This window comes from Melospiza georgiana, chromosome 6 (genome assembly GCF_028018845.1).
Source record: "Melospiza georgiana isolate bMelGeo1 chromosome 6, bMelGeo1.pri, whole genome shotgun sequence".
Taxonomy (NCBI): Eukaryota; Metazoa; Chordata; class Aves; order Passeriformes; family Passerellidae; genus Melospiza; species Melospiza georgiana.
The window spans coordinates 11,395,842-11,529,765 of record NC_080435.1 but is presented as its reverse complement, the minus strand read 5'-3'; the positions used below and the strand labels follow the sequence as shown (position 1 = coordinate 11,529,765).

The 133,924-nt window shown below is 43.0% G+C and overlaps 4 protein-coding genes across 4 annotated transcripts; 2 read left to right on the top strand and 2 right to left on the bottom strand.

The window, feature by feature from the left end:
• Nucleotides 1-17,485: 17,485 nt before the first annotated feature.
• Nucleotides 17,486-21,982, bottom strand: COMMD9 (COMM domain containing 9). The gene is made up of 6 exons (XM_058026921.1): nt 21,924-21,982; nt 21,719-21,844; nt 21,239-21,378; nt 20,609-20,643; nt 19,293-19,396; nt 17,486-18,453 (listed from the first exon to the last, which is right to left on the bottom strand). The coding sequence occupies exons 1-6, from the start codon at nt 21,972-21,974 to the stop codon at nt 18,313-18,315; spliced, it is 597 nt and encodes a 198-aa protein (XP_057882904.1). The 5' UTR covers nt 21,975-21,982; the 3' UTR covers nt 17,486-18,312.
• Nucleotides 21,983-42,555: 20,573 nt separating this feature from the next.
• PRR5L (proline rich 5 like) lies at nt 42,556-84,266 on the top strand. The gene is made up of 9 exons (XM_058025638.1): nt 42,556-42,575; nt 54,867-55,227; nt 57,035-57,115; nt 60,504-60,552; nt 69,397-69,454; nt 72,411-72,502; nt 75,842-75,982; nt 77,647-77,767; nt 81,391-84,266. The coding sequence occupies exons 2-9, from the start codon at nt 55,058-55,060 to the stop codon at nt 81,714-81,716; spliced, it is 1,038 nt and encodes a 345-aa protein (XP_057881621.1). The 5' UTR covers nt 42,556-42,575; nt 54,867-55,057; the 3' UTR covers nt 81,717-84,266.
• Nucleotides 84,267-90,189: 5,923 nt separating this feature from the next.
• TRAF6 (TNF receptor associated factor 6) lies at nt 90,190-108,184 on the bottom strand. The gene is made up of 6 exons (XM_058025637.1): nt 107,889-108,184; nt 102,786-102,936; nt 101,997-102,155; nt 100,987-101,058; nt 99,568-99,645; nt 90,190-98,074 (listed from the first exon to the last, which is right to left on the bottom strand). The coding sequence occupies exons 1-6, from the start codon at nt 108,182-108,184 to the stop codon at nt 97,196-97,198; spliced, it is 1,635 nt and encodes a 544-aa protein (XP_057881620.1). The 3' UTR covers nt 90,190-97,195.
• Nucleotides 108,185-123,188: 15,004 nt separating this feature from the next.
• On the top strand, nt 123,189-126,311 carry RAG1 (recombination activating 1). Its single transcript, XM_058025744.1, has one exon. The coding sequence runs from the start codon at nt 123,189-123,191 to the stop codon at nt 126,309-126,311; it is 3,123 nt and encodes a 1,040-aa protein (XP_057881727.1).
• The last annotated feature ends 7,613 nt before the right edge of the window (nt 126,312-133,924 follow it).

The window sequence follows — 133,924 nt, the reverse complement described above, 5'->3', positions numbered from 1 at the left end:
TGATCCTTTGTCTCTCATGTGACACTGGCACTGTGGGTGACAAACGCTTCCCTCTTTATGCCTGCTTATGTTTCGGCATTGTGCATTTTTCTAGATAAGCTGTGTGGCAGCCCTCTCGTCAATCAGACGTGCTGCTGGCCCGTGAACTGCAGGCCTGGAGCACTCCTGGCTGGATTTGACCCCACTGAAAGCAGGGTAGAAGGAGCTGGTGCTTTTGGGGGGACTGGGATGGTGTCCAGTAGCATCACATTTCTTTGCTGAAAGCTGTGTGCTCAGATAAATAAGTGGACCTGTGCAGTATTAGCCTGATTGTTTAGCAACCTCTCCTTGAACTGTGTGAAGCATTTAGTCTTTAGTCTGCAAGTGAAGCAGTGGTTCTCAGTTAAGTTAAAAGAGAAGGGGAAAGTATCAAGAAATTGGCACTGGGTTGCTTTTAGACAAGCTTCTGGAAAATGCCAAAGAGAAGCACTTTATCATTTTCTGGTTGAAGAATATTAGTTCCAAGCTTTTAATTTTGCAGTGTTGAATGACCTCCTCAACACACCCCACCCCCAAAAGAGACTGCTAATGAAACAAACAGATGGTGATTTGAATAGAGTAAAAGACATCATAAGGATGTGCTTTGTAACAGCCAGACAGGACAAATTACACAGGAGACAATGGAAAAGAAAGTGGTGGAAAACTGAGAGCAAACCACCACAGTATTCATATAGTTCACCAAATGGCCTAAGATGTGAATGGAAAGCTGTCTAATTATCTTCCATAATCTGATATGAAAAAACATTTTCTATGCAGAAAATGTTGAGCTGATAGTTAAAGAACTGTAGGCTGGATCAAGCACACAGAGGCCAGTCGCAGGCATCTGTCTGTGTCTGTGCATCTCACTGCTGTCTCCAGGGCTGTGCATGTCACCAATGACATTTGTTTGCTTTCTATTTTAAGCAATGCCTGGGAAAAAACGAACTTTTTTTGTTTGCCTCTCTCCCAAACTAATGCAGTTTGAAATGCTGTGCCAAGGAGCCTGGAAGGCCTGAGGCAAAAGTTGAAACTGTGACCTTCTGAATATTAAACTGTATCAGGGCAAGCTGAGCATCCCTCAGTCGGGGAAGGGGCTCGGGAAGATGGCCCTTGGGCTGGTTGCTTCATCACTCCCCTCTTTCTGCTCCCTCTGCCCTGTGTCTGAACTCCTTGGGCTTCATGACAGCACTGGCTGAGGCTGCTTGCTGCCCTTTCATTGGTACTTTCTCTCTGGGAATTGCTGACTGCTTTGCAAACACTATGACTTAGGCTTTATAAGCAGCTGTGAGGAGAGGGAATGACAGAACCAACTAATTTACTTATTTTAAATTCAGAGTAAAAATAGGTGGTGAAATCTGCCCCAAGACTGCAGGCTGAGGAAAAACCCTAGACTGATTTTATTTCTGCTCTTCCCAAAGGCTTCTGGTCCTGAAGCAATGGATTGTCTCCCCTTTACACCTGTTTTCCCTGTCCTAATTCATTGCAGCCTGGTTTGTTGGCCCTTGCCATGGCACTGGAAGAAGTTACCTGCAGGTATTGAACACTTAGGGATGTTGGAAGTGATTAATTCAAACTGAGATGAAGTCCTTTAGGATTGGAAGAGGGAAGGTGGCACTTTCTTTTGGGCCCAGCTACCAAAGCTGGGAGAAAAGGAATGTGGTACACTTAACTGCAGAGTAACCCCTACCTCATCTGCACTGACTACACGTGGAGGTGGCAAGTAAATCAATATCCAAGCAGCACACATCTCCAAAGCTTTGATATCTCACTGTCTTATGTTCCAATACTTTCAGTAAAAAATTAATTGTGCTCTTCTGGTGACCCAAGTCTCCACAGCAGCCTCATTAACACACAGCCAAAAGTTTCTCTCTTCCAACTTGAAGGAAGTAGAAATCAGTTTTGTTTGCTTGGCCTGGATTTTTTTGCAGTGAACAAAATGCTTCCTTGTTTCTACTGTACCTGCAATTGCACCCTGAAAGGAGGAAGGCAAAACAGCCTTCAGTCTCTTCATAACCATCAAACAACAGTATTGCAGTCTTTGAGCATCATTTTTCACCTTCCCTTGCTGTATGGCAAGTTCTCTGGTTCCCTCCAGCTTCCTTCTGTCTGATTATTAAAATTGTGATGATCATAAACAAGTAGGAGCTGTGGGTACCCTGATGGCCTGGCTTGCTGCTACTCCAACACAACTGTGGCAGCTGCTCAGTCTCAGAAACAAACTTTAGTGTCATTTTGTGCCTTTTACTAGATTTAGTGAATAATAAATATGTAACTAAAGCAAGAACAGATTCCTCTCCTGCATACACACATCAGTTCTGTGTGCATGCACCCACTCCTGTCTCTCTGGAGAGAAACTGAAACATCCCTTCAGTTGGTCCTGCCTCAAAATCCTTATGCAGGCTATTACACAGTCTCTTACAGAGAACTAAAGCTTTTCAGCTTCTGTGTGTAAGCTAGCAGGAAATTATGATCCTGCTTTTACCCTGGTGTACCTCATTGGCAGGGAGAGGTGAAACAGCCTGAGCACAAGGCTTGCTGTGTGAGCCAGGACAGGACCCCTGGATCCTGGCTCGCTCTTTCAACATCTGGATTGTATGCACTGGCTTCAGCTTAAAGTCATGATGATGGAGAGATCTTGGAAAGCATCTGAGGGATTTAGAAGTGCATTATGTACTCCAAAATGTAGCACTTCATGCATGGTCAGTATGCCACTGGCACGGCTCTGTGTTACTACAGGATGTGTCAAAACATACATTGCCCACAATAGTTTGGAGGACTAAAGGTGGATTATCAAACACTGGCACTGAGTGTCTAGTCAAAAACCTGATCAGCACATGGTTGTCTTTCATTATGTGGAATCAGCTTTTTGCTGGTTTGGGCATCATAAGCTCAGTCCTGCTGACAGTGCCTAGAGAGCTGCTTTTAGCAAAGGAAATGGCTCAGTTTTCCTCCCATGTTCACTGCCTGCCACACGCCCTGATGGCCAAAGAATCCCACCAGCCATTCACTAGTTCCAGCTGTGTGTGTTGCTGCCTTTCTGCAAGGAGTAGGGAGTCATCCTAGTGATGCTGAAAACTGAATTTTGATGTACTTTGGAAGATTCTTGGGCCAGCAGCCGAGGTCAAAACCTCAGACTAATGTGATTTGAGGTTGGATTTATTACTTATATTTTCCTAGAGGTTTCTGTGCAATGCCACTTCTTTTTAACCTCATTTCAGTTTACCTTGCTTAGACAAACTTTCCTATGGTCTTCCTGAAGAGCTAGAGCCTGGCAGGACATCTCCAGGATGGCAGAGACCTACCCAGTTTTCAGAAGTGTTACCTCATAGCCTCTGATGGCAAATGACTCCCTGAGCTGGATTGCAGGTGAGGAGCAGTGTCTGCAGTGCCCAGAAGGAGAGAGGGGAGTAGGGACCACAAAGCTCTGTGGCCAAGAGCACAGATCCAGGGGGAAACAGGAGTTTGCTTGTCAATGGTAGCAGTGGTGTACTAAAATACAGCAGCTGGCTCAACTGGCAGGGCTGGTCTCCCTCTGCAGTGGGGCTGGGATGGTGCATGGGGTGCCTGCCAGGCCTCACCAGTCTGTGTTGCCTTGGCCAAGTGAGCTTTCCGGGCAGGGAGAGGAGGGAAGACCCTTCCACTGGGGCTCCCCATTGTTTCTACCTGTGGAAATGGCTCCTTTCTTAGGGGTAATAATTGCTGTGGGGATTTTAGTGAGGCAGGAGGCAGTGTGGGATGGCAGCAGCTAAAATGAGACTCTGCAAGGGGCAGGGGGAAGGCAGATTGCTCTGAGCCTCTAGAAGGATGGTGAGGTGTCAAGGTCAGAGTTGCTCCCGCAGGTGACCTTGAGGAATTCATTGTGTCAGTGCCTGCTTATTTCAGAGGGCCCTCTCAAGCAGCCTCAGGAGCTGAGAGGAGACTTCAGTGGTCACAGGAAGGGGGGAGAGGGTCCCTTCATCCCACCTGGGTGGGATCAGAAGCAGTTGGCTGAAAATTCACATCCAGGTTGGGGACTGGGAAAAATAAAAATACCTTTGTGAAAAAGGCAACAAGACATGGGTTGGGCTGCAGGAAATGTCTTGTGCCAGCTGAGGGAGCATCCTCAGAGTCCTGCAAGTGCCTTCTGCCCAAGTCCCTCTGCAGCACCTGTCTGCCAGACTCCTTGTGAGCTGTGGTAGGGCTCTGACCACTGCTAAGTCATTGATCCTGTCCTGGTGCTACACTGGCTGTGGAGTCTTCTCCAGACATCAGTGCTTATGTTGCAATCTTGCTGTCCTTTGCAGATGTCCACTTATTTCATGGCTTTCAGCCAGTGGTGTGGAAAAAAACAGAGCCTGGTCTCTAAAGAAACCAGCCTTGGGCAGTTCCCAGCCTGATCTGGTGAGATGCAGGCAACAGTGTATGGGAGAAGTATTGCAGCCCTAGTACAGGGTTAACTACTGACCCTTCCAAAGCATTGTAATAACCCATTGATGGAGAAAGGATAGGGAAAAAAATCAAACAGTCTTTACACCAAAGGAGGAGAGAAGCAATTAACATGGTCAGATGTGGGAAATTTGACAGGGGAGATGACCAGAACCAGAATTTGCACTGATATCCTTCTCCTATCAATCTTGCCAGGGAACTTGACAGGCAAGAAAAGTCAAAGAGCAGCCGAGGAATTCTGAAATCAAAGGGCTTTGAAAGCTGGATCAGAGAATAGAGCAGTTTTTCCATCTGCTTTGAATTTATTGTTGCTAATGAGGAGGCACACTCTGGTCTGAGTGAACACGTTTTACCAGAGGGGTCACTTGATGTATCCATCACGTAGGTATAGAGGGACTCTCTCCAAGTTAACCCTCTCACTGTCAAGTACTTACAAATGAGCAGTTCAGAGGAGGGAGAGACATGCTGTTTGGACTATCAGATCCTAGTTATCCATGTGACTGGTGGGAGCTCCTGCAGGCAGAGCTGAAAATCCCAGCATCAGCTCATCCTGCAGATTGTGTCACAAACAGGTGTGAATATTCTGCTTCCCTGCTGATGTCAGCTGTGGTCACTCTTATTTAGCTGTGAATCCAAGATCATGACTGAGCATTACTTTGCTCAGTAACATACAGTTCATTTATATACAAAGTTGGAAGGGGTTGTTTCAAACACTTATTTACAACAAGGCCACCTGCTCACTTTGGATGCTGTCCCTGTCAGCAGGGGTTGTGTAAGGGGACTGACCTCCCTTCCCCAGCATCTCCATCAGGGTTCCTAAGCAGTGGAGACTGCAGTGCATTTGGGTGAAGGAGCAGATGGGAAAGTAGGCTGATGAGAAAAAGAGGAGAGTTGGAATTAATTGGAGGCCTTTGGCAACCCATGAGAATTTATCTTGAAATTGGTAGCCTCATTATCTAAATACCAAACACCAACCTTCCCATTCCAGACTCCTAAAAACTCTTCTGTGTTCTGTGCCCTTTCCTGCCCTAAATGCTGATGCTATCACATCTGATTTTCTCTGACTCCTGATAATGCTGAAGGCACAACAGCCAGAGATGAAAGCCATGGGGATCTGCTTGCTGAGGTTGTGATCCCCAATTATTATTCCAGGCTGCTGCCTGTCTGCAAGGCAAGAGCTGTAGATGAGGCTCACAGAGCTGCAAATATTCTGAGTGGGACAGAGTGTGCATGTGAGCCACATCTCTGACTCATCACTGAAGAGATTGCACAGGGACCCTCAGTTAGAACAATGAGCTTGGTGGCTCACACTGCTGAATTACACCCCATTTCTTCTCTTGAGCACTGCAGAGCTCTGAGCCAAGCTGGCCATTGGAGCAGACATGGGTTGCAAAGATAAGTTCAGAGGGTGTGTTCAGAAAACTTGTAAAGTAGGTGAATGGATGCTTGAGTGGGTCCATCTCCTGTGAATCCTCTTCTAGCTGTTGTGTTAAAAGTATAGAATCCAGCTGGTCCTCAGAAATCAGAGGGCTTGGGTGTGGCTGGGCTTAATTTCTGATCAGTCTGGTTGCATTTAATAAGATCCCAGATGCAAAAATCCTGTGGGTCACGCTTTAAATCTGGTCACCTTTACTATCACTGCTGCACAAATAGTGCAGTTTCTTGGAACAGCAGGTTACAGATTACTGTGAGGTTGCTGGTGATAAATTCACCAGACTTGCAAAATATAAATGGATAGCACTATGTACAAGTGTTCCTGGGAATACTCCAATGCAGTCAGAGGCAAAATCTGATGAAAGAGGCTCCCTGCTTTGGGGAGGAGAGAAGAGCAAGTTGATCTGTCTGCAAGATAGGGTTCTATTCTCATCCTCTGCCACTGAGGATTTCAAATGTCCCTTTTTACTTCTGGCAGAAGTGGAGGAGAAACTGTAGTTGAAACATCCTGTTATTGCCATCGTAAAGGGGAGGGGGAAGGCAGCCATCTTATGTGTCAGTGAGGGATATGGAGAATTACAAAGCAAGTGATTACACAGTCTGGGGCTTGTGAAAGGTTAGAACAGAATCCTGATGTGTTAGTGTCTCACTCTCTCTTCCAGCAGTCCCAGAGAGAAGGGTCCTCCCACCTGATAAGCTATCAATCAGCAGGCCATCATGCCCACTGTCATGCCAACATAATCCCTTCACCACATAATCTCTCAGCAAGTCTGATGGAAATCCTTTCACTATTTATCTGATGGCATATCTCATTGTTTTAGCACTGCAGAACACATTTAAACCTTTAAACCACATTTGAAGCACAGGATGAGAGAGATTAGTCCCATCCATTCAGAAGGGGTGCAGTATGGCCTTAACTTGGCACTTCCAACCTGACCTGTCCTAGGTGAAGGGTGTTGCCCTGCCTATGGCTGCAGCTCAGGTCAGTGCAGCTGTGTGTGCTCTCAGGCACTGGCAGCAGAAGGCACAGTGAGTTAGCATGGTTCAGCTGATGTGCAATAACATTAAAAGGTGGTGGGCTGGGCGTGTGGCTGAACCCTGAGATTTGCATGAGCTTAAAACATGAAATAGAATTACTCTCTGGGGATTCATTTACAACCAGTTTCAGTTTGTGATCAGGTGAAGGTGTGTGACAATGTCTTTACTGTACCTTGTCATCTTTTTTCTCTTCTGGAAGACTGCCTTTTCTGAAGTATTTCTACTTTAGTTGTCTCCTTGAATATCAGGATGTGTAGTTTTAGGGCAATCTGTCATGTGGCTTCAGCAGTGTTGCACAGAGTCTCTTAACAGCACTTCTGGGCCTGCTTCAGTGGATGGTGATAATGTGGTAGATATCAAATAGAAGAGGATCTTGGAGTAGATGAAGGGTGTTGTAGCCATTGGTTAATGAGATATTTAGGATTATGTTTTCAATAAAGTGTTGGAAATTAAAGAGACAGTGAGTTTTCAAGGGTATTTTATCTACTGGGAGTGTTTAAACCTGGAAATACACATTATTGTTAACACAGCAGGATTAAAGTTTGCTGCATCAGATTCAGCACAAATTTGGTTGTCAGCTAGCAGATAGAGCACAGAGTCCTTAAGCAGCAGTTAATTCTCTTATTTGGAGGCTTTCTGCTTGCTGACTGCTAAACTCCAAATACTGGCTGACAATTGTCTGTTTAGAACACTGTCTGTTCTTAAATCTCCCTTCCAAACTGCTGTCCTGGGTCTGGCTCACTGAACAGCTGACTGAACTCAGCACTGAAATCAGCAGGACCAGGTGCATTCACTGCATACTCCAAACATGGCATGGCTTGGGGATCTGGCCTTTTGGGCCAGAATTAGTAGATATATTTTTAACACAAATTGTTTTTTCAGCTGAATATAGGTATTGTTCTTCTAAATCCAAGGCTTTGCTGAGTCCAGCTGGAGTTAGATTAGTTAGCAGTCAGGTCACATGTATTGAAATAGTCCCATGATGTGGGTTGTTCTCAGCCTGCAATTTCTCATCACTAGGGTGACTGGAGAACATTTTCAATCTGGCTGCTTGCAAAGAGCAGAGCACAATTGATCCCTCCCTTCCCTGCATCTCTCTCTCTCACTTCCTTTCCTCTTTTTTCCCCTGTAATGCACCTAGCACCAAATAAAAAAGGGAAGCTGTAGTCACTGGAGCAGTATTGATGTTGTCATTGCCTTCCTAACAGCACCCACCTGGATACAGAGCCCTGAGCTGCCTGCAGTCCTGTCACAGGTTCATTAACACCAGACAGCCCAGTCCTGTGTCCTCACAGCAGAGCTGCCCTCCAGACAGGAAGGTGCTGCCATGGCATGAAAATCAGCAGGGGGTAAGGAGGGAGAACCTGTGGAGCTGGCTTGGGTTTGCCTTTGCTTTCAGAAGTGCAGTAGGACTGTGTGGTCATGCAAAGGCAGCACACAATGACAGGGACTTTGGGGACAAGGGATCTTTTTGCATTCAGAGGACTCCTGGTGGAGGGCTCCTGAGAGGTGTGAGAGGAGGAAGAGAGGCAGAAACACTGGTTAAGGGGCTGGTTTATAATTATAAAATGGCTTGTGACATTTTCTTTGGTAGTCGACGTACAGCATATCTCAAGGGGAAACTAACAGACCCATGAAGTTCTTTATAGGTCAGCCCAAATAAAGGACAGCACCTGAACACAACTAGCTCAGTGCAGACATTTGTCTGTCAGGTGTGGAATGTCCAGATATCATAAATGCTATAAGAAAAGTGAGTTAATAAGGCAATAAATGGCAATGATGAAGTCCCTGGTTGATTTCAGAAGAAACAATAAATCTGTATTTCTATTTCAGTTAGGATGGCTGAAGGCCCCTTCGCTGTTCCCTGCATCTGCTTCATTTCAGGTTTATTTGAGCAATACGTCATCACTCCACCCATGAGACATCTCTGGTGTCTGCAGGCTCTGTAAACCTCCTAAAGGCCTGCTGAGGCTGTACTGTCTCCCAGGGCACATTTATTCTGTACCATGTCCTGTAGTAAATGCCTGGAAACTAGCATTTAAAACAAAAATAAACACTAAAATAATAAAAAATAAAAAACCAAAACACCCTAGGCAAAGGTACCTTAGATGTGAAAATGGAATTAATGTCAGTGAATTGATCAGAGTCATCCAGGCTTGGTTCATTCCCTTCCCTACCCTGCATGCACATGAGCTTCATACAGCAGGGACTTCAAATACATGGAATTTATTTCCTGTGCCCATTCATCTGCTCAGTCACAGCTACATGAAAGGAGAGACAAAATGCTACTGGATAAGATGCTGCTGGAGAGGTGGAGAAAGGAAAGGGGGGTAGCAGGGAAATCGTCTGGATAGTTGCCGATTTACATGGGAGGTCTGAAATTGAGACAAAGCAAAGGGGGTTCTTCCTAAACAAACAGATGGGCTGGTCTTTCACTGTGGCCTTTATTCACAGTTTCCTTCTGAAGCCCTTCATATGGATGAGGTAGAAGGACACACTGTTAAAGTGGGTCAGGGAGAGGTGAAGAGTTGCAATCAGCTGTAAAGCCCAGCAGGATGGGATTCCTTTGAAGAGCGTTGTGATAGTGATTTAGGTCCAGGAATTGAACCCCGTTGTATTTTCAAAGATGTACGGTACTGTGATCCTGAAGAACTTGTGAGAGAGAGAAATTCTGCAAAACACTCTTTTCTTTGTAGGCAGCAGAAAATCATTGCAGCCTTTGCTGTCGTAGGGAACACATTACCCCAGTATTGACGTCTTTGTCTTGGCAAAATGCTCAGCACACGTGTAGGTTCCTTTACCTACACACTGCAAGAGGCTTAATACCAAGTGGATCAGTTAGTTATTCTATCACCACCAGAACAGGTGTAATGTAGCTTTTTACCTGCTAGGCAGAAGTCAGAGGTAAAGTGAGATATTCAGAGACACTGCAGAGACAAGCACTCGGCTCAGAGGTCTGCGTTTCCAGGCCTCACTCTCACCCCCACCTGGGCTGCCTGCTTCAGTTTTACTGTGCTCCCAGAGGTGACATCAAGGCCTCCAGGTCTGCTGTGAAAGCCAAACTCAGTCCCACTACCCAGCCTGGAGAGCTGCAGCTGCTCCTGCACCCTCTTTGTTTCTGCAGCCAAGGAGCTGTGAAGTTTGATTTCTTGTAGAGCAAGTAGAGCTCTCAGCAAAACCAGGCTGTGCTCCAGAGCTGCACCAGCGCCTGCTGAACAGCTCTATGCTAGAGGGTCCTCCTTCCCCAGAGCACTGCTGATGTGAGTAAGCTGCCTGTACTTAAGAATAAATATCAGTAATGACCAGTGTGTTGATTTTGTATGCAGAGATTGTCCCCAAAGATTTTTTTTCCCCTCTCTAGAGAAATGCCAATTAATTGCATTTCATCACCTGAAAGTCAAGTTCATTTTCAGTTACTAGAAGGCTTCATGCCTGTCTTCACCATTACAACAAAGGACAGTCTGTGTAATTTATTTTTTAATTTTGGTGCTTTTCATTTATTACTGAATTTTGAAATAGGATGCTGTTCTTTCACTGCCAGAGTGTAATCCACTCTGGAGTGAAGAATGACAGTGTGTATGATACAGAATGATATAAGGAAATAGAATTGAAGAGGAAGAAGAAATTTTAACCAAAAATACCATGGCAATTGGTTCTCTTGGGGGAAATTGTACTGAGATCCCTTCTGACACTGCAGATTAGATGGGCTTAGAGGAAGGGTTATCAGAAGTATATCAGCAGTAGCTGAAGTTCCAAATTAAGTATTCCACACCTCTGAAAATTGGACCATTTCTCTGTGAGCTGCCAATGGTGACACAATCCACCCATTAAACTCCATAGATCAGCCTTTTTTATCTAGGAAAAGATAAGACCGCTGCTGTGTCAGGCAACTGGAAATCTGATCCTGAAATAACTGCAGTATTTTGGTGACACCAGGGGACAGAATCCTTGGTGTTACTGATGGAGCACCAGTGGCAGTCAGTCTCCTGTATGGGGCTGTGAAGACAAAGTCTGTGCCTCAGACAATGTGCAGTCTGGAAAGGTCACCTCAAACCACAAAGTGGAATGAAGGTTCACCTTGATTAGATTTCTTGCTTAGCTGTTTTATTTTATTGTTTTGAAAGCATAGGAAAGGGATTTTATTTTTTCCTTGCCTAAGGACAAGGGGAAAATGTAGCCAGCTTTCATTTTGTTTAAAGGGTCTTTGCTTTATTGAAAGCTACGTTACCACACCCACAAGGGAGTGTTGAAAGTGTCTATTTCAGTGCCTTTAATATTAGCCAGAACTTCCAAGACAGCACCAAAGGGAGAAATGAGGTCACTGGAAAGCAAAGGCTAGAAATTGTAAATAAGATTGCTTACAGGGCTTATGTGGTAGATGGGAGTGATAGTGATGTTTGAAGTTTACCATCTGTGCCCAAGAAAAGGAAAACATCCTGAGACACAGATGGCCAAGTACACTTTCATGCTGTTCTTTTCAGAGAGGAAAAACAGTATTTTCTAAATGCAGTTCTCTTAACTTTCAGTTATGCAGTGCACTAAAGACAAGCTTTGTGTTTCTTTGATTTCACTCTGATCTTCTGATTATTTATTTGCCATCAGACACAAAAGTCTATCAGTTGTCTGTTGAGATCCAGTTCAAACTTTGTAGACTTTCTACCGTTCTGGCTTAATTGAGCATGGAGTAATACTGGCTGGCACTAGTGGATTGGAAAAAAGAAAACATTCACAAGTAGGGGTCATGTCTCTGTGTAGGCAAATGCAGAAACAGGCTTGGGAATGAGGCCCCAATATCTAAATGCTACCAAGCACTAAGGAACCAGAATAGTTCAGACAGTTGGTCATTTACTGATTCTGGTCATAAATCTGCAGTGAACTTTATGTGGGTTGAGCCCTGCCACTGTGTGGAGTAGAGATACAACCTGGGGAGCCTTGCTAACCCGCACAGTGATTTGTTTGGAAGTGAAGATACCATTTGCCTCAAGACTTACTGATACAGAAAGTGTGTTTGAACACCCTGGACCTAGAGTCACTGATCAGTTGTACAGAAATCAGCATTTCCAGTTACCTTGTCAGTGCAGAGTATTGGTACACTGCAGTCGTCTCATCCAGGTTTCTTATCACTTCTTTTCAGCACAGTGCAGAATGTCAAAGCAAACCTGATTTTTTAATGTTTTTTTTCCCTAAGAAACTAAAGGGCCCACTGCAATGTCCAGATTTTCAGTGTAGAGTTTCTCCTGCATCTTATTTACAAGGCTGAGTTATAGCCCTCTAAATTACAAACAAAAGCACTGGCCAACTCTAGCTAACAGCTCTGATGGATGCTATTATATTTCTGCTGCTAGCTGGCACTCAACCCTCACTATCTCATCAGCATAAAGGGATGCTGTCAACATGACAAATTGTGTCTTCCTTAGAGGGGGGGGGGAAGCCATACCTACTATTGTTCCAAAGCAGCCTTTACAAGAACAGTGACTGGAAGAGAGTAGGGATGAAAGCAGGGTACTATTTCACTGCCTCTGTTCTGCGTGTTTACTTTGCATATTTGACAGCACAGTGTGGTGTGTCAGTGTTGCTAGTGTGCATTAGCACTTCCCCTCCCGGAGTGGCAAGATGATGCCTCCTGGGAGGAGGGGGTGCAGAAAGGTCAGCAAGGGGAGGGAATGCTTTCATCCCAGGCCTTGTATTAACAGCAGCAGCAAAAGTGAGTGGAAAAGCAACAAGAGCATTTGTATATACATTGCACAGGATGCCATTGTGCTTTGTGCACTGTTCTAAATTGTTTTCTAACATGCTTGAGAAAGAAGGAACTCTCCCTCCCTTCCCCCATCTTACTTCTCTCTCCAGACATGATTTTTACAGTGTCCTGCTCACCACTATTTAAAGACAAATCTATGCAAAACTGACATTTTCTGAGAGAGGCCAGTTTGGAAGCATTCAAAGTTGTCCTCATCCCTTTAAATGCAACGTTGTTCTTACCCTTCTAAGTGCCTAAGCTCTCCCTGGAGGACTATGCATCCAGCCTGGGAAAAAGAAGGGAGAGTTCCTCCTTCTTGGTGTTTGAAATGACTGGCACAGTCCAGAGAACCATCTGCTGCTTCCATCTCTGCCAGCTTCCCTAAAATGTGCTCAGCTGCCTCAACCCGCGACTGTGGGAGCAGTTGGGAGACCTTTTCCTGAGCAGTGAATAATATCCCCCTTCTGGTTTGGTGCTGTTTGGACTCCGGCAGGCATTTATTTGCTCCCAGATTCTGAGGAGGACAGCTCAGACTGTTGTGTCCTGCCGAGAAACTGAGGAGGGAGGAGAAATGGGAGACCGAGCTCGCCATCTCCTGGAGAAAAAGAATTTGCGCTGTTAGGAATGTTTCTTTTGTTGTGGCATCCTTTGAAAGATTCTCGCTCTGCTTTCATTCACACCTGCCCAGCGTGCCGGCGGGATATGTCAGGTGCTGTTCCGAGCTGGGCCAGCAGTACCAGTTTAGAAGGCTGGAAATACTCAGCTAAATGGTTAATTTATGAAATTCTCTCAGTGCCATTTAGGCTTGAGTGTTTTAGCTAACCAGGAGGACTGTAAATCTAGGCTCATTTCCTAGTCTCTGTTGAGTTTAGCCTGGTTATTTGGAAAAGGTTCTTTCTTTCCCCAGGGGGTTGTTGGGCACTGAACGGGCTCCCCAGGGAAGGGGCCATGGCAGCCTGACAGAGCTGCAGTGTTGGGACAGCGCTGTCAAGCACACGGTGGGATTGCTGGAGCTGTCCTGTGCAGGGTCAGCAGCTGGACTCCATGACCCTTGTGGGTCACTTCCAACTTGGGATATTCCCTGATTCTTTCTTTGCTAAGGACCAATGTTACAGAAAGCTTAGGAAGCTTGTGAGCTTGCAGTGCCTGCTCTGACTCCGTCGTCCCTCTTCTTCTTGTGACACTCGGTAAAATACACCAGTGAATTGGCACAGAGTGGGTGTGCTGTGTTGGTATTTTTGTTATGTATTTCATGAGTACTTCAGCAGCAGCATTGTCAGTGGCAAGACTCTTAGGCACTACTAAGTCCAGACAAGAGGTTTATAAAGCATCAAGCAGCAACAGTCAGGTTCTTATACGCTCAAAAGGGCTGTTTGGCCACTGATCCTTACAGTGAGGCTTCTAGTGCATACCTTTGATTTTTTAGTGTAGCTGAAAAACTCAAGACCTGTAGCACATTCTCATCAGCCTTGCTATAAATGTGTCCCTGCTGGAGTTTGTGAGGTTTAATTCACTGGTGATGGTAGTGCAGCTGCCTTCAAGCAGGGGCCAGATGAATGTGAATCATGAGAGCAGATGGAAATCCTGGGCAGGGTGAGCACATATTGATGGTGGGTAAGCCAAGGTCTTGCATTGTAATGATACAGGGCTCTGTTGGTGCAGTGATACTGGAGACTAAATTACACAATGTTAACCAAGTTATACCTTGGAGAAGTCAGTTAATAAGGCAGGCCCAAGCATCACAACCATTGTTAATCTCTTATGTTAAAAACAAAGCAAAAAATCAGCAGCTACTTGCACAACATTTGTGCAGACGGAGGGAAAAATACATGAGTTTGTGTAATTACTGTGTCATGGACTAAAGTTTCTGACTAAGGGGTCAAAATGTTAGGAAAGGGTCTGGGAAGGTGGGATTCCTCAACTTCAAGTGCTGCCACTCTACAGCCTAGTGAGATTAATCTTTTGAGGGTATGTAAAAAAGAGTCGTAAATGTATTAAACTGCTACTTTTGTAGGGGCTATTTTAATTCAGAATAACCATAGTTATAGAACAGCTGACAAAATCACACCACTAGGTATGTTGTTGCTTGTACCAAAAACTGAGATTAAGCTGGACTGTTGTGGTTTTTAAGAGAGATGTTCATTTAACAAGAGGGCTATCCCAGATTTGTCTCTTGATCCCAAAATGCCTTCTTCAATCTTGATCTGAGCAGGTGGCCCCATCTATATTGTTAAAGAAACTTTATTATATCCAGTGAAAATTAGATTGCAAAAAAATAGAAACTAACATTTTTAACTTAGGTCAAAACAATTCTAAACCAGATTACTAGTAACAAAATAACTTGTTTGATGTGAAACAGTAAGACATCAGTTATAAACAAAGCAAAAACTTTGTATACATGTTAGTTTCAGAAGAGCTTGAATACATAAATTTCATGTATTAAACTCAAAACTTAAATATAGAGTAATTATTAGATCTTTACCAAACCATCATGAGTCTTAGAAAGTCTCCTACAGTTTTAAACCAGAGTTTAAAGATCAGTAATTGAAGAAGCTAGGAACCTTAAAGGCATTTTCTTTCTAAGCTTTTCTTGCTCTCAATCACACCTACACAATTTTTAGTCTGAACACCCTAAAGTGCAGAATTTCTTGCAACAAAAGCTAGCATTGTTTGTGTTGTTTTGAATAATACAAAGTAGGCTTTATTGTTTGTAATGCTTTTTCAACACTTTGACACAGATTCAACACAATGTCTGATTGTGAAATTACAATTTGAATTTAACTTGCATACTGTGTTTTACAAATAAGTTTATCACTGTTTTTCTTACTGTAACAGAATTTGCATCATTACCAAGTGTACATGTAGAAAGTGAATTTTCTGTTTCTCAAATACTGGAATGAGGATGGAGCTTTTAAGGTGCACTTCACAATGAAGGCTTGTGGTTTCCTGGCAGGACTTTATTCAGGTGATTCACATACTATGACAGTTCATTGTTTAGTAATGTCCTCGGACAATCCTCCAGAAACACTTGTGGTGATGACCCCATTCAAGGGAGATGCAAACTGTTAAGTGAAGAATGGCCACTGCAATTCTCAAAGGCACAGAATATAGAGCTTACAGGGCTTAGTCATCAAAAGTGGTCAGGGATTTTACTGCTTCTTAAATAGGACTGAAAAACGGAAAGGCAAGAAAGAAGTAAGCAAAAGAGGACAGTGTTGGCACAGTAACAAACTGGTAACAGTGATGAATCCATCATCTCTTAGGCTAGCCCTACCAAATAGCAGCAATATGTGGAGGGAGGATGACAATCTAACCCATTTTAAGAGAGCAATAACTTTATGAAAAAGATCACATACGATTGCAGGCAGTAGCAGGCAATTTATTCTCTTTCTGTGTAGCAGTCTCCATAAAAAGGGCTTTAATGTGAAGTTCTCCTGCTGTCTGGGTAATGACAGTCCTACTCGGCCTCCTTTGTTTTATGTACCTTTTTCAAAGCAATCTCAGCTCTTCTGGCTAAGGAGATAAAGAGTCCACAATAAAATACCTAACAATTTAGGCAAAGATTTGAAGGCAAGCTCCCACAGCATCCAAAATATTGGGCTAGAAAATACTAGTGTCTTCTTGCAGAATAACTTGACATCTACCCCTTGGAGTCACCAGAATTTTGGCATGTCTCTGGTTCAGTGGGCACACTCCTTTTTGTTAGACTCCACAACCAACTTTTAGCTACCTGCAGAAAGCTCCACTCTGCCACCAGAAAAGCCTTTTCAGTTTTAAATCTTCCTTTTCTTTAAAACTCTTCTATAGCTGTATAATTGTTCTACATGAGAACATCTATCAGTTCTTCATTGCATTGGACCCTACATTTTGACTGTAACTTTAGTATTTACCTCAAGAATTTCCTCTGTGTTTTTACTTCCTCAGCTCCTCTAACACTGGAGTACTTCATCCTGAATTATTTACCTCCTCAGTGATTCTTACCTTCTAAGACACTACTACATAAACTGTTAGTTTTTGGGTTTTTTTTTTTAAGGCTAGGATGCAAAGGCAACAAAATTTCCTCAAACTGAAGTACTGTTAGAGATGTTTTTCACAGCTTGAATCTTACAGAACATACTCTTAAATATCCATCTCCTCCATTGAGATGTCTCTATTATACATGAAATGTACCAGTTTGCCTTGATACCATACTAAGCATTATAATCTTTGCTCAAGACATTAACAAGGGACGTGCCACTTAGTTGATCTTGATGCATGAGCTGCATTTCATGAGCTCCATTATCTTTTAAAGGCACAGCCTTCACTTACACTTATATTCTAGCCTGCACTTTGGGGGAATGTGTAGAATTAATTAACAAAGTTCTCGTAGTTATGCACACTTCTTGAATGAGTCTGTGTTTCCACACACAACAAACAATGTCTGTGTCTTGAAGGAGAGCCTGGTGTTGCAGAAAAGATTGGATTTTGCCATAAACACATTAGGATACAGACTTCTATAGAAGCTCATCAGAAAGAAGAATCTGAATTGTGTTGATTTTCTGCATTTAACTCCTCCACACTCACAACGCACACATACTTACAAACTTCTAGGTCAGGGTAATCCTCTAATATTGTACAGAGGTGATGCCTATGGAAGAAGGTTCCCTAAAACTGTATTACAATGAAGAGAAGGAAGTTTCAAACATGAATCAATTTGAATAGGAAACAAAAGATCCTTCTTCAGCAACAAACAGGAACATCCATTAAACCAGCCTAGAAACTTGGCACCATCACAAAGAGGCTGAGGTAACCCAGGACAACATCTCTTCCAGACTGAAAAGGATTCACAGAATCAATTAGCAGTTCATTCTTTAATTAAATGAAGATTTACACAAACAACAGAACACTTTGAAGAAGTATAGGCACATATTGCTACAGAGGGGTCTCCTACAGCACCGAAAACAGCCTTCAATTCTTTATTCTCCCAGTTTGGTTTTTGTGCAGCAAAGACAAAGCCCAGAGTCCAATAAACCCCAAACATGAATTACTTGAACTCCTTTTTTACTTTTCAAACAGAAGGAGGAAATTAGTTCTGCTAAAGATGATGAGAACAGTCATTTTGCAAATGGTGCTGTGAAGCTGATCAGAAGGGAATGTGTTGTAGCATAACTGCCCTGTTTCAGCACATCATCCTGTAATAACAATCTGCAGCATGGCTCCGCTTCACTGAGAGGGAGAGAGTGCTACATCCAGCAGGCCCCTCAGTACATGCACATCCCAGAGAGAAGCACCCTCCCTTTGTTGGAAGGCAGCCCATTACCCAGCGTGAGCCTTTCAGATTCTCATTTCAGGACAGAGATAGAACTTGCTTCATTGGCTGCAGCTATTTGCTGTTTCCAGTTATGACCCTTGTGATTAAGCCAAGCTCTGAGCCCTGAAATCCTCTTCTGAAATGGTGAACAGCTTTTGTTCAACAACATAATAGGAAACCATTTCTTGGCATCCAACCAAATGAGTATTTGAGTATTAGCTTTTCAAAAGCTATCTCATGAATTCAAGAAATAAACCTCTTTAGTTTTGTTTGCTGAAATAGACAGCGTGTTACACTAGGCTGCAACTTCTGACAGCTGTAGGTAGAGAATACTTCCCTTCCTTGCTGCTGGAATCCATGCCCTGAGCATTCATTTGTTTGCAACGGCAGAAAGTTGGTCCCGAATCCTTCCCAGACCTTCTAACATAGTGTCCAGTGTTTCTTTGCTCAGTTCCACAGTCAGTGCAGAAACAACAGGATTATTTCCACATAAGGCAGCATCTTCCTGAATCTTAAAATAGGAATACAGATGTTAGTTGTCTGAAAAATTAATTTATGTGTTGTTCTTCCAGAGCCGCTACAAAATGTTGTGTTTAATACAAAGATTATACAAAATGGTCTGAATTTGGAATCCAGCTCCATCCTGAAGAACCATGGCACATTTTCTAAGCTGCGTGCCTCACTAGTGAAGTGCACTCCCATTGACAGAGTGCAAGTGAGCACCTACTGCCATGAGTATTGGGATATTTTGAAGATATTGTGGCAGGAAGCCACATCTGTATCAAAAGCATCTCAGCAGATACCACAGAGATACCACATTACCCCACCCCACATACAGAAATTAGATTTTAATTCCTTCTCTGAATCCCACTCATCTGATTTTTATTGGTTGGGGGGATCCAAAACTCTGCAGAACACAAGCAGTACACAAGCAGTTAAGTTAGGTATACTCCCCAAATGATAGATGTAGCTGGTGAAGGAAGTTAATAGTAATCTCAAGTCATTTCCCAACTAATGAAGTCAGCCAAACATGCTGATGGAGTGCTTAGAATTAAAGGATGATGGCTTCACAATTTATCTTCTTTTTTCTGTAGAAAACAATGGTGACTAGGAACAAACATGGTGACTTCTCACATCCTCATGCACACAAAACTTCTGTGCAAGAGAGCTTTCATCAGAGACACCATTCCCATGCTCTGTGGCATTTCAGGTATCATCTCTGAGAAAGTCTAATGGCCCACCAGGCACGAGGCAAGCACCAGATGCCTGTCTGAACTGGCCTTCCCTGGCAATTCAGTCAGCTTGCAGCTGGACTTTGTTATTTGGGTCCTCCACAGGCACTGCCATTACCTTTAGCTGCAGCAGGCAGGTAGGGACTGCCATTCTTACAATGCTGTCTGAAGATGTCTTGATGTCCACCCTCCAGTCCATGTCCACCAGCCGAGGCAGGGAGACTGAGGGGTTAAAAATGGCTCTGTTAGGCTCAGCAGGACACCAGGGTGATACCACCCCTGCAACCTGTGACCACCACCATGCACAGGCCTCTCCACTCCTGGCTCTGGGAAGTGTACAAGTTTAGCTCCTACTATGTGGTTTCCCATCATTTTACTCTGGAATAAGCCAGTCTCTGAAGACCTCCTCATGACACTGGAAGGGCAAAAAGGGTTCTCCCATCATTACATGCAATGACAGTTCAGTGCAAGAAACAGAGAGAAATTTCCAAAGCAGCTGGAAGAAGGACAGCAGTAAGATGTCTTCTCCCCATCTTTATGCCCTGCCTTGCTGCCTGCTGCACTCAACTAGTGTTTCATTGTGAGTTGCTCTGGCACCTACATGCTTATTGCTCTGAAACTGGTGAGAAAGCACTCAGGAAAGCTTGTAAAATCTAGCAGTATAAAACATGTTATTTCAAGTTCCCCAGCCAAAGCATCCTGCAGTATAGCAAACATGCTGACAAACTGCAATCTTCACATTCCTTAAAAGTATTTCAAATATCACCCTAATTGCATGCAGCCTAGCAGAAACCATTTAATAGGTGCATTACTGACATCAATAGCTCAGAGCTGGAGACCTCTTGGGCCCACCCAAGGAAAGAAACACCAGTCTAACTTGGCTGCTAAGGAAAGAGCTGTCTCAGTAGGCAATTGCAGCCTGTCTGGATTCTGCCTGTTGTAAATGCTTAGTGTCTTCCCCAGGGGTTGATTGCCAGCCTTCCTACTAACTACAGACACTCAAGTTGCTTTCTCTCTGTGCTTTATTGTCTAATTGAATTTTTTTCTGTCTGGGGAAAGGCTCTCTCTCCGTGCCCCTGCTGCTTCCTTGCACAGAGCTCCAGGGGGCAGTGCAAAACTGGCTGCCTTGCTCCTGCTTTTGGAACAAATTCCAGTTCACAGTCTGTCAAGGCCAGCACTTGGCAGCATTTGCAACAGCACAAAATACATCTGTTAAGCCTTATATGTTAATTTGCAAAGATTGATTGCAGGTGGCTTGAGAGGGGCAGGAAACCATTCACTTTTTTATGTTAACACAGATCAATCTGTTGGAATGTCTGCCTTGGACCACTGCCTTGGTCCCTATGTAATGCATGTCAGATACTTCATAAATACACTACTAAGATAATCCATTCTTTCCTAGTAGACAATCTCATTCCTGAGATTACTACTTACTCTGACTGGCTTGTGCTTCATTTCTCCAAGAAGAGCTGTAAAAAAAGTGGAGAAAACAGTATCAACAGTGCTTTCAGAAAAAAAAAAAAAGAAAAGAGGTAAGCATTTAGCATGGCTTATCCCTGACTAATGGCAGGCAAACTGGTGACCAACCATGGGTTCTTCTGGAAGGGCAGCTCGTTTAAAGCCCACACCTTCCTCCCTGGTGTTATCAAAGCCATGGGCTCCAAGGACTGAGATGTGCAAGCAGAAGTGCCCTCCCCCGCCACCACCTCGTGTACGCTCTATCACATCCAGTGCCTCTGCACCTGAGCCATGGTGACAAGTGGATGGATATCTGGGTACCACCTGCATCTTCTAGAGCTGAAATCCAGCCTTCTAAGTTTTATCATCAACAGTAGCATTTTTTCACCACACAGCTGTTAAGATAAAAGGGGCTTGGCATATTAGGACTGTGGCCCACGTCTGTTTCAGAAGTCATGGCAAAACTCTGTGTGCCCATGGCTGTGTTTCGCTGGCCATTTATAGAAACAAGACAAATATCCACGTTGCCAAATATCCACGTATCAAACGACGTACACAGGCTTTAAATCTACAGCTGAAAGCAAATGGCAGGTGGACAGCACTTACATATTCTCCAAGATTATCTTAGTCAAGAGGTTTTTCAGATTTTGGTGGAAGTTTTCTGGGAAGAGACGGAGGATGTCTTCTGGCGCGGTCAAGCCGCGGTACACCACGTGCCTGGTGAGGTTGTGCAGAGCAGACACCAGCTGGCAGGGGGCAAGAGAAGGGCTGCGCTGAGAAGCATTACACACAGCACAGGGCGGGCCCTCTTAGCCAAAGACGCAGCTTATGCTGGAGACCCTCAGCACCCGAGCCCTGGGCACCCACGTACGGCCCGACAGCCTCAGCAGGACGGGGCTGCACTCCTCAGCGCCTCCGCTTCGCAGCCTCAGCCCGTTCCCTTCTGCCGCGGGCGAGGGTCGCTGTTCCCGCGCACGTCTCGTTTCCCGCACCTTCCCGAGGGCCTGGGCCAGCCCCGCGCTGGCACCGCCACAGTCCCGCTCGTTCCCTCCCGCCGGGGCCCGCGGCTGCCCCTCCCGGCCCTACCTGCTCCGCTTCCTCGGCGCTGACGGCGAGCCCGGGGCAGGCGCGCTGCGCCAGCGGGCCGAGCGCGGCGGGCGGGCTGGAGAAGCACTCCTGGCACAGCTGCCGCACAGCGTCCTTCGACGGCGCCTGGCGGGGAGCAAAGCGGGGGCGCTTAGCCGCGGCCCGGCAGCGGCGGCCCTGGTCCCCGCGGCCCGGCCCCGCTCACCTTCAGCAGGATCTGCAGCGCCGCGAAGTCCCCGTCCCGCAGCGCCGCCATCTTGGCGCCGTCAGCGCGGCCGCGCTCCGCCCGCCGCCATCACGCGCTCGTCACCGGGGCGGGGCCGGGGACACGGACACGGGACAGGGACCGGGACACGGACACGGACAGAGACACGGACACGGGACTGGGACCGGGACACGGACACGGACAGGGACAGAGACACGGACACGGGCAGGAGACAGGGACAGGGACACGGACACGGGCAGGAGACACGGACACGGGACTGGGACAGGGACACGGACACGGACAGAGACACGGACACGGGCAGGAGACAGGGACAGGCACACGAACAGGGACACGGACAGGCACACGGACCGGACAGGGGACAGGGACAGAGACCGGCACACGGACCGGGATAGGAAAGCTGTCGGTGTGTGGCACTGCCGCTGCCGCTCCGCTCGGGGCGTTTTCTACTCTTGAGTACAAAGCTCTGCCTCGGAATTGTGCTGTAAACGCGCTGCTTTCAGCCAGAGGGAACGAGAGGTGGAGGATTCATCATGGCACTATGATAGCCATACGGACCATTATCTTTGCAAGCTGAGTCTTTCACTTTGTAGGACATTTAAATAAGTCCTCTTTTTGAGAGAGAACGTCTTCTCTTTGCCGTGTGTGGCTTCCAGCACACCTGAATCCAGGGCATCACTAATCTATGGTATTTCCCCGTCAGTGCCTCTGTCACCTCCCCATCCTTATTTCCATCTCTGTTGGTTTGTAAGCAGAATTTTGCACAGTAAGAAATGCAAACATATAAATACTTTTTTCACTGGGCTTCCCAAGGCTCGCAGGGAGCAGGGTTTACTCTTGTAGAGGAACAGATTCCATACTACACACTAGCACAGAACATAAAGTGAAGGGAAAGATGGTGAAATATTAATTTTTTATTTCCAAAAGGAAAGGTTTGCAGCTAGTGGGTTAAACAATAGCATCCCAGTGGGGGAAAAGCATGGGGTCGTGGTTAAAGTTTGGGGTTTAAGAGTTAGGAAACCAGAATCACATTCTCTTGACCCTGTTTCAGTCTTTAGATGAATCAAGGTAAGTCAGTTTGTCACGAGTGCCAGGAAGGTAACGGCACTCTCTGTATAACACATAATGTCCTGCAGTGGTGAGTGTGGGCATTTATTAACATCAGCAGTAAGCATGGAGGTTGTGAAAGGATAAACAGAATGGAGGCACTGTGAAAAAACAACACTGTGTTACAACCTGAGGAAGTATGCCTGAAGGAAACAGGGATTGTTCACAGGATATACTTGTCCTTGCATCGTTGACCTCTTATAATCTGCCTGCTTGTCTTGCTCCCAAACCAATAGGGCTAACTTTTTCTAAGAGATAAGCAGAATTTTTCTAAGCAGTGACGCCTCTGAAATGCCCTATCTAACTGGGGGAGAGGGACACTTAGATTTTTTCGGAACCTTTCTAAAGTAACAACTTTACAAGACTTCAGTAAAATCAGGTTGATCCATGCCTAGTTTATTGGGTTTCTGTGGCAAGGTTCTGGTAGTGGGAAGCTACAAAGATGTTTTTTTTGGCAAGTTGTTAGAAACTGCCCCCGTCTCCAACAGAGCCTGAACTAACTTGCTCCAAGATGGACCTGCCACTGGCCAAGGCCAAGCCTGTCAGTGATGGTGGGAGCACCTCTGGGATAGCAGGGCTAAGAAGAGAAAACAAAAGTTATTGCAAAAGTAATTTGTCTAGCTGGAATCAAGTCCAGCAGGGAGGGGTGGGGGGAAGGTGCTTTTAGGATTTGTTTTTTCATTATCCTGCTCTGATTTTGACTAGTGATAAAATCAGTTAATTTCTCTGAGTCAAGGCTGTTCTGCCCATGAAGGTAATGTGAGTGATCTGTCTCTATCCTTAACTCATGAGCCTTTTGTTACATTTTTTCTCCCCTGTCCAGTTGAGGAAGGGGGTGATAGAGTGGCTTTGGTGGGCACTGGGTATCCAGCCAAGATCAAACCACCACGCCTGGGTTAAGGACTTAATAGTACAGAGCAACTTTGGCAGGCAAGTAGGTGGAGAGATGGAAAGGATGGGAGGGTGTAGGGTGGGGAGAGTAGATAACTGTCTCTGCCAGCTCTCACAGGAGTGTGTGGCAAGAGAACATTTACCTGTGAGTCACATACTCAGAACAAAGATGCTGCCTGCCAGTAAGCACAGCTGACATCCCACTGAATTTGTTCTCCAGTCCACCTCCTATTGCTGCCATTTCCTCACTCTGGGAGCCTTATAATTATGAAGAAATAATGACAGGTTTGATTTAATATCAAAATTGAAATGCTATTGTTTAATGTCAAACTTGAAATAGCTGAAGCCAACAGAAGTGCTTAGTAAAATGCTTTATTTGGTTTGATCTTTTCTTCTTCCTTCCCTTCCTTCCTCTCCTCCTTCCTTCCCTTCTTCCATTCTTCTTTCCCTCCTTCCTTCCTCTACGAGGTCAAGGCCTCAAAAATTAAATAATCATCAGGCATGAAGTGGGAGACTGCATCCTGTAAGGAAGGCTGGCCCTGTGATCAGTGTGATTGTCAGGAAGGTCTGAGAAACACCAGTTCAATTATCTGCTGTGCCAGAGGCACTTCTCTCTGAGTTTGAAAAAAGAAACCCACTTAGGGGAGTGAGATGGATTGGATGTCCTCCAGATGTGTTTTCTCACAGCCCTTTTTTACCATGATTTCATGTCTGTATCACCCAAGGGGACTCAGCTGTGAGCTCTGAGCCTGCAGATGAGTCACAGCACTGTCTGCAGGAATTGGGTTGGATCTCATGAACCAAACTATCCAGTCATTGAGTCTGAGAATTAAATTTTGCCTCTGGGCTGGCAAATTTGCCTGCACCCAGTCCTGGGTGGTACAGCTGGAGTACTGACTGATGTGACTCTCTTGGCTGAGCCAGCCTAGGGTATCTGCAAATCATTCTCCCTAAAGTAGTGTAGGTATTTTTTTTCTCCTTGAGAAGTAAAACTGGGAAATACTAAATTTAGCTTGCCTATAATTCTTACCTGGAGAACTGTAATCTTTTACACTCCAGGAAAAGAGCCAACAGTTTTAGCTCACTTTGTCCATTTAAGGGTCTCTGGGAGAGAAATCCTTGGGATACTAAGGATTTGATGGCAAGAACTATTATTTTTTCCCCACAGCATAGCCTGTATTCACTGGAGCATGCGTAGCAGAGGAGTGGTCTCTTCCTTAAGGGCTTCCAGCTGCAAGGCAAGGCTCTGCTCTGTAACTGCTCCCTGCTGGGTGGGTGCAATTTTAGTAAGAAAGTTGCCTATCCTTTTCAAATTAAAAATGCAGGATTTAGCTCCAAGGGAATGCATTACAGAGATGACATCAAGTGTGTTCATGGGCCTGGATGTAGACTGTGTGAGAGAGGAAAGCTCTGTATTCCAGCCAGTCTGTGCAGAGCTTCAGAGAACAGGATTTCCAAGCGGTCACCGGTAATTAGTATTTTGACACATGTTACTTTTTGCTGGAATTCAGAAAGACTGATTGGTCTGTGTTATTGGGGAAAGTTTCTGAACTGATCACTGGACTTGACAGGTAATCCTTGTTTAAACAGACTTAGGCAAGTCAGGTTGTTTTAATCTTCCAGTTTCCTACATTTATTTCTGTTGGTGAAACCCATTAACTGTGTGATAGAGAATAGGCCAGAAGTACTGGGGTACACTGTGGGCATGATTAGCAGTGCTGGCCTGGCTCTGCGTGGCTGTGCACCCTCTTCATTGCCAGTCTGTTGCCTCTTGCAGTGGCCCAACAAAGTGCATGTACTGTAGAATCAAGACCCACTATTTGGCCTCATCTCTACTCACTAAGGACTTGTCATCTTGAGAGGCTTTTATTGTTAGGGATTTTTAAGAAATGGAGCCAAACCATGTTGTTAACATTCGGGCTTGTACTCTTTCGTGTCAGTTTTCAATCACCTTTCAGATGACAGTATTCCTTCCTCCCTGGCCTCTCAGCTGAAACAGCTGAACTTCCTTTTCAGTTTGGATTGCTGATACTTGAGACTCTTCAAATGGGACTGCAAATTGGAGGGTAAGACCACTGCTGACAGATGTGATCCATAAGGCTCGTGCCAGCAGATACTCTCTGTGCTCTGTAAGTCTGTGGACAGTTGCCTGCATTGCAGCTGGAAAATGAGTAGCCTCACACTGCTGTAAATCTGTATTAAAAATGGAAATTGAGCAGCCTCACACTTGTAAAGAGGACATTGCACATTAACAGCTCATCTAAGGTAATTTTCTTTGCCCTCTGCTGCAAGACAATCCCTATAAAATTTGATGGGCAGCTGAGACTGCTCATGAGATCATGAATGTGTTCTAACTGCAAAGCATCATTGGGACAAAAAAAAAGCTTTTTGAGTGTTTTCCAGACAAATGTATTTGGCCTAATCATCATACCAAGCTTTTACCATTATCTGTATTCAAGATTTTACAACCATTCATTGATGCTCACAAAACTCCTGGGAAAAAATTCTGTATAAGAATCAATGCAACTGCATCTGGTTTTAGTAAGCAAATTAAATCATGCAACAAAACATTTTCCATGAGGTATTTGCAGCCCCAATGGCATAAGAGTCGCTTCTGACAAGACAGGAGGAGCAAGCCAGCACAGACAAAAGCAAGACATTTAATAGCTCTTATGAAAGCAAAAAAGTAAACCAGCCTTTCCTCCCCACTCTCCTTTTGAATGTCAGTGTCCCTTAGCATGATGTGATCACGCTGAAGCTCAACAAGGAGGCAGAGGCCAGCACCAGCACGGGCTCCCAGCTCTCCCTTTAGGCTGCTGGAGGTGACCACCACTCTGTGCAAGCAACTGTGCAAATTCAGAGGGGAAGACAGCAGGGAAAGCTCACACATGCTGGGGCTCACTGGTAAACTGGTCAGCAGCAGTGCCAGCAATGTGTCCTGTGAGACAAGGCGTGTGAACCAGCAAGCCTCAGGTGTGCCCGGTTCAGTAGCATGGCTTGTCTCTTCCAGCAGAGGAGCTGACTGCCAGGGCAAGTAGGTGATGGCATCTGTTACTGGGAGCCACTGCTGGCAGGAGAGCAGTTCCTGCACATCTGTGGGGCCTCAGGCCACCCTGGTGACTTGTGGCAGTTCAGCCTGTAGAGTGAAACATCAAGGGCCAGCTCTGGAGCCGCAGAGATGCCAAGTATCAACAAGCCAGCTGTACCTCAGTTCAGTTTAATGTTGTGTTCTCATTACAAAGTATCACTACACCCCGGCGCATTGCAGTCTGCAATGTTGCTGTGACACAACCTATAAACTCTGCCTAACCATTCTCAGTCTGTTAGGTTGTCTTGCTGCCCTTCCACTCTTCCACAGCCTAAATGCCGCTGAGTGCTGTCCTCTGCACTGCCTGCCTTTGACCACTGGGTGCCAGGGGCATCCCAGCAGGAAGGCGCTCACACACGGCTCCTTCTCCCGCGTCTGGAGGGAAGCACCGGCCCCGAGCCGCTTCACCCAGCTGTGCGTGTGCTCAGTTCACATTTGTGGTGAGGCCAGGTGTGTGGAACAGCCAGTGGCAGATCAAGGCAGCCCCGGGCACCTAGGCACTTCAAGAAACCGCATTGTCTCTGCTCCTGCAGCTCAGGCTGCCTGGGAGAGGGAGGTAAGGAGAGCTGTAAGGTCGTGGCTGTGACCCAAAACCCCAACAAGAACCCCATTAATTCATTTCATATGGGAATAGCTCACAGAGAGAGAACAGCCACCGTTAGTTTAAGTTACATCTCAGTAAGGGAAAGGGATTCATATCCCATTATCAAGGAAATACTGGAGTCATTCAGGCCCCTTTTGTTGCGATTGCTGCCTTTTATTGGTTTGAAATGACACTTTTGGAGGGCTTATTTCTGCCTTACTAGCTATGATTGTCTTTTCATTCGGTGTTAGTATGCTGGCTAGCTCAAAGAACTCCAGATTAAGGTGCTAAGAAATAGCAATAAAATCATAAAGCCACAGGTTATTTCAACAATGCCTTGATCACACATATAATTGCAACAGAAAACAGTTTCAACAGTAGTTTTCAACAAAAAGCAGTTTCTTTCTCTATTTTATATGGCTTAAAACTCAGAAAAGAGGAGGTATAACACAAACACTCAGAAAAACCTCTATTCATGCCTCAAAACAGAAGAGGAGAATTGTAAAAACGAACAAACTGGAATATAAATGATTTCTCTTTCTCTAGAGAGGTAGAGCTTTAGCTCTACCTCTTCACAACCACATTCTTAAATTAACAAGCCATCATAAGGGTAAATGTCAGGAGAAATTCTTTGAAAATGTCCTTCCCAGTATTATCAACATCACTATGGACTATTAAAATTAAAAGGCTCTTTAAAACGTAATTGACTTTTTCATTATTTATCTGCTGCTGCCTCTGTTCGCTTCCATGTGTGTAAGTAGCAAATCCCCAGAGGGGTGTTTCATAGCTGTATAAATGTATATTAAATGCTTTGCCTCTGGCATTTTAGAAATAGCACAAATGCAGCTGTGTTTGTGCATCTATAATTTCAGGACATGAGCCGGCCTCTCGAAGAAGTTTCCACTTGGTAGCTTATGTTTTCTTCTCTGGAGTTTTGCAAAATCTCAGTGTTAGTAACGAGGGTGTGTGAGGCAACGTCAGAACAGCAGAAATTATCTAATTACATTAAGACTTCAGCCTATGTTTATGTGAAACATTATGCCACAAGTAAATTGAATCCAGTCTGCTGGGCTCTTACCAATAGGATAAGAATGGTATGCAAAATAGTACAAACTAATTACTTTCTTTTAAGGGAAGCTCTTCAAGCAGATTATGTAAAATACACCAAAACAGACTTCATCCCCAATGCCTATCTATTACGTAGTAAATGCAGCATGTGTAACAAAATTAATACTTTCTCTAGAAAAAATACCTTTAACCATTTTGTGTGCATTCATCGTAACTCATAGAGGGGGAAGCAAGAGAGAGGTGCTGTTTGGAGGTGAAAACAAACAAAAAATTGCAGTTCTGCAGGTCGTGCAGTCACACTGTGCTATGCCCTGTAGCTCTGTGATGCAGAGCAGCAGCTGTGACTGTGAGCACACGAGGTGCAAACCAAGCTGTGGTGAGGCAGGAGGGAGCTGTCAGTGGTGTGACTCTCACGCTCAGCGCGTGAGCTTTGGCAGGTCTGGTTTGTCAAAGGTGGGAACTGTGTATTGGGTGCTTACTTCTGAAAGCAGAAAGTTCTGGTGTTTATATGGTGCATGTCCTGTTGGCTGTTACAAATTTAATGAGGGTTTTTTTCTTAATTCAGAACATTTTATGGCTGTGGTGTTTTATGTTTTTTTCCTCTCAGCAAACTGCAGAATGGAGCTTGCAAAACCTCCAGCCTCTTAGGACAGGCTGTGTTTAGCCCTGCCATCCCAAGGTACGTAGTTTGATGAGTTAGCTGAGTGTTTTACTATGCTGAAAAGAGCACCTAAGCATTGGTGTGCTTGTTGTTCTGTTTCCTCCTGGCTAATACATCCTGCAAACAATCCAACTTATTCCTTGTCCCCACAATGACAGCATTGTACAGCGCAACAGATCAGCATCAACTGATGTGTGATGCACGGTGCCTCATCGTACCAGAGACGGAATCAAAGGGCTACTGAAGAGTGCCACAGCTTTAAAAAAATTACATAGCTGAACCTAGAATTTGTTTTGTTTTGATAGCTGTTGTTCAAAACAGGCTCCCCAGTATATTTTCTGTTAAAAATATCTTTTGACATGTCTATAAAATTACCTTAGTTGAAGGGTAAACCAAATGATCACAACTCCAACATCAAGCCTAGGAAGTAATTCCCTGGCTAATAGCTACGGATGCTGCCCTGTCACTGGGGTGCTTGATTGATTTTACCCAGGCTGTGCATCCCCACTCTGACAGGTTGTATCAGAAGAGCCCTGCCTGGGGAACCAGAGCTCAGGAAAGACAGCTGTAGGCAGGGTTTTACTGTTGCGTGTTTTCCTGTGAAAACAATATGTTTGCTGAGGATTTGTGTCAGCTCAGGAAGAGAATCTGTGCCTGCAACAGAGAGGCTGGACATTGGTAGGTCACTTTATAATTTCAGTGTGTCCACATACAATACAAACCTGTGATTATGAAATGCATATAATATATAAAATGTAAATTTTATATAAATGAGTGTAAATGAGGCCTTAAAGGTTTCTCCACTCTCACCTGTAACTCTTTGTGCCAGTGCTACACAGGAGCACTGCTGTCTGAAGCCTCCTGTTGCAGCATCTTGCCAATGCACAGTGATGTTATGCAACTTCATTATGCAGTGACACAAATACCATGGAGCTGAAGCACTACTTTCAAGAAAAATTTATTCCAGCAGTAAGAAAAATGTTTAAATCAACACAAACACAAGGTTTTGGTAGTAAGGCAGCTCTGGGTCACCAACTGATCTGAATCAGCATGACTTGAAATGAAGCAGAATGAATTCTCATACCTTCAGATACAAGCTGTCAGAGTTTAGAGAAGTGTAGATGCTTTACACCTCAGGAAATGTGTCTAAAAGTAGGCGCTCGTATACCAGCCTGGAAACAGAGCCATGTGTCAGCCTGTTGTGCCTTTTCTCTGCACTGTGGCTCTAGTGTGCAGTGAAGGGACAAAAGTGTGGGACAGAGCACAGCCATTGCAGCAGTCCTGCCTGCAATGCTTGTGATGTGGCTCCACTGGTGTTTCAGTTTGGATCAGGACTGTATTTTTGATGCAAATCTTCTGAACATCTTTATTGCCTGTGCTTCTTTTTCCATCAGGGGCTGAATTTTGAGTGGAGGGGTTAGGTTCCCCTAACCCCTAACCCTAGGGGTTGAGTGAAATTAAACTGAAAAATGTTCTCCAGAAGTATACCAAACATGCTCAGACCTCATTGGCATTCACTCTGGGGGATCCAAATGAAGGTGATTTGAATTGAAAAAAACAACACCTGGAATAGTGTGCATGTCAGATCTTCAGCAGCAACTGTTTGTGTAGAGCATCTATTCTACAGGTTCTTGGTCTGCTTGACCTTACCATGCAGATGGAACTTGATCTGATTTTTAATAGTAGTTGAGAGAACCTAGTTGTAGGGGGATAGAATAGAAGAAAATAAAGGTAGTGTAGAAAGTAATCTTACCCCTAAGGAGTTGCAGCTGGGCCAATTAGCAAAGATGAGGACCAGGCCTGACTTTAACAGGGCACAGCTGTAAGCAATGAGAAGAAGAGTGCTATAAAAGAGTGGGGTGGCTGGTTGAGAAGGGAACTGGAGTCAGTGGCTGCTTTGTGAAGAAGAAAGAGGCAGTGCTCTGAGGAGCTGCCCACAAGAAACACCAAGAAGGTATGGAACTTTTGTGATAAGGAGACAACAGTATGGAGCCCCTGCAATAAGATGATAGCACCTAGTGAAAATTAGGCTCCAAATTTTTAATTTCATTTTCCCCATAAATGAATTTGACCATGTGAAATTCTTACTCTTCCATACGCTATGATCATTAGTGAATTAGTGCTTATGTAACATCTCTGAAAATTATTTGTCATTTCTGTAAATGCGCTGGTAATGGTGAGGAAGTTTACTAGTTTATTCTATAATATTCTCTAATATTTCACAACTTATGCAAGTGGTAAATATTTAAATTTTTGCTGAAAATGGACTCCATTCAAGAGTGGAATGTTCCAGCTGAATCAGCACACAAAATTACAATGTAACTGTAGGAAGTTGAGGGGTAAAAGGGGGAATTGCATAAAGAATTCCATGTCCTAGGTAAAAATCAACATATTGCAACCTAAGTTGGATTTGGAATTTTCCTGAGCATTTCTGAATGGAAAGGCATTTGAGATACTGTTTAATGTAAGGACTTAAATTGATAAGTAAATGTTAAACAGTGTTTGGAGAAAGTTGGATGTTAATTAGTTACAGCAGCATTTTCAGCAGTTCTTACTAGAACTTTTTCTTAAGCAGAAGCAAACAGGAAGCATAACTCTTTCAGTATCACCACTGCTTCAGATTTGATTCAACTAGGAAAGAAAAGTCTATAGTAACAAAAATTTTAAACCCCTGTTTCCTTCCTGGAACAGGAAATGTAAAAATAGGAATAGTCTACTTCCAAATTCTTCTAAAAGAGGTGAAAATGTGTCACTCATTCCATTAAAAAAAACACTTTACAGTGTTTTTAAAAAAGCAAGTACAGCGACCGAAGCAGCTTCGTATATGAGTATGCAGCATATTAAAGAACTGACAGAAAACATAAAAGCACACAGAAATCCTAGCTACCTTGGTTTTCAACATCACTATTACCAGGCCAAACCATTATCAATCAATTTAATCTCTGTGAACTATGAACCACTGTTGATCCATAAAATGTAAGAGTCCAGACAATGGAATACTTGTTGATTTCTGACTGTTGGAAGAGAGCAATATCAATATTCCATTCAAAATACCAGTCAAAATGCCTATGATTATAACATGTAATTTAATTTTTGTAGAAACCATAACATTTTATTAATTAGCTATTAGGTGCTTTATTGAGTAAATTGACAAACACTATTAGTATGTAGAATGCTCCAGAGACTCCCACTTTCTTTTTTTTTTTTTTTTTTTTTTTTTTTTTTTTTTTTTTTTCCCCTCAAACACTATTTGGCTTGTTAATTACAAAAGGTTGAGAAACAGTTTTGTTACAATGCAGGTTTGGGCTTGGATATTAATCCTCAGTTAGAAACTTCCTGTCCCAATTCTCTCTTTGTCTCCGTCAGCTTAAAACCACAGTAAGCCTCAAATACTACACAATTCCAGCCCCAGTCATCTTGAAATGGGAGCCTCAGAGTCTAAAAATCTCCTTCTGCTGGAGTCACGAGAATCACTGTGTTTGAACAACCATTCCCATTTCTCAAGATAAGGAGGCAGGAGAGGATCTTTAATGTTTAAGGTCTGATGCATGGGCAACTACTTCACTAGAGAAGCAGTTGTGTTTGGGGGCACTTGAATAGACAAACCTCTCTCAAAATGCTGAGGCCAACTCTCCTCTCATCTTAGAGCAGGGATGTTTCTTCCCGAATACTTTCTTGGGAGCATCCAGCAGCCTGCGTTCACCTCCTTCTGCAAATACAATTTACACGATTAGCTGGAACTGAGTCAACGCCCCCAGGCTAGGGCACAGGATACAGGAGGATTTTAGTACGAGTTGGGTTTCCTGGAGGGAAGTCCAGCTAAAGAGGAGTCTTGCATTCTCCTCAGTCTATTGTTCAGTCTGACTTGGACCCTGGTCTTTTCTGTTTACTCACTCAGACAGCCCGTGTCCCTGCATACCAGTCTGTGTGTGTACAGTAAACACTGGAAGCTCATTGTAGTGGTAATAAGGCATTGCAGCTACGAGAATCCCAATCTTCCTGGGTCAGCTGCTGACCTTGGTTCTTTCTGCCCTCTTGTCCCTGCTGGCAGGCTCCTGCAAGAAGGTAGGTGCAGGCAGTGTGTATCCCGTGCATATCCTGAGCACTGCTGCACGCTGCAGATTTCATCAGATGAGAAAAGTAAAGGTATGCCAGCAAAATGTCTTTTGCAAGGCTTATGGAGCTGACAGAAGTTTTGTTGCTTAGATTTCTGTATTTACAAGAGAGGAAAGCTTTTTTTGGTTAGTTTTGTGACCACTGTGTGTAGAGAAAGGGACAGTATAGAATCACATAAAGGCTGGTTGAAATTAACTTCATTGACTTTGCAGTTCAGGCTGTGGCTGAACTGCAAAGTCATTTGGCAGCAACTTAACTCCTGTTACTGTTCTCTCTGCCTCCTATCAGGAACATATGCCATGGAGTTTTCTCCAGCAAAACACCTGTCCTGCACAGACTTTGGAAAACACAGATGTGAAAATAAATTCAAAGGTACCTGCAATTATAGAGGAAAAGTGATTGAACTGCAGGGAGAACCTTGTGTTAGCTTCAACTTAGCTAATGCAGGTTAAAATATTGGTGGAGATGACTGAAAGAAGTCATCTTTCCATATGCTTTTCCTGTTCCTATGGTCCACCTAAGGCATCTGTGTTTGGCTACTGTCAGAGACAGAAATCTGAGTTAAAGGGACCCATTCTGGCCCTCAATATGTTACATTGCCTAGTAACCAAATGCAAGCTGGCTGGGATCCCTGCTAGCCTACCTGAGCCAGATTTATGCAATCAGACACGTTTCCTATTTCCAGTTGCTTGTAACAATTGTATAATTGGACTAAGCCTCTCTTAGTCCAAGAACTACTAATTTTTAAACAGGCTGATAATTCATGGTGGTAATGGATCTGTCAGACAACATGTAGGTGCCCTTGCTTTTGCAGCTCACTTCCAAATTCCCCTGCCCAGTCCTGAAAATCACCTCTCCCCGTGCTGGGTGCAGCCTAATGCAGAGTCCCTTAATGAAGCACATGTCCCAGCTGCAGGAGAACACCACAGTCTGTACCTGTCACTCTCTGCATTTGTACCTTGCTGGGCAGAGCTCCTGGCCCAGGAGGTGACACAGTGCCAGCCAGGCCTTGCTTCACTGCACTGTCACCAGAGCTGCTCGTCTCCACAGCTCAGGGCTGTGCCTCTCCTTAGCCGTGACCCAGCAGAGGCACCTTCTGGTGCAAGGGAAGGATGGGACACAGACTGCCTGCCCAGGGCATGGTGGGCATGAATCCAGTGAATAATAATCCAGAGTCAATGACTGTTTCCTTGGAATGTTTTTACCATTTTGATTTCGTATGTTTCAGCGAGGTGCAAAAATAGTGGGGAAGGGAAGGCAAGGGGGGAGGGAGAGAGGAAATGAAGGAGAAGAGGCCAGCTGGTTTATTTGCTGAATTTTATTGGTTGCAAAGCCCAAGTGTTGTCCCTGTGTCTGTTCTAGAGAGTTGGCACCACATACACACACAAAAATTTCATATTTCCTTTAAACGGCTGAAATTCTAGTCTGGCCTGGCAGAAGGGTAAATTCCACATAAAGAGCAGTCTCCATAGAGAGTTTTTGAAAATAAATCAAAAACCTGCGAGACTGAGAAAAATTCTGAAAACTGGTGATATGTCAAACTGATTTACTCAGCTTCAAATTGGCACAGTTGGGATATGACTGCCCCCCACAAAAATGCAGAGCCTTAGACACAGATTCCACACCTGGTGTTCAAAAACCTGTGTTAGCTCACTGGAGAAGTGTGTCTGTACACACAGCCATGTGGCCACCATAAAGTGTTACTCATAAGACATATGAACATGTGCATATGGGATTCTTGAGTTAAATGCATTTATTCTGACAATCACAAGCTGAATTCCACAGGTGCACATGCCCTTCTGGCTTGCAAAGACTCATCCTATGCAGTAGGTCGATATACAGTCTGCATCTTCCTTTATGCAGTGCTTTTGGCATCTTGTATCCTTCCTCCTGGTTTATTGTGTGTTCTGGGACAAAGGCTCTATGTGATAACAATAGATAATTTGGGATCAGAGGCATCTGATAACATGGAGGAATCCTATGAAGCTGTCCTTCATGTTACCATCCACGTCCCTCCCATAAGCTGTGCATACTATAGGTGTTTGCATCTTGCTCTGTATATTAAAATGCAGTTCACATTTCAAATGCCTCTGCTTGTTCTCCAAGCCTTTTCACCCTCCCTAGTTTAATGTATCGATCACTTCTATGCCAGAGGTCACTGACACTCCTCTGTGAGACAGGAGTTGGTCAAGAAAGAGGCATGTAGTTATTGAGTTGTGACTCACTCATTCTGCCAGGCCTTTCTCTGTGCAGTTAAACACAGAATGGCCAAGGGTTTTCTTCTCACTCCACACAGACTCCAGCCATCTTCCCCACAGCACAGCCCCATTCCTGGGCAGACAAAATAAGATCCCTTAGCCAGTAAAGGCATCTTCCAGTGTGCTCAGCACTGCTACGTCTGGAAAAGATGACCTGGCAATTACAGTGAAAGTCAAGAGTAGATGAGTAAAAAAGCACCAAGCTGTAAACATGTACATTCTGTCCATGGCACCTGGCTGCATTCTACCATTCCTCCATTTATCAAGGAAGGCAGGGTCATCTCAGGGAGGTGAGGAAAAGTTGTCAGCAGCTGTGCCAAATCAACAACATAAGCCACAAAACAACAAGACTCTTGCTCCTAGAGGAAAAGGCATGTCTGCCCATCATCCCACCAACTGTGGGATGGATGAGGCTTCAAGTTTCTCCCACATTCTCTCTGAATATAAATATAGGCAGAGCTACTCTGATCCCTTTTGGTACAGCACATGATTTCCTCATGGCTCCTGACTAAACTGATCCTTGTGCCAGTCAGCTCAGGAGGTGAGCATGTCCTTCTGCTGTGTGCACACAAATTTGTTTTCAGCTGGCTCTGAGAGCTACATCAAAGTGACGGTTCCAAAGGCATTTAGGAGTTTTAAGGAGGAAAGCCTGTTTTGTTCTCACTAAGAGAAGTCTACCCCCAGTAGTGACTTTCACTGTGTTGGAGTGCTTCTGTTCTGCAGAGCCCAGCATGGTCTGCAAATGAGGTGTAGAAAGTGAGAAAAAGACTGACTGAAAACCAAGAGATGAATCACACCAAGTCAAGAATGAGTATAGGAAGCCACCTTAGAAACCTCCTGTAATTAGAACAGTATGATTTGGTATCCATTCACCAGTGTTCACTCCTTTCACCTTAAGAACGATGCCAGCTTTCAAAGACAATATAACCCAAAGCTGGTGCCAGCCGACAGCTGATATATGAAATACCAAACCTCTCTGCTGCTGCTAACTGAGCCCTTGGCCAGCTTGCCAAAATGACCCAAATTGCCCCCTATGGTGAGCTCTTTACTGGCACAGCCTACAGATCCTAAATGGCCATGGAGCTGGCTCACAGCAGGACAGCACACATGGCAGAGAAGCTTGCCGCTCAATTTCAGGCCTGTCCTTACACTCAGAGAACACAGCGAGGTTCTCCTGGCCTTTTAGGCTGGTGTTGTGGTGGACCTCACACAGCACTGGGTCCAATTGTCTTTTTGAGATGCCACCAACAGCACAAAGCGAGGCCAAGCTCCCTGTGAGCAGTGAAGGCAGTGTCATCTTTGTAACCCAGCTCATCTTCCTGGCCCAGTTTGCTGTGCAGCCACAGAGACATGGATGGCACAAGGGAGGGCAGTGCTGGCCAGAGCCAACAGCCAAAGCCAGTGTGAGATTGCTTTTTTCAGTGGCAATCACTGCTGACTTTGGTGCAACTAAGATGTAAGAAACTGAAGTAACATGAAGACAGGAGTGGGACTGTGGTGATAAGTAGAGAGGGAAGGAAAAGGTATTGCTTTCAAAGTGAGAGGTGACATTTGTAGCACTGCTCTGCATAAATATGAGTGAAGATTATATTTTTGAAGGCTGGAGGAAAAGATATCACAGTTATCTTGATATGAAGTGACTAAGGTCAGGCTAAGATATATTACTCTGTGGGTAAGAAAGGACATTATTTGAAAGAGGACATCTAGAAAATATCTGGAAAATTTAGACATTGCCTGAAAATGAGAACTTAGAGAAATAATAGTCTGACTTAATGACCAAATAAATATGTGTGTGTGTATTTATAGTTAGTATAGTAAGTTCAAAAAGGAAGAAAAGGGACTGAAGCAGAAAAGGCAACCATGCACCAGTAACTTAATTGGTCTGTGTGTGTGAAATTACCTGAAGTCAAGATGAAGAAGAATAGAAGTGACCAAAAGAAAAAAGCCCTCCCAGAGGAAGCCAAAGGATGATACACTGATGAAGCAATTAAGGAGGAAAAGGAAACTGTAAGATGGAAAATGAAAGGCAAAAGGACTGCCATGTGTTTCAAAGATTGCTGACACGTCTGAGAAGACGGGGACTGCTCTGAATCATGGTACTTAGAAAATGGGACACACCACTCTGGTGTGGGAGGTATAGAAACCAGATTGGAGAGGGTTTAGGTGGATGTGTAAGATTCCAAGTAATGAACTTAAAGATTCAATTTACTAACCTCAGGGATGAGAGGCCAAGAGGGAGTTGGAGCAGATGGAGATGCTGGAGAGATAAACGAAGTCAGGAGTGTGATGGGAAGACTCAAAGTAGGAGGCTGGAAAGAACGGTTTGTTATGCTTGCTTGTGACCTTTGGAAATTTATATTACGGTGTCTAGCAGGGTTTAGTGTAAGGAATACTGGTTGCCACTGCCTTTGCCTGGCTCTGATTTGTGGTGTGACTGTAAAGCATCAAACACAAACATACTTCAGTTATTTTCTCCCTTTAGGTCTCTGCCCGTGGGCTATTTTGTTGTTTGTCTTCTCCTCGAGGTTTGCCACTGGCGTGACAAACAGCGCTCTACAGAGGAGGAGGCTCTAGAAACACAGAAATTAAAGATGGAAAATTCCTCTGTAAAAGATCAACTAGCCCACTGTGCTTGGTAGGCCAAGGGATAAACACTGTGTTGTGCTTATTTAAAATACCGCAAGAAGCCTCCCACAGCAACTGCTCCACCAGGCAGTGGATCTTACAGCCAAGCCATTGTGACAGTACCCATCCTAATCTTCTTGCCTTGTTTCATCCTAGTTTCTCCCTCCTCACAATAAAAATGCTCTCACTTCTGTAAACCAAAATAGCTGTTCTCCCACAACTGTTTTTATTTTTTTGCAGCGTTGTGTCCTATACACCGTGCACAGCTGTATTTAGTTCTTTCAACTCACGTGACAGGGTCTCTAAATCAATCCTCATCACTTCTGCTTTTTAAAAAATAATTCATTTATGTTTACTGATGTCTTTTTGATGAGAAGATAGTCAACATTGAATGCAGTATTCCAAAGAGTTTCCACAACACTACCAGTAACAGAGGCTTTTGTTACAGTTTCTGTTTATGAACTCTACTATCCCATTGTTTTCTTGTTTCTGGTTTTTTTTCCCCCTCCCATCATCTCAAATTATGGGCCTGTCTAATTTACTGTCTGCTTTCCTGCTATTTTAGGTCTCCCTCAGCATTACAGCTTCTGAGAATTCATCTTCTCAATGAGTATCTGTGAGTTGAATTATTTTTTGACAGATGTAGTAGTATTCCCTGTGGAACTACATTTTGTTTCCTGAATATCATTTGTGCCAGAGCTTTGACTTGTAAAATTAATAGAATACCATACCCTCAACCCCACAGCTTAGAGGTGTTTCCTTTCCTTCCCCTTCCATCCCCAAGCTTGAAATCATAAAAATGAACATTAAATGGCAACTAAAGAAAAAATATTTTTTTATTCTCTTTGAAAGAGTTGTTTAAGCTTCATGGCATCACTGTACATGAAATTTTCTCACTACAGCCCCAAGAGAAACATTAATTGCTTTGTTAAATGATTTCCAGTCTCACTGAGGATTACCAGACATGTCTTCCCTGTCTGAGATGTGATAGGAGCTAGCTGCTCCCAGCTTATCCCCATTTGTCTGCCCCATACTGCTTGCAAGAATCTGCAAGGCAACTTTAAATGTAGCTATTGCCTAATCCTTTGTTGCCAAAATCATCTACTTTAGTTGAAGTATTTTTTTTTTGCTGGCCCCTCCTCCCCACCACACATTGGACAGATGCAGGACCTGCTGTCCTTGCAGATGGAAAGGGCAAGAGATGCTTGTAGATAGGATAAGAATAAAATGTAGGTTGATGACTTCTTAGCCTGTTTTAGCTGCAACCCTCAGCTATTTGAAATTAGTGTCAGGATTGGTAATGCTCTTCAGAAATGATGACTCTCCTCACTGCCCTCCTCACAGACTACTCCGTGGGTCTTTTCCCAGGACTCTTTTTTGGGAAGCACATGATGCTGAGGACCTGTTGGATCACACAGCCAAAGCCAAGGCGATACCTTGTGGGTTCATCCCATCATCAAGTGCATTATAAGCAAACCAATAAAAGGTCACATCTGTTAGTCACAACTCTTGTGGTTAGGCTCCTATTGAACAGCAGGCTGTGTGACAGCAGGGTGTGTGTGCGCTCAGTCCCGCTGTAGAGCGTGCTGCAGAGAGGATGTGTGGTGTTAAGGCAGAGTGGCAAAAACAAAATTAAGGCTGTAGCTATTTTCCACATGGCTGTTCGTTATAGAAATGTCTGTGGCAACATTGTTGATGCTGTCAGTTTGCCTGCTGTTCAGTTCTCTGAGACGATGCTGTAGGACAAGGCTGTAGAAGAGCCCGTTCCTCTCACAGAAAGCACACAGCCGTGCATCTGCACCACACATTGTCTTTGGGGCAGGGAACAGACACCTGTGAATTAGCACTTGTCTGTGTAAGGCAGAGTTTTCTTTGAAAACCATGTTCTTCTTTTCTTGCTCAAACCACAGCTAAAAGGGGAAAAGGAGCAATTCAATTTTCTCATCTGTCAACCTGAACACAAGTCTTTTGTCTTCAGATCCCTTTTACTGCTACCTTATTCCACTTGGGCAAGCTGTAGAGCAGGATTTACCTTATCTAATTATGAAAGCTAGGTGTGTTTTGCATGGACTCAGATAGCTAAAGTTAGGTAAAATTAATCCCATCTAATTCTTTTATCTCTTTCTGCTGGGCTAATATTTCTAGTTGTCTTTTTTTGCCTGCCCTTGCCATATATTAAAGTCTTCCCAGTAGCTGTGCTCCTGCATAACATATCTGGAGGCCCTCACTCTCAAAGACTATTTTCTTTCCACAGAATCCTCACTTCTTCCTAATGAGGAAATTAAAGAGGACCTCCCCTTTCCTTCTGGTGTGGTGGCAGGGGTCTCTTCAGCTCTTTCCTTCCTCTCCTCCCACAAATGAGAGTCCAGCCATACATCAGGATGGTCACAGTAAATCTGTGCTGTGGCAGTGATGTCCCTCAGTGGTAGTCCTGAAGCTAGAACCACATGGGTACGACAATGACCTTTTCTTTCAAAAACCTTATGCAGGAATTTGTCCCACACCTGAAATGTCTTGTCAAATTTCGATTCATAAGTATGTGAGTAAAAGTTTGGGGAAAGATGCCAGCTTGGAGGATAGTGTTTTAGTTTTTTTTAGAAAACCTGGGAATTTCACTTAAATGGAGCATGGCACCTGAACGAATATGTCAGGTCACCAGACCCTTCACCTGAAAATTCCTTAGGATTTTTGCTGGCCCATGGCAAACAGCTGAAGTACAGTAAGTCCCATCCTTGCTGTGCAGCCCATCTACCCGCAGTGATGGTCACTGCCCAGCTATACCATGAGTCACAGCTTGGGATCACCACTCAAACTCCACTTCAGCAATGCTCTCTCTGAAAAATAACTAACTGTTGGCTTGAAAAGCAGGTGCACAATGAATGACAATATGCACTTTTAATTATTCATAGATTAACCAAGTTTATATTCTGGGTAGGTATCGACTCTCATCGTACGACACATGAGTCTGGGACAGGAAATATGTTTTTGTATGTGTTCATAAGCTTGCAGTAAAGTCTTGTCTGCAATCTCTAGGTAATGATTTCATGTTCATAATAGTAAATCCAAACTAGCAGAAGCACTGGGCAGCAGGTAAGGTTCGCAGTACCCCAGTGAGTCTTTGTTTTAAACATCTGGAGACAGAAAAAAGAGACGCGAGAATACCTCTCCTACAAACACATTTGGCAGCTGTTCTTATCTAAGCTTACTATGGATATTGACACAACTTAAAAGTGTTAAAGGATCCCAGCATGAGCTAATGGATTTACATACTGGTTTCAGAGTAGCATCAGCTTTTTCCATTCTGAGACCAGATGCAACTTGGTTGTAAAGTTACAATTTGAATTCTCTTAACAAGGAGTGCATCAGGTTACCAAGCTTCACCAGTATAGTGCATAATTCACAAAGCGCTCTTAAACAGTTTAAGAAAATTTCACTATTTTAGCAGTTTGGTTTGTCTCCTTTAAGCACTTAAAAGTCTCAAGTGTTTTCAATTAATGAGTAGCTCTCCAAAAGACAGCGTAACTATTTGACTTACATGTTCCATGCGACTGCTCCCTGATTGCAACTAATTGCGGCTTTTAATGTCTTTAAGGACCCCGAATTACACGTGGTTTTGTTCAGCAGTTTCCTGTCTGATACCTGCTGTAGGCTGTGACAGCAGAACAGAGCAAACTGCACGGCGCTGCGGCTGCCAGAGGAACCTTGAACCATGAGATCAAAATAAAATAAACCCCAACTTTAACCGGCACATCCCTTCCCCCGTGCTACAAGACCCGTTGTTTGGGCCGGGTGCGCCCCGAGCCGGGACCGGGAGCGCCCCGCGGGACCAGGGCCGGCCGCCCGTCCCCGGCAAGGGCCTCCCGAGCTCCTCCATCCTCCCCATTGCCTTTCTTTCGCTCAAGGTCAGAAGAATTTAAACTTCCTGACTCCGCGGGACGGGAGGGGTACCCCGGGCGGAGCGGGCCGGGAGCCGGGGAAGGCAGGAGGGCTGGCCCCGCTCCGCCCGGCCCGGCCCGGCCCGGCCCGGCCGGCTCTTGTCTCGGCGGGGAGGAGCCAGCCCGGGGCAGGCTGCAGCAGCAAGGGCTGGCCGGCCGCCAGGAAGTGTAAAATCCTGGCCGGTGGGTGGCAAATTTGGCCAGATCGCGGCGAGGAGGCAGCGCGTCCGTGCGTCCGCCCGTGCGTCCGTCCGTCCGTCCGTGCGGGCAGCGGCAGCCCGGAGCCCGGAGCCCGGCCCGGGGTGAGTGCGAGCCGCGAGCTCGGGCGCCGGCCCCGCTCGGCCGGGGGGCTCGGGCCGGCGGCGCTGCCGCGGGGGATGGATGTTTGCCGGGGGGCGGCTGCGGAAGGCAGCGGGCTGGGCCGGCTCCCCGCGCTCCGCCGTGCCTCCGGAGCGCAGTGCAGGCAGGAGACCTGGGTAAGTTCTCCATTTGAAAATATTAAAAATAGACCCTCCGGCTCCATAGCGCTGCCGAGTGAGTCATTTCCAAACCAAATGTCTTAGTCTAACCCTTCCCCCCAGGAGATGCAATAATTCTGAAACCGGGTGGAGGGAAAGAGATTCTTCTCCCGTCTCTCTCTAAACAAATTGAATTAGCACGTAGAGACAGAAGCCAAAAGAGTAGCTGGCCACCTGTTTAACAAAGTGAAGCGTAGCTCCATCCCTTTCTCTCTCCCCTTGTACCTCTGCCGTGCTGTCGCCGCCCATTTTTCCCCAACGTGCACTCGCAGCCCCTCTGCCCTAGGAATATTTACAGTGCTTTCCAATTTCGTGGGCATAATCTACTTTCCAGTTCCTTCCACTGCCAAACACGTTCACTGCCACCGTCTTCTCCATGGGACATCAGCCACAGCCTCGCATCATTCCAGCAGTCCCCCAGTCAGTGCAGCTCCTGGCTGTCTATGCTGAAGAGAGTAGTCCAAAGCACAGCTATTTTTTTCCGCCTTTTCCAGTCATATGAGGATTTGTTCATGTAAGTGAGCTGTCTTGACTAGAGGGATGTTTCATTTGTCAAAAACAAGTGCTGAGCGTATTTATAGGCAATGCTGCAATTTTGTGGTGTGAAAGACCTCGGTTATGCAGAGCTCGCTGGTACCTGGATCAGCATGCAGGACCTGTTCACATCTCGCCTGTAGTGCTCTCTGTGTGTGCATATTTCATGTATATACCCACAGATCGTATTTCATGGTGAGGCAGCATGCACAAAACACAGGAACTGGCACACAGGTTGCATATTTCTTTTTCTTAAACAGATGCCACAGTCCAGCTGTGCAGTAGCTCCTGACCGTATAGCTCTAAATCAGGGGAGACGACGCTGTGGTCTACTAATGAACTGACTGTCCTGAAAACCCCCTAGCTGCAAGTAAAATCCTATCCTCTTCCCTCTGTGAAGAACTTTGTTAGCAAAAATTTTGATGACCAAAGTTTTTTTTTGTCTCAGGACAAAAAATGACCTACAGTTGAAAATCTGTGCAGTAAATTATGTCGGCTGTTTTACAGCCATGACAAGGATGTTAGATTTGAGAACGTGATCTGTGGCAGAAACCCAAAACTTAATGGCATGTCTGTGTAGGAGAATTGTGATGTAAAAGCACTGGCATTCTTTTTTTACTGCTTAGATTAAAGTTCTCCTATTAAAGCTATGTATACCTTTTACAGCCAAGAGAGACCATTGTGATTGATGGACCTGTCACAAAGGTGAAGAGTGCTAAGAAATTTCTGCAGAAGGCATGCAGCTTTTCTCTTAGCTGTAACATAGAAGAGATTCATTAACTTAGGGATGCTACCAAAGTACTGAACTTAAAAAATGAAAGGGTATTATCTTGTGCTCCAAAACACAAGAAGAAGTAGACTTCAAATCTGAAGTAAATGCAAATTTCACAGCAATAGAGGATGAGGTATGCTCTTCATGCACAATTCATTAGCATTCAGAATGGCATTCTTGCTAAGATACAACATCTGAGGGAGCAAAGTTCTTGGGCTTGGGTCAAAAAACATGTGCATTTTGATGAAGCTAGGAGGAAACTTTTCCAGAGGTGGATTATTCTTGGTCGTCCATGAAGGGGGTATCCTAAATCTCTGGCTGAAGTAGCTGTGATGTCAGCTGTGGTGTGCTGCACTGGGTTCTGCATGGATGGCCCTGGCAAGCTGGAGTGACAGGGGTGGGCAGCGAAGTACGAGTGCACTCAGGCCCTTATTGGGAGTCTTTTTTGATATGTCAGCTTAATAGTAATATCTCCTTTTGGCAGTTTTACAGCACAGTTAAGGTGACAGTTTCGCATTTGTCTTCCGCCTTCAAGATAAAATTCTTTGTAATAACTTCATGCAGTGTGTTTATGGGTTGTCTGATATCACCTGAAACTCCGATAAGGCTTTCAACGTTCGCTTTCAAAGTTCAGCTGGAACACAGGTAGTGTTTACTGAGTCCTTACTCCCTTTTGGAGGAATTTCAATTCCTTAAATTTCCGGCAACCAAAGACAGAATAGGTGAGATATTTAACCTTCTCTTTGATGTAGCCTCCGTTCTTATGAAAAGAGTGGAGGGATGGGACTTGCATGCATCAGCAAGGATTTAAAAGTAGCACACACATAAGTACTAGAATTCTATCCTTCTTGTAACTCATATTCAGTGAGTTCAGTTTTCATGTGACTTTTTTAGGCGCCTGTAGTATTTGTGGATTTTTTTGCCCATAATGTATGGCCTTTTGTACTCATTGTTTCTACTGATGTGAGTTCAAGCATAAATATACACTGACTAAATATGTGCTGGGTTCCAGGGCCTATTCAGTAGAGCATAACAACCTGTTTTTACTGCACAAGATGAGTTTAAGTGCAGCTCAGAAGATGGACTGAGGATTTTACCAAAACCCCAGTTACACTACAGCTGGCTGAGGATGGGCTGTGATGTATAAGCAGCTGCTTAACTGCCACGTTTTGTAGCCCCAGGGTTAAAAATGAGGGGCATACTTAGGTTTTTAATAACAACAACAGGAATTTGAAAACAAAAATCAAATAAAAAGGAGTAAGAATGAAGTGCAAGAAAGCACAAAGATAATAGATACTCATTCTAGTTACAGTAGAGATAGTTCTGAAGTCATTTTGGTGGCTGACTTATTGTTTGATTAAAGTATATCTTGCATGCTTCTGATTAACATTCCTAGGAAATTAAACATGTCATTGCATTTAGAGTGATAATGACCTTTTTGCTTCTGAAATGACCTTTTTCGCTCACTCCATACTTTTGCCTGGCATAAAATCATAGAAACATAGGATTAGAAACACTGGATTAGAAGGGGCCTTAAAGATGATCTAGTTCCAAGCCCCAGGCATGGGCAAGTATGCCTTGCACTAGATCAGGTTGCTCAGAGCCCTATGCAACCTGGCCTTGAACAATTCCAGCTTCTCTAGGCAACCTGTTCAGTGTTTCATCACCCTCACAGTACAAAGTTTCTTCCTAATGTCTAATCTAAAGCTATTTTCTTTAAAGCCATTCCCCCTTCACCTATCACTGCATGCCCTTGAACACAGTTCCTCTCCAGCTCTCTTGTGAAGCCACCTTTAAGTTCTGGAAGGTGCTCTAGCTCTCCCTGGAGCCGTCTCTTCCCCAGGGTGAACACCCCCAACTCTCTCCCACCCTGGTCCGCTGCTCTGATCATCTTCATGGCCCTCCTCTGGATTCCTTCCAACAGGTTCTTACTGTGCTGGGGCTCCAGAGCTGGATGCAGCACTCCAGGTGGGGTCTCAGGAGAACAGAGTGGAGCGGGAGAATCCCCCCCACTGGCCTGCAGGCCCCGCTGCTTTGGGTGCAGCCCAGGATGTGGTTGTCTTTCCGGGCTGCAGCTGCACATTGCTGGTCATGTCAAGCTTCTGGTTCACCAGCAGCCCCAAGTCCTTCTCCTCAGGGCTGCTCTCAATCCATCCCCGGCCCAGCCTGTATTTGTGCCTGGGGTTGCTTTGACCCGGGTGCAGAACTCTGCACTTTGCCTTGTTCAGCTTCATGTTCAGGATCTAAACCTGTCTAGGTCCCACTGGATGGCATCCCTTCCCTCCCTGTGGTGTTGGTTGCACACAAGCTTGGTGTCATCAGTGAAGTTGCTGAGGACATGCCCAGTGCCGCTGTCCTGGTCACTGATGTTAAAGATGTTAAACGGTGCCTATCCTGGGACTGGCCACTGCTGTCCACTTGGATAATGAGCCATTCACCGCAACTCCTTGAGTGTGGCCACCTTTAAGAAAGCATCCTGTGGCTTGTCTGTTCCTCTCTTGGGAATTCCCTTAGGAATTTGTTTGTGAATTTCACCACATTTGACCAAGGAAGGACTGGTCTAAAAGGTCAAACAGTCTAAATGGTCAAAGTTTGTCTGAGATTTGTGAAAATGTTTTTAGAGCCTGTGCTGAAGGAATGGCTCTTCACTTCCCATGTGGGTGAAATTCAGAAGGGAGAGCAATGCTAAGTTAGTTTCTGGGTTTGAAAACATATTTGTCAATTCAGTCCAAGGGCCTTTTCTACAGAAAGAGTTTGATAGCTTACTCATACTTGTGTCATTCAAGTGATACATTCTTGGGCTGTTTTTCTCTAGTAGGGGTGCATTTACTAGGGCATCTGTTGAATGCAGGAATACTGCCAGTGGAAGGAAACAACTGTGTGTGTTTCATCTTCCTTGTTTTCATGTGTGTTCTCATTTAGCTGTATTCCTTGAAAATCACCTGCTAATCAAATTAGTTTAAGACTGGTAGGAACAGCATGAGGGGGCCTGAGATGCTTGGAGCACTGCTTTGCTATTAAATCAGCTGTGTTTTTGGAGTGTTAACAGCTTGAGTAAAGCCTTGCTATAGAATTGGAGATGAAGCAGTGGTGATTTTGCATTTGCCATGTGTTGGTGGGTGAAACTCAAAAAACAGTTGCAGGTAAGTTTGGTGCTGTGGATGACGATAGCACCGCAGTGATCCATTTTGAAAGGGTGGTTGCTCCAACTGTCACAGATGCAACTTAAAATACCCTAAAGCTTTCAGTTGATCAGAAAATGATGATAGATCTTATCTTTCCCCCTTCTTATCCATTCCTCCTCTCTGCTGGATTGTTTTTTCATTGTACCAAAGGGGTAAGTGTATTTTTTCATTCTCAAACCACTCCAACAGTTTCATTTTTCTGAGCCTGTGTGACATTTTTGCTTCTTGCCTTTCATAGCTAGGTTTTGGTGTTGTAATTCCTCATTAGGGAGATACAATTTATTTTAACCAGATTAAATAATCTGTTAGTGCATTTAATTCAAATTTGTCTCTACCTTCATTCTGGTCAGCTAAGTGATTCTAATGAGCTCTTATTCTCACCCAGGCACGTCATAGTGTTTTGCAACCATATAGTGCCTTTTAATAGCCATAAAAATTTGCTCCAATTTTTGAATTATGTGAGTCCTAGGAATTAAAATTTCTTTGAAATAACAGAGAACATCTATGATAGAAAACAAAATTACTTTGCTGTCTTAGATGCTAGTCCTGTATAAGATATTTATTTTTCTTGTGTTCTTTACTCTGAGCAGATCTCTTTAGTTCACATTGAACTGGCTTGCTCTGTGTTATTATTGATTTCTTACATTTTTAAATGAGTAGTTGTACTGTCATGTATATAGATGTGAAGTAGCAGTCTTGCTTTGAACTGGCTGTAAACTCCAAGGGGACTGCAGGGGTCTCTCTGCTACCGAGAAGGTTCTCAGACCATGGTGGGATATGCACAAAGGTTTTTTCCCCTCCTCATATATTTACTCTCACTCTTAAGCAGAGTTTCACTTTGAGTTTCAGGTTTGATTTAACCTCAGAAACTCAGAGCACAACTGAGTGAATACCACTGAATTTCTTCATAAATGGTTCTGTTATCAAAGCCAAGTTAGATCTGTTTGTGAAGTCGTTTGAGATGTATGGTGAATAAAGGCATCGTATGGGTCAAATTGGAAGAAGGAATATGCAAAAGGTGGGGATGGAAAAGAGGGATGCTGTTGTCTCTGTTGTGGAGATGGGTGTGTACTAGGAAGATAAGGAAGGGGAGATCTTGTTTTGGGTAGCCAGTGTTTTGTGCCAGTAAAATTGTTGATTATATGATTGCATACCAGAGTGTGAACTTTGTATCAAGAGGGCTGTTTTCCCCAGTTCTATTGATGTCACTTTGATAACACATTTAAGCTCAATAGTTACAATCTATCCATTTTAATTACAGATATATCAGGCCAGTGGAACACCTCAGGACTATTTATGGGACATCAAGTTGCTGCCTTTGTGGTGGTGAAGCCAGGGCAAAAAAATAAAAGACACCTTTTGGTATTCAATCAGCTTAGGAAGGGAGAGGTAAGGAGAGGTAGATCAGATTCATACTTTCTCTCCAACCCTGTCAAATAATTTGAAAGGTTCATTAAAGCAGCTTAGAGGGATATTTTTGTTTGATGAATAGGATCCTGGCTTGCAAGGTTGAAGACCAGGCTAAGTCACTTCACTTGCTTAGCAACTTTTATTTCCTCAGCCAGAAAATTGAGCTAATTATTTTTACTCTTATTAGCATGCCTCCAAGAGCTCTTGATGAAAGGAGTGATTTGCAGGACTGAGTGGCCCATCTGCCTGGGACTGAGCCTCCCTGGGATCCCTCAGGGCTTTCCCATGGTGCAGGGAGGGGTGATGATTTTTGGGATTCAGAAACAAATGCCATTAATTTATGGGTGGAAGAAGCTGTCTGTTAAAGTTTGTGACTTGGATCAATCCTATTGACAAGACTGAGAGACCTGAAGGCTGGTCTCACACTCTTCCAGTTACCTTCCTGAACTGGGAATGTCTCCTAGCATGGGCTGTGCTCCTGGTGCTGGCATGAGCACACCTGGAGATGAACTTTTCCCTATTTGAGGAGCTGCTCACAAGACAAAGGGTCACCACTTTTCCATGCTGATTCAAGACTTGATTCAAATCATATTAAGATTAATATGTAGTTCAATTCCTGTTGTTTTCTGGGCTGTAGATTAAGCACTAAACTTTTCATGGGTCAGATAGCCAAAGCTGTGAAGGCATGAAAGCATGAGGGTGTAGGAAGGAGTATGTCTTGAAACTGGACCCTAGACTGCTTGAACATTTTTGAAACTCTTTCAATAGCTTCTGACAGGTATCTAAGACACAGCTTCTGATCATTGTTGACCAGAAATAACCTCTGTTAATTATTGAGAGAATCTCAATTTTATCATCTTCTCTCCTAGAAAGTAGGCGAGATGATGATCAAACTTCTTTTAAGAAACTGAGCAATTGGGAGCTATAAGAGGAGCTGAATGTGCTGTTAATGTAGTATTGGCAAATACTGCCTGTGTAAGAATATAAATGAAGTTCATGCATGTGCCATGTGTAATTATGATGAGCTACAAGGCTCCAAGTTACAGGTTGTGAGCTGCTTTTCCACTTCTCAGTGTGGCTGCATAGCAGGTAAATGAGGGATTTTTGTCAGAAGTGGTGTCTTCAGATCTTGTCAGCTGAACTCTCATCAAGGGTTTTGCCAATCACATACTTTGTTAAAGATTTATTGGGCTGGAAGAAGAATCAGCTAACAAGAATCTGGTTAGCTTTCTGCATACTTTTTGTGTCTGAGGCAGGATGGGACTGCTCATTAAGCACTGTAGGCTCAGTACAGTGGGGCATTTTTCTAAAGATTATGTGTCTTCTACACTCAAAATGATCACAAAACACTTAAGTGCATGTTGCAGTGTCCAGTTTGTGTATTTTATGATCATAGGTCATCAATGTCACAACTGCATGAAGCATATAAGAGGCAAATATAAGCAAGTGTGTATTTTTCTCCTTGAAGGGGCTATTTTTAACACTAAAAATAATTAAATGGCAAAACATCAGTTATGTCAGGATAACCCATCATTCTCTATTGGTCTGTTTCATTCTCCACTATTTCTTTCCCTCCTGTTTTAAAGTTACTTTTGGACCTGTAGCTTTTTGGTGTGAATTTGTTGTGAAGTAATATTGGTGAAAATTTTCTTCTAAGAAGCAAAAACAGTTGAAGATTTTTCTGCCATGTCACTTCTGTTAGCAGTTGTTGCTCTGAGTTTCACAGAGAAGACATCAGAGGAATTTTAAAAGGTCTGTTCTGTTAAATCTCAGTTACTATGGGCCTTTTGTTTGTTTGGCCCAAGATTATCATGAAGACTCATAATTTGGAGACCTTGGTGCCAATTTTTACTTTGGGTTCTTCTTTCTTTAGTAGAGATGTTGAAGTAGGGGTGGCTCCTGGTCTTGCTTTTCCTCCAGACAGTCAGATATATTATGGTCTGTTGGGAGGGAGAGGTCAGTTCATGAAATCATTTTATAATGATTTCTCTGTTGTTTTTCATGGCTAACAGAAAACAAATAATAAAAGTTTCCTAGCTTCATGACTGTAATGTTTTTATAAATCTCCGTATCTATGTGTGTTGGAAAAGGATTTGTCTCGATGCTCAGTTATTTTCTTTGAAGATTCGTATTAATCCTAAAAGTGTTTACTCAGATGTGGTGAATTACAAGTGGATGAAATTACATTGTTGTCAGATTGACTCATGGTCCTGCTGTGCTGCCTCAGTTGGGGACATTGACTTTCATCTTTGCAGAGTTAGCTCCCTTGGAGACCTGAGTTTTACACAGATGACATTTCTGCCTTGTTAGAGCTCTAGAGGGTTTTGGTAGCTGGACTTTGAGATGATAATCAAGGCTAAGGAAAACAAAAGAACTGGGGGATAGTATATCTGGAAGGGAAGGAAGAGCAATACCTGTCTCTCTGACTTAGTCATGACGAGTGTCTTGCCAAAAAAGGCGTGCAGGGTCACTAAGCAAGATGAGGAGAGTGGGGAATGTTTTAGGATATATCAGCTGGCAAACAGTCTGAAATCCCCTGATGCCATGTAAAGCATTATCCCAGCAGCTGAACCACGTGGCACTGAGAAATTATGTGGTGTGGCTGTATGTTTATGCTGTCACTGCACTTCAGTCTCTGGCTCTTAATGTCTTTTATAATTGATGGAGAGAATGTTGCTTGGTGCCTGGAACATCCTGGTGTCTCCTATCATTCTGTGTAAAAGGGGAAAAGTATTTGCTTCTCTGTAAGCTTTTTCAAGTTCTGTGACTGCTAATAGGATTGTGATTATTAGAAGTTGTTTTATTTTGTAGCCTTCTAAAACACTTTAATACCAGAAGAAGAAAATGCAGATGTGAAGGAGTTTATAGTGAAAGCCTCTAGAAGAACAGTGTGTTTCTGAACATTTCTGCATAATTCTGTGAGAGTTTTCACAGCAAGATGAAATTGTTCCTTGCTCAGCATTTTGCTAAATGCTGTTTGTTCCCAATAGCTCAAATAGCCTGAATACCACGAGAGCTTCTCACTAACCTATAACTATGTTAATGCCTTTCTTGCCACAGGGGTAGTTTCTCCCAGTAAAAAGCCAAAAAATTGCACACTGCAGAATGCACACCACAGATATTGCCAAGAAACTGCTGCTGCAACCTCCCTGTGAAAATGAAGCATTATTTACAAGGCTTCCTTGCTTTGGGGAAAACATTCAGTGGAAGCTAGTTGCTGTGACAGGAAAATCTGGAGTGATGGAAGGGTTTGCTTGGGTTCAGGTGCTTTGTTGTACTGTCAGGTAGGTGCACAGGATCTGCAGAGTACATGTTACAAAAGTCAGTTTTTTAGTAAACACTCTGTTAGTTTGGGCTTTTTGTGCCTCTGAAAACAGTTTAAATGGGCTGTGGGCATGGGGAGAGAATGGTCCTTCTCACAGACTGGCATTTCCAGTTCTGGTAACACCAAGGTCAGTTATGCTTGGATACCATTTAGGGTTAGCCTGCCTTCAGAGTAAGAGTTTGGTGTGCCTGCCATTTAATAGTTACTGGGTTTAGATAAGATAGGAGAGATTTGAGTCTTTGAGTCCTGAAGAAATAAGACCATTAATCAAGTCCTAAAGCTGAAGATCTTGCTTTAAATTCCTAATGAGATTCTAAAGTAAGGTTGACTTGACAGTAACACAGATTGCGGGCTGCGTTGGGAAAGGAAGGCTTGGGGTGTCTTATCTGCTCTTCCCAGGCAAGAGCTTGTTTTTATCTGTCCTGGTGACTTTTAACAGAGATTAAGGAAAACAGCACGTATGTTTCAATGAGTTTAAGCACATTCCCTAGGTAACCTGTGCTCAGGAAGTTCATCATGGGGCCCAGTGTAATGCCATGGTTCTGCTGTGTGGAATCAGTCTTGAAAATCCCTAGCCCAAGCTCAGAAGAGACCTTCCTCACTGTGCTGTTTTACTGTTTGCACAGAACAGGTCAAAGAATTTCCTACTCATACCTGAATTTATATATGTTAAGGCACAGAGGTTGTTATATTGTTTTACATTTCTGAATTTAAGCTTTCCCCTTGCAACTTAATTTAATTCAAATGAATATGAATGCATCCTACAAAATGATTTCATTGTTGGGGAGAAGGGTGCTTGCATGCCTTTGTGGCACCTGGGGTAGTGGTAAGAGGAGGCTTGTGGGTTAGCACATCTTAACCACTGCTTTCTAGCCCTGTTCAATGCCTGCTAGAAATAATGCTTATATTGCATTTTATACCTCTGAAAGTGAAAGGTGTCTCTGCCTATGGCAGGGGGGCTGGAACCAGATGGTCTCTAAGGTCTCTTCCAACCCAAATAATTTTGTGTTTCTATGTGTAAAGATTGTTAAGTGAGAATTTTTACAGTGCTGCCAGGAGAAGTGATCTGTCACTCATTCAGCTCCTCATGCTGTCAGCTTTGGAACTTGTAGACAAACATTGGCAGGAGCTCTTGTTTTGCAACAGAAGCAGCCTCTATGCTTGGGCTGTGCCTTGTGGCCACCCTTTGGTCTGCTATGAAAAGAACCTGCCTCGGCTCTCCAAGGTGCTGTAGCTTTTCCTCTGGTGCTTTCTGATGTGGTTACAGTTGTCAATGGAGAAATTGCTGGCAGATTGAAAATGTGTGGGCAATGTCAAATGAACCAGTGCTACAAAATGCACACAAAAGATCCTGCTGATGTGGTTGTACTAGTTTACGTTTAGTCTTAATGTCTAAAAGTTATGACTTTGTTTTTGCTTTTATTTTAATTGTAACAGAGCAGGCAAAGAATCAACTGACTGCTGCCCTTTCAAGCAACAACAGTTAAGGCTAAGCTTGTGTCACCAAAGACTGTCTGGGCTTTGTCATCTCTGAAGACAGCCAGTTGTCGTCTAAAGGAAGGAAAAAGTTGCACTTGTAGTCATGTTCCAGTTCCACAGAGATCTCTGCAAACTGTATTTAGCTTGTGAGTGTATAACAATGGTATTTATTTCTTGAATAGCACCAAGAATGATAGTACAGTGTGTTTCAGTGCCTAAAAAGTGGAGTGTTTTCTCCATTAGCCTCCTCATTGGCAGGGCATGGGGTGTCCATGGCACAGCAAAGGCCTTGCAAAGGCTTCATGGTGATTGATCAGAATCTGCCAAGGCTGTGCAGAACTGGGGTAGCAAAGTGAGCTCAGCATAAAATGGCGCTGGCCAGGTGGGAAGAAAGCTGTTTTCTTATATGTAAGAGTTAATTATAGTTTGGGCAGTGGAAAGATTTTCCTGGGGCTGAACACCAGTCAAATTAGTGCAGACACCTAGCATTGTTTTTGTCTGACCATCTCTCTTTTCACCTCGTTCTGTAGATGTAGTAGAAAAGAGGTTTTGCTTTACATCTTTCAGTTACACAACTCTTTTGTTTGTTTCTTTTCCCCTCTGCTCTCCTGTGTCCCACATCTCATTCTCAAAACTGCCAACTACATCTATTGCTTGTATTCATCTAAAGTGGGAGGATTTCAAAGTACAGAAGCTTTGCCAAAGTTTTTTTTGTGGCTTTTATTCAAGCTTGCTTCTTCTATTTCTGTGGTTTACTTGGGGCTACACAGTCATCTACACAGAGATGGTGATCAGAGTGGAAAATACGGGCATTTCGTAATTGGCCTAGCAATTACTTCTCATGCTGTAGAAAAACCAGAAACATAAAAGCCCTGCTCATGCTCAAAATATCTGCATGTTAGAACTCTTTTGAAGAAGCTCCTTATTATATTCTTTTTGTAGTGAACTGATAGCAAGTGGGTTTATTCCCTTGCACAACACTTCTCAAAAAAAAAAGCACTGTGTTAGTCTATTCATCTTTTTTTCTGTTGTTCATCTTTTGTGCCTCTCTAGTGGAATAGTTTTCTCTTTCTCCAGTTCTACTATTTTATATACAAGCTGAGTGGCTAACTGTATTTAAAGGTATTTTCAAGTGCCTCTGGCAGAAGAGTTGAGGCATCTTGCAGCTCTGCTAATTGAAGCCAAAAGAGAGACCATGCTTACATTTCTGACTGGCTCTGTTGGGTCATTGTTTAATGGCCAAGATGGGAAATAGGGCTCTTGAAGAACTCTGGAATTCCAGAGTCTTCCCAAAGCTGCTGTTAATGGCACAGGATATTTTCATCCCTCCCTTCTGTTCCTTACTCTTTTCTTTTCTCTTTGCATTGCAGGACTGCTTCAGTTCCTTCATCATGCAGCGCATGTCACAGCCTGGCACGGTGGGGAATTGCTAGTCCAGGGCTCTCCCTTGGGTTTTGGCTGAGTCCTTGGGCTTGAAGACTCATGTACATTGCTGAGGTTGATGCTTGACCCTTGGAGAGAAGAGCCTTTCTGATGGTCCTGCTCCGCTGTGCCTGACCCTATGAAAGGAGGGTTCACCATAGCTCTGTCCTTGGCGCTGCAGCTCCACAGGATGGGCTCGTTCCGAAGGCCCCGGCCGCGCTTCATGAGCTCCCCTGTGCTCAGCGATCTGCCGCGCTTCCAGGCCGCCCGGCAGGCCATGCAGCTCAGCTCCAACTCTGCCTGGAACAGGTCAGCTCTCGCCCTGCAGCAGCTCCTCAGTGAGGGTTACGTGTATCTTACGCTTGTGCCTCTGTTGAAGCGAGGGGAGAACGACCAATCCTTTGATGCATCGAACTCGGTTTATTGATCGATCAGCCAGTTTAAATAATAGTGTTAACGAACTTCATGCATATTCCAAAATCCAGGTTTATGATAGGCTAACAGAGAAAACTCTAACCACACCTTTTGTTTTACTACACCGTTGATTGTTTACACAAAACAAAACCAGTGTTCCCACTGTGATATGAACGGTTCCCAAAACTTCCACATCTGTTCTCAGGGTGCCATCTTTTCCCAGAGAGGGTGTTATACTTGTTATGGGAAGACTGCCTGAGAACCTTATTGTTTATAAAGTGATGCCTGAGAGAGTCTAATTGTTTATAGAAGTCAGGCTGGGAACTGCTTTGGAACTGCTTTGCAACTACCTTTTACTTTTCTCTCAATTGTATGCCTTCATGGCCTTTTTCTTTAAGCCATGCTTGAACTAAACTCCCGACATGCCTCATACCATTTAAGACTAAGCTCATCTGTTTATAAGCATGCAGAAATTTTTGGCATGTCCAGGCTTTGCTGGCATTGAAAGCATCTGTGGAGATGAAAAATTTAGACCTACTAGTGCTCAGTTGTTTTTCAGCCATACTGTCCTGAAAAGCAAAATTGCTTTTTGTAAACAGTTGCATCTTTTAAGTACCATTTAGGAAAACACAATCCTAGTACTGTAATAAATGCCAGTTTATTAATTCACAAAGGTATGTATTTGCGTGTTATGAAGCTTTTATCACAGTCAAGTTCCTCTGACAACTACTAAGTTCGTGGCTTCAATCAGCATTTCCTACTGAAAGCTAAATCTTGTCTGCTATGTGTGTCATGCAGCAATGGCAACTGGAAAAACAGTGTGAAAGGTGAAGAGTCCTGTGTCTTGATCTGCTGTAATGGTGTGCTGCTACCAGAAATGGGTGTTCCCACCTTCCCTTCTGCCACATGGCACCAGCTCTGTGCTCTGCAGACTGTTCTTACTTGCTGACCTAGCTCAGTTTACCAATGTCACACAAAAGTAGCCTGGCAAAAACAGTGCAGTTTTGTGCCATGATAGTGAGCTGAGGTCTGTGAAGCATGCAGATGCCATAACTAGCCCACAGAAAGGAATGTCTGCTTAGGGAATGACATATGCCCTTGTTAGCCATGGCAAGATTTAGAACTGCTAAACCTTCTTGTCTGCTGTCACTTTATTACTTCCTCTGTGCTGGTGAGAGAATTAGAAGATACTCCAGCAGCATCTTACAGGCATTAACAGTGCTCAGACTGGGATCTGACTGAGGTGATGCTGGCTGCAGAACATCTCCAGCATGGCCAGGGTCTCGCCAGATGCTGCAGCGTGGGTGGCTCATGGCAGGATCACTGGATAATGCAGTGTGATGTGTTTGGCAGATATTATCAAAAATCCTACGTCTCCTCATAGCAACTAGCCTGCAGCACCCAGCAAAGATCCCCCAAACAGTTGTGTTCAAGAGACATCTGGCACGAGCAGGACCCATGTGACAACTTTCCCTTGCTTACCCTATGCAGAACTTAAGGTTGGTTCTGCTCTGTCTCCCAGGGGAGATGCAGGTAATTAAGAGTAACAATTTCAAGGTGAGATAGAGTGGAACTATTTCAGGGCAATTATCTCCACCTGGTTGTAATCTCTCTGCTTTTGGTGCCTTGCTCATGGTGTGCTGTGTGGTAAATCACACTGTTATTCATGGATGTTGTCCTGTCTCATTTCTTTTTTTGGCAGCGTACAAACAGCAGTGATAAATGTGTTCAAAGGGGGAGGATTGCAGAACAATGAACTTTACACTCTCAATGAAAATATCAGGTAGGTTGCTGAGATGCATGAAAATGGATTTTTGTTGCTGCTTGCTTGGTGTTTGCTGGGATCTGTTGCCTTCAGAACCACAGTTAAAAGGTATTGGTGGGAGGAGAAGGGATGAAAGCAAATTTAAACACAGCTTTGGGATTTCTGGCTAAGTTACTTCTTTCTTGCTATCGAGTGACATGAATGGCATGGGATAATTTGGATCATTTTTCTCCAACTTGTGTAGCTTTGATAAGGACAGGTTGTGTATTGGCTTGGGTTGTAAGGATCTTGTTCCCTCCTAGAAGCTCTGCCTCTTTTGGATGTGTTTTATATATAATAATATTGGCATCTCTTTTCTTAAACCAAACTTCTCAGAACTGTGGAGTGTTTAAAGCAAACCACAGCATTTTGTTTAAAGGCTTAATCTTCACATGATAATTGCAGAGCAAAACCTGAAAGTATGAACAGTAAAGATAAAAACAACTAAAAACCTAGCTAACATTTTTTGTCACTGATGCTAGTGATGGTTAAAAGTATCATTTTCTTTTAAAAGCCGGTTTCATGATTATCTGTGGTTTCATTCTGATTAGTTGGAAAGTTTGATTAGCAATAGATAGGACTGTGGAGTAGATAAAGAACTATTTATTCTTGCCTTGGTTTCCAAGTGCTGCTGAGAGAAGTATTGTCAGGGCTAATGGATGTAGGTTCCTCCTCCTCTGTTTACCAGTGCATCCATATTAATTCATCAAGAGTGCTGTCATGTGTCTCTCTTCTTCTTTTGTTTGCCCTCCCCTCATTCCTATTGCATTTTTTGAATCCAAAAGATTCAAATGACAGTTTGAGCTAAGTATGTACTAAACAGCAGTCTAAACTACCCCTTTCCCCACTTTCAAAATAAATGCAGCCATCAGGGCAGGAGACTCTGTCCAATTTGGTCTAGTCCCAAACCCAAAAAGTTTAATGTAATTCCTTTTGAGAGTTGAGCAAGGGCAGCATCTTGCACTTTAATGATATTTTAGTGTGTTCAGGTCAGAAGTCTTCAAGTTAGGTTTAAGCACTTGGAGCAGTCTTAATTCTCCATGGGATGAGTATTTGTGGACAAGAAAATAAAACCAGATGTCATAAGGCTTGGGAAATACCTAAAGCCCCAGCTTGTTAGCAGACTTGGGGAGTGGCTTTGGGCTTTGTGACTCGCCTGTTGCCCATAGCAGTGGCTGCATCCTGCTTTTCCCCTGAAGCAAGGAGGTGCTCCTTCCCACCCTTCCAGGGAGGCAGAACTGGGCAGAACTGCTGTGGGGTCTGGGCTTGGCCCCAGAGGCTGGACCATGCTCTCTTCATGCTGGTTGCTGAAGCGAATGCAGAGTGGTGAAAACCAGGCAAAGAACAGGAAATTCTTTATGTACTATGTGTGCTTTGAGGGCAGTGCTCATGGTGGGAGGGGAAATGCCCTTTTTCACAGACATGCACTGCCAGGCTGTACTTGGAAGCACTCACCTTGAATTACATGATTAATGTTCCTGCAGGTGCCCTGAGCATTGGTTACATCTCCAAATGTCACTCTTTAAATAGACCATTTCAGATCCACATTAATGCCCATCTAAGGAGCAAAGGACAGGCCTCTGCGTGTGTCTGCATGAACACCTGCAGCCTCACACCTGTGGTTCTGGATGGAGCTCCCAGCACAGGGTGAGCTCTGTGCACAAGGGGAATCCCTAGCTTGACACTGGAGAAAAGCCAGACCTCTGAGACAGACAACTCTTGTGGGGCATGAAGTTGAGCTGGTGCATTTTCCTTGCCCTTGTTTGTAGTTCTCCACTCAGCTCCTGGGTTGTAGTTTGCAAATGCAGTAAGAGGCTCTCAGGTTCTGCACAATGCTTCATCATTTGGCAGAGGGGAAGCATGGGACAGTTTTAAAGAAGGATGGTAATGACAGGACCAGGAGATGAGCAGGTGGTAACATTTTGTTCTGGATTGCTGCCACCTAGATTTTATCTTGCTGTGATTTGATAACATCTCACTGGCTAATTTAAATTTTTTTTTACCTGCTCTGAAAGTCAGTTGTCACAGCAAGAGGAAATGTAATAAATGCCTTTGTTAAATGGAATTTCTGTAAGTGGGAGATGACCTGGCCATGCTTAGGAAGAGACCCCTCCCTTCATTTTTTTCCTAAGGTGCAAGTGTCTGGTTGCTGGTCTTACCTGCATGAAGCCAAATCCCGCTGGGCTTGTCAAGTCAGGTGGATTGGCTGAAGCCAGTGGAAAAGCTTCTGACAAATCAGTCCCCAAAGACTTACCTGATTTATTGGTCTCATGGACATAGACATGGGCTTTGATTGGGGTGGGTGAATACAAACACTCAGAGAGAGAAAGAGTAAAGGCACATTGGCATGCTCATAAATGCAGAAGCATTGTAAAGTGGTTAGAGAGGAAGGCTGTCAAATTTGACTTTGAGCAGAGATGAGGTAAAGGGGCATAGTTTGGTGGTAAAAACCCAGCCTAAGAGCTGGATGATTGCTGATTCAAATGCTGTTTTCAAGAGCTCTTGACTGTACTTCACATTGGTAAAAAGCAAAACTCTTAGAACAGAAAAAAAATTGCAGTGTTTGGCATTGGCAAATGTTGGGCAACCTTTAAATTTTAGGCAGAATTTACGGCTACAGAATTTATTCTCAATCACTGAAAGCTTAAAGTGCAAATGCACTGAATATCCTGAGTTGTTTTTTTGATGCTGCCTCTGATGTAAAACAATCCTGATTTTTGCATAATTTTTTTAAAACCACAAATATGCATTAGAATTTAAAGCTTTTATCATGGCCTAATTTAAAAGCCAACAATTTTCATCAAAAAGACTTCTTTAGAGTGGTTTTTGCCTGTATGTATTTGAAACACCTCTTGTTAAGTTTCTAGAATTTCTTCCTTGGAAAATATGCCTTGTTTTTTATTGTTTGAAATGTGGCAGTTAAAATGTGGGTGCAGCTTCTGTTTCATTTCTCCTCTCTTTCTACTTCCAAAAGAAAAGGAAGTACAATATTAGGGAGATATGCTGTCTTCAATGACATGAAAGGCATCTTTGTTTAAACAAGAAAGCAGAAAAAATTATGGATTTCAATCTAAATAACTCCAGATTTTCTTCCCAGCTTTCTGTTCATTCAGGGAGGTAATTTCTTTTTTCACTTGTTCTAGATGTATGGTTTAAAATATCGAAGACTTCAGAGAAACTGTTTAATTCCTTTATAATTTGAGCATAGCCTTTGTAAAATACGTATGTAAGAGAAATCTGTGCCCAAAAGGACCCATTCCCATACATTGCTGTATCTTTGGTATGCCTGGTAGTAAAGTGCAGATATAGCTGTAAGAAATGACCAACAGTGGCTGCTACTTCATGGTTCCATTCCTTCTGTCTACAGACGGCTGCTGAAGAGTGAACTTGGATCCTTCATCACAGATTACTTTCAGGTATTGCATGACTTGCTTGCTTTATTTTGAAGTCTGCTCCCTTCAGCTTTTTAGCCTATAACAAAACTAGGATCCCTTTTTCCGTGTGTGTAGCCTACAAGTTTTGTTTTTGTTTTACTGAGGAAGACGATGGAGGTACTGGACTTTTAAAATGTGGGCCATATAGCCCTGGGAGTAAATATTTTTATCGATGTGAGTGCAGAATTAAGGATAATCTTCCTTTGCACTTAAGAAATGCTGCTAGTAGCCTGCCAAGATCAACAAGGAATTCACTTGAAGTTTTTAAAGAAGATGCAATGCCTTTTCTGGAGTGTAGAAAAATCAAAAGGTTTTCTGCAACAGGGGCCAGCAAAGGGAAAGAGGAGAGATAATGACAACTGCCTGGAGGCAGGAGGGGGCAAAGAGAAGGAAGTTTCTATCAGCAGGAAATCAACCTGGGTGATGTTTGCCTTTTAGTCCCACAAATATGAATGCAGTTTCTGAAAAAGAAAAATGTGCAAGATGAAGTAACCATGACAGACCTGAACAATCACAAATGTGAATACGTGTAGCTGTGTTTAATTGACACTGGTCAGGTAGGCAGAGGTTCTTATGTAACCGTGTGAAAGCCTGCTGGATGATTTTTAGAAGGCACTGATGGTTTTCAGTGTTTTAATTTGTTCAGTTTAATTTGTTGACTGCTAAAAAAAAAAGGGCTGCTGGAAACAAGAGGGTTTTCTTCCCTTTGAGTAAGGGAGAGAAAATTTCTGTACTTTCGGAAGCAGCTGATGCTGCTGTGTGCGTGCTAACAGCTTGAAAGAGGAAAAAGAAGACTAGTGTTGTTTCCTATCAGATTACGTGATTTATTAGATTACATGCCTTTAAAAAATCCCCCTGCTGTGCTATCAAGTGAGAAGAAAACTCCTGCCCCAGGGGCAATTCTGTTTCACTTCCCCAGCCCCTCTGTGCACAAGTTGTTTACTGCAGAGGCAGCTGCTGGCGGCACAAGGCAGGATGTTTCCTAGACCCTGAGTGGGGTGGCAGCCACCAGCGCTCACATTTAATTTCTGGGGTATTTTTGCTCAGTGTCAAAAGGAGCAACTTGGCATCTGTCAGACTTAGCCTGAGGTAAAACTCTTGGTGCAGGCAAGTTGTGGGACAAACTGTGAGATAAAGGCTGTTGTTGGAAATGAGATTTTTCCCTCTGTGAGGTAAGATGCAGACTTATTTCTGATTCTAGACTAACGGCATATGGCCATGATAAAAGTTACCACTCCCTCCTGAATGTCTTTCCTCAGAAACCCTCTTTCCTGAGAAATCCTAGGGCCACGGAGTGGGGAAAGACTGTTCATGTGCCAAAGAAGGGCTGACAGCATTATTTCATTTGTCTGTGGGTTCTGTTTCACTGCTGATGCCAGCTGAATTATGGCAGTACTGCTGCCACCAAGATGAGCAGAGTTGAATCAAGCTGCTGATTTGGCTGAAAAATAACCTTGAAAGAAAAAACCCAATGTTTCCAACTACTTCCTTTGACGTGTTGTGGTCATCACCTCTGACATGGGGGAGGTGCTGGGAGTGGGTCGCCAGGATGCGGAGCGGAGTGGAAGTGCATCTTTTGGCCGTGACTTCCTCTGACATCTGTTAAAGCCCGCTGAAAACTATTCCAAGAACCATGTTTTCTGTCCTCCTGCATTGAAATGGACCCTGAAGAATATGCTCTCTCTGTAGCCAGGCAGTTTTAAATATCCTAGCAGCAATTAGAGCAACTAATGGGATCATGTAATATTTAGATGTGATAAACTGACTTGAACGTTTTCCATTTCTTATGCCGTGGCACTTATAACCGGAGCCACTAAGAGGAACTTTAAAATCACATTTGTTTTAAGAGTTGGGGATTTTACATTATGTAAATTTTATACACTCACACATGCACATTTTTATAAGCATTGAATATTCAAGACTAAAATGGAACAGAGCTTTTATAGTGAGACAAAGCTACCTTTGTGATCAACTTGACTTAATTACTCACAAGTCCTTTTCATCAGCACTCATGCAAATTAACAGTTTTTAGCTCCTGAAATTGCTAAAGGAATTTTTAGGAAATGGTTGGAGTTTACGCAGTCTTTTTCTGCTACCAAGCCATCATCATACCAGAGTTAATGAGTCTGTTTTGTCTTTGAAAGAGAAATATAATTCCCATAAGGGCTGCAGTACAAACTCAGATGTTTCATTCTGAAGGAAAGTTGTGTTTATAAATCTGCCGCTTTAGCAATCCTACTGTATATACAACCCCTCTCCTTGGATTGAAGCCTGAGGGAAAATGCCAGATAGTTGGGACTTGCAGCATTTGTTGCAGATCTGCCTTACAGCAGTGCTTCATGCTCAGGTTTGTCAGGACTGACTTTGCCCATGAACTGATTCTAGAATTTCCTGAAGAGGGGCATTTGTACCTACCTCTCTGCTCAATAACCCAGCAGGGCACCATTTCCTCTCCCTGCTGGGTTCCTTTGCTGCAATAGGTGGAAATCTTATGACCATGGAAGGTAAGAGGCTGGGATTTGGAGGAACAGGGTGTACTGGCAATTGGGACTTCTCTGGTGGAGCTGTGTGATTTTTCAGATAAGCTCCCTTCATTTTCTTACTGTCTGGCCCTTGTTTTGGTGGAGAAAAAATTTTAAATATAAAATCAGCAAGCGTTGATAAATTGATGCATTATCTGCCTCATTCTACAACAGCCTGAAAAAAAACCTCTGGAAGGGATGATGTGTTAATCTTGAAACTCATGGGGGGACAAAATGGAAATGCATTTGTGTCTATTAACTCCAAACTGTCTCCTCCCAAGGCAGAGAGACCTGTTCCCTTCCCAGGCACTGTATCCTCTCCCAGAACCCATAGGGTGCAAATGCAGAAAGTCAAATGCCCAGAGCTGATGCCTGATGTCCACTCCCCGAGCTGGAAGACCTGGTAGGTGAGGAATGGCAAGTGGACTGTGTTTCCTCATCTAATCCAATGAGATTTTTGATGTCTCAAAACCAGAGGCAAGCTGTTACATAATTTCCAGCCTGCTGCAGTGGAGAGGCGCCCGCAAGTCCTGACTCAGAATTAGACCCAGCTTGCTGTTCGTGCGAAGCTGCAGCGTGTGAGAGCACACACTGCTGAGGTGTCAAGCAAAGTCCAGGCAGCAAGAGGATAATAAATAGCTGAAAAGCAAGTGGTGTCAACAATGAGGCGAGCCTGGGTCCAAACCAAAACTGATTTTATCTTTGCCTTTAGAGCAGTCAATAGTGGTGCTGGTGAACCTTTCTGTGGTCAGAGTTTCTCTCGCTGTAGGCTCCACAGCTGTGCACGGTGGCTGCAGTGATAGGGGGAAACCTGCTCTCCTCCCTCTCTTGTGGCACCATAAAGATTTTTTTTAAGGTCCCCACTGCATGTTTTCCTGGAACTCCAGCCTGGAGAGATGACTCCCGCATCTCTCACGATGTTTGCTTGCTCCTGTGAAAGGCTGCTTTGTGAAGCGTAGCTAAAAGGCCATGTGGCTGCTGAAAAGGCCATGTGGCTGCTTAGCTAAAGAGAAAAATACAGGGGGTGCGATGCATCCTTCCTTGATGACAGGTTTCTGTGTCTACCTGTTTCACAGCAAGGCAAGGAAATAATTGTGTAGGCTATTGCAGTGATGGTTACTCCTGGATACAGGCAGCACCAGCTTTTCTCCAGCCAAGTGCTGTCTTGTGCCTGCTGCCAGGGCCTGCAGCAGCTCGGCTGCTGCGCAAGGAACAGAATTCACACTTGTGTGATTTGCAGAGCTCAGCTGTGTGTCTGCAATACTCTTTTGGGTCAAGCTGGTCTTTACTGTTGTATTTGTCTGGGAACCTCTGTTCTTGCAGGTCTGCTAATTATTTCTGCTTCATCTGGCACTTTCTAGAGCAGCTTTGATGGAGCAGCTCCAGAGGCTCTATGGCAGCTGCCCAGGTTCGTTATCATGGATGGAATCCCCCAGCAGCTCAGCACTCGTCCTGGGTGGCAGCAGGGACACCTCCTTTCGGGCCCCAGCACTCTGTAGATGTGTGTGAGTCCTTCCAAAGGGAGCCAGGTTGCTCCCACTCAGAGCATGGCCAGGATGCCATGGCCTGGCTGAGCAGGATCCCCCCTGGAGCAGGGACAATCAGGGTGAATTCAGGGGCCCTGGCTGTGGGGTTTTCCCAGAGCTGCTCCCTGCCTCGCTGTCTGTGGTCTGGATCATAGCAGTGCTGCCTACTTGGTCTGCCTGCTCTGCTCCACTTCTTACCCTCCTTGCCTCACTTTCATCTCTTCAAGTGGGCTTTCTTTTTTATCTGTTGTGAACAAAACCAGCTCTAGGAAGAGTCATTTTAGGATGTGATTTCATATTTATCTTGCAGTTTCTCCCCTATGTGGGATCGAAGTGATCTCTCTACTTCTGTCAGTATTTCCCCTCTTGTTAAAGTGTTAAAGAAAAAAAGATGGGGGTGGGAGGATGCTCTAGATATGAGATACTGCAGCTCACACAAATTTGTATTTTGTGAAACACTGCCAAGAATTAGGTTTGTGTGCAGCTGGCAATAACTTTGTAGAAAATACTTGCCAAGTAAGTTTGGGTGATGCTTCTTCTCTCAAATTTACATCAGATTATCCACAAAGCAGTGGCTATGTGCTTGTAGAGCCTGTAAAAGTGTGGTTTAGCACTAGAACACAAAGCCTCAGCTGCCTGTAAAACAGGGTGCATTTAAGAAATGCAGTAATATTCTGTAGAAAAATTTTTTTTCCACCCAGCAAAATGAGGTAAATTAATTTGAGTATGATTTGGATCAGTTTACTTCTGTTTCAAGCTTATGTTGTTTGATAAACTAATATTAATTTGTTAATATGAAGGTGGCTTTTAAAAGGCATACTAGCCATGTTTGGCTTGGAGACATTAAGGGAAAGCAGAATTTTTCCGTAATTATATGGATGTTTGTGTAAGCCTTTTTCCCTCAAAGGTAATGACTGACTTGTTATTAGCAGGGGGATTAATTTGTACTTTGCTGTACTGCAGACATGGCATTCAGGCAAGATGTGAAGTTGCCTGGGATGGCTTGAGCCTCCTTGATGGTTTCTGTGGAGTTGCAGCCAAAGCATCTCAGCTGTTTTCCACCAGGCTTCTGCTTGCATGCAGCACTCAGAGCAGAGCAGGCTGTGCTGGTGGCATGGCTGCCACCCCAAATCCTTCCTGTTGGCCCTGTCTGGGGGCTGGCACCACACCCACGCTGCTGACTGCGTGCTCCTGACAGGCAGCATCCGATCTGCCTCAGGCACGGTCCGAGGGCACCGTTCTGCCCAGGGTGTGCTGGGGCTGTGCACAGGAGGGGCCCCGCTGGCAATGCCCAGGTCCTGCAGTGGCAGGGAGGGAGGGAGAAGGTGCTGGGCACTGCAGGCTCTGCTGCTTTGAGAGAGGAGCCCCAGCTGTTGTGCCTGGGACAGCTTTCACCTTCTGGGAGGATGGTGGCACTGGTATTACTCCATTGGGCACGCATGGAGGAATTTGCCTCAATTTCTCTAACAGGGAAGGGAAAGAGGAAAATATCTGTGCCAGAAAAAAGGAAGGAATTATCAGGAAAGTGTGTGGGTTTTATAAGGTGGTGGCTGACTGCCTTCAAATTTTTTTTTTATTCCAAATGGTTTGAGGATGACTTACTTTAAGGAGTAGCAATCACAGATATGTTGTGAGACTCTCTTTACTGAGGAACAAATGAAAACTGATTATTTTCACTTTGAATCCTGTCTTTAAAAACTTAAGACATTTAAAAATTTACTTGAGAGCTTTCTTTTAGCTGCCCTTCTTACTGGTGTATCTGAGTCAGCTATTTTGGTTTACTGCTCTCAGAGAAGGAATCAGGCTGTGAGATTTCACAAGGTGACTTCTATCTGCTGCAAAATCTCTCTCCAGATTTCTCAACTGCACGTACATGTTTTGAAGTTGGGACTTTGTTTCTCTGCACAGCAGAGTAGCAAAGAGTAAAGGCAGGTTTGTGCCTCCCTCAGTGAGCATACAGCATCCCATGGTGTCCCAGCAGAGGGTGAGGAAAACACCCTGGAAACCAGGAAAAGCTCATTTGGGGAGGGAAGGGAATCTGCTCCCCCAAGCTCCCATCCCTGTTCAGCTGTAATTGCAAAGAGATGGAAGGTGGCAGCTGAACTTTTTCATATAAATGTACCTTTCAAGGTTACTTGGTATGAGTCTTTATCTGGTCTCGCTTTAAATAGAAGATTTATTTTTCCTCTTAGCTGTGTGCTTCTGGCAAGCAGGGATGCAGCAGCAAAATGAGACTTGTAATCTAGACCAGGTCTGAAACAGACCTCCACTGCAGCTGGAGTAGCTTGTATTGATTTGTCAGCAGAGCCTGTGGGGTTTGGTAATGACGATTTGCCTGTCTGGCTTGCCCTGAGGGATTAATGCTTGGATTGAATCAGTTTCTAAGCCTGTGACTTCTTGCAGAAGAGAAGGAGAAGAAATATTGCCAGATATTTTCAGGACAGGGAGAAGGGAAATAAAGTGTGGGTTGATTTTACTTTTTTTTTTTTTTTAAGTCTCTTCCAAGGAAAAGGAAAAATCTGAGAGGATAAGTGAAAAGTCTGCAGTAACTACAGTAACTATATAGCCCTAATCTCTTTTTTAAGGAAATCCTTCGAGTGAGATTATGCAATCTCTTTAGCACATGGAATTGCTAAAATACATTCATAGGGGCATTATAAATTTGTTACCACAGAGTAATGATTAATATATCTATTTTGCAATAGATACAGCTGTGCTGTTCACTAGCATGTACAAATGTGTTCTTTGGTTGCTGACATAGTTGCAAAAGAAAAAACAATCCTCCCTGGAAGCAAAAAATATCAATAATATTAACTTTTAGGCAAAGTATCTGGAAAATTGTATCCAGAGCGAGAAACATATGTAAAATTAAATCTAATGTTCTACGGCAGATAGAGAAGGAATTCATATTTCTTGAGAGAAACACAAGAAAATAAGAATCACATCCTCATATGCGTGTATATATATACACACCTTTATATTACAAAGTAGTTTAAACTAAAACAGTATTAAAGACCAGCTGTAAATTTCCCCTGCAGTATATGAGAATTGCCTTGAGCTACAGGTTGAAAAATAAAGAAGTTCAGTACTATTTTTAATGAACGGAAAGCAGGATTAACATGCCATATCACTCCAACATCTGTTGTTCAAGCAGAAAAATATTTCTAGTGTAAGTGGGTTTCACTTTTTTCCCCTTATGGTTTTCTTCATTACAGATTTCTTTCTCCCTCCTTTTTCATACTGTTGGTTTCTCCTGGAAAGTTTTTTTGTTGTTGTCGAGATCAGTTTATGTGTAGCCATTTATTTCTGTTGAACAAATTTAAAACTTGAATGGACAGCCTGGTAACTTAGTATTTCCCTCCAAAACCCATATTTCTGCTAGAGGATCTTCATAAAACTGTCACCTTCCACTCATTGCTAATGTTTGGAAATGTTGTAGGTTTTTTTCATTATGTGACCATATTTATCCAGCTTGTTAATTCCTGTTGTCATTGCCCAAGCGAAAAACATCTCCCAGCCTGAGAATGTCACAGAGGATTGTTTCCTCTTTTTATACCCAGCTTTGTGATAGCTTCCTGTTGAAGGGAGGATGCAGAGGTGTGCTGCTCTCTTGGCTTGGGGTGTTCCACAGATGCCTGTCTCCGTGTCAGGGTGAGCCAGGCTGGTGTGTGGCTCCAGAGGCAGGTTTCCAATGCAGAGCAGGAGCACCGGGGCAGGATGCACTAAGGCAGCTCATCAGGAGGCTGTGGTGGTGTCCAGGCAGTGGGGTAACAGCAGTGTGCACTGGGAATGACAGGGATGTGCCGTGCTCCTTGGCTGGTGGAAGGTTCAAAAGTGCAGTCTTGACCTGGTTCCCATTAAAACCAGAGACTGAACAGTGGGGGAGTCATCTCTGACAGTTGTGGGCTACCCTGATACTGAATCCTTTCAGAGAGGCAGAAGGCCTATGTTCTCTGTCAATGTGATCTCTGTACCTTTTTTTAGGATGCAGTAATAGTGTGTTATGTGGGATTGCAGTGCCTTTCTCTGGCATTCTCAAAGCTTTTCAGAATACCTGATTCACCTGGTGCTGTCGGGAGAACAAAAAGATAGCTGTTGTTTTTGCACCATTCTTCTGTTTGGGGAAGTTGGAACCAAAAGCTAATCAGGTATTTGGATGTCCTGAACTGCAAACAGGCTTATTGATGTCTTGATCTGTCTGGTCCATGAGTGTTAAGTTTATCTAGAAAGACCAGGTCCTGCCACTTCTGCAGCTTGACACTGCACACTGAGATGATCCAACTTCTCAATACAAAAAGAATGGCCTCGTGGAAAGACAGTAGGTAGGAATAGAGAAGTGGATGTCAGGGAGCTGAACTTGGCCTGCTGTGCAGTTAGACAAGCAAGTGCAAAAAGCAAGTGCAGAAAAGAAGAAAAGAGTGGGACATTTTCATAGCATTTGACTCTTTGATCACCTCCATCCTGTAATTGAGTTATAGCTTATGTGGGTGCACCATTATGGTAAGAACTATTTTATTTTCTTGACTCCCTCCCTGTGACCCTTTCCATTTCTGGGAGATGTTTCATTCTCTTCTGTTGCATTCTCATGTCTAGCTGAACAAGAAGGGGTTAAGGAATGCCTAGCACTCACACTGAGACCAGTGCTGGAAGAAGTCACTGCAACATGACTAATCTTAAGATTAATGCATGCAGAGTGGGTAGTATCTGACAAAAGTGAATTCTTCCATGTTCATTATAATAAATAAAAGCAAATGCATATCTCTCTTTTCCCTTGGCAGAACCAGCTCCTTGCGAAAGGTTTGCTGTTCGTGGAGGAGAAGGTCAAGCTGTGTGAAGGTAAGTATAGTAGGAAACCTGTTCTGGAAGGGAGTTGTGCTTTGATGTTTGGTCAGATGAGATGATTTGCATGTCTGGAAAGCAAACAGCCCTGTCTGGTGCTGTCCTGGGGTGTCACACAGCCCCTTGGGAGCCCTGTGAGGCTGAAGAGAGGGAGGGCTGTTTGAATTGCCCCAGAGCCACGATGCTCCCACCAGCCAAAATTGCACCACAAAAGCAGCAACGTGGCTCTCATGTGGCAGCTGTACCTGGGCTCATGGCAGCTCTGGTCTGGACATGGATCCTGTTGTGAAACTGCTTGGAGCTGCCTTCTGCCTTTCACTTCTCAATGTGATTTGCAGCTTGATGTAAGCATTATTTTGGTTTCTCTGTCATGCCTTTGAGAGCTGAGCTATCATTCCTTGTGTAAATTTAAAGAAAAGAACAGTCTTATTGGGTGAGAATGAAATCCTTCAGGAAAGAAGTCGATCACGCATGGAGCTGTGTTCAAACTACTGCTGCAGAGCCTGTGGGCCAAGGCAAGTGTGGTGTGGCCACTCAGTGCTGGACCTGTGGGGAGCTGCTCACATTCAGAAACTGTGTGCTCAAGTGAAGCCAGCACATCTTTATTCAAAACCAAGCTGCTGTTTGGTTTGACCCAGTTTTTTAGCCTGCAGGGAAGATTTCTTGCTAATCACCAGAGTGTTGTATGTGGGTCATTAAATGCCAAAAGATGCTTATAATCTCACGTCATTGCTGGGCCTGGATTCCTCTGCACCAGTCTTCACCAAGTGACCTCACCCAGCTGGCAGGCTGTAGGATTTGAGCCCCAAAGGAGTAAAGGGGTTGCCAGCCTCCTGCTTGGGGTGTGCTTCCTCAGCATTGACCCTGTGAGGGAGGAAAAAGGGCAGACTCCTGTATTTTCCAAGATGTGGAAAAAAGGCAGACTCCTGCATTTCTAAATGTGGGTACCTGCCCTGCCACTGCCAGCTCTTCAGAATGAATGCTGCGCAGCTTACCAGAGACTTTGGTTTCTGTACTCATATAAAACTATTCCAGGGTCTGCTTTAGCATTATGAAAATTGAGCTTGACTCTGTAATAAGCTCAGAGCTGCCCAAGAGGGTTTTGCAGGTGCTCAGGTAGTTTGGGTCAGATGAAGTTTCCCAGGCAGACAGCAAAACACCTTCTATGCCTCATTTTTCTGTCCCTAGCTTGAAGTGACACTGGAGCCAGTTCACTGTGCAGGCTGGCATCACTGCAGGAGATGACTCATGGGCACCTTTCTTTTATAATGTGTGGGCTTGTTGCAGGTCTTGTGGTCACAGCAATGAGGATTTCTTGTACATGCTTCTTGGTTAGTTCTGTCTTCCTGGAAAACTTACACTGCCCTGCACCCAGACAGAGTGGCTGCAGGGCATGGCAATGTTTCATCTGAGTCTATTTTTCAATCACACCCTCTTTAACGTGATTTTTCTTTATACAATCTGTCAGAATCTCTTTCAATGCCCGCAGGATTTATGATTTCTTGAAGAAACAAACCATTCCTGCTTCCCCTTCAGAAGGAGAAGTGATCTCTGACATTTCATTGTGTCTCCAGACAGCAAAGCATTGTAGTCCTGGGTAGGAGGCAGAGGAGGGAAATTTTAAACATTCAATTAATCTGTTTCCTGTTGTCTTTTTCGCTTGCACTTGGCTGTTGTGGTAATGGGAGGCTGTTGGGGGGGTTTCGGGTCATTTCTTGTCTGCCTGCAGTTCCAGATTTGAAGCCATAGTCATACCTGACACAGTGAGGCATCTCTGAAATTTTCTGTGGTTGCTAGTGGGCAGGCTCTCTGCTCAGAGGGAAATGTCTGCAGGATCTGGTCCTGCTGGCTCTCTGCTCTCTCGCTGTGTCCTAAGCAGCACAAACTGGGCAAGCAGAGTGAAAGTCTGTGTGGAAGTCTGCAGATGAGGAAAGCACTTCAGTACAGAGTCATAAGGTCCTTTGAGTTGCAATTTTACATGTATTCCAGTTCCTCATGTTGGGCCTTTAGTGACCTTGAGGATGAGCCCTCAAACCTGTCATGAGTGACCATCTTCCATTACTGCTCCTTGAGTCTAGACTGCCTCTGAGGTCCTGAGAGGTATCCTGGAAAATCCTTTTGTCAGAAGCTTGGGGTTTTAACCCTGAGTCTGTTTGCACCTGAGATTCCAGGGATTCCTCTTAAACTTGAAATAAACATTGCAAACCTTAAGCTAAAAAACTGAGAGGCTTTGGGCCCATATGCTGAGGAGTGCCCAGCTCTGTAAGTCAGACCTATGAGCATAATTTGATCACAACTGTATTCCTGTTATGGGAATCCCAAGATTCACAGCTTAGTCTGCCTTGGTTTTAAGTACCCAGTTACACTTGGGGATGTTTGAATTAGTCATATAAGGGTTGGCCACAAATGGATTTCATTTGGGAACCTTCACAAGTGCCTTATTTGTCATTAGTACCTTTGTTGGGATCCCTGACAGGTACCTGACTGCTGCTTGGTGCTGAGTGGATGCTGGAGGGGGCTCAGCTCTTCCAAATGCTCTCCCTGACCTTGTTGCAGGATGATGTTGGAGATCAGCTGATGTTGGCCCTGACCTGTTGGTTCTCAGATTCAGCTAGTTTTGTGTGGTCTCTCCTGGGCTAGTTGAGCATGTTAACTGTGAACTCTGCCATTGCACAATCCTGGGCTGTGCAGTTAAAGCCTCTGGTTCCAGAGGGGCTCCACTCTTTTGTTTGCATTGGTCTCATGTTTTGCACAGACAAATGATGTCATGTTTGCACAGACAGCCTTGTGTCTCTGTTGGTTAAGGGGAAGCTTAGCTGGGTGATGTCCAGTTTTGGGCAGAAACTGCAGAAATGAAGTCCCTTGCCTGGGGAATTAGGGAGTACTTGGAAAATCCAACTTGCTTTTAGTGTCTCTGTCACTGAAGCTCTTACTCTGATCTCTGTTTTCATAGGTGAGGATCGCATTGATGTTCTGTCTGAAATCTGGGATCACTATTTTACAGAGACTCTTCCTACACTCCAGGCAATATTCTACCCAGTCCAGGTAATCCTAATTACAGTTCACTCAGGTGAAGCAAAGTGACTGCAATGCTTGCTAATGGCAGGTTATAACTTCTCTGGCAGCAGCACTGTTTGGCCAGTGGCTAAATATACGTCAAAACCTTTAAACTAAATCTTGGAGAAAGTAGAGTTTATCCAAGTATTAACTATAAGAAGGGCTGCTAAAATCTACTGCACAAGCACAATATTTTGGGCTGAATTTATTTCCAATTGTCTACTCTCTGTGCTTAGCTTAGCTTGCACACTGAAACTGTTGGACTGTGCCTTGTCTAGACTGAAGCTCTGGGCTATTTGTATTTATCATTCCTTCTTTTTTAAATAATTTTTAAATAATTTTAAATAATTCCTTCTTTTTTAAATAGCTGTGGCTGTTGGTGCAGATGACAACACTGACAGCTTGTCTTAGAGGTATAAATCTGAAGACTAGCTCAGTGATTAACTCACCCTAATGACTTTTGAAGGGCTTATATCCCATTTGTGCCTTTGGGAAATCCTCAGGTTTTTGAAGCTTCAGTAAGGGGACATGTAAGTCTATGGGTAGAGGAAGAATGAACACTTTATGTAAAACCTTTTACACTGGGTATTTTGAAGGCTGAGTATCCCATCAGAAGTGTTGAGCTGTATCATTTTTAATGTAGTTTTACTCAGAGCTTCTATATGAGCAGTCTAATTACCTCCCCAGCCCATTTTGACATTTCTGCCATCAGAGAAAAAGAAAAATGTACCTCATGTGGAGAATGACGTTCTTGGAAATGCTAGCCTCCTCCCCCTGACTTTTGCCTCTTCTGGAAGACATTATTTCCAGAGCCTTTTCAAATTATTTTTCACTTGTATTATTTGAAAGGCAGCAGGTAAAGCTCAAAGCTTGCCCTTTTCCTCTAATCCTATTAAAGCTGGCATTTCCTAAAAGAGAAAGGACTTCTACAAAGACAGACACTAACCTTTCTGCTGTGTTTATTTTTGTTCTTTCCTTGCTCCAGATGCTTGAAGGTAGGTGTTTGACAGGTAAAACTGTGCAACTATAATACCCTCCCCTTCTCTCGTTTTGCAGCTGACTCTCAGTGAGGGAGTGACCTGTTTAGGCAGGGGTTTCTCTGCACTGCAGCTACCTGTGTACTGTGGAAACAGTTGAGCTGACTGTGTCATATCCACTGATGCTAATAATTCTGCCACTTAACAGAAAAATCTACTGCCCTGCTATTAAATGTCTGTGATGAAAAATGGGACAGAAGTTACAACACTGTGGGTAAAGCTTTTGGAATTAACTTAGTGGTGAAAGGATGACTATGGGACGTTGAGATTCTTTGAAAGCATAATTGTTTAGCTGTATTTGTCTTGTTGCAATATCTGAGTCACTCAAAATATATCAGCGAAGCTGTAAAGTTTGGGAAGTATTGCCACTTTCTGAATGAGGAACTGAAAGGTAAACAGGCAGGATATTTAAAGCTTTGTAGGCACCTAAGTACTACACGGTATGTATGGATGGGTTAAGCTGCCTAAATACATCCAAGAATTTAACTCAGAGTGAGCTGCTCTGGGCTACCACAGAGAGAATTGCTGGTGCAGCAAGAAATAGAAGTTGCTCTTATGCCAGGCCAGTGTCCTAATAACAAGATTGGGCTTTTCCTAGAAAAAGGGAACTGTATGGGACCCCTTATGTGGTGTGTCACAACATTGAGGAGAGCTCATCCAGCGAGTGCCTTCCATCACGCTGCAGTTCTTTGTACACTGCTCTGGTAGATGGGAAAGTCAATTTGTTCTTGATTCCCTATCCTTTCCTGCAAATACCAGCAGGATTTTTTAGTTGTGCTCTTCTGTGATCCCAGCAATTACCCATTCAGAATGAAACTGAGTCAGCCACAAGTGTGAGTGTATGTTACCAAAGGTAGTAACTCACACCAGCCTCGTGTGGCTGCTATCTCAGCTAAGTTTAACCCCAAGGCTCATAGCTCTTGCAGAAGTATGACCTTTAAGCAGCCAAGTTGGTTAAATTGCTGTACAGAGGGAAACTATGTAAACAGGTCACTCACTGGCTTTCGTAGAGTTGCAGCTGTTGATGTGACTATTGGTGTGGAAAAAAGAATAGCAAGTCTTGTTTTGCTTGGCACAGAAACATATTTGCATTTTGAAATGGGGTATGAAGTTAATGGGACTAAACTGCATAATATAAATAAAAAGTTTGCAGCTGCTGAGATGTAGTTTCAAGATAGGTACTGGTCTTTCCTGCACTTTTTTTCCCTACACAGTGATGGTTTAAAACAGCAAACTGCATTTTTTATGGCCAAGGTCCCCTCCATACTATTGGTTTTAATTCATATTTACATATTGATAATGCTGTTAATTATGACCTGCAGCCTGTTATGAATTAATGATTACCTGCTGTTAATTTCTTCTAGCTAAGTATTTGCTATGTTATGAGTGCTAGATATTTGCTATGTTATGAGTGTGTTATGGAGATCATAAAATGATTCCCAAGCAGACCATGGGGCAGAGATTAACATACTGAGAAGAACAAAGCAAACTTTTCAGGCTGGAAAGTGCTAGGCAGAGCTGGGAGAAAAATTTCTGCTGCTGAGTTGCACTGGGGCAAGAGAAAGTCATGCAGATATTAAACATAGCAGAGGGAAGGTGGTAACACCAGAATGCCAAATGGAGTTAGACTGTGTTTAAAAATGTTGAGAAATGTTATATCATCTGTTATGCCTGCTCACTTGTGTTGTTGATGTAAAATAGGAATGCCTTGCAGACGATATTAAAGCTGTTGCTTTTTAAAATTATGTTTGGTTCAAGCAGTCTTGCTAGCTTTGCTCCTGGCTAAATCCTAAAATCTGTAATGGAATTACTTGCAGATTTTTGTCATATCAGCAAGTGCAGATGTTGAGCAAAAGGAGGGTACAGTATAGATCAGAGATAGGTTTAGTTAAGAAATATTCTGAAACAACATCATTCCCTACAAAACCTTGTGTGCTTTTTCTCCAAGTGCCAGAAGCACAAGCTACATCCAGCCTGGGGTTTTTTGTGAACAAATTGGATGGCAAGTGGGCTTATGAATACATACATAGTCATTTGGTGAACTACAGGCCCATTTCTGGCTTTGCTCCAAACCTAGTGGTGCCACAGATGAGATGGTGCCCACTTCAGAATTTGTGAGACTGAGAGGGAGGAACTTAAAGAGTATCATGAATCCTCAACATGAATGACTGGGGGTGTTCTGCCACGGCAGCAGTGGGCAGAATAAACCCTCCTGTCTGTGTGCCCGTGTGCTGGTATGATGCTGACACATCCCTTTATCTACGCTTGGATTTTGCCTTTGTTTTTTTAGGGTCAGGAGTTGACTATCCGTCAGATTGCTCTTCTTGGCTTCAGAGACTTGGTCTTGCTAAAAGTAAAGTTGGAAGAAATCCTCCCCCTGGTCCAGACAAAGGTTCCAGCTTCCATTGTCCAGATGCTGTTAATTCTGCAGGTGGGGAACCTCTGCTCTTCTTCATCTGACTCACTTGGGTATCTTGACCTCGTTGAAATCATATAAACACTGGAGGAAAAGTGGGGAGAGTGGAGGGTGTGATGAAGGGGGTGTGATGTGTGCTTATTTGGGAGTGGTCAGTGTTAAAATGAGAGCTGAATTTGGATGCCTTGAGCTTTCCTGGGAACAGGTAAAGATGTTGCCTTGAAAGAGCTGGGTTTTGTTGAGTTGGTTTTTTTTTTTTTTTTTTTTTTTGATACCTCTCCTCCCCATCTAGGAACAGTGTCAGTACTCCCTTTTTCACACAAATTTTCATCTTCTAGCTTGTCTGAATGCCTCTTTGTGCCCTAATTTTCATAATTTCTCAGCTTTGCAAGGACAGGGCAAGTCTCCATCACAGCAGATAATGGAATTTGAATGGACTGTGGCTCTAGTTGCTTGACATCAGCACCGTGGCTGGCTGGGATGCTGAGTAGTGCCCATTAGAGGAGAAATACCTTTTGGCAGCAGGCAAAATGAGAGGCCATCTTTCAAAGGCCTCTCCCAAGAGATCTAGAGCATCTGTGGTAACTATCCCCTTTTTCCAGGTCTCAACAGAATACTTTCCAAGCATGTCAAATACAGCCAATTTTGGTTTTTTCTCATATTACCCAGCCTGACAGTCCTGAAAAATGCCATCTTACATGTTAGAGTTGACAGAATCATAGAATGGTTTGGCTTGGAGGGGATCATACAGTTCCAACCTGCCTGCCATGGGCAGGGACATCTTCCGCTAGACCAGGCTGTTCAGAGCTCCATCCAGCCTTCCTCTGAGCCATGTGCAGGACCTTTCATTTGACCTTGTTGATTATCAGGAGGTTTGCACAGGCCCATATCTTGAGCATTTCAAAGTCTCTCTGGATGGCATCCCTTCCCTCCAACATACGACACACCCTGGTGACTTTTATTTCTTCTCCAACATAATGGGTGTCTGAGAATTAAACTTTATGAGGCACAACCAAAATTGCAAAGTGGCTTAGCTGGTAGTTCTGTACAAACTCTCACTGTTCTGATGCTCCAGTGACCCAGACTGGAACAGCAGGTGATACTAAAGTGCTACCTCAGTTTCCATGAATGTTTTTAATACAAGACTCTTGAGAGCAAAGAGAATCTCAAAGCAACACATTTGAGGAAAAAAGCTTATTGAGGCTTTGCAGGAAGTTAAGTGTGAAAGGTTTCTGAAATTGCTGTTAAATTGGTTGGTGTTATCTACCATCTTCACAGCTGTAAGCTGAGCCACAGAGGGTGCTTTGCCTGCAGTCCTGCCTAGGGAAAGAGCAGTGCTTTGCCCAGGGTGTGTTAAGGCTTTTCTACAAAGAGGTGTTTTCTGGTAGAACCACCCTGGCATGATGTCACTGCTGCAGTGCACTGTGCACATCCTCAGTGTGAGCACATTTTGTACCTTCCTGTCACTTGCTCAGAAAAAAGATCTGTCTGCTCAATGGCCATAGGGCGTGGCTGTAACTTCAACAAGGAGGTTGACCTGAAAGGCAGCCAAACCTCCATCAGCTCCAAAAGCTTCACTGACACAGTTGGGATATTCCAGCACACAGAGAATTGACAGACCCCAGGCTTTATTCCAAAATATTTTAAAGGTAATTTGACTTTTTGTGTTTGATTTTCAGAGTGTCCATGAGCCTACTGGTCCCACTGAGGGCTATCTGCAGCTGGAAGAACTGGTCAAGCAGGTGGTATCACCATTCTTAGGTCTGTGTGAGGATCACAGCTCCTCTGGTAGCTTGCTTGGTAAGACATGCACATTGTACTGGAGCTGTTATTGGGGTGCACAGGTTGGGTGACGGGAGGCATTGGTGCTGGAAAAGGAAACAGTGCATGACTCCATGAGAGACAGAAAACAAAGGCTAAAACACCCTGAAAAGGCCCTGATTAATGTTTCTGGATACAAGTTTGTGTGACAGACTTTTTCTTGTCCATGACCTAATGAGCTATTAGTGCCCTATCACTGCACCCAGACCCCCACAATGTCTCCCCTCTCTCTGGACATGGACTGGATTCTAAAACCCCTTTGTCCATGCTTGGTGTACTGCTTTCACCAGTGAGGGACCTGGTCCTTTGCTGCCTGCTTGCTAGCCTGCTTTAGCTGCTGAATCAATCAGCTTTTGCAAACAGCTGAACTGTTGCATATCAATTCTGAGGGATGACAGGGATTTTGCATAAAGTCTTCCTTCCATCTGAGGATTCTGTTTAAAAAAAAACCCCAAATTAAAATTCTGTGTTTAAAGTGTGGATAAACATATCCAGGTGAGAGAATGGGCACCTCGCTTAAGGAAGAGCATGATCATTCTGGGAACCTTCTTCACATGATGCAGGAGCTCTGCTCACATGTGTGGCCAGTCAGAAGAGCTTGGCCAGCTAATGAGCATAGTGTTACTGATTTGATGGTCAAGAAATTTAAATAGAACAAGTGAAGAAAGCTCTAGTCTCCCTCTGTTTTTACTACCTTTAGCCTTTGATTTGATGCAAAATTGTAGCAAGCTGGAGACCCACAAGGTGCCTTGTAGTACACTTAGCAGCGTATGGGCAGAGATGGTCTTGTGGTAGGAGAACTTAATTGGAACTCAGACAGTCTGTGCCTGTAATAAACCCATGGCATTGCTTTAGGAAAACTGTGGCTCAAGATTTTTATTCTTGTGGTTGCTGGGCAATCAGATATCTTCTGTGCAAGTGAGCATGGTTGTACAGTTCAGCATGGATTAGCTGATCTGATCCTAGGGCTCAATCAGACCAAAATCCCCTGTAAAAGTTGGACTTTGACATATTTGATTGCTTTGCTGTTTATGGACAAGTGCATGATGCTGGGATTGTTTGAACGGCAGCTGCCTGACCTGTGCTGAAGTTTCTAGCCATTCTGGATTTCTGCCAGCTGAACCAAGATTTGTGCCATTAAAAAAAAAAAAAAAAGAAAACCTACACAAGCTGGCCTTGTAAAGATTATATGCCTTAAAATAATTGAACTTACTTTGATTTTTAGCTGTCATTTATTTGTGTATATTTCCAAGGTGGCCTTTTACTCTTGCTCCACCCTTTGGTGATCATGAGGAAAGAAGGAATTTCTTTTTGCAGTACAAGACAGGGACTGCAAAACTGAACTTTTCTACAAATAATCTTGGTACTTTCACAGTGCTGCTATGGAGGGGGCTTCTCTTCCTTATTTTTCATTTGTAATCAGACTTCTTTCTCTTCCCTCTCCCTCTTTCAGTCATCATTTTGCTTTCTCAGAACCAGTTTCTTCTCTGGCTGGGCAGCCTGTAATGATGGTGAACCCTAGTAGGTTCCCCACAGTAGCTTTTGGGAGGGGCTCTTGGGCTTTGGGTGTGCTTGCATTGTACACAGCTGCTCTGGAGGCCAGACTGCCCTCTGGACTGGAGCTTCAGGGTAAATGAGTGTTGGGAAATGTGACTGAAGGTGTCTGCTCCCAGCTGGGACTCTACATAAGGCTTCAGCCTGCAAGGCTGCTGTCTCTTAAGCTGATTTAAAGCAGAGAGATGTGAAAGGGACAGGACCCCTCACAGAGGGGAGTTGTAGATGGCAGCATTTCCATCTGGTCTGTTAGCTTTTTGCCTTTTGCTTTGCCTGTGTGAATTAGCCGTAACCTGCATGGTAAGGATGCAGTATGCCAAAGGGATCCAGCTGGCCAAGAAACAGGGTTTGTATTGGGGATAGGAGAGAAGATAAAACAGCCACACATCACTGCTCATCTGAGATTGGTTGCAAAAAAGTCCCAGAAAAACTCCTCCCAGTTTATATTCCTGGTCATAAGGCACCAAAATAAAAATAAAGTTTCTAGTTAAGCTATGCAGAACAACTCCCTTAAGAGATTTTCTTTTGTGGCCAAGAAAGTAAAGGGGGAAAAGTAAAGCAATAAATGCATTGCTTTACTTTTAGAGTTTAGACTAATTTCACCTCATTTTTTTCTCAAAAGAGTAATATCCTAATACCCTTTGACACTACAGCTTGCTGTGGCTTGGGCTGCAGATGAAACCTAAGAATGTATTTGCTGTAACCAGCCTCAGAAGTGATTTTTGTATACTCATAAGTGTGAATGAACCATTTTGAATTGATGTATTCCTGGCAGTAACAGGGTGAAGGCTGCTCGCCTGTTCCTCCATGCAACAAATAGTTTGATTTTTGCTTTTCTTCCTGATACAAGCTTCCAAAACTTTTATAACGTTCAGTGATGAGTGCTTTGCGTTTTGTTACTCTTATCCTTCTGCAGTCTTGGTTGGAAGCCTTTTATATGGTTTAAAGGCTTCTGACTATGAAATGAGACCCTGCACTTCAGTGAAGTTTGTGAGAAACAGAGGGACACATAGGGAATGGCTCCATCAGCTGCTGCAGGGATAGACCCACAGGAGGTGTCCAAAACCACCTGGAACATTGCAGGAGGTGGAAGCCAGCAGGGAACAGTAACAGTGTCTGATTCAACCTGCTGGGGTGGGATTACAGTGAGCCAGGGCAAAACTCTGACCCCTGCCTTCCTTCAGGCTTTCAGTGTCAGAATTGACATGTGCTTCATGGTACTGCACTGGGGACTGCACCTTGGGGCTGTGCTTTAGACCTGGCAATTTTCCTCCTTGACATTTTGCTGAGCAGACTGTACAGCCCACACCCAGGCATTCTGTGCCACTGCCTCTCCTCCTCAGCACAAATCCTGCCTTTCCCTTGTGCCCCTCTTCCCAGGCTGCTGTGGACTGTTCCTGTGCACTCTTAGGTGTTTTCTGTGTCCAGCCTCCAAAACAGATGTGATGCAAAATGGATGAAATGTCCTTTTTCTGGCATGATCTTTAAAAAATATGGTGGGATAATGCCAACAGAATAGCCTGTTCCTAGGCAGATGTAGAGACAGTGTAATGTATGCATCAGGAATTTCACATTGACAACAGCTAATGGCACGTCCTGAGAGAAATTCTTCAGAGACAGGCATGGCGATTCAAATCCACACTGAATGTTTTTTTGGAGACTTGTGCCACTTTAATGTCACTTATTTTAGTGACCCTCCATGTGAGGTTCACTACCTACTTGGTTTTCACCCCTTGATAAAAGAGAAGACTCTGAGGATGCTCAGGAGAGTCCCTTGGCTGCACTGGTGACATTTTGGCTCACCTCTCTTGCAGGCAGCAGCCCCTGCAGCAGGATGGGAGGTCTCTCCTCTCTGGGCAGAGGCAAATTTCCTTTCCCAACACCTAGCAGTATGAACTAGTGAGCTCCTGACTGCTTGCCAGTGGTAATGAAGTGGGCACTCTGTAGCTGCACGCTGAATTCTCTCTGTCCCCGAGACCAGCCCAGCAGTGTGGGCAGCTCTCTGTTTGTGTGCTGTTGACCATTCCTGCTGCCTCTTTCCCTTCCAGAGAGAAGGTACTCCAGATCCTGCCCTAAGGCCCTGACCCCGCTGACGGAGCAGGAGGGCGAGGCCTACCTGGAGAAGTGTGGGAGCATCCGTCGGCACACGGTGGCCAACGCTCACTCGGACCTCCAGCTGCTGGCCATGGCCTCCATGATGCACACGGGGATGGTGGTGGAGGAGCAAGACACTCCTGACAAGTGCCTGCTGCTGCAGCCCAGCTGCTTCGGGCCCCGGCAATGCTCCAGCGAGCCCAGCATCGCCGACGGCCCCGAGGCGCCCGCAGCCGGCAGGCAGGACCCTGCCGAGCTCAACTGCACCTCTGTCTGCTAGGAGGAGGCTGCCTGAGGGGCGGAGAACTGTGTGCACCGAGCTGGACAAAGGGGTGTGTCATCCCTGCTGGGGAAAGAGGAGAAAAATAGGAATTGTGCTCGTGTCATTGAAATGGGCCCGAAGGTTCGTATGGCTGAGAATGGTATCTAGATAGGTTCTTTTGCCAGCCTGGGATCATTGCTGGTGGAGATACCAGGCTGCTCCCAGGTGACCACTGAGGGCTGCAAAGGTTTTGCTGTTGAACAGCACAGTCTGCCTTCTGTAAGGTTTCTCTCTCTATTAGTATTAACTTCTTGGTGACACCTTTCGTTGTTTTTGTTTGGTATGATACAAATTGAGTTCTTTCTGCTTTTCTCCCTCTTTCCCAATTGTGCTTCTTCTTTGTTCTTTGTCCCTGCAGCGGAGGCCTCTGTGCTCAGTGTTCTCTTTGCTTCTGGTGCTTCGTGGTGAAGGCTGAGCACTTAATTTCTCTTTTAAAGTTGAACTCAGGGTTGAAGCCATTTGCATCCTGCAGAAAGATCTGCTGAGGTGGCTTGTGAGAGAAGATCCTTCATTTTGCTTCCCATGGGCATGGATGAAAAGTCCAAATCAGAATTGATCAGACTTGCTTTTTTCCCCAGGCCTGAAGAGAACCAAGTATATGTGGAATCTGAGCTGAGTACTTCATATGTAGTTTATTTGGTTCCAGTCATATCCTGGGGCTTCTGGTATAAATTGGGTGCAAAGGATGGCTGGGGTGTGTAAATTGGGTGCAAAATATGCTGAACATCCTGGCATTTGGAATCAATTTGCTCTCAAAATTTCAGTGGTGATAGGGCTAAGATGAAGGAGAAAATCAAATGGGTAGGATATGTAAAGGTGCTTCTCAGCACTGGGCCATCGTGACTGCAGATCAGGAGGTGATGATCAGTATTTCATCCTGAGTCTACCCTAGTACTTTTAGCACTTGTGGATTTCATGAGAACGAGGATAATCAGTGGGTGTGGAAAGGAGTCCTGGCTCAGTGCATTCATGAAGTGCTCCTGACCTCCAGTGGTATCTGACTCAGTGCAGTATTGCTTTTAAGATAAAGTGAGGGCTCTTTGCAGTCTTTGGTTTTGTTTTTGTTGTGAAGATTAGGAGTGGGTCCAGTTTGCAGGTGTCTGTGTCAGGCACTGCAGCCTGCAGTGTCTGCTTTGTAGCATCACTTGGTACCCCAGTGCTGCTTCTGTGGGGACAGAGCCAATCTGTTTCAGCTGTCCCTGGGATGCTCTGCTGGTGTCGTGCTAAGCAGATTTGCAAGTGTTATTATAGGCTTAGAGGTGAACTGCAGTGCTGCCTTAAATGTCAAACCCCATTGAAAATATGGACACAACACAACTACCACTTGAATCTACTCCAAGTGGTACTTGGTAAATAAGTGTGACTTGACAAGGAAACAGAAGGTTAGGATGAGCCTCTGGGATGTTTTTTTGCATGCTATGACATTAACTGCAGAATTTTCCTTGCTTCTGTTAGGCATTAAACATCTTCTGCCCCACTGGCTGCACTGGAGCACTGGAGCTCTGACCTGGCAGGATTTGGCATTAGTAGCACATGCAGCAAAAGGAGAGCTGGTTATTATATGGCAGTAAAGCATCAGAAACACTAGCTATGAGCACAAGCCAGGCTGCCTTGGTAAATTAGAGTGTTGCTTTGTCTGCTGTGCTTTGCAATGTTGAGAGAGGTACTTGGAAGAGCCTTCTTTTCCTCCTGTCACCAGAGCTCTTGGCCTTTGGGGAAAGGCCCAGTGATTGGATGGATCAGCAGCTGGGCTTTCCATGCCAGGAGAAGAAGTTCAGTGGTGCTGGCTGCCTCCTCTTCCTCAGAGCACCCACATCCAGCAGAGGCCAGGGAGATGTGCCTTTAAGCAGCATTCCCTTCAGGTGGATTGTAGGATAAATTTCTTTCTTGTTCATAAATTGGCCTGACCAGGCCAACTTACTGCCATGTGCCCCAGGGCAGCCATGGATTGTGGTGGAGCTGCAGAATCTCTGTGGTGGCAGCCACACCATGCAGGTCTCCCTTGGCACAGTCCCTCCAGCGTGGGGCAGATGATGGTGTCCTGCTCACAGTTAATTTCTTCAGCCCTTGCTGTGACTGAGTCTTCTCTTAGTCACACCGAGGTGTGTGGGGAAGTGGTCACCCTGCAGCATTTCAGTTCACTCTCATGAATGCTTTTCTTCTTTCTGTTTCTCCTGTGGCCTAGTTGCCTTCTGTAAATACCCAAACCATTTAGATCAGAGAGCAGCACCCTCTTTTATGGTGAAAACTAGAACAATGTATTTATTTCCTGACATATTCTTGGATCATCTCTAGGGCTAATAGGAATTAGTCCTGGTTTTAACTTGAATTTCTTTTGTTTTACATGTATGTATGATTTTAATTATTTTGGTTTTGTATCTGTTACTTTGCAAAAATTTGCACCAAGCCCTCTGAATCATGCACTTGCCCCATTGTTTTGTTTTTATGGAGAATTAAAGCTGGTGGCTTTACTTTGTGAACTGAAGTAAACACAACCTGTTCTGTAAACCACACTGAGTGTATGGTCATGACCACCACATTTACAGCCACGTGGGGTTGCACAAGCCTCTGCAAGTGCTCTTCTTTTCCAGGCTGGGTGAACCTGAAGGTGGCTGGAAAGCTGTGTCATGGTGAGGCTGGCCTGGAAGGGCCCTGGGAGCAGCTCTGAGGGGCAGTGCTGAGCAGTGCTGAGGAAGCTTCCAGTCCTCTGTAAGCAAAGACCCTGTCCCCATGCCAGAGCTGCAGCATGAGAAACACTTGCATTTTGGTACAGGGTTCTGATTTGGGTTGCACTGTGGTTGCTGACCGTGTCACATGGCCGTGACAGGGCCACAGGGTGGGTCTTTCCTACCCTTGTGGTCACCAACCTGAGAAAACCTCCTGGAGGAGCTGTCAGAACAGAAAGAAGGAATTTCTCTCACCACCTCCTGGAGTCTGTTACCTTCTACTTCAATAATGACCTAGACTGAGCCACTTCTCATCACACTGAATCTGTCTTCCCTTTTTACTCTGTTTCCTTCTTAAGGTAAGTGATTTATTCTGTGTCCATGCAATTCTGTCATAAATTTATTGATGGGGCTGTTCTTAGTACCACTGGCCTTTTTCCTGATGTTCCCCATAGCCAAGCACATGTTTTTATTGCCAGGAAGCAGAGCTGCTTCTGGTCCTAGCCAAGTGGACAGCAACTTGGTTTATTTTTTAATCTTTTATCAATCAGAGAACTTGCAGTATATCTTGCTGGCACTGATGGGAGCAGGGTGAACACTGCAGGGTTTGGGTTGCCTTTTCTTTTTAGGTCCAGGTTCACCTGGAAGGCCTTTTGGCACTTGCCACTGAGTCAGCAGATGGAAAATACTTGGCTCTTAGAGGCAACCTGTGTCCTCCAGAGGAGAAACTGCAGGTCTAGTGAGAGACAAATTGTGGTATTTATGGTGTGCTTAGTTATGCAAACTCCTTAATTTTGCTGTAGTCTCAGAGTAGAAAACTTTCCTAACTGGATTCCCTGTTCCTTCCCAGCCTGGCTCCTTCCCCATGGCAGAGCAGGACTCCTGGGCCTGGCAGAGTGCAGCTCCCTCGCCCTGAAGGAAGGTTGTGTGTTAGACAAAGCCAGCAAATGGGTGTCTGAGCTCCTGAAAGAGGCCAGGCTGGCTGGCTTCCCTGGCTGCCCCTTCCCCGCTTGGGACAGGTCTGCGCAGAGCCAGCACCACTTCCCACTCAGGAAAGCAGGTGAGAAAGCAAGACCCACCCTGGCACAGATTGCCCACAGTGCCCAGGGAGTTTCCCAGGGGTACTGAGCTGGAAATTCAGCCCACAGTCAACATTCTCTGTAGGAAAGTCACTGCAAATTTTCCTGTTAATTAAAAGTGTGAAGGGCAGGGTATTTGGTATTTCCCTGAGCAAAGAGGAGGTAATTAGTCATCCTATTCACATTTCAGATATGGAAGGTGGATCTGGCAGGACAAAAATAGGTTAAGTGGGATATTCTTCTTTGCCCACACGTTTCTCTTCCCCCTGCTATCCCAACAGCTCCAGGTAAGGGCACCAAGCATTCAGCTACATAAACAAAAGCTTTAAAACAGAAGTAGCAGCTTTTAAAGCAACTTTCCAGCAAAGGTACAGCTCATTCTCATCAATGTGGAGCTCAAAATGGCATGCTGTAAAATAAGTGCCACTTGCCACCTGAGAATTGGGTGCCTTTTATTCATTACTTGCATCTGAAATTACCTGGAGTACTCTTGTTAGTTATTCCCACCTGGGAGAGCAAGTGCTGTATCATTGTTGTGCCAGTTTACATCTCTCCTATGTGTAAGTTCATTCTTCCAGGGGGCTGATCCTGCCCCAAGCCCTTCTTCAGGTCTTGTGAAAGCTGTCCTAAGTCCACAAGGAGTGGTAGCTCAGATGTTTGAGTAGTTTGGGTGCATTTCTCCAAACCAAGTGACGAAAAGAAGTGACAACTCCAGTGCAGAAGTAAGTGAACTGAAAATTGTCATTACTTATCAACAGTTGCTTGCTTGTGCGTGGCCAGCAAGCAACTCTTGGGGCCACAAATATGGGCTGGTGTGTAGGAGACTCACCTCTATGGGAGAGAGCAGTAAAGAAGAGGTATATGCAGGTAAAGGAAATAGGTGGTTAGATTAATTTTCACCTGAATAATTGGTATAACAGAAGGTAGAGGCTGGATTGTAGTTTAATCAGCAGACTTTGCAATGAGGAAAAGGAAAGCAAACTCCTTAAACAAAAAGATAATGGCTTGAAGGGTCCTACGTACCCTGAACTCCTGCCATAGCACAGAGCAGATTTTCAGTAGCTGTGAATTGCAAGAGTATTCAGGGAGTTGCTGTTTGAAGTGTCTCTCATTTGGCTTCAAAGCTAATTCCCACTTATGCCAAGAGCTAGTTGATAATTCTTGTGGCATAATTATTATAGACTGTGCAGTTAACAACCTCTGTTACATTGGAAAATAGATTGGAGTCAGAGAATCAGTCTTTCTGACCTTGAAATTTATGAAGACAGCTGCATTGGCTCACACACAGGACTCTTCTGTGGTTGTTGAGTTGTTTTTGTTTGTTGGGGGTTTTTTAACTTTTTTAAAAACTTTTTTTTTTTTTTTTAAACCTGAAAGAGTGAGTTCTGTTAGAATTGCTTGGGCTTCTCAAAGACAGACCAGTTACAAGACACTCAGTCTTCAAGTCAGTACTGCAATAGGACTACCTAGAAAGTGACAGAATTTATTTATATTAAATGTCAGTAAGAAACCACAGACTGTGCCACAAATCAGCTGCCCTGCAGGCCTCTGAAACTGATTTACACCCATCACTGGTAAGCCAGCCCTCTTTTTCACTGGGGATTTTTAATCCTATTCACACGAAAGGATTATTGACTAACATATCAATGGCTGTTAGAGTAGAAACTTGTTCCCTCTTTTCCCCCGTGTATCTGTCTCATGGCTTCACTATGACAAGTGCTAAACCTGTCTTTCTTCAGGCACATCTCAGGCTGATGGATTGTGTATTTGCTGTGTGGTTGGATGTAAGAGATGAGAGGGTGGGAGAAGCTGTTCTGCAGGAGAGAACTGACAGTATGTGTGAAAAGCACTTCTTAAGTGGTGTATGCACCACATCTACAAAAAACTCTCTTCTAATTTTTTTTTGTGGGAATGGGAGGATGTGCATTTGGAACTTTGAATCTCAGAGATTCAGAACCACTGTCCATTAGAAGTTTGAGTGAATGCAGAGGATTTCTTGTGATTTTCCCGCATCCTGTTGCTTTTTTCAGAAGACAGCAGTGGATGGTGATTACGTGCTGAGCATGGCTGTGTTTGGTAGTGCAGATGGAGCTCCTCTGAGCTCCTCCATTCAGCCTGTCACTGAATGTCATCAGTCTCTTCTGGCTCTTAAATGTTCAACACCTGTCTTCCCTGGAAGCCCTGCAGCAGTTGGAGAGATGCTGCCTGCTGGACCCACAGTCCTTGTTAAATGCAGTGGTTCATCCTCAACAGCACTGTGTTAAGGAATCTTACCTGTCCCACCATCCAGGAGCTGCTCTGGCAGTCACACTCCCACCCCCTGAGCTGTGGGAAACCCAGAGCTGAGCTGGTAAGGAACCCTTTTCTCTGACTGAGTGTGAGGTGGGCATCAAGCCAAGAGGGGCACCCATGGGATTACTGGAGCCACCCACTGTGAAGGGGCTTTGTTCCCAGCAGGGACACTCTGGAGTGGTGGGAGTGTGACTGCCAGAGTGACTCCTGAATGGTGAGACAGGAAAGTTTCCTTAACAACTTCAGGGAAAAGCAGTTGCCACCATCTAGCTATTCTCCTGTCTAAGAGTGTCCTGTAGTTGCTAAAAAAGTCCTGCTCTTTGAAATCAAAGTAAATGCTGCAGTAAATGAGACCTGAGAGCATTTGTCATGAGCCTCTTCTAGCTTATTGAAATGTATGAGCTGCTGTGAACAAGGCACCCACACTTGTCAGGCAAACAAACAAGAAAGCTCATTTTCAAAAGCTTATTTCTTTGGCTTTATCCAGTGCTTAATCTAATCCACTGTTTGTCTGCATCAACATAGCTGTCCTCCTTTGCCTGGGGTTTACAGTGTGGAGAGGAAATTGTTCAAGATCTGGACCTCTCTCATCTCTTTTCTTGTTTTCCTGATTAAGTGTGGTGGTGAGCTGATTGACTCACAGAGCTGATGATGCCTTCAGAGGGCAGCAGCAGCCTCTCTCCACTCCTCCTCTGGCTTGGCAGTGCTTACAAAGACTCAGCTCTCTATGGAATAGTGAGGGTCCGTTCAGAAGCAGACACTGCTGTTTGTAGGGTTTGTGGAGAGACCAGTGGAGCAGGACTAGGCCTTTGAGGGAGTGACACTGCAGATGTACTCTTCCTACATTGCTTGTTTGTGATTGTCCTTACTGGGGAAGCCTCCAATGGGCTTTTGAGAGTCTTAGAGGAAAGCGAATTCATCCCTGTCTCTTACCCTCCAAGCCTGCCCTCCCTTCCCCAGGCTCTGCCTCTGTCCCTGCTGTGTGCACTGGGTGCTGTGGAGCCTCTGGCTCGGGTTGTACCTGGTGTTACTGCAGAAAATGTGGGTTTGGGAGGAGGAGGACAGCAGAACTCATGAGCCAAGCCCTGAAAATCTTTTTTGCAGTGAGGAGTCCAAAACTGAACATAGGATTAGACATGCGGCTCAAAGGAACTATGAGTAAGTACAATTCCATGGGAGAAAGGCTTACCCACCCTTTTACCCTTTCTCATGCTGGTAAGGACATATGATGGTGTTGGATGCACAGTTCTGGCTCAAAAACCTGAGGACAGTTGGACTGGACTTGTGCAATTTTTGTTAGAATTTATTTTTATCTTTGTATAGATACATTATGTATTATACATGATCTATTTATAGTATACATTTGTATATGTTTAATACAGTACATCAATATAATACTACATTTAATAATTTAAAACATGTCTCTTATGTATATATTTTTTATTTTTGTATTAAGTTTGTTATCTTTATAATTTTATTTATCTGAGACTGTTACAACTGGACTGAGAATATACAGGAACCAGAAATAGGCAGAGGTTAAAATACGGCTCCTTTGCATTCACACCTTGGCTTCCACTGCTGTTTGAAAGCAGCCAAGAAACCAAGAAATCCACTGTGGCATTTCATTGCTGTCCTGGGTGTTTGGTGGTCTGACCTCCCTTCTCCCAACAGTACTGACTTACCTTTCAGGATAATTGTGGGATCTCAGCACCTCAGGACAGAGGTGCAGAGTAGCCGAGAACACCCTTGGGGGGCTCCGGAGTCCTGGAATGTTGCCAGAAGTGTCTGGTGGCTGGACTTTGATCCTACACAGGAGATGACACCTGTATGAGGATGGGGGGATTTCACTGGGTGAATGGTGAAGGGATAAGTTAATTAGAGTGTAAAACACAGGGTTTAGGATTTCTGTACAGAGGGGGTCTAAAGAAGTAAGATGGAGGAATTGGGGCGTGTCCTGTTCTTCTTCTTCTTCTTTTTGGCCTCCATCTTCTGTGGTGATGTTGGCACTTTGGGATTGGTCTTTACTAGAAGTGCACTGGTTAATAAGGGTAGAAGGCATTGGGGAAAAATTATAAATATTGTACACATAACTTCGGGTATAAAGATAAGTGACCACCCCAGGGGTGCAGAGTGTGCCCATGGCTGACTTGCTGTGCAGACCTCTGTCGGGCTGAAAGAAAATCTTTTAGATAAACAATTAATAAACACCGAGACCGAAACAAGATCAGAAGTCTCTCCTCGTCCTTTGAAGCGCCGGGCTGTCCAAGGCCACCCTGGGCCTTTCCAGGCCACCTAAACAGCCAAGAAACCGAGCAAGTAGCATCCCTGAGCTATCTCCGGGCATAAATCAGCAGAAAAAGAAACATGAAAATCTACAGATAATTATATTCCAGGACAATTTTATTTCTACCTATATAAAGTCTAAATCCCTTCCATTCCCAGAAGATCCAAAAGCACACACTGTACATATCACCAAGATGAATTTAAAATATTCAGTCCCTGCATTTTAACTAGAAGGATGAGTACAGGCACATGCCCATGTAAAGGACTTTTGCATGAAGAAACTCAAGCTCAGGGAGTTGTTTCTAGAAGGTGAATCACACTGGAGGCACTTGCTTAGGCAAGTCTGAACTCCACACTGTGAAGTTTATCACATCTGGGTGTGATAGTGAAACTAGGAACACTTGTATGTGTCACTTTTCCCTGGCAGTACCTTCGCTCCTTAACACTGTTAGCAAAGGCCAAAGTCATACCTGGCTGAAACTATTTCTTTATTAAAGGCAGCAACAGAAACAAAATTAAATCTTGGAGAGAAACAAGTCCATGAAGTCAGGAATACCAGAATGGAAATACAGGTGCTAACTCAAGCATACTATTGTAGGATTTAACTCCTGGACTTCACACCTTCACCTGACACCTGCTGTGCGAGCACGCAGAGAGAGGAGCAGCTGCTGCTGAAGGGGAAACCAGCAAGTTACTGATCTGTAGCAGGAGTCAGGACTCTGCACATCAGGTGAGACAAGGAAAGGTTTGTGTTGTTGCCTTTCTCCCCCGCCCCCTCCAGTGTGTCAATTATCAGCTGAGTTTCATGGAAATCAGGTTCTGTCTGAGAGGACTAAGAAACTGAAACCTCACATTTTTGGACAGTTTATCACAGGGCTAGAAAGATATCTGTCCTGCTTCTAATCAGCTAAGAGAATGGAGGGTTTTTTTTCAAAACTGTCAGTACCAAACTGTTAAAACACTGCTCTATGTATGTTTCCTTCACTGCTGAGTGGGATAAGTCTCTGGACAAAAGCCATGGCCTATGAATCCATTCTGCCCCAAGCCAACACCTGTCAAGTCTGGCCAAGTCAAGTCAAACCTGGTAGCTCAGTGAGAAACTCTCAGCTGGAATCTCCAGGACCAGGGGTAGACCAGAGCTTTTCCCCTGCTTCATCAGCAGGTGACTGGCTGCAATAACCACCCCCTGATGTGGCAGAGCAGCCAGCTCCTGGAGGCAACAAAGGAGCAGTGTGAAATCACTGAGCTTGGGAACACTCGGGCTGCATGGCCTCAGAGATCACTCAGAGCACAAACCAAAAGGAAAAGAAGGCTCATTAGTTGAGGCTGGGACTGTAGCTAATAAAGAAATTATTTTCCTATTGCACAATCTCCTCCTTGCACACAGTTTCCTATTCCATGGAACAGGAAAACCCCCAGCCAAAATGCAGCTTTCAGAGCTGTGAAATGCAAGTGGTTGTTTCAGTGGAGCAAACGTTCAAAAAACATGATCACCAGAAGAGCAGTCAGGGAAGCAAGGCCCCAGCATTTGAGCAGGAAGATTATTTTCACTATGCTGTAGCTCAGTCTTTATTTGCTCTGCATTCAGCATGCACTAGCAAGGTAAATTTTTTTTACAGGTTGTTTTTTTTTTTTTTTAAATAGAAAGAATTGCAGTCTTTTGAAAGTGTTGAGAAGTGGTGGCAACAGGTCCACTTGGGATAATACCTGGGTGAGGAGGGACTCAAGATATGACCACATTTCAGAATCTTTCTGCTTTTGTGCAGACAAGAAGAAATGAAAAAAACAGAGGACAGGAGAAACAAGGACAGCTCTGGCTGGGGGTTGGCTTTTTTAACGCTGTTGCAAACTGGAAAGGGCTACAGACTAGTGTGAGCTCTTCACCCATTCTGAGCCCTGACAAGCTTAAAATAACTTAAGCACGTATCTGCCTGTGTGCTCAGACTTATATTTATCAAGGTGGTTAGATTTAATTGTAATAACTTAAAACCAGTAAAGGAAGAAGACCTGAAGGCCACAGCTCCTTACATTTGGTACTTCAAGGTCACTAAGACTGTCAGGTCCTGTGAAGGTGGTGATGGCACAAGGATTGACTCAGTCCGGCTGGCGAAACTCTCCCTTCCAGATGGAGTGGGCAAAGTCTCAGTGGTGGTAAATGATGAGGGTGAGACCAGTGCCAGGGGAATGCTTCCTCTGGTTAAGTTTTTGTGCTAGCATAAAAATTTCCTATTTCAGTGGTATGAGGTTTTTGGTTTTTGTTTTTTTTAATCCCAGATGAGTAATAGGCAGAATTCATCAGCCCTCTTACTCATTTCATCCAGACAGCCCTTAGATTCCCTCTGCACCATTTTTGGTCCAATAACCTCCCCTTGTATTGCTTTCTATCTGCTGCATATGCCAATACTACACTTGACCTTTTTCAGGGCTAATTCAGGAAGTTTTGTTGACTTCTGTAAATGCTGTCTTGGAATAGATTCAGTAAGTCATAGTTCCTAAATGAGTGACAGCACAGAAGAGCTGAAGTTTAGCACAGTGTAGTAAGGAATGGCACAGGGAGTTTCTCTTTCTTGCCAGAACAGCTGGAGTGTTGGGCTCCTGCTTTTTGGGGATGAGTAAGGTAGCAAAGCAACTGGTTTGGCACTAGTTAAAGATTTTAGCTAAAACACACTCTTGTTGTGAAGTTACTGCAATGAACTGGTATTTGTTCAGGAAAATATCCAGTCAGAATATCCTGGTCCATCTCTAGTTCAGCCATTTTTTTTCAGAAATGTACAGGTACACGTACATTTGTACTTACACAGGTGAGAACATGCTCCTGTATTGCTGCACTTCTGCTTCTGCACATGGACTTTCCATTCCTGGGGCAGCTGCAAATGCCAGCTTTTCCTGCTTAAAAAAAAGGTTATTATTACTGCATCTCATCAAATGAAGATTTTAGTGCACCTAAAATATGGAACACTAAAAACGGATTAACACAACAGATAACCAATGTCTGAGCAAGCCTTCCTATCCATTACTGATGGAAGCTATTAGGACCAACCTGGATGAAAGACAAAGTCATAATTAACTTGACATTAACAGCACATTGCTGCAATACCAATAACGTTACTCAGAAGAATCTTAAGATTTTGAATATACCTTCCTGCAGATGCTATTAAAAACAGATCCAGACTGAGATAAATGAGATATTTCAGTAAAGACTGTCTGTACTTCTCTTACTGACAGAGGAATTCCCTCTAGTTTTTGATCTCAGTCTCTTGCAACAAAGTTTCAGCTCATAGTTGCTTTTATGACAAATAAAACAAGCAAGCAGATATGGCCAGAGAGGTGAGAGTGTGCAGCTTTTTTGAGAGTTTCATCTTAAATTACAGGATGATTATGAGAACATTTATTTTATTATCTATTACATGAGCTGTATCTTCTAGTAATGAATAAAACTATCAATACTCATTATAAATGCCAGAAGGTTTTTATCATGAAATATATTCCTTTTCACCCATCTCTAAAACCCCCAAGACAGAGAAACTACCGGAGCAGTTCTGTACCAGTTAATATTTCTGAACAGCCCTCTATGTGAATAAAGATGCAACATGCAGTGCACAGTTTAATTAGTTTATTTTTTAAAGTTCTGTCAGAAATAAAGGTGTGCATTAATTACAAAATATATTAAACTATAAATCAATTCATCCAGGGGAACAGAAGTACTTTCATTTTGTTCAAATGCAAACCAATACAAACCTTTAACATTGACACAGAATAATCTTTTGTATCCCTCATCAATGTATCTGGTCTGCTGCCATCTCTAAACAACAACAGAAAGGTCGCCCTGATTTGATTTCATTAACGAGTTTAATCCCTTGATAGCAAACATGACCTAACACATCATAAGACTGCTTAAAAAACAACTCTATACATCTCACATTATCTGAGCTCCCACATATACATTACATACCAACATTTCTAACAAAATAATTTTCCCTGCCCTGCAGGGGAAGACATTCAGAGGCAAAGAGATAACACGTTCATAATATATTATAATTGGAAAATTTGTGCCATAGCAGCTTTGCAAATACACGTACTAAGAGTTGGTGACTTAAACCATGTTAAAGACAACAGAAATTCGGAAGATAAAAGAAGCTAAGCCACTTTTTAAACCACCTTGAGATCTAGTAATGCTGCAAAGCATTGATTTACAGAATGAAACCCCACTGCTGAACAAATTACGCAGGACATGGGTTCATCAAATATTTCTCTGATTGAGAGACAACTCAATGCTGCAGACCTTTCTCCTTCCATTTAAATAGTTCTAGCAATTACACCTCAGTCCACCATGGAAAAACAAGTTCTCAAAAGAAGATTTGAAGAAAGGGGAAAGAGGAGAATGGAACAAGTATATGAATAAATATTTCATAAACATTTATAATCTTTTTATGACAGTAAGATTTAACTGATACTTAGAAAATTATCTCTGACAGTCTCCCATGTAATACTCTGATATTACAGTAATTTGTCATCACTCAGAGTTCTAGTTGGTAGTATAAAAATACAAAACCAATAGAATAGCAGCAGTCAATAAAGAATCCATATTACTGTGGCTAGTACAGAATTACACATGCAGTAGCCTTCTATTCCCTATTGGCTTATGCTATTGTACAACTTTAACCTGAATTTAAATCCTGCCACCACAGGGAGTTTCCTCCTCAGAGGCAGAAGTACATCAGATCTAGCAGATAAGGCTCGAAGCAAAAATTCATTCAAAACTCAAATCTTCAAAAGCAAAGAAAGTGTTAATGCATTTAGTGGGCCTTGGGTATAAATGATTTGAACAGAGAATAAGGACATTTTTCTTATTTCTAGGGTAGAGGAAGGACCTGGAGTAGGAAGAAGCTCTCAAAGTGCGAGTGTTTTTTCTGCCTCCCCCTCCCTTCCCTCCTGCCCCCCCAAAAACAAGAAGAGAAACAAAAGAGAATGGCAGCTTTAGAGCATCTTGAAAAAACACAGATAGGTAGCACAGCCTGAAAATGGAGAACCTGTGTACAGTGCCTTGTGTGCAGAGCACCTCTGTGCACTGCCATGGACATTGACAGCTCTTGGTTAAGAATGGCTTTACTGGGAGTGCTCCAACTGAAGACACTCCAGAACAATTCAGCTGATAGGATGAGGCTATTCATAATAAAATCTACTTTGGTTTGAAACCTGAGCTCTTTCCCTATTTTGAGTAACATATGCTTACCTGTCCCCTAATGATAGAGAATCAACTAAAGTCACCAACAACTAACTGCAATTACCATGAGCCAGGAAGTTCATGTTTCAGTAGTGACAATACTCCATTGAACACAATCCCTCTTCCATCTAATAGGTTCTACTAGCAGAAGAAATTTTACTCATCTGGATTTGATGAACAAAGTGGTAGGTTGGGTCCTGGAACTTTTACCTCTCATGCAGGCAGGCAGAGTATCCTCCCAAACCACTAAAGTATAGTAGTCTTTCTTTACTCTTTTATATTAAGCAATGCACCCTTTCCCCACTGGTATTGCTTTGATGATGCCAAACAGTTGGAACACTTTTCAGTCTCTCTTAAGCTGCAATGTCTCCAGCCTTTAGGTTGTTCCACTAGCTTGGATAAATAATACACATAAGCTCATGCATCTTTAGTTCTTTCTTCAGTATCTAGATATGTACTTAGGTTATGGGCTAAACAAAACTTTTTTCTTCCCTCATTTTAAAGACAAGATTCAGGACTTTATCAGCACCATGAAAGTTAAAATTTTTAGCACCAGTGAACTTGAACTACTCAGCTTTGACTGGTCAAAACTAACATTTACATGGCATATAATCAGCACAGAAAACAATAATACACACAGCATTAGGAACCTCTTTGACAGTGAATCTAGTGTTTGATAAATAAGTAACTACGAAAGCCAGATTTTCTTCCTAAAAGCAAAGAGGATTATAATTTTTCCTCACACTGCTGAATTAACAGGCTTTCCTTACCATCCCAATTACTGAGTTGGCCCAGCTCCTATTGTCTAAAGGGACAGGAGATACCCACAGCAGTTGGATGCTGATATGGCAAGCTGCCCACAGAGAATTCACATTGGGTACATGAATGACTTGGGTACATTACCCACAACACCAAGAGATCACTTGAAGAAATGCAAGTCCCAAGTTCAGCTTTGGTACAAATTCAGGTTTCAACAGTGAAACAAATTCTGCATCACCCTCTCTGTTCATCCCTTTGCTCATGTGTGCACTCACAACTTGAAACATGTCCAGCACTAGGAGATTCCACCAGCACAAAGGGATTTCATTCAAATGCTAAACTTTCATATCTCTTGATGATTGTGGTTGACATTCTGGGTCTAGAGCAAACACTTCTAGAAAGATTTATCAAAATAAAGAGAATTAGGGAGGCACCTTCAGACCACATTACAAATATTTCTTCAGTGAACTCAGCTCAGAGTCATTTAGCCTTCTCCACAACACTACCTCGTATCTTTTGGAAATACCAACATCAACTCTGCATCAACATGCAACTTCCTGAAGGAGGAAAGGGTCAAAGCATCCCTGAACCCTTGGTGACATAACAAAGTCTTAACCCTAACTTCAAACTTCAGGAGACACATAGCCAATTCAAAATTCTAGATAAGTCAATATAGAAACTCGCTCAACTTTTCCAAGCTCTGTGAAACAAAACAAAACAAAAGAAAAGAAAAAGAAAAAATCCCTCATCTTTAATAATTTTGTTCCTTCCTTGCAACAGCATCTATTCCAAGGCACTGAGGTGAAAAGACTTACAGGTCTATTCGATATGACTAAAGTTTTACCAAGCTGAGATGCACAGGTTCTGCAATAGGATTTCCCTGTGGGCAGTTAAGTTTTGATTAACACTTCATTTATTTAGCTTGCTACAGAAGTAGCTTATTATTTTAAGAGAGAACCTTACCAAATATTTAAACGTATGAACCCATATAGAGAAAAATACACCAGCAACAACAAAGTTCCGCTGGCAACTATGATCTTGTACAAACCCAGCCTTTGTGGACACTGAAGCTCTTTAGTGATCCACGTGGATAAACACGAGCAAGGCTCCGTTGCTGTGGTTAAGCTTTGCAGGCTACATGGCCCCGTCAGTGGTGCGGGGCTGGAAGCCTTCCCTGCGGACACTGCTCAAGTCCAGGCGCGTGAGCACCTCGCAGCGCACCAGCACCGTGTCGTCCTTGATGAAGCTTCTCTGCTTCAAGGTCTCCAGGTGCATGAAAGTCACATAACCAAAACCTTTGGGATTGCGGTGGATTGTCGGTCTCTGGAAGGCCAGTAGCTCTGGCTTGGTTTCCATCACCTCTTCGTGGTTCTGCCTTTCTGGGCCTTCTGATTGATCCAAAATAGAAAGTCGGATGGTGCCTTGGAAAGGCCAGGGCAGGTGGCTGTCATATTCCCCTTGCATAGTGTGCACAAACAGAGAGATATAATTAGCACAGCGCTGAGCAGTCGGTAACTGGATATGCAGGCGCAAGCACAGCTTGTAGCCAGGCTTCCCTGTATAGAAGCCAGGACTGTGCAGCACTACAGGTCTCTCTTCTTCCTGGGCTTTCTGATGTTCACTGAAGTTCTCAATCTTCCAGATATAAATACCATTACATTGTTGTGCCTCCATTTCAGTAATCTTTCCCTCCAAATTTCGTATAGTGCGTTTGAGTTCTGCCACGTGAGTGTTCTGAGTCTCCATTTTAGCAATGAGTTCCCTGATTTGGTGATCTTGTCTCACCAGACGACCTTCCAACTGCTGAATAGTTTCCTTGAAGTTTTCAACTTCTGGATTGCAGTTGTATGCAGCATGTGACATGTGTGAGAAGAGGGGCTCAAAGGGTAGGCCATTGATGAAGGGCACAGGATTTGCAGCAGTAACACTGATATTCTGAAAGCTCTGAGCCATCATCCTCATGTGAACCTGAGTGAACTCCTGCATATGCCGTGCCAGTTCATTCCTTTGCATCTAGGATTTAAGAGATACAGCATTAGGAATACATCAAACATCTACAATCACATTTTAAATGTGGCTCTGAAGAAAATCAAACAAGTAGTTGCTTTTATCATGTGAGAAAAGCTGCAGTAAATCAAGGACAAAGGTGTGACAAAATAGCACTTTACCAACAGAGAGCTCCAACTTCAATACCACTGTTAGGAAAAATGGAAAAAGAAGTTCAAATACCAGTGGGCAAATCACAGAATCATTTAGGTTGGAAAAGACCTTTAAGGTCTTTGTGTCTTTGGCTTGATGCTGATACAGCTGGGGTTCAAAAAACCATAGATATGAGGTGGTTTCAGCATAAAATTGTAAACCTGGGAAGTTAAGATAGAACTGACATAAATGACTGCAATATAAATCAGATATGTGCATTTTTGGTTTTGTTGGCATGGGACTTTGGGATGTCACAAACATATTCCTGTTAGAATAATTATCATTAGTAATAGCATATTGTATAGTTGCATAATTCTATGTAATGCTTAATAAGGGAATCTTTGATTGTATTTTTTGCAGAAGCTGCAGCATCTCCAGGAAAACAACAAAATTTAAATTCTCTGGAAAAGACTGAGAACAACTTCTTATTAAAAGCCAACACCCACACTTCAAATGGAGGCAATTTTGAGTAAAAACATGAAATATTTCAGTAGTACATACAGTGAGAAATAGGAACAGTATATATCAAACTGTGCACCTGAAAGTAAAAGGAAGATATGAAGAAATATGGAATATTTTATACTGAAAATATTCTTATCAAATATTCCAAAGGCAAGTGCTGTGTATTCAGGGTCACCTTCTTGTTAGTGAGCATTCATGACAAAAAAATTCAGGTTTTGTGAAAATGATAATATCCCTATGAATCCATCATTAATTATGGTGTACGCTTTCAGTAACACTGTTCAACTCCAAACAAACACATGCTGAAAGACTGTTAGTCACAAATATACTTAGATTTTTTCTGTGTTATAAATTTGCTAAAATGTTCCATGGTACTAAATGGTGTATGAAAACTGCTGTGGAAATGAAGGGGAAAGACCCAATTTTACCAAGAGGTATTAAAAACTAGAAATAAAAGTATTTAGAGTAATAATTTTAGAATTTAATAAAATTGATTTTCTTTATGGAACTCTAGGAGTCATAAGCGTATTTAGCCATAACTTTGGAAGAAATGCTAGAAGCTACTTTTTGACATGAAAGCTGAGAAAACATGAAATAATAAAAGCAAGGTCATCAAGCAAATTGTTCACAGAGCTTTTTAAATCTGAAAAAGCAATTTTGAAATGCAATGTATCAATGTGCACTGCTTTAGAATTAAGACACCTCCGAACAAAAAACCCAAACCCACAAATCACTGAGGATTTTGGGTTGTTGAATGAGACTAGACTAGGAAAACACATTACAAAAGTGACAGACAAAATCATGCAGAAAGTCTGCAATTCAGAAAGTACTGATAAAAGTCTTACCTTTTCAGGACACCCAAAGGCACTGTAAAAACATGGCACTGGGGCAGTAGGACAATCATTGTTATAATGGTTAGGCATCTAAAACAAATGAGATTTGATATTACTTCTCCATCAAGAGTATTTTCTTATCCAGAAAGGATACAGCTGGATGGATTTTAAACAGAAAAGTTCAAAATGTACCTGAAGTCAGATCAGTTTATACCTACGTAAGTTCTTAAGGGAATATGGAAGTTTTGAACAGAAATGTTAGCTGATGATAGAAATTATACATTCCACTTGTATGTACTGTAACAATTCATTGACTTTGTTCCTATATTAGGCCTCAGAAAGCATTCAAGTTTCCTTGCTAGACCAAACACTTTTTGTTTCTAGCCTGTCCTCCAGCCAGGTCACATTCAGTTCCTTCCCTTTTGAAGGACTACTTTCACAATGCTTATTGTGTCACTCTTTATTATCATCCTCAAAAAGTTCAAGTTTCTTCCATTTTTTTTGTGGTCCATTTTTTCCAGATCTAGATCAGTCATCTCACTGCTCTGGATCCTATCCACCCTCCCTCAAAAGGACAACAACTTCAGCTGATGCCTTATGAGCCCTAAACAGAGCAAAGGATAATTCAGTGTTTCACAGGCAGAATCCTTGTTTATATAACCCTGGGTGTTTGCCTTGTTTAAATGTCATGATGAAGCACAAGGCTAATAAAGACCAGCTATTATTACAAATGTTTAACATTCTTTGTTCCCCACTTCTGCAATTCATTATTCTACCTAACAACAGACTTTTTCCTTTGTCATTACTAAGCTCAATCCTGTTTCTCAGAGCATTTTGCAATTTTACAAGATCATTATTTTAATCCAGGCCATCAACATAGTTGCCATCCCAAATTAAACAAATCAATATTTATCATTTTTCTGCCAATAAAGTTGTTACTGAACAGAAGAAATAATAATGGTTATTACAGCAGTAATGGACAAGTAGTAATGGACAAGCAGCATCACAATTTGGTAGTGAATTTACTTATAGCTACTTTCCAATAGTGGCTTTCCAAGTACAAAAACTCCCTCTCTCTGTCCAAATCAAAGCCTTTTCCTGTAATGCCAGCTATAACCACTGGCAGCTGATGGTATTTTTTCAACTCCATCCAAGATTAAAGATGTGCAGCATGCCCCCTGTCAAAAAGCAGTACAGCTGAACAATGTGATGTGCAGCCAAAATCATACAGAGGTTTGCCAGACTGAAACTGCAAGCTGGAGCAGCATTTAAGGGAGTATCACACCTGCATTGGACATTTTCAAAGAGGCAGATAGTGCTTTAGCAGCTAGTAGACAAACTGTATCTCCAAGTTTAATTTCAGATTAAGGAAGCAATGTAGAAACAAAGCATCTGAGTTGGAACAAACAGAGAAAAAAGGGAGTCTCTTACCTGCTCCCTGATGAGCACTGTGTTGCAATATTCACAATATATATTGGCAAGTGGACAGGTTTGGTCATGAAGCTTAAGTGATCAAACAGAAAAAAGAAAGGGGAGAAAACATCAGTAGAGTTGCCCAATTTAAGAGAGGGCTAATCACCCTTGATCAGACATTGGATTTTTTATCTATATACCTGATTTTGCATTTGGCTATATGCAACTGTGAAACAAAGAGAATCCCTTTACCCTAAACAGTATGTTTTACATTACTGCTTTATCCTGGAGTTATACAAGAGATTCATGAAGTTGCAGATATTTTATTTCCTAAAGCTCTTATGCTTCAAAGAAATCTAATTTTAACCGTAAGTTTCTAAAATTCATGTTCAATTGTACTGAAACTATATGAAAGCACTTGTTTGTTTTTTAATTGTATTGCTGGACTATATGAGATACATTTGATTGACAATTCACAATATTAATATCCAAGAACATTCAATAGTCCTTGAGAAAAAACACATCCATATAGAGATAAAGAAATGGTAACAGCAAAAGGAAAGTATTATCCTCAGTATCACCCAAGTGAAAAATGCATAGCCAGAAGAATTATTCAGAAATTATCTTGGTCTTGTACGGTAGCAGATATTCCCAAAATAGTTATCTCCTGGTACATCCTCTCTCCCAGGCATAAAAACTGCACAAGTTAATACTGCTTTTTGTGTTCCATGGGCAGTAGATACAGCCTGTCTGATGTAAGGTCAGAAATCAGTGGTTCTTACACAAGTCCACAGGTCTCCTCACACCACATGACTCCACATAAGTTTGTACTTAAGGACAATCTCTCCCCAGCTTTTGCCTGTTCTAGGCTCATGTCCCGAGTTTGCAGCTTCTCAGCTGTGCAGAGAAGAGCTCTTCTAGACCAAAACCTTTCAGTTGTTTTTGTTTTTTTTTTTTTAAACTGCTGTTCCCTTTCCAAGCAAACCCATGTGAATGCAGGCTGACAAACTGAGACTCCTGCTAAATACCTCTTTATCTTCATAGGCCATGGACGTGGCACAGTTTGGGCAACACACTTGACGCCTCGGACACTCTTGGGTCATGTGCTCCTTCAGTCGGTTCTTCGGGAAGGTTCCTTGGCACTGTAGGCATTCCACAGTGGAAAAATCACATTGCAGCTGGTGGTCCTGCAGAAGGGCAGAAGAGGGATCTGATACTTCAAATCAGAACAATCATCTCATCCATTTTCAAGAGAAATCACAGTGCAAGACAAACGAATCACAATCTTCCCTTCATGCAAGGAAATCCTTATACACTTATGCTGACTCTACCAACAGCCTGATGCTGTCCCACTACTAAGGTCAAGGCTTTATGCATTCAGATCTTTAAGAAAGCTCTCAGTAAAAATTTAGTTTTATATTTATCCTTTTAATGGCATATATTATTTTCCAAAATAGTTATTTCAAGTATTATATGTAGCTACTTTGAGAGACTATTAAATAGCCTCTCAAAGTAGCTACCTATATTAGTTGAATATAATAAACTTGTGTGAAGCATGGACATAGTTGATCAAAAGACAAACATAAATGATCCTCAGCAGCAGGCTGCATTAGTACGATTGTCATGCACTGTGATGTTCACTTGAGAATCACCTAACTACAATTAAATACTCATTAAAAAACAATACCTGTAGTTATAGTCTGGAAAGAAAAATGCATGGAATCAGCATAAATGAGTACCAGATATCTATTTAAGTAACTTCAAATTTTTACTTGTCCATGAAAGCAAGGTTCCATATTTTCAAAACGACTTCTCACCTCTAAGTGCCTGAGCTCCATCTTCATGCTGCAGCCCTTGTTGGGACATTTGACCGTTAATGAAAGGATTTCCCGTTTGGCGAAGTTGTCAGGAAAAAGTTGATTTTCAAGCAGAATTTCATTGTCTACAGGACATTTGTGACCTGCATCTCTACAATGCAGAAGAGCAAGGAAAGTTATTCCAATATTACCAACAGATTTCCAAGCACTTAATTTAAAAGATACCAGCAAGACATTAGTGGCCAAATAATAACACAGCAAGAACTTTAAAAACAATGGTATTTATGTGGCAATGACCAGAAAATATGATATGAATTTCAGAAAAACTGGAAACACAGTTTCACTGGAGGTGGCATGACTGGGGTTGTAGCACTTTTCAAACACAAACACATTTTATTTATTAAATGGCATGTTAAGTACTCTCGAAACAAACTTGAGGAATATGTAAAGACACTAAGAACTTACAGTCCTGTTTCTGCAAGTACTTCACATAGCTCAAACATCAAAGAATATTTCACATACTACTTCAAAACAATTACTGAAACTTCCTTAGACCTCCTCTCATTTGTTTCTCATTTTATAAACAGCCAAGGTGATCACAGCTAAGAAAAAAAGCAGAATTGTCTTTTTTTCGAGACTGACTTCATCTGTTTGGCATTACATTACACATTGCTCAGTTTGTTGGTTTTGTTTTACGACCATTTGATCAGTTGGCCATCCATCAATTTCATTATAGAGCAAACAGGGTGAAAACCTCCAGACACAGAAATTATTAGAAACTATGAAAATTACGCTGGACTTGGAATTGAGTGTTGCATCAGAAGCCATTTTAACAGCAAACAGACTGGAAGTCAGTGCTAACTGGTGAAGGTTTGGAATCTGACAGAACATGGATGCCTGCAACCTGCACAAGGTAACTAACAGCCTGTTCCAGTTCATCAGGTTCTGCCTACCTGCATGTACATACAAAAATCATTAGAAATAGAGTAAAAAAGGGAATCATCTCCATCAAACTTTCCAGTATCACCTCATTCTGAAAAAGGGGATCCCCTCCTTCAAACTTTCCAGTATCAGCTCATTCTGAAAGCAGTAGGCTAACATATTGATTCACAATTAAGTAATGCAGTTAAAGAGGCATGAGGGATCAAAGCTCCCGAGTGCTAATGGAAACACCAATAAAATGGAAAAATACATGGGGTGGAAAAATGTCAGAGAGCACTTGTGGTGCAAGGATCAAAGGCCAGATCATTGTCACTGCCTGCAAGCACAAGGGGAAGTAGAACTTAGTGGGCTATGGAGACCAGGAAGGAATTTATGTTCTTTGCTGGAAAAGGAAATAATTGCTCAGCAACTACATCAGCAACACTGCTAGGGGAAGTGGAGGTAAAGTTGCCACTTCAAAAAGAGGTAATGAACTTCCTTTCACAATTTTGCTTGCAGAGCAAGCTCACCACAATGAGAATGCCTGAGAAACATACTCCTAAACAAGCAGAAGAAAGAAAACAGCTAGCTTGCCTTGTTTCAGAGCTCCCTGAGCTATGACCAGTGTGATCTTTGTCACACGCTAGAAATGTTCCCTCACTTCACAACAGGAAATCAGTTTTCACAGGTATAGCTTGGTTACAAACACCCTGTTTAGTGGAGTATGAATACAGCTCAATAGGCCTGCTGATAAGACAGCAGCTTTATTTCTACAAAGAAAAGCTAATCATAAATAAGAGCAGCCAAGAACAGATTAAAATGGAATAATGATTACCAAATCCCCAGTTTAAATAACTATCAGATAAAGGGAAAAATAGGAATGAAATGCAATTTTCCAAAACAGGAAAGTGTAGTAAGGAAAAAGCAGTAACTCATTTTAGGATATTAAACAGGCTTCAAATACTATTTACAAGGCTCAGGATTGTGTTTAAAACACTGCTAAGATCCATCTACAAAGATGTTGCTATGTATTTCCTGTGACAGGATTGAGTTTATGCACCTCAGTTCTAGCTTACATTACAGTGAAGGCTTTCCTACTTATCACAGTGCACTCTGCCACTCACAACAGTACCTGTGTGAGTGACACAACAGCCATCTGCTACAAAGTACAATGAATATTCCTGTAAATTCCCTCGAGGTTAAAATACAGGTATCAAGAGTAAAGCCAGAATAATTTTGAAAGAAAAGCCTGCTCTGTGATTTCAACAAGTGAGTGGTTTAGCTGAGAAGCTGAGACAGTTGGCAGAGACTTTAACTGCAGCCATGCCAGCTGCTGGATGAACTGCCAGCACCTAAAGATGTCCCTGCTGCCCCTTGTTACCTCACAACTCTGCTTTTCCAATAAACAAAGGTTCTGATATTTGGCAAGCTCTACTACACACCCTAAGTCAGCTTTGCCCTAAGATACAGGAGAAGACTGGAGTGAAATTGAATTAGCTACTGCACCTGCAGTTAGTTCTCCTAAAATTTCCAGCAATATATTTTGTTGACAAGTAACATTCGTAAACACATTTGTAGTTACTTAGGTAGATAAGCTTCTCCTCTTCCATGAATTATAGTACTTCAAAGCACTTCAGACAGCTTTATTAAAAACTTGCCAAGATTTTCTGGGAGGCAAACATTTACTGTGATCAAATCTCATCTAATCATGTCCTTCACACTGTAAGATCGAAGAGTCCAGTCTTTAAAACGTTTTCCAATTATTTTTTTCTAGTTGCAGCCACAACTTCTTCAACACAAACAACTACAATTGTTTGCGTAAATCACAACAAGCAATCACTCAAAAAACGCTTGTCCATCCTTCATCATTTAAAATCCTTAACCTCTGTGTTCACTTGAGTTAAGACAGTGGGGAAATGAAGAATAAAGAGAAGCAATTTTTCCTGGTCAAATGAAGGCTGTGACAATCACTCAGTGAAAAAAAAGCAGTACTTAGAGAATGTAAAATATCTCTTTCTGTTTTCATTGTAGTTGTGTGGAAGCTTCTCAATACCTCAATCAATCTGGTACTGTAGATAGTACACGCTGCAAATCAATACCATACAGTAGACACTACATAATCCAAATCAATAGCTTGATCTATGGATACCAATTAAGCATGCAGTTCAGCCCTTCAGGGATTCAGAGAGGTCTGGCACTTCAAGCAGTCCTCCCTGCTTTCAGAAACAGTCACTCAAATTGTCCTCCAAAGACAGAGTTCAGTGGGGAATGAGGGAAAACTTTTACTAGCAATGAAACATCTGAAATATTACACTGATCGTCTACAGTCTCAAGAGCAAAAATTGCTTTCCACCTTGTTTAGTAGTCACTGAAACAGTCATCACTATTCATAGAAATGAAGGAAAATACAGAAAAGGTATAAAAGAAGCAGAAACTTCTGGTCATGGTCCTTTCCATGGAGAAATTCTTCCAGAGAATTTATGTAGCAGAAACTACAGAGAAGCCACAAAACTGTATTCAGAGAACATAACTCCTGGCATACTATTCATTTAGTGAGCTACAAATGATGGATAGGGAAGAAAAATAAATGGAATACACTATGGACAAATGGTATTAAAGACCAATCAAGAAAGCACTGTCCATTTTGCACGCTATAAGATAAATGCCAAGGAAAAACAGTAACACTGATGTGGGAACTCAGCACAGCAGTCCTGATGTGCAGAGTCACTGAGACAACCCTTGGGGGGCTCGGAGGTCCTGGAATGTTGCCAGAAGTGTTTGGTGGTTGGACTTTGATCCTGCACAGGACGTAACAGCTGTATGAGGATGGGAGGATCACATGGGGATAAATGGTGAAGAGATAGATTAATTATAGTGTGAAACACAGGTTTTGGAATTTCGGTACAGGGGGGTTTTTAAGGGACAAGATGGAGGAATTAGGGCGTGTCCTGTCCTTCTTCTTCTTCTTGTCATCCATCATTGGTTGGTGATGGTGGCACTTTGAGATTGGTTCTTACTGAATGTGCACTTGTCAATAAGGGTGAAAGGTATTGGGGGGAAAAGGTAAATATCTTATACGTAGGTTTTGGTATAAAGATAAGTGACCGCCCCGAGGGCAGGCAGTGTGCTCATGGCTGGCGTGCTGTGCAGACCTCTGTCGGGCCGGGGGAAAATATTGTAGATAAGAATTAATAAACAACACTGAAGACCGAAAAACCTGAAGACTCCTTTCGTCCTTTGGAGCGCGGGCTGCCCCAAGGCCACCCCGAGCCTTTCCAGGCCATCAGAACAGCCGAGGAACGGGACACACTGAAGACAGTTTAATGATCTTTACAAAAAGTATGCAAAGTAAGGTTGAAATGAGCCAATTTTACATATGGGTCACACAGAATATATAAATTCCTACCAAAGTGACATTTGAGCTATCTGAGCAATTGCTGAGAAAAAAATTTGGCTTATGCTGAAAAGGAAAAATCCTACAGCATAATATCTATCAATGTAATCCAATACTCACATGTGTGGGACACTGATGACTTCATTCCAGGTTTAAGGCAAGTGCTCTCTACAAGGTACTCTCTGCCCTTTCTTGCCTTTTCAATCATCCATTTTTATAAGCCCAGCCTGCTCTTCCTTTGTTTCATATTCCCAGTCCCTCATATGCCACCTGGATTCCTCTCTCAGTGCTTTGTTCACAACTATTCCCTCATCACATTCTCTCTTCCAGCTCAAGAGGGAAGCAGCTAATTTCAAGGGAAGAACTAAAAGCATGAATTGCCTTATCTGCACAAAGAAATCAGGTTATCTGTAGTTTCCTGCAGTTATCAAGGGAAACAATCATAGGCAAAAGACACGTAATTTTATAATCCTGAGCTGGAAATGGAATTTATTTGGGGGACTTGTCTACCTTTCATTTTTTAATTATTATTTGAAGTTTAATCAAATTTTTAGATTCATAACCTGGGCAAATTTGTGAAAATGGCATACCATCTAAAGCTCATAAAACTTCCAAACTTGGGACATTCTGGCCATATATAGCACTTTTAATGAATAATAAATTTCCAGAGTTCTATTAACACTCACTGGTAATGCATCTCGGGCAGCTCTATTCGGTTTAGATTGACCTTAAACTGCCCTGCTGCATTAATTTCTTCTTAAAAACAGCTTCCACAAGTTTTCCTTTACCTTATGGACTTGACAATGCACGCTTTGCAGAAACGGTGGCCGCACGGCGTCTGCACCGCTTCCCGCAGAGCCATCAAGCAGATGGGGCACTCATATTTGCTTTCCAGGGGCGGGTCGAACTCCACGTCGTAGCCCTGCGTCTCGTCGGAGAAGGAGGCGGGCGCGCTGCCGGCGCTGCTGCCGCCGCTGCCGCTCTCCTCCTTGCCGGCGGCGCTGCAGGCGCTGGCCATGGCGGCGCAGCAGCCGCTCTCCGCCTCGCGGGCCCCGCAGCCGCCCTCGCTGTGCAGCAAGCTCATGGCACGGCGCGCACCTGCAGCGGGACACAAGGACGCGTTGGTTTCGAGTACTTCAAACCCTCCCTCCCTCCCTCCCTGCCGAGAGCGACATTTATTTCCAACCAGAAATACTGGAACGCGTTGGGTTCTGTTCAAAATCACTGCCTTTGTTTTGTCCCCGTTATCTTTTTTTGTCCTCTGATATGTGGGGAAGGACGCTGCATCCTGTCAGAGTAGTTCAAACGCATCCCCCCCTTCCTGTAATCTCTTTCATACGACTATGTGATTTCTGTAAAAAGAGGAATCATTCCTTTTTGTCCTTGCTATGTCTACTGAAGATATTCCTTTATCCTTTCCATACTATTTACTTCTAACACATTCAAATAGATTTTGTGTGGGGAAAATGCCATACAGAATTATGTTTTCTTGGAGGACAACAGCTCAAATCCATAATCTCCTTGCAGTGTATGTATGTTATTTAGCATTTTCTCTATCAAGCAATTCACAATATAGATTTCAAACTGACTTAGCTGCAGGAACACAAATAAAATATAAGTCCAAGTACCTAAACCAAGCATCTGATGTGCTGTAAATGAAATTCAAATATACAGCATTGTTGATAACATTTTAGAAGTGCCAATAGGACTTTAAATTGAGCAAGAAGCTCCACATGAGATAAGGACAATAATTCCACACCTCAAAAGCTATTTACAAATTAGCAGTACTCAAGTAGAGCTCTTGCTCTCCTTTCCCTCTTGCAGGCTGGCTGGCAGGGAGGACAAGGCACATGATTGTACAAACATAAGATAAAAGTCACCTTTCCCTGAAGAGTGGTTGTGGATGGCATACTAAAGCCTGTTTTTACAACACTCCTCCAAAGCAGGGTGAAATTTCATAGGTATGAAATGAAAAAGTGCAGGTATCCCCAAGCAGATTGCTAGTGTTCCTACACAGAATGAGAGAACCTTAAAAAAAAAGGTCTTAACAACAAATAGAAATTCTAAAGACCAAGAAACCTTCCTCTCCCATGATCTTTTTTAATGGTAACAATAATTTTCTTAGAATCCTGCTGTGGTTAGTTTTCTATAAATGACATTTCTTTGAAACACAGAGATTATCACCAGGTGCAAGGCAGTATGAGTAGTCTGAGGGTATGGAGCCAGGCATGCAAAACAAGCCCAATAAGCCCAGATTTGATAATCTTTTGCACAGCAGTACAGGCAAAAGTCTCTTGCAGTGTTCACCTAATGAATCCACTGTAATACCATTGAGTCATTTAAAATATATTAGGGATGGAAATCCAATCAAGAGAGGAATCCTAAGAACTGTTTGTCTGCATCACTACTGCAGATGCTGAAGGCAGAATAATTAATAGGATTATCTTGACCATGAACTCACAAAACTGAACATTTTCTTGCCTATATCACACTTGAATAGAACAGAATTTGAATATCACACTTATTTTTACAAAATGTTCATGGATAGGAGGATGACATACAGGTAGTTTTATTTGGGTACTTATTTTATGACATCTTTAGTGTCATAAAATCAACAGAAACACTAATCACACAAGCCTCAACTAGTATTTATGGGAATATATATTTTGAACACATGCAAAAATTACAGGAATGTGTTTTAGGCCATCTACATCATAAACAACTGGCAATACTGCCCATGATAACACACTATATTTTTTCCAGCTATCCAGACCAAAAAAAGAGGCATTATCTATCCAAAGAAAAACAAAGTTACCATTTTTTGGTTAGATATAGTTAGAATAATCAAACCAGAGCGTTTATTCTGTTGTATAAATAGATGACTTTCCATCTTGTTGGGGTATGCAGGGGTATTAAAAGTATCTGAAGAGCAGCATTCTTGACATTTCCAAAATACCACTAAGGTGCAGAGGCTCAAAGCACAGGCTGACAGATCTGAGCTGGCCAGCAGTGCTCCCTTTCTGCAGAAATAACTCCGGAGCAGAGCTGTCTGGAACTGCACCCAGAGAGTGCTGCTCACTTCCACTCCAATGTATTGTCCCTATACATTATCCACCACAACAGGCTTTATCACTGAGGCTCCTAAACACAACAGAAATGCAAATTAAACACAGAGCTTGCTCCCAGCAGCTGCTCCAGCCATAGTCCAGACATGATCAGTTTAATCCCATAAAGTTCCCCCTGTGACTGAGAGTGGATGCAGAGGAATCATGCTTAGAAAGATGCTCTGGTGACAGATTTATTTTTTAGACTGCCATCAGTAGATCTACTCTCTCCAGAGAAGAAACCCAGCTTGTTTCCACTGTTAAACTAACATAACTAATTTAACAACTGCAGCAGAGGATGATCAGTCCATGGGCCACATCTCATGAAAAATCACAGGAACTAAATTAGGTCAATGGAATGTTGGTATGCAGGATATTAAAATCCACAGGCCAGCCTAAGACTGAAAAATTCACATTACTCTAAGCCACAGAGATATATTTAGTGAGACTAAGAAAGGGAAGAGGAACATACGTCCCTTTAATGTAATGTCACAAAGGAATTCAGGAAGTCACAAGAAGAAATATAAAACAGCTTTAGTCAAATTCAGCTGTCACATTAATTGCAAAGAATTGCAATTACTGTGAATTGCGTGACTCTTCTCTTGGGCTGTTCCCAGGAAAAGAAATCCCACACTATTTACAATTCTGGTCTTATAAAGAAGAAGCCAGGATCTGATTTGGTATAATCTCACTAGCTGAACACTTTGTAGATTGAAGTGCTATGCAAGCAGTGTCTCTGGCCATGTGAATTGTTTCTACACACACAGCAGGTATGTATATTCAGTCTGTATATTCAGTCTGTAGACACAAGCTGCCATACTGGAGTCAGTTTAATGAATGAACCACTGCAATCAGTCAACATCCCAGTCTGACACAAACCCCCCCTTATTCAGTGACATACTGCACTCCTACATGAAACTTTTTATCTGCATATGACCAAAAGGTTCACAAAAAAAAAAGAAGTGCACATCTTTTTAGCTTGGGAAACTCAGACACAAAGAGGCAACTTAAGGTGATTAAGAGCCAGATTTTAAACTTTGTTCATATTTTTTCTAAGATAGAATTCCTCCTACTACTCTTATCTATTTCATCTTCTCTGTGAGCAAAATCCTCCTTCCTCCACACATATTTTAGGCGTGGGGCAAGGCACAATTTTCCAAATCAAAATCCACACTGCTGTTACTCAGACAATTAACCAAGGCCTTATTACTCCAGCATAGTTTAAACTAATTTCTCTATATGTTGTAACTCCTGTACTAGGAATTAGACCTGTTTCTTGTGGAAATTCCTTTATCCTCCAAAGTAGAACATAGGTTTAATTTATTGGACAGAGCAATGCTAGTACAAAACCAGCCACAGAAAAGTGTACTTTGAATGGTAATGACAGGTCTTTTCACCAGTGAAGGTAGAGCAGACAATCTGTGAGCTTACTGTAGCAGTTTTTCACCTTCCTCTCCTGGGGAGTTCAAAAAATGCTTAGGCTGGAAAAGGATGGATTTTAAACCCCCAACTAGGATATATCTCAAAATTCAAATCAAGCTGCTACCCTTTCTTTTTGATTATGAAACAGGTTTCCAGTGAAATAAAACTACGATCTCCTAAAATCCACATCAGTTTTTCTTCTTATTGATAATAGTTGTTATTCTTCCTCTGTGCTGAGCAAAACTAAGTCAAATGCAAGTACAAGAATAGCCAAATATTAATTTAAATACCCTGTGCACACCACAGCCTCAAGAACTTACCATTTTTAAAAAATGCTAGTTGTTTGACACATTAAACACTTTTCTAGACTGCTTTCTGTACCTTTTTTTGTTTCCACAACATCCAGCTCTCAGATCCAGGAACAGCAGCAATTAAACTGGATCATTACCTAGTAATTCTTGCTTTTGGTAGCGTCTAAGGCAGAGAAAGTCTTAAACTACATTTGGTAATGTACCTGAAATGCTCTTTTCTAGAGCTAGGAGGAAGTGCTGCCACACCTGCTGACTCTGGAGATAATGGGCTTTAGCTTGGGCACAGAGGTACCCAGGCCTCGGGCTGGCAAAGGTTGATTTCGCTCTCCAAGGCAACAGTGTGTTTGCCAACAGAAAGGAAAGTGCTTTCCATGCCAAGCGGTAATGGACAGAACTTGTTTGATCATTACTTCTGCTGCAGAAGCCTGGGAATGCCCTAAGGATGAAACTTTCATGCCCCAGAAAAGAGAGTTAAAGGACAGTTAAAAGAAAAGGAGTCCCCATCCCACTCTTCCAGCTTTGAACCATAATGACACCTTTCTTCACGAAGTAACCTGTGCTCTGTTGCTATTTACACTGCCACATTACACAGTGATTAGGCTGATGTGAGATAGCACAGTCAGACCAGAAGAGCAAACTCCTGCGAGAATAATGCACCTTATGATGGACAAAAACTACTTCAAAGCAGAATTTAAACTGCTCATATTTTAAATTAATGCATGCAACAAAGCTCAGTACTCTGATTTTTCAACTCCTGTAGTATAATGGAGTTTAGGTAGGACTTACAGATTTTCAAATGCCAAACTCCTCAAAAAAAAAAAAATCACTGTTATCAGAAAATGTCTTCAGATTTCCTGTAAAACCCCACTATCATTAAGAGTATTAGAGAGAAGTAAAAGTAGGCATTGTTAACACTGAAATATGGAATCATATTTTCAAGCACTAACTTAAGGAATACTGTGCAAGGAAGTATCAGTTGCTGTAAGAAAAAATTTTTATTGTATAAAATCAGGAAGTGCTTATACAATTAATTTCCACATGACCTTTTCTGGAAAATTGACACTGACTACCCATATAAATAATGAATCAATACAGAGGACTAGTCCAAATCCTTTTCTTACTCAAAGTGCACAAATATAATGAATTTCCTTGCAGCCTGGCCAGCACACACCTAGCAGGGGAAATGCCTTTAGCACTGCATCGACAGAAAAACTGGCCAAACTTTTCTCTTTTCTTCAGCTGCCTTGTATATGTATGTATGCATAGATTTCTGGGTCATGAGACTGACAGACCAGTGGAGTGACTTTGGATAATTCATTTATGGAGTAATACTTGCAACACTTATTCCCAGGCACATTAATCAATAGTCTACTGATAACTGATAAGCACCATATGTTTCCACTAAGAGCTTTGTAGCTATCATCACTATGGCCTCATCCAGGCAGAACACATAGAATTATGCTAATGCCTTTTAATTAATACCTATAAAACACTTTCATTTCAAAGCTATCAAATGGCTAGACAAGCTGCAGCAATAGGAGATTCAGGCAGAACTTGTAACTGCAAAAACTAAATTCTAATTTCTTGTGAAAGTCTGCAGGCATGTTGCTTATTTTGTTGAGATACAACCTTTCTTTTTTTTCTAATAGCAGTAACCTTTCAGACATCCAAGTCTTTTGGGCAGCCACCACACTCACAGCATTTTAACAGGTGAACCTAAAGACTTGAAAGAAGAATTTTTGTTTGAGGCAAAAACAAACAACATTCAGAGCTCACTAGACTATAAAGAGCTCCTGACTAGAGCAGAGCAGCCCTTGGGGATTTCTGAAGACTTCCAGGTGATTTCTCTTTATTTGGAAAGAATGCTGTCAGGCTTTAATCACCTAAGTATTTTCATGCTTGAATGTTACTTAGGAGACTAGATGGTGGCACACTCACAGTTACATTCATATTTTCACTTATTTAAGTATGTCAAAACAAATTTAATTTTAGTGAGCAGTGGAAGCATACTATACTGTATTTAAGATCAAGGTATTCTATGGGTTTTTCCATAACAAAAAACCAAACCCAAGCCAAAATTCCCTGAAACTTTCTTCAGTTTATGAATTTTTAGACAGAATTTCCTGGGAAACGTTCAGAATAACAAATACAAGGAAAACACTGCCAGTGAGAAGAACAGTACTATTTAACTCTACTTTGGCAGTGACTGTGGTTTCTGCTCTCCCTTTGCACACTGAGAACACACTGAGATATGCATTATGCCTTTCTGTACCCCTAGTAGATCCAAAGAGAATGCAAAATGCTGCCCTAGTGGGGACAAAGTCAACACCCACAAAGCACTTAAAAACAGGGAGGGAGAGGTATGGCTGTGACCAAATGTGATTCCACAAGGCACAGGCTCCAGGCTACACTTAATTACCACCTACCTCTACAGGCATGAGGCATTAGTAAAATTATCTGAGACCCTGGGAAAGCAAACAGTGAACTAAACACACATTTTGAAACAACTAAGACATTACTCCTTTTCACTCCAACTGACATTTACTTTTGTTTTCTTTTTGATATGCTTTATACCCAGAATATTTAATGGCCAGTTTTCACAGTTTGGATCTAAAACTTTTTTTTTTTTTCCCATGTCCTTAGCTAATCTGTGCTACTGAGATACAAAAGTTTCTCTTCTTGACTCAGTAAACCCGAAAAAAACGAAGTTCAATGGGTGAAGAAAAGAACGCACGTTCACCTCAGGTACATTTTCACGCTGAAGCTCTATCAGCATAGGTACCTGTTGTGTGTCTTGTGTAATACAGTAGCAGTTTTCTAAGACTGAAAGCAGTGCTGCAGTGTTGCAATACTACGAAACTTAAAAGCCATTTATGTCTTGACAAGTTCTCATTCAGCAGAGTCTGACTGAGCTCCATGAATCTTCACTCACTGGGAAAAGCTGTAGGTAATGTGGAATATGCAGAAGAATTATGCCCAGGATGACACCATTAAAACAATCCAAGTGTTTTTATCAGCATACTTCTGTAACTTTTTTCCCCCCCTTCTTGTACTAGAACGACAAGTTTTATGGCCTTTTCATTCTACGGGAAGACAAAGTAGTTTCATGGTAAGTCATTTAACTGCTGGTGAACACAGTGCAGAATTCACCCAAAGCTTCAAATCAACACTTTATTAATCACTCACAGTGACACCACAAAATGCACAGAGCTGAGGGGTAGCGTGCAGAAGGTGTCAGAGGCAAACATGGGGGAATACTTTCGGCAAGCTTTAATGACTAGGTCTAAGGGATATAATTAGAACATTTTCCTCCCACCTACAGCTGATATTTCCGTTTAAGCACGAAAAGACAGCGTGACCTATCTTAGCCAGATGAAATTGATGGAAGTTACTAGTGAAGTAATAACTTATGACTAGTGAAGTAATAATTTCTAACTCATGCTAATAACGTTAGTGTAAGTATTAAATATTGCCAGTCTCTACTAGAAAATAAGGGCTATCGGGTTTAGAAACAGTAACTTATCTTGCAAATTACCCTTTAACGCGTTCCAGAATAATTTACTGAGCGTCCCTATTTCACAGCGGGGAATCCAGAGCCCAAGTTCAGCTGATGTGCTGGAGACAAGCGGGAGCACAACCCGAGGGCCCCCGCTGCTCATGCTCCCGCCGCTGTCCGACGGCTAGGGACAGGGCAGAGTCACTCCTCCGGGGCAGTCAGGGCAGAGTTACCCCGGCCGGGTTCCCACCGCCGGGCCCCGGGCCGTGCCTGCGGACCCCGGGCCGGCCGGGCTCAGCCCCGTTGCGCTGCCCGCGCCGCGCTTTCAATTCCGGAGCAGCGCAGCCGGCGCGCCCCAGCCCCACAGCGCGCAGCTCCGGCACCCCCGGCCCGGCCCGATGGTGCCCCGGTGGAAGGGGCCGCAGGGCTCCGCGGGGCAGGGCAGGAGGCGGCTCTGCTCCCCAGCCGGCAGCCCCGGAGCGGGGGAAAACGCTCCGCGCCGGGCACCGCCGCACGCCCGCAGCAGCCCGAGTCCAGGCGGGCCCTCGCTCCCCGAGTCCGGAGTCCAGGCCCGCCGCAGCTCCCGCCCTCCCGGCCGCCCCGCGCGTTCCGCCGGACTCACCGCGACCCGCGGCCGCTCCCAGCCCGCCGCCGCTTCCGCTTCTGCTCGGGAAGCGCCGCAGCCGTCGCTCGCAGCCGGCGAGGCCTCCCGGGCGCCACGGCCGCTGCAGCGCCCTCTGCCGCCGCGGAGGGGCAGCGCCGCCGGGGCGGGGCGGGAGCTGCGGCCTCACCGTCCCCCCGCCCCGACACGCACAACGGTGTCACTGTCACTGTCCCCCCTTCCCCGACGCGCACAAAGCTGTCACTGTCCCCTTCCCCGACACGCACAAAGCTGACACCACCAGCGGCTGAATCCTCGTGCTGGGCTATGTTCTCTCCGCGCTGCAGGTGCTTCCATGGAGAGCCATTAGGATGCGCTCCGCTCCGCCCTGAGCGCTGTTAAAGACGGGGCGCTGAAAGCCAGGCGTGGTGGGAGTTTGTGGCGTGTGCTCACGGCTTGGGACTCGCCCAAAAGCCGCTTCTCAATGCACACCCAAAGCCCCTGAGACACAGTTTCCTCGGCCCGGCCCGGCTGAGCCGCGGGGGCTCCTGCAGGCCCCGAGGCCGGGTGCGCTGCCTGCCGGGTCCCGACGGCCAGGAGAGCGGGCAACTGTAAGGAAGTGAAATACCGGGACAGTGCGAACACAGCCGGCTTCATTTCCTTAGGAACGAACCCGGGGAATTTGGTTGGTCGCATTAGGGAGTTTTCTTGGCAAGAATCTCTGATTAACACACATTTAAATCCAACAAACTCTTCCCATTGTTTGGGAGGATGTTAGCTGGGGACCACAGTTTTCCGGGGATTTTCGGTGTTTCTGTGTGCTTGCCATGCTCCCTGGGAGCTGGGAATCGGTGGATTGTTTCATGGCTAGAGTGCCTGTCTCCCTCTGCAGGGCGCTGCTGCCGGAGGCAAGGCCATGCCAGACCCTAATGCACCCTCCGGGCACTTCTGGTGCCCTAAACACACATTTTTTGTTAGGACCTGCCAGGAAGCTAAAGAGTTAGGGGAGAGAAATAGCTGGGCCGTCAGAAAGGGCTCCAAAGAATCCCAATAAAGAAATAACGGCATTAAGGATAAATAAATAAATCGAAACTTTATGGCCCTGCTGCTGGACAACTGGATGGATTTCAGAGCTACCCTTTTTCCCCTGCCAAGTGAACATACTGTGTGCTGCCTTCATGAGCTAGGAAATTTATCACTTCATGGCTTTGTAAAACAGATATCCTTCGATGGAGGGTTTTCTATGTCTGAAAAATACTATTTTTTCTTTTTAATCTGCAAGGTGTCAAGGGCACTGATGCCCAATCTATTTTACCTGAGAGTTCAAGGAACTTATCTGTAGCTTTTATTCCAATAATAAATGAATTATTTTATTCAGAAGGGTTTCCAAATCTGTAAGGCTTAGGCCCATAATCACGTATTAATTTCCATGCTGTAACAGAAACAAATGCAAAAATGCATTTCTCCACTTGGTGGTGCTAGCTGCACAGGAAAAACATTTTCCAGCAGTGGCTCTGTGCAACTCAAACTGTTCAGCAATTGTGCTCTTATGGACACAAAACACGCCCAAAGCTGTAGCAATTTGAGATCAATTAAAATCTTTAGCTGCCTGCTCCATCCCTACGAGACAATATTTTTCCAAGGTGATTTCCTGTGTACTTGGAAGAAAAGCAGTTGACTAGGCTTATGTATGCTGATGTTGTTCCTTTGATAAGGAAGCTGATGCCTGCACAGGGGGTTTTGCACGGGAGCTCAGGCTCCTGGGGGGACGGGACAGGCAGCCAGCCACCCGAGTGAACTTTTGAATAAGCATCCCAGAGGGAGAGATCGGCTAAACTTCTCAAAGAGCCTCAAATTCCTCAGTCCTAACAATGCACATTGTCAGGGAACTGTGCCTGCCATTTCAAGATAAGAGAGGAAATCAGTCTGTGACTGCAGAGAGTGATTTTGATTGATATCTGGCATTGCAGCTCGACCTGGTATTTTTTTTTTAAAGGTCTCTCCAAGTGCTAGGGAGTGAATAGTAAAATAGGTAGGTTGTTAGGAAGTTCAGGCAAAACAGCAGCATAGTGAGCTTAGGCCCTAGTCATCTAATGTTCTCAGATGTCCAGAAATGCCTCAGCCATGACATCCTTGTCCCACACTGCCTTGGCCTGGAATGACATCTAGGGCTTCTGTTCTATTTTAACCTGACATTCAGATGTTTCTGATTGGGATTTATTTCATATTAGGGTTTTGTGTGTGTCAGAATCTGAGTCAGGATATCAACATTTGTCTCTAAACCCTTTTACTTTCTCCATGCATTGCATAACCCATAAACACTTTGTTTCCTTTCTCCATACGTTACTTGCTTCAGCATGAATCTTTACACTGGTTTGCAGATGCTGTTGGCCTCTCATGTGGCACAAAGACTCAGGACTAAGCACTTCTCCAAGACATCATTTAACAAGAATAGCTTGAGTCAGAGTGGTTGCAAAAGGACATGGAGGTGCTGGTTGACAGCTCAAAATGAGCCAGCAGTGTCCAGGTGGCCAAGAAGGCAAATGGTATCCTGGCCTGAGTCAGCAGTAGAGTGGCCAGCAGAATCAGGACAGGGATTGCTGCTCTGTACTGGGCACTGGTGAGGCTGCCCCTTGAATCCTGTGTTCGGTTTTGGACCTCTCACTACAGGAAAGACATGGCTGGGGCAATGAGACTAGTGAAGGGCCTAGAAAACAGGTCTTATAAGGAACAGCTGATGCAGCTGGGGTTGTTTAGCTTGCAGAAAAGGAAGCTCAGGGGAGACCTTATTCATCTGTCCAACTGCCTTTCTTTCAAGGACTTTGTACCAAGGTGGGCTCGGGCCATTTTCCAAGTAACAAATGACAGGACAAGAGGAAATGGTCTCAGGTTGCACGAGGAGAGGTTTAAATTGGATATTAGGAAAAAGTTCTTCACCAAAAGGGTTGAAGAGTACTGGAACAGGCTGGCAACAGAAGTTGTTGAGTCACCATCCCAAGGGGACATTTAAAACACATGCAGATGTGTCACTTAGGGAAAAGATTTAGTGGTGGACTCGGCTGTGTTAGGTTTGTGGTTAGACCTGATGGTCTTAAGAGCCTTTTCCAGCCTAGAGGCTTCTATGATTCTAGGAACTGAAAGTGTTGTAAGATCAGAGTAGATAAAAGAGTGTGAGTCCTCTCACCTATTTTAGCTATAGCAAATATCAAGTATTACGACTTTTGCTGATTTTTCTTCTGGCTGACATCAGATGCTGTCAGGTAAGAGATGCATAAACTGGGAGATCCTGAGCCGCAATGTGGCCTCCCTCAGCCACCTTCTCAGGGAAAAATGTGCAAATCAGAAATGAAATTTGAATCCTGCAGGATCATAAAGTCTCTGGAAAAAGGGAGATGCCTGGGTGTTTATGTAGTTTTTCTGCTATTGCAAATTTCTACTTCTGGAGTGTGAACTTACGTTCATGTTTGAAAGGACCTGATGGATCACTAGAATTTTTGCACAATGTTGTCTGTGAAGACTGAAACCTCTCAGGGTGCTGTTATAGGACAGCATCTTTCCACTTTGAGTCAGTTTTTGAGATAGTTACTTTGTGGAAACTAAGCATAGGTTTTCTTCTTGGGCTTTCAGGAAAAAATCTACTGGCCACTGTTTGTGGTCACCTATGGCCCATACCTGGTGTAATACCTGCCAGTTAATCAATAAGTATGTAACTAATACCTGCCAGTTAATCAATAAGCATGTAACTAATCAATAAGTATGTAACTAACTTTTATATTGATATCCTGCCTGCTTAGGGCCTTCAAGACCCCAGAGACATATTACTAAATAGGTAATATCCATGAAAATTAAATGCTGGTATCAGAAGCACAGACATTTTGTGATCCCTGTTGTCATTCACCCAAACTGCAGAAGGTTGGCTGGGGAAGCGAGACATTGGTCTTCAATTAAACAGCTTTGATGTGGAACACCAGGGTGACCAAGACTAGGTTCTCCTCTCAGAGAGTTAACAGTGAAGAAACCAGTTATGAAACTATAATGAAGAAAGCTAAATGCAAACTTTGTGTTAAAAAACAGTGCAGGTGCTCCTCAGAGAAAGTCTGCATACTTATCTCAGAGCCCAGGAGTCTCACACGAGACGACCTTGTTTATATGAATTTTGTGGTTAAGCCTCATAAATTGCCAGGTGCCACCTGGATTTGAGAGTTCTGTATTGTGTTCAGTTCAAAGAAACTGTGGTTAGCAGCAGTGTTGTACGGGGAACTCAGAGGGAGAAGGATAAGTGAGATAAACAGCACTGCAGTGTCTTTAAAAAGCAGAGGGAACACAGAAAGAGTGAGAGCACGCGTGAGAGACAGCAAACAAGTCTGACATTTGGAGCAAACTGGGCAGGCACAGCAGCAGCTCTACAAACTGACAGCAAGCTGAAGGTAGGCTAGCAGTATTAATGAGAGCATCCCACATGCTTGTAGGACATCCCAGTGTTGGTTCCTTGTCCTGGTTTAATGGGCAGGTCAGTGATTTTATATCTGCTTCCTCACTCCAGAGGTTGTTTTGTTCATTTTGGTGAGCCTTTTTATAAAGCAAAGTCTTCCTTGATGTGAAGAAAAGTATTGCAATCTTGCTTGTCTTCAGAAATGTATGAAATATTGTGATCTGGCGGAAAACAGGGATTTCTTTTCCCTTGTCAAGAAAAAAAAGGTGGTACTGAACACAGCTGTTTGAGTTGATTAAATAACCATGGCTGGAGATTCATGCCTGAGGTTCCCTCTGTAAGAATCTCAGTGGGGTAGGCAAGGTGAAAAAAGCATGACCCCCAACTAGAATAACAGAACACAGGCACATTTTCAGTAGCAGGAAATATTCCTAGCACTGGGAAAATTTCTTGCTCTCCTAAGAGAGCTGCTGTAATCTCCACTGCCTGGGAGCTAGACAATTCAAAAGCATTTGATGAGTAGTCTGTTGGCAACAATTAACCACTGCAGAAGGTGAAGGTCTGGTAACCTGAGAGGGCATCTTTGTCATTCATTTCTTCCAGGACATGTTCAATGAAAGAGGAAAAGAAAAAAACTGCTTGAACTTTCCTTTAGCATGGGTAAACCCTGTCACATTAATTTGAGCTGGTGATTAGTAGCAAGAGTCAGGTCATGGCTTTGGAGATGAGTATGACACTGCAGCGGCACTTACTCAAAGGGTCAGAAGAGCAGAGAAAGTATTAAATATTTTGCATTAAATGTGCGCTGTGCTAGCTGTTTCTTTACAATGACTTTGATGTCATCCTGAAGGGGCATTACTCATGGTTTAAGAGATTCTGAAAGTGCTGCTGGTGATAGTGAAATTGCACAAAATTGCATAGGGTGTTATGTAGAAGAGAACGATCTGTGGGCAGTATAGGGCAACTAGGTATTCAATTACTCTGCAGGTGGCAGGAACACAGAACTATTCAGGGGAAATGGGTTACTGCTCAGTGCATAAATTTCACCAAGTCTGTCACAAGATGCAGACAAGAGAGTGAAACAGTAGTAATGCTCTGGATACATCTGTGCACAGCTGTGCCTCACAGATCTGTGAACAGCAGAATACAAGCATGCTCCTTGCCAGGCTGGATCAGCAATGGGCAGCAGGGGACTGCAGTGCAGACAGATATTTAGGAGTGCAGCAGCTGGACAGAGCAATGTGGGCAGATGGGGACAGTGGTATGGGCAGCTTGCTCTCGGTGGGATGGAGCGAAGAGAAGCTGGGATGAAAACAAACCTAAACTTTAGTTGCCAAGCCTAATGAATGATTTTAAAGTAAAACTCAGCTCTTCGGGAAGGAGATAATAAGACTGGTTTGTTATTCTGGATGTGGAACTTAATTAATGCATACAGTCCTTTCCCAACAGACTGTGAAGGGCTGTACTGAAATGAGACTTTATTGAAAGGTTATAGATGAAATAATCCCAGAAACACTGGGCATCATCACTTTGAACCATGACTTGGATGTATTACCTAATGAAGGACAGCCTCTGAAAAGACACCAAACTGAGATTTCTAGCAAGTTATGTGGATTACTAAGTGGTGATAAGATCAATAAAAGAAATCACAGCTATGTAATTTCTAGTTCTAGTGCATTGTCTTAAGGTACAGTCTTCCGCATTTTTAGTACTCACACCAAGCAGAGAGTAAAACCAAAATAGGTCAGAAAACATAACTGAATTTTCTCTATACTGTTTATTTACCTTGTGCACTTCTCATAGCCAGGTAATGAAAAACAGGTTACTCACTCCTGTTGTTTCTATACTATTTTATTTTCTGGGTCTGATGCAGTAGCAAAAAGTTTCTGTGTTTGAGGTGAAAGTCTTGTATTTATTTTTATACACGCCATATTTCCATGGAAACCACATTGATATTACTTTTGGCTGCACCTCTATGAAAGCTAAAATTAGGGTCAAATTTACACAGACATTTTTCAGATTTCCAGTACCAGTAACCCTTACAAAGAGATCTCAGCAAGGTACTTAAATAAATGACTAATATACAATGTATAAATATTCTCCCAGGATCAAATCTGAAGCCAGTATGCATTGCTGTATCCCCTTTGGAGTTCAGGGAACTGTAGTGCTTTGCATCAACAGAGAACACAGTCCTCCTGCTTTAATGGAACTACTCATTAAGCACACGCTAAAGTACCTTACAAAACTGAGGCCTGAATAAAGTCTAGGCTGGGACTGAGTGGTATGTGCTACTCTGCCCATGTGGAATGCTGTGTATGAAACAATTCTGACCAGATTCAGAAATAAAAAGGAACATGAGAGCAGTGGGTTTGCTGATTTAGATAACCTAGCATGAACACACAAAATTCTACCTTTCAGACATCAGTTGAGTCCAGTTTCACATTAAAAGAATCACCAACTTTTAGAATGTAATGCTGTTGTCTATAGTAGCTTTACTTATGGTAAGCTCCATCAAGCAAAAGAAGGAAGGGGCAGATTTAGATGTTTACTACTTCATGTAAGGTGCACAGGTGAGCAAATAGACATGTGATGCCTCAGGATCCAAGTCAAAATAAATTTGGGAATTCATCTCATATATTGAGTGGACAGTCTTTTAATTTGGAAATTAAGCTAACTTACATATTTCTATTTCTCAGGTGACCTGGTTTCTGTGAGACTGCAGATGTCAGTAGCATCACAAATGGACCTACCTGAAGAACTTCGGCATACATATACAAAATTTTCTGAATGGAAATTCAAGCTCTTTAAATTGCGATCATTTGAAAAACCAGCCTCTGATGACAGCCAGCACATACACAAAGATCAGGCAGAAGAGGCTGTTTCTTCAAACAAAGAAATCATCCTGCATGAAGATGAAGCAGTGCCAAGAGGAGAAAAGATGGAGTTAATGGGCAATAGGCAGGGACTTGAGGAAGATGCCCATGCCATGGAAACACAAGACAATAGAGTTCATCAGAACAATCTGAAGCAACTCTGCCGCATCTGTGGGGTTTCATTTAAAACTGATTGTTCCAAGAGAACTTACCCAGTGCATGGGCCAGTGGATGATGAAACTCTTTGGCTTCTGAGAAAGAAAGAAAAAACAGCAACCTCTTGGCCAGATCTTATTGCTAAGGTTTTCAAGATTGATGTGCGAGGGGATGTTGACACTATCCATCCCACTCGATTTTGTCACAACTGTTGGAGTATTATACATAGAAAATTCAGTAATACTCTATGTGAAGTGTATTTTCCTAGGAACAGCACAATGGAGTGGCAACCCCATTCCCCAAACTGTGATGTCTGCCACACTACCAGACGAGGAGTCAAGAGAAAAAGCCAGCCCCCAAGCGTGCAACGTGGCAAACGTGTCAAAACCACTGGGGAACGTGCTCAGCTAAACAGAGGTGTAAAGAACCAACATCTCAAACAAGCACAGATAAACAACAAAAATTTAATGAAAGAGATTGTCAATTGCAAGGATGTACATCTCAGCACCAAGCTGCTTGTAATTGATTACCCAGTAGATTTCATTAAATCAATTTCTTGCCAGATTTGTGATCATATTTTGGCAGATCCAGTGGAAACAACGTGCAGGCACTTGTTTTGCAGAACTTGCATCCTTAAATGTATCAGGGTTATGGGCAGCTATTGCCCCTCCTGCTGGTATCCTTGCTTTCCTACTGATCTGGTAACACCAGTGAAATCCTTCCTGAACATCCTTGATAATCTGAGTATAAGATGCCCTGTAAAGGAATGTGATGAAGAGATCTCGCATGGAAAATATGGCCAACACCTTTCTGGCCACAAGGAGATGAAAGAAGGAGAGCTCTATAGCTACATCAATAAAGGTGGCCGACCGAGGCAGCACCTCCTGTCTTTGACGAGGAGAGCTCAGAAACATCGTCTGAGGGAGCTGAAACGTCAAGTCAAGGCTTTTGCTGAGAAAGAAGAGGGTGGTGATATAAAGGCTGTATGCATGACTTTGTTCCTGCTAGCTCTGAGAGCAAAAAATGAGCACAAACAAGCAGATGAACTGGAGGCTATAATGCAAGGGAGGGGATCTGGACTTCATCCTGCTGTCTGTCTGGCCATCCGAATCAACACGTTTCTCAGCTGTAGTCAGTATCATAAAATGTACAGAACAGTAAAAGCTGTCACTGGGAGGCAGATCTTCCAGCCTTTGCACGCTCTTCGCACTGCTGAGAAAGCCCTCCTACCGGGTTATCACCCATTTGAATGGAAACCTCCCCTGAAAAATGTATCCACTAACACAGAAGTGGGAATTATAGATGGACTATCAGGACTGCCACTCTCAATTGATGATTACCCAGTAGATACAATTGCAAAGAGATTCCGATATGATGCGGCCTTGGTTTGTGCCTTAAAGGACATGGAGGAGGAGATCTTGGAAGGCATGAAAGCAAAAAACCTGGATGACTATTTGAATGGCCCCTTCACTGTGGTAGTAAAAGAGTCCTGTGATGGAATGGGAGATGTCAGTGAGAAGCATGGAAGTGGGCCTGCTGTCCCAGAGAAGGCTGTTCGCTTTTCCTTCACAGTCATGAACATTTCTATAGCACATGGGAATGAAAGCAAGAGGATCTTTGAGGAAGTAAAGCCCAATTCAGAGTTGTGCTGTAAGCCCTTGTGCCTTATGCTGGCTGATGAATCAGATCATGAAACCCTGACAGCAATCCTGAGCCCCCTCATAGCAGAAAGAGAGGCTATGAAAAACAGTGAACTGCTGCTTGAAATGGGAGGCATTCTGAGAACATTTAGATTTGTCTTTAGGGGTACAGGATATGATGAGAAACTCTTGAGGGAAGTGGAAGGGCTGGAGGCCTCAGGTTCCACTTATATTTGTACCCTGTGTGATGCAACACGCCTGGAGGCATCCCAGAATCTGGTCTTCCACTCCATAACCAGGAGCCATGCTGAAAATCTGGAGCGATACGAAATATGGAGGTCCAACCCCTATCATGAGTCTGTAGATGAGCTCCGTGACAGAGTGAAGGGTGTTTCAGCCAAACCTTTTATTGAGACTGTTCCCTCCATAGATGCATTGCACTGCGACATTGGCAATGCAACAGAATTCTACAGGATCTTCCAGATGGAGATTGGTGAACTTTACAAGAATCCTGATGTGTCTAAAGAGGAGAGGAAGAGGTGGCAGTTGACTCTTGACAAACACCTCAGGAAGAAGATGAACTTGAAGCCCATGCTGAAGATGAGTGGAAATTTTGCTAGAAAGCTCATGTCCAAAGAGACCGTAGAGGCAGTATGTGAATTAATTAAGTGTGAGGAAAGGCATGAAGCTCTAAAAGAACTAATGGACCTTTATCTGAAGATGAAGCCAGTGTGGCGATCCTCATGCCCTGCCAAGGAGTGCCCAGAACTGCTGTGCCAGTATAGCTTCAATTCACAGCGTTTTGCAGAGCTCTTATCTACAAAGTTCAAGTACAGATATGAGGGCAAGATTACAAATTATTTCCACAAAACGCTTGCTCATGTTCCTGAAATCATTGAAAGAGATGGGTCCATTGGGGCCTGGGCAAGTGAAGGAAATGAGTCTGGAAACAAACTGTTTAGGAGGTTCCGAAAAATGAATGCCAGGCAGTCCAAGGTCTATGAGATGGAGGATGTCTTGAAGCACCACTGGCTATATACCTCCAAGTACCTCCAGAAGTTCATGAATGCTCATAAAACATTAAAAAGCCAGAACTTCACCATTGATTCAGAGGGTAGTTTAGGTGATTCTTTGCCACTGGAGGTGTTGGAAAACAATGATTCAGCAGAATTCTAAATGTACAGCACCTTTGGTGTTGGGTTTGTGATGGTGTCTCCCTGCAAGGAATCAGATTCTTCTTTGAACCTGCAGAGGTACAGAGAAGTCTGATATTTACACTCCCTCTTAAGGTGCTGAGAGGAGTTCTATTAATAAAATGTGTGTGTTGAGCATCTCCTAGAGGCAATGCACTGGTGCATTTACCAGTTGTTATATGAAATGAAAGCAGAAAAAAGTCACAAAGAAGGGTCTTTGTTTTGTTCTGGTCATATTGTTTCCAAGGGACAAAATCAAAGTTAACAAGGTTTTATAGCAAGTTTTAGCTGGGAGGGAATATGATTGTGGAAAGTTGTGACAGTTGCTGCAAAGGAGCATTGCTGTTTGTTTGCATCCTGTTGAATATTTTGCTGTTTACTTTTTAAGAGGGCTTGATTATTTTCTTGATGGTTCTTTGGGTTTTATAAGTAAAGATTCATCAGTGAGACAGTTGGATAATTGTTTTGGATAAAGTTCAGTTATTTTTGTAGAAAATACTTACTAAAATGCAAACTTTGATGTCACATACTCTAGAAATATTATTATTTAACATATATATTGTAGTACTGCTTAGGAGCAGATGATGGTATCATCATGCTAATTTACTACATGAAGATATAGGAAAGGTAGCTGAAGTTTTTAGAAGATATTTTTATCATAGCTTGTTTACTCTGAAAGGCAAACTTGTGCTCCTAAATCAGGATTTACAGTACCTTGTGGTTATCTCATTATATAAAAGTACATTCAAGCTCTGCTGTGTAGCTTGTTGCTTCATGAGCATTTTAGACTTCTATGGTAACTTCAGTATATTGTACAATTTGCATGTGTACAGTTTTATTGAATGAATTCCTGGTCTCACTGAAGTCACCAGTAAATCCTCATTAATACCAGTAGGTGCACATTTTCACCAGGTGACTTTAGTCACAGCAGTCCCATTTCTCAGGAGATGGTTATTACCTTGAGCAGATACATGCCAGCAGGGTATTTCCCTGACTGCGGCTGCTGTACTCTGCCTGCATCTGATACCAAACTTTTTCTCACTGCCTCATTTTCCAAATCTGTAAAAGAGGGATAATATTTATTAACCTCAAAGATAGCTGCTTACATGACCAGTTAAAAAGCAATAAACTCCCTTGAAACTTCTGCATGCCATATTTTTCACTATTACAGCAGTGTTTAGTTGGTATTTGTCTTTCTGAAGTGATATTTAGTATATTCATAATTCATAAAATTATGACTTTAATTCACTGACATGTTCATGAAACATACTCAAGTACCTGAAATGCCTCCAAATCATCCAGCCTTTCAGATCTGCATCTGTGGCTAGGGTGTGACTGTGTTTGCAGTAATGTTTCTGAAACAAGGTTAAATGCGGAAACAATCAAAGCACGGATCTAAAAGAATTCACTTTTTTTTTTCATTTTGATGTGGCAGAAGTTGGTTTCTGAGTGTAAGCGAACAATGAATTTAAAAGAATTAATGGTCTGTGGTTTGTTTTGTAGTATCTCGTTCATGGTGTTTATCTTTAAGGATCTGACATTTACCATTTATGGACAATTAAAAAATAGAATTAAGAGCTAATTATGCCTTTCTTTTGGTTTCAACTAATTAAATCACTATTTTTAAAATAGTCTAATTTAGGATTTTAGTTTAACATTATTTCTTTAAACAGAGTTTTACACAATGTCAAAATCTGCAGTTGGAAAGAGTCTTTTTTCTAAGCAGTCATGAGGGCTACAGAAATTTCTGTATGATGTATCATTTATATCTGCACTTCCTGAGTGTTCATTTCTGGATTAATTTTTTTTTAAATTTCTTTGAAAACAAGTATTTTGTATATGGCATAAAAATAATTGTGCATAACTATAAATGCACACCACAAATAGACCTGTTTCCTAGGGAGTACAAACAGCAGTTATAAAGAACATTCTCGATCAGTTATAGTTTTGCAGATATAGTTTTCATATTTGGTCAGCATATATTTAATTATACAAATAGTTGCACACTTTTATTTTTTCTCTGTATGTGTATTTGGGACAGCTGTTTTACCTTGTTTTGTATCCTTGAGTTTGCTTGAATGAATTAGGGGTTTGTTTAACAATCTTGGCTCATCTCGTGGTGATCTTCACTCCACTTAAGTGGTATATACTTAAGGCATTGCCTTTGCACAGGAGTGAATTTCAAGTAATGCAAAGTCATCCATGGTAAGGCATTGATACTGATATGAATTTGTGGCATGGAGTGAGGGACCAGACTTTGTTAATTTTGCACATTTTATTTCAGTGACTGTAACTGAAACATGGTCAAATTCCCAATTCAATTTAACAGACTGCTGATACAGCAAGTGATTGGTCTCACTGTCTGTGAAAGGGCTTAGTAAGTTTGATCCTTGCACACATGTTTTCTTAAGACAAGCCTTACATCCTGGGGTAACTCATCAAAGTGAGTGGGGACAGAGGAATGCAGTGCCATGTGGCAATACTATTTTGCGAGATATTTTAAGCTATAAAGTCACATTTCACACTCTACCAGCTCTGGGCAGGATAACTGACACAGAGAAGAACTACTATTTTTTTCCCTTTTCTGTTTTTTCAGACTTGAATCTAGTTTAATCTTCTATTTCCCCATTGTTGACATCTTTCTGTAAATCAGCTGAGAATTTTGAGCTCATTAGAACAAACACTTAAAGAGTAGGTACCTGCAAGTGAAGATTTTGTAAACAGAGCTGAAATAATGATGCTACATGCACCCAGCCATGCACTGGAAGGCCAACAAATCCTGACTGCAGGCAGGTGCAGCATTTGGTTATGCAGCCTGTTGTCAAGCCTTCTGACTGTGAAGAGGCTTTAGAAATATGGAGAGACTTCTATTCATGGTACTCTTTCAAACCTTCACATTCTGTTTTTTACTGGTACAAATCCTTCAGTAATTACAGTAAATAATTACCACCTTGTTCTGAAATTGTATTGACCATAGTTTTCATACAATCACATTATGTAACTTTTTTTGCTTGGTTTTGTTTGTCTTTGTTTTCTTCCAGGGTTTGGAATTGTGAATTGCCATGTTATAAATGATATGAACTATGTTAGAAGCCACGATTTCTGCTACCACATTTTCTTCCTCACAGGAATAATTATATTGTCTTCACACAAATTGCTTTGATTTTTAATCAGGTAGCTCAGAAAGAAACTTTAGATATTTACAGGATCTTAATTTCTGACTACACTGAGTTATTTGCTTTATTTCACTGCATGGCTTTATAATTTTACTTTTTCTTACTGTATTACAGTTTCTTATTTCATTAAACCAGTTTAAAATAAGAGCCTTATAAATATTTAAGTTTCTGACTTTTTATTTCTTACAGTTTTTCAATGATGCACATAATTTCCTAGTGGTAGTCTTAGTTTTCATTTAAATTGTGGAAGCTTTTCACAGTTAGGGTGTTCTAATACCCCGACGCAGCTGTAATTCCAGCCCTCTTCTGGAAGTCACTAATTTAACACAAATGAAGATTACTCTGTGAATCTCAGCAGTCCTTTCAGCACCCTCCTCACAGGCAGCTTTTTGACAGTTAAATAAGCTGATATAAAACCAGTTTTATTTAGTCTGTAAATGTCTTTTGGTTAATTTACAAATACCATCCCAGATTTTATGTAAAATCCGCCTTGCACTTTTATCATCATGCTAATACATTAAGTATCTTTTGCATCAAAGTTTGGCTCCTCATTAGAGGTTAAGCTGTAAAGATTAGTTCCAATCTACCACTATTTGTAGCTTAGCTTTATTCTACTTCAGAAAAATCTTTCTTTCTTTCTTACAGTGATATCTACAGGTCAAGAGATTTATGTGAACCAACTGGTTTGAATGGAACCAATGATGAGCAAATTAAGCGACGTGATTTCCTGTGTAATCAGACAACCAGAGATCTAATATCTGGACGTTATATCACCAATTTGGCTTTTCCATCTGGCCTCAAGTAAAAAAATTGTTGGATAGAAAAAATCAGAGCCCATATAAAGCAAAAACCTAAGCCTCAGACAGTTTTCTGGTAAATGAGGATGATGTAACTCCTTAACTCCTAAATCTGTAGTAACTGACTGAATTTTACTTGCCATGTACTCCTATGGAGATAAGATGAAGAATAATGAGGTCTGTCACACCTCCTCAGAGTGCTGCTTTAGGGGACTGAATATGGTGTGATGGTCAAGCAGCTGACCAGCTACAGGTACTGTTTCCTTAAGTATTTAAGGAGCTTTTGTACCTTTTTCATCAAGCTTAATATTGTCCATGATACAAAAAGAAACATTAGAGACAATTTAATTAGCAGCTTTTCTAGCAGCATCAGGAGACAGGTCAAGAGGTGCATTTTTAATACTCCTCCTCTGGAGATGGGCATTCTGAGCAAGTGGACAAGTAACCACCATCTCTACAAAGGTGTCCTGCACATCTGTGGAATGGCCAGAGCCCAGTTGTTCCTGTACGTGTTTATGTATTGAGAAACTGCAGAGTTTATGAGGTTATTCTCTTGCCTTTTTTCCAAAGCATAAATGTGCTCCACAGTGCCACAGTTTTCAATGTAGAGACAACAAATTGGAGTTTGATTTTCAAAGGCTCAAGCCTTTCCCAAAAGTTAGTCATGTTTGAAATGGAATAGGGTAGGAAATAAAATACAGAGGGAACTGAAGCCACCAATCATGAAAAAGAAGTAAGCCAGTCCTTCTGTCTTTATTACATAGGGTTCAGCAGCAAATAACAAATTCCTTTTCAATCTGAATTCAATATTTTCCTTCTGCTTTTGGCTCCCACTTGCATTATTTCCACTCCTTTCAAAGGTCCATTGGTGCAATGAGTCACTCTGAACGACAACACATGCTTTAGTGCTACCAGGAAAGTTTGTGCTGTGCTTTTCCGTAAATTAATCAGGTACTTCAAGGTCCAAGCACCTTTCAATAGCAGTAAAATCCATATATTCTTCTCACAGAAGCTGATAATAGCAATACAGTGTTACTAAATTGTGTCTGGGAACCATGATGCTGCTTACTGCAGTTACAAAACACACAGGTCAATTGGATGCAGATACAATAGAGATTTACTTCTGCACTTAAATCTACTTCATCTTATCTGTTAATTCTAACCTGCCTGAGCAAGAAACATCTTGTATTGATTAGCTGGTTTTGAAGACAATGAATGCTTTTGGAGTACCTGGCTCAGGAAATTAGGCACTTTCTGCAGTCTTGAGTGCTATGTCAAGTGTCTTCTTCACAGGCTGAAGTTTGTGTATCTCTTTATGTTCAAGTCCTTTCAAATATTTTCTGTTTTACTTACAACTTCTTTCTCCTGCAGTAGCTACAGTCTCTGAGATGTGCTTTAATGCTGCTGGTACAGCCTTTCACTGTGAAGCTGGGACATGCTTTAACCAAGCAATTTTCCCCTCCTACTCAAATAAACCATACATTTAAAAAACCAGCTCAAATACATAGTACACTTATGTTATGGGCCAGTGAGGTATAACATAAAGTCTGACTGTGAATTGCTTTTTTCATAGCCACAGTGTTAAGTAAGGAACAACAGCTCAGGTAAGAACTGGAAGGAACCACAATGTGTGCTTGTGCTCCCAGGGATTCAGGGAGTCACTGCAGCTGCAGGAGTCCTGGAAATTCAGAGTTGCTCCCAGCATGCTGCAACCACACCACCAGTGCCTGAGCCACAAGGCTTTATCTCAGGCCACATGTCACTTCTGCTAGGCCAGCGTTGAGCTTTCCCATCACAAAATATTTCCATTTTTTTATTTGTCTGCACTAGCAGACAAATTTGTCATGCAGTGTGCTGTCCAAGGAACTTGAGGTAATGACAGTAACTGAGAGAGGTAACAGGCAAAAACTCAGACTGGGTATTGCCAGGGAACTCAATAATTATGGGCAGCCCAGTAATTGCAGGGATCCCTTTGTTGTTGCAAAATGGCAAAGTGGCAAGGGGGGAGTTTTTTTGTGTGAGTATATTGCCCTTTTTTGTTGGTGTTGAGATGATGTGGCTTTAATGTAGGTGTGGATTTTTTTGGTTGATGTAAATAAGTGCATGATGAAGATATATTTTAATGACAGTTCAGCTCTCTAAGACCTATGACTAACCTTCAAAAGGGGACATTGACTATTTCATCAGTTTGAAGGGACTTTGCACGATATTAACTTACTCTTTGGAAAAACATATAGCACTACATACTCTGAGCTTACATAAACTAACATAACAAAGGAAAAGGGAAGTTGGCATTGAAATCCATGAATTTATACCCATATACAGGCTGTAGAGAGGGCAGTCAGGGTGATATACTTCCCCTTTAGACACTCAATCCAAACTTTAAGCTCCCTCGGCACATGAAAAGTTTGTAAAAGAAAACTTTGTACAGTTGCCCTTTACTCTTCTTCGCTGTTCACTTGGGGTGCTAAGGTTTAAGGGGAGTACTGTGGAGACACGTCTGTGTTGACAGGAATTCTGTGCTCCACACACTGCTTTGTAAAGGAGTGGCTGCTCAGGGTCTGCACATAGTGATCAAATAGCTGACAGCTGCTCCTGTTTTCCTTTTTTATTCAGGGATCCAGCATGAGAGTTGGACTGTGAATACTGAGCTATTATTGTTGGCTCACAAATGTTGAGCTGCTGGTATTGATTTTCTGAAAAGCTGTTTAGAGCAGAAACAAAAATAAAAAATAACGCCAAGAATGATGAGGCTTCACAAATAGCCAATAAAAGAATCCACAAAAATCTTAGTAAACTCTTGGGCTATTCAACCTTGACACTGTCCTTTCCAATCTGAATCCAATCTTCTCCTCATGTTTTGAGAAGCCAACTGCATTTGTTTCTACCCTCACAATGCTCCACTGGCTCAATGAATCCCTCTGAGCTACAGTTTGCACTTCTAAGCTTTCACACTCTACACAGTCACCCTGGGAAAGCTGAGAAAGAAATGGGCAGGGAAGGACCTGGAGTCCTGGATAAAAGTCCTGCTCATCAGAAGGAATTTTTTCTGAAGTCAATGGGAGCTCACAGCATGGGGTGGCTGTCAAGCTAGATTCCTCATCAGGCCTCATATGGACCTCCCAAGCATATTTGCTGTCCTTTTGTAAACTTTAGGATTTACAGCATTTGATTTACCCATGAATACGTGAAAAAAAACCACAGTAATTTTCATTATAAACTTTATTAATTTACTAAATTTTAAAAAATACAAACATAAAGAGCAGTTGATGAACACAGTAGTTTAAAAAAAGCAATTTAATTTTTACTGTTGGATGATATTCCTCAACAGTAGCCAAAACTGACATATAATCATTCCATAACTCTCAAAATAAAAAATTAATTATCCAGAATTAAATGCTCCATATGTAAGCCTTCCACAATGGAAGTCCCTGAAGAAAACTGACCCTCAGTATCTGAGTATTTCATTATTTCTGACACAAGGGACTTAAAACCACTACTTTTGTTTAAAACCAGAATAATTAGTCTCATTTTATTTCATTACGCCAACATAAAACTAGAGTAATGCAGCTATAAATTAGGTCAAATATTTCTAGAACTACTGACTAAGATAAAAAATTTAA

Coding starts and splice junctions, on each gene's coding strand:
- COMMD9 (XM_058026921.1), bottom strand. CDS start 21,974: ATGGCGGCGCTGCGGGACGGGGACTTCGCGGCGCTGCAGATCCTGCTG. Junction 21,379..21,718: donor GCGCCGAGGAAGCGGAGCAG/GTAGGGCCGGGA, acceptor GCCCCCTGCCAG/CTGGTGTCTGCTCTGCACAA. Junction 20,644..21,238: donor AAGATAATCTTGGAGAATAT/GTAAGTGCTGTC, acceptor CTTTTTTTACAG/CTCTTCTTGGAGAAATGAAG.
- PRR5L (XM_058025638.1), top strand. CDS start 55,058: ATGAAAGGAGGGTTCACCATAGCTCTGTCCTTGGCGCTGCAGCTCCAC. Junction 57,116..60,503: donor ACTCTCAATGAAAATATCAG/GTAGGTTGCTGA, acceptor TTCTGTCTACAG/ACGGCTGCTGAAGAGTGAAC. Junction 60,553..69,396: donor TCATCACAGATTACTTTCAG/GTATTGCATGAC, acceptor TTCCCTTGGCAG/AACCAGCTCCTTGCGAAAGG.
- TRAF6 (XM_058025637.1), bottom strand. CDS start 108,184: ATGAGCTTGCTGCACAGCGAGGGCGGCTGCGGGGCCCGCGAGGCGGAG. Junction 102,156..102,785: donor TGGAGCTCAGGCACTTAGAG/GTGAGAAGTCGT, acceptor GCCCTTCTGCAG/GACCACCAGCTGCAATGTGA. Junction 98,075..99,567: donor CCTTTGGGTGTCCTGAAAAG/GTAAGACTTTTA, acceptor CTTAAATCCTAG/ATGCAAAGGAATGAACTGGC.
- RAG1 (XM_058025744.1), top strand. CDS start 123,189: ATGTCAGTAGCATCACAAATGGACCTACCTGAAGAACTTCGGCATACA.